This window comes from Pangasianodon hypophthalmus, chromosome 11 (assembly GCF_027358585.1).
Source record: "Pangasianodon hypophthalmus isolate fPanHyp1 chromosome 11, fPanHyp1.pri, whole genome shotgun sequence".
NCBI lineage: Eukaryota > Metazoa > Chordata > Actinopteri > Siluriformes > Pangasiidae > Pangasianodon > Pangasianodon hypophthalmus.
In genome coordinates, this window is record NC_069720.1 from 23,197,213 (window position 1) to 23,323,438 (window position 126,226).

The 126,226-nt window shown below is 39.9% G+C and overlaps 4 protein-coding genes across 6 annotated transcripts; 1 reads left to right on the forward strand and 3 right to left on the reverse strand.

Moving 5' to 3' along the window:
- Positions 1 to 22,389: 22,389 nt before the first annotated feature.
- xxylt1 (xyloside xylosyltransferase 1) lies at positions 22,390 to 76,128 on the reverse strand. 2 transcript variants are annotated; one of them, XM_034308987.2, is made up of 5 exons: positions 75,951 to 76,128; positions 74,512 to 75,004; positions 59,310 to 59,457; positions 46,768 to 46,900; positions 22,390 to 27,907 (listed from the first exon to the last, which is right to left on the reverse strand). In XM_034308987.2, exons 2-5 carry the CDS (start codon positions 74,977 to 74,979, stop codon positions 27,511 to 27,513), a joined length of 1,146 nt encoding a protein of 381 aa, XP_034164878.1. In that variant the 5' UTR covers positions 74,980 to 75,004; positions 75,951 to 76,128; the 3' UTR covers positions 22,390 to 27,510. The 2 variants fall into 2 exon arrangements, with proteins under 2 accessions (XP_034164878.1, XP_026786418.2); XM_026930617.3 differs by having other exon boundaries at positions 75,923 to 76,125.
- A 4,356-nt stretch (positions 76,129 to 80,484) lies between these two features.
- LOC113532382 (afadin- and alpha-actinin-binding protein) lies at positions 80,485 to 105,636 on the reverse strand. Of its 2 annotated transcripts, XM_026923773.3 has the most exons (13): positions 105,297 to 105,636; positions 104,799 to 104,898; positions 87,920 to 88,059; positions 87,667 to 87,813; positions 87,328 to 87,438; positions 86,982 to 87,117; positions 86,251 to 86,326; positions 85,536 to 85,716; positions 85,261 to 85,399; positions 84,091 to 84,227; positions 83,828 to 84,001; positions 81,621 to 81,720; positions 80,485 to 81,521 (listed from the first exon to the last, which is right to left on the reverse strand). In XM_026923773.3, exons 3-13 carry the CDS (start codon positions 88,043 to 88,045, stop codon positions 81,472 to 81,474), a joined length of 1,377 nt encoding a protein of 458 aa, XP_026779574.1. In that variant the 5' UTR covers positions 88,046 to 88,059; positions 104,799 to 104,898; positions 105,297 to 105,636; the 3' UTR covers positions 80,485 to 81,471. The 2 variants fall into 2 exon arrangements, with proteins under 2 accessions (XP_026779574.1, XP_034164436.1); XM_034308545.2 differs by lacking the exon at positions 104,799 to 104,898.
- On the forward strand, positions 89,016 to 91,168 carry LOC128319346 (uncharacterized). The gene is made up of 7 exons (XM_053238331.1): positions 89,016 to 89,566; positions 89,647 to 89,691; positions 89,768 to 89,815; positions 89,908 to 90,207; positions 90,297 to 90,362; positions 90,495 to 90,623; positions 90,708 to 91,168. Exons 1-7 carry the CDS (start codon positions 89,554 to 89,556, stop codon positions 90,890 to 90,892), a joined length of 786 nt encoding a protein of 261 aa, XP_053094306.1. The 5' UTR covers positions 89,016 to 89,553; the 3' UTR covers positions 90,893 to 91,168.
- A 2,710-nt stretch (positions 105,637 to 108,346) lies between the features above and the next one.
- On the reverse strand, positions 108,347 to 121,103 carry LOC113533698 (atrial natriuretic peptide receptor 2). Its single transcript, XM_026925972.3, has 23 exons — positions 121,016 to 121,103; positions 120,352 to 120,448; positions 119,515 to 119,647; positions 118,131 to 118,254; positions 117,540 to 117,638; positions 117,282 to 117,384; positions 117,015 to 117,160; positions 116,704 to 116,776; positions 116,336 to 116,480; positions 116,172 to 116,258; positions 115,751 to 115,894; positions 115,536 to 115,657; positions 115,258 to 115,402; positions 113,622 to 113,670; positions 113,428 to 113,538; positions 113,009 to 113,128; positions 112,752 to 112,845; positions 112,317 to 112,404; positions 112,060 to 112,199; positions 111,783 to 111,935; positions 110,644 to 110,742; positions 110,168 to 110,259; positions 108,347 to 109,224 (listed from the first exon to the last, which is right to left on the reverse strand). Exons 1-23 carry the CDS (start codon positions 121,052 to 121,054, stop codon positions 109,120 to 109,122), a joined length of 2,508 nt encoding a protein of 835 aa, XP_026781773.2. The 5' UTR covers positions 121,055 to 121,103; the 3' UTR covers positions 108,347 to 109,119.
- Between the last annotated feature and the right edge of the window lie 5,123 nt (positions 121,104 to 126,226).

Sequence of the window (126,226 nt, forward strand, 5' to 3'; positions counted from 1 at the left end):
TGTTCAATCATTTTAGAAAAAAAAAACCCAGCATGATATTGGTCGGTAGTTGCTGATGTCTGATCAACAATTAACATTTAACTTTGACTGTCCCAGCCTCTGTACTACACAACAAATTGCTTTGCCCTGTATTCATTATAACCTTGTCATCGGATTGGTCAGTTGTGGGCCTGACACTTTTCTGTGTCTTTGATGGCTAGTGTAGAATTGCAAATAAATTTTATCTTCCTGAAAGTGATGTGTTGTTGATCTTTACCTTTTTACATGGTAATTTTTAAAAGGTCTAGTCCCATTGTGGCACTCTTTACCCTAGAGTAATTTGTGAAGAATGGTAGCAGGCCTCCATTCTCTATACTAATCCTGAAAAAGGCACTCATAAATATTTGAGGAGTACATGCTACTCTGTACCCATGCTGCCCCTAGGGAATCTGAGAACGAACACATGCTCATGCATTAGCACATTTAAACACACACACACACACACACACACACACACACACACACACACACACACACTTGGTTCTTTAGAAGTACACAAGCTAACACAGCAATGGTTATTCTCACAGCCACAGTATCTTTCTGTATTATCTGTAAACTCCTATTTTTGGTCACAGTGCTGGTGAACACAATCAACCTGAAATCAACTGCTTCTAAAACAAGATGTGCACATATAAAGTAGAGAATTAAGAAACCCATGATTGTACCCAACATTGAATTTAATGAGGTTTAATCTAATTTATTGTAATTTCTTCTCAGCATCTGCAGCACCACAACTCTTACAAAAGCAGCAGCATTCCTCAGAAAGATGTGGAGTTTATGAAGTTTAAAGCAATGGGGGAAAGCATGATCTGATCTTGGGATCTGGCACTGGATATCACTGGACTGATATTTAGACCAAATGTCCACTTCAAAGCTTTCTTAAGTTAATCCTAAACTTTATATAGCCTTTTATATAATTTGGCTGTCTGGTCAAACATGTAAAGATTTTCTGCTGCATTCTTCTAAGAATCAGTGTGCAGCTGAAAACCTAATTGGAAAATCTGAGTTAGTATTAACCCTGTAAGAGGCAAGTACTATTGCATTATGAAATTGCAAGATGCAAATACAGGTAATGCAGCACTGTTTTAGTAGGGGAATGGACTGAGACATGACTTGTAGGTCATTTTCAATATGCATATTCACTCAATGCCTTATTTATTTATTTATTTATTTACCATGTTAAAGATTTATGCTGCTGTTTCTTTTCCTTTTGTATAATGTTTTTTTTCCCTTTTGCACTGTTGCCTTTAAAACAAATTTAATGTGATTTTAAAAGAAACTTTCAAAATGTATTGAGGGCAAAACAAATTTAATCCCTAAATTCCTAGGAACTGTAGGCAGTTACATTTCTCCTTCACAACAACAGGTCCCTTCCTTAAGATAAAAATGCACTGAGATATAAAGAGTTCAAAACATGATCTGATCCATATAATTTAAAAACCATGGTGGGTTTTTCCAGATGCTTCACAAAATCTTGTTAGCGAGCTTGTAATAGCATTTTATGGATTATTCTGAAACTGGTTACAGCATAAACCAATTTCCATTTCTCATTATTCAAAGTGTGTTACTGTATTATTGCTATATCTATAGTGTGTCTCCTTTGGTGTTCATCGTGCTCTTCATGGAGCCACAGTAAGCAGTAAATTCTTGCAGGTTCACCGTGAAACAACACCCCACTGCTACCTCCTAGTGGACAAACTACTCATCAGGCCACATGAGAAAGATATCAACATGAAGTAATGTTGCAAAGACACAGCCATTATTTTCCCTTCATCCTCTCAGACCTCAGAATGATAAGATTCTCTATTACTTTTTTTTTTGGGAAAACAATAGTTAATCTTATTTATATATCTTATTAAATATTATTTACATGCTACCAAATATATAATAGTGAAGTGACTTGTGGCCAAGTGTGGTGACCCATACTCGGAATTTGTGCTCTGCATTTAACCCATCCAAGTGCACACACACAGTAGTGAACACACACACTGTGAACACACACACACACCCGGAGCAGTGGGCAGCCTTTTTTGCTGCGGCGCCCGGGGAGCAGTTGGGGGTTCGGTGCCTTGCTCAAGAGTCTCACCTCAGTCGTGGTGTTGAGGGTGGGAGAGAGCGCTGGTCATTCACTCCCCCCACCTACAATCCCTGCCGGACCTGAGACTCGAACCCACAACCTTCAGGTTCACCTTCGGGTTCTCAACATATTGAACTGAAACTGTACATGTACCCATACTGAGAGGAGTGCACTACATGTGCAGTCTGCTGGAGACAAATTAGAAACACTATTAGCATGACTAAGAAGTGACAAAGAAGTTGTGAAGAGAGAACTTTATGTATGTGGTCTGCTGTCTTAGCAGCCAGAACTAGCTGTGACGCAAAAAACACACAGAACAGTTTTGCAAAAAGGTGCAAGCTCTGGCCACATCACGAGTATTTCCCATTTTTCCATTTGGTTGATGCTGACTAAAGTGACCATCATGCCTGTTGGTCAGTTACAGAGTTGGTGCACCCCCACTGTTCTCATCAGATTAGCTAATGTGAATTAAATGACTTACTGTAAGTACTTGAACTGGGGTGGGATAGAGAGGAGGAAGTAAGTAGGACTTACAGGAAGTTTGGGTGTATGTGTGACTATTTGTGGGTATGAGTGTGTGTACTTTATGCTAAAACCCAATGATCAGTGCAACTTGTTGTACCACATACTACCACATACTGTGCATTTTTTTTGTTTTCTTTTGTTTAGCTGATTATTTAGCTGATGGCAGCTCTTCGAAAAAAGAAAGAGTTTTCACAGATTTATCCTATCGTATCTAATTAGTGAAGTGATGACATGGCTTGACTACAACAAAAACAAAAGTTTTAGACAAATGGACAAAGAGGCATGTGTTTACGCAAAGCGATATACACTCACGGACCACTTTGTTAAATATTGAGGCTGTTTTGAGAGCACTGGATGCTCTCAAAAAAGCCTCAATTCTTCGTAGCATGGATTCCACAAGATGTTGGAAATATTCCTTTGAGATTCTGGACCATGTTGACATGATTGCATCATGCAGTTCCTGCAGATTTTACAGGTGCACTTTCATGCTACAAATCTCCTGTTCTACCACGTCCCTGGATTCAGATACGGTGACTGGGAAGGCCACTGAAGAACTTTGAACTCACTGTCATGTTCATGAAACCAGTTTGAGACGACTTTTGCTTTGTGACATGGTGCATTATCATTAATGGGCCCAAAGTGTGCCAAGACATTCCCCACACCGCTACATCACCTCCACCAGCCTGGACTGCTGACACAAGGCAGGTTGGGTCCATGGATTCATGCTGTTGGTCTTCAGCTGTCCAGTTTTGGTGAGCCTGTGCCCACTACAGCCTCAGCTTTCTGTTCTTGGTTGACAGAAGAGAAACCCAATGTGGTCTTCTGCTGTTGTAGCCCATCCACCTCAAGGTTCAACGTGTTGTGCATTCTGAGATTGCATTTTCTGCTCACCACAATTGTACAGAGTGGTTATCTGAGTTACTGTAGCCTTTCTGGCAGCTCGAACCAGTCTGGCCATTCTCCATTGTCCTCTCTCATCAACAAGGCATTTCCATCTGCAGACGTTCCTCTCACTGGATGTTTTTTTCTTCATTGCACCATTCTGAGTAAACTCTAGAGACAGTTGTATGTGAAAATCCCAGGAGATCAGCAGTGAGAGAAATACTTAAACCAGCCCGTCTGGCGCCAACAATCAAGCCACGGTCAAAATCACTGAGATCACATTTTTTTTCCGTATTCTGATGGTTGATGTGAACGTTACCCGAAGCTGCTGGACGTATCTGCATGATTTTATGCATTGCACTGCTGTCACACGATTGGCCAATTAGGTAATTGGTGTACAGGTGTTCCTAAAAAGTGCTCAGTGAGTGCATCTTGTCTGTTCCTGAGTCTGTGGCACTGGCACTATTCAAAAGTGGTAATTTATTTATGGTAGTTTAAGCATTAAAAGGTAACCATTCAGTCTTGTTAGCTGCTTAACTGGACCTTGTAAGCAAGGAATTTTATTCAAGGCAATGTTCACAAATTTTAGTTGAATACCCCTGATCCAGACAGTAATCTCTAGCAAAAAAAAAAAAAGATGTTGAAAATGTAACTCTTTCCATAATGACCACTAGAATTTAAATTTAAAAAAAATATATATAATAATAAATAACTAAAACAATTTCTTTTGGCTTGGCCAGCAGTTCACTCCTGTCAAAAGTTCAAAATGACAAAAGTCATATTTTCCCCCTTTCCTCCCCTAGTTATGTTATTTTTACATTAATGTTGTAATTTATTAGACCATTTTAAATTTTTAAAATAAAACCTGAAACAAACGATACTTTACTACAAAAAAGATTAGATGTCCTAGACCAGTTGAAAGTTGAAAGCTGTCTTACCTTATAACAAACAAGCTACAAGGTAAAAAAGAAAAAGAAAAAAGGTACTGTATAGAAGACTAGCGATACAAGTAATACCACAACACCGCACTGTACTCTAATAAACTCAACAATGCAACACTTGTGACATCCCAATGAACATATGAACCTCTTGAATGAATGATTACAAAAAGCCTCTTAACATAATCTCTGAATGAAAGGCTTTTTCATTACATGGCTGTGCTAACAGCTAACTGCACAGCTATATCCCCAGCAATGAATTAACTCAGTGTTCATTTGTGTCCAGCTGGACATAAATAGTGCAGCTTTTCAGTTCAAACCCCATTAGTTTGCTCTCTGTATGCTGTTCAGAGTTGTAATCCATCTTCAGTTAATCTGCACCTCACTGTGAAAGGATGGCAGTGGAAATCGCACGAGAAAACAACCTGATCCTCTTTGAACTGCACCCATCATGTGACACACAAGCTGATATTAAGATGAATGTCTGGCAGAGGTCATGTACAGTGACTAACTTCAGTCCTATAGAAATATAGGCTAACTGAGACTAGTGGTGCTAGGCAGCTTATCAGACCTGGTCTTCACCTTACACTTTTACACTTCTACCTTTAATTACAGCAGGTTACAAAGCAAGAGTTACAAAGCATCCATTTTAAATGATAGACCAATAATTCAATACAAAATACTGAACTATATTAGCTAGTAAAGAAAAATCAGGTATCTTTTGAAGTCCCTGTTCCATCTTGAGCTTGGGTTACTGTCGGTCTGGGGTTTCTGTGCATATTCTCCTCATGTCTGCTTGGGTTTCGTCTGAGTTCAGTTTCCAGTTTCCTCCCACTGTCCAAAAACACACAGAAAGGCAGACTGGCTATGCTTAATTGCCCCTGGATGATGTCCTGTGATGGACTGGCATTCCTTCCATGGTGAATAATCCTGCCTTTCACCTGGAATTGACTATAGATCCACTACGACCCTGACCAGGATAAAGCTCTTACTGAAGATGAACAAATGAATATGGAGGGACTCTGCACAAAATGGCTGTAACGGCTAAGGCAATATTTTTGTTAAACCCCTTGAATTAAAGCTAACAGTCTACACTACAATAAAATCTTGATTGCTTTATTTCAAATCCATTGTGGTGGTGTACAGAGGCAAAATTACAAAAGCTGTCACTGTTAAATACTTATGGACCTGACTACACACACACACACACACACACACTATATATATATATATATATATATATATATATATATATATATATATATATGTATATATATATGTATACTATATAAATACTATATTTTGCCAATAATTCTGGAGTGCCCCATTTTTCTACTATCTTCTTGGTTTTCCTCAGCTGTGTTAACATCTGATAATGCCTAATCAGTAAATGAATCATTTACCCTCCTTCAGTTTCTGATTCATTGGAGAAAGCAGATGGAAGCTACTAGTTGCCAGATTTTCTGGCTCCACTAACACTGTTGGGTCTGTGACAGATGTCAGAGGCATGGCAGTGATTAAACTTTAATCAGGTTACACAGTCTTTTATATCTGGGTAGCTCTGCGCTGTTACATTGTGTCTTGACACAACAAGTGGCATACATCAGCATTTGAATTCAGTGTCCATAGGTCAGACTTTCAGTGTCGATAGGTCAAAAGAGGTCAAGGCAAATTAAAATGTATTGTCCTGCCACCCACGTACACATGCCCAATGGGACACAATATGGTGTCTCCAGGATCGTGCCTGAGATTCTCAGAATTACATCATTTATTGTGACTTAAATTGTAAGCTAACCCTTTAAAGGCACAGTGGTGCCTGTGAGAAACCACCATTTCTTTTCAGCAGTTTGCAGTGTTGTAGTGTTTAAAGAGGGAACCTCTACATCTTAAAGAATTGTTCAATGTTGTTCAGGGGAGGGTGAAAAAGTAGCACATAGGAGGTGATGTAATAACGGCATCTCTTCTGTAATCCTGGCTCTGAAGTATGTTTGGTGGTGCTGGTGGGGGGGTCAGCCTAGAGAAGGACACTTTACAACAATATTAATAAAACAAAATAAAAGATTCATTTTATAAAGCTAAAATATGGAGCCTTTGCCTAGTAACCACTGTAGATAGATAGATAGATAGATAGATACTTTTATTGATCCTGAGGGCAATTGCAGTGTTACAGTAGTGGTTAAAAAAACCTACAAGTATTTACAGATAACATAAATACAATAAAAAATAAGATGATGTAAAAAAGTACAGTGTGATAAAAACAAAGAGGTGTATATATATATTTTGTAAGAAAATGCGAAGGTGCAAGTTAAAATGTTCCATGAAGTAGTACTAGTAAGTAGTCCTACTACTACTACTACTACTACTACTACTATTATTATTATTATTATTATTATTATTATTATAGTGCAAATACACTCTAGTCTATTTCTCTTGTACAGTGCAGGTGTATCAGTCTGTTACTGAAGGTGCCTTCCTGTTTATCCAGTGTGTGATGTAGGGGATGTGTTGTGTTGTCCATGATGGCTTAGTAGTTTACTGAGTGTCCTTTGGTCACAAACCGTCACCAGTAGACCCAGCTGGACTCCTATATCAGAGCTTCCTAATCTGTTTGTTGAGATTCTTTGCAATTGCCTTTGCATTGGTACCATTTCACCAACACACAACAGCAAAGAAACATGCACTGGCTACAACTGACTGTACATATACAGTCAAGTGCATAAATATTTGTACACTGACAAACTTATTATGTCACCATGTAGTATGTCACCAGAGTAAATACAGAGGGTTTATCACAAGATTGGTAAACCACTGGTAAGCCTCAAAAACAGGAAGACCAGATTAGAGTTTCCCAAAAACAGTATACAGTTCTGGAACAACATCCTATGGACAGATGAGACAAAGATCAACTTACACCAGAATAATGGGAAGAGATGAGTATGGATAAGGGAAGATCCAAAGCATACCACCTCATCTTATGGTGTGGGTGTGTATTGCTGCTAATGGAACAGGTTCACTTGTATTTACTGATGATGTGACTGCTGATAAAAGCAGCAGGACTAATATTCTGCGATTGAAGGCTATCAGTTCAGTTTTCTTGTATATATATGTTATTTTGATCATATATAATTCATCATTTCGTTTCACACAGTTGGTAAGAAAAGACAAAATTACATTCATTATCACATCCACTAAATTAAACATATATATTCATAATTCTCTCTGTTGCTAAACTCAAAGATAATCCTGGCACATAGCGATTGGGATTTTAATGTCCTCACTGGACTCTTTCCAATTTACTCTGCATGCATGTCAGCTGCAGTTATGATGTTCTTTCATTCCCCAATACATGATTTTCTAACAGACAGGAATGAATTTCCACAGCTACTGCTGAATGCATGACATCAGAAATGATGATGACGTCTGCTGACATTTCATCCCTGTTCTGAATGAAATGCCAGTTTGGCACATGTTCAGCTCACATGCGGCATGTACCAAAATAGAGGCATAGACTGAGGACAATGGATCTACAGGCTCTAGTTTTCCACAATCAATTGATTTCTTTTAACAGACTGGTAAAGCAGAAGCCAGTGAAGAGGGAGATTTAGTCAAATTTTCAGAACATTACAGCAGAATGTAACCTTGTAAAGAATATAATAGGTTTTACCTAACTGAATGTAATGTAATAGCATATAACAATCTATAACGTATGTAAAAAAAAAAAGAATTTTTAATTAATAAATGTGCATTTATTAAAAAAAAAATTATTGTCATCAAAAGTATCAAAACATTCATCTGACCAAATCCTGGATGCTGTATTAATGTAACTTGGATTGGTCTTTCCAATGTCTTTATTTTGCCAGTTCAAGGTCGCACTAAAAAACTCATTCTTTTTTCCTTGTCTTCATGTGTTGAAGCAGTTTCACGGCAATAGAAAAGCAACACAACTGCTTAAGGGAGCACGTGCAGCGGGCCACACATTTCCTGATAGATGTCAGGTGGATTCAGGGACACGTGCTGTCTGCAGTTTCTGGAAAAACTATTCCTCATGTCAGAGGTGTGACAACTCAGACCAAGGCTTCCTCTTCTGATAACCAACCGAGACTTTTGGCATTTACTCTGCAAAACAAACACATCGTTCACATGAGTCACCTAGAAAAGGTTCACCCCAAAGTCCTCAATAACTGTTTTGTCTTTATACAAATGGTTACAAAATGCTTATATGGCTTTGTGGATTATTTAATCTATTTTTTCCTTAGTTAAAGCTCAAACTATTATTGTAGCTTGCTTCTTGGGTGAATTGTAATTTATGAAGCATTTTATCTGTGAAAAGAATGACATACTGACATTCCTTACTTGGACAAACTTGGCTATTGTTACAAAAAGGAGAGGAAGCACTCAAAACACATCAAGGCTGCTGCTTCACGCCAGTGTCATCAAAATCTAATTTCAACAGCCATCAAGCTGTGATGATTTATGGAACAGGAAATTGCCATAGCATTGATTCATCCACGTGAAAACGTATGAATAGAGTCATGCCATGGGCCACTCTAGAGCCACTAGAGTGTGTTTCCTTACAATCTTTAATGTTTACTCCATCTGTTAATCCTGACACTCTCCTTACATCGAGCTATAATTATACCTACCATACAGAGATATTTTTACTGTACTACCTTTAACAATATTAACCTTAATTTCCGGGAATTGTGGTTAATTTACTATTTGTTGCTTGCTGACACCAACTCGGTCTAAATCAAAGCTGAGTCTATTTTCTCACTACGGGAAATTACATATAAAACATATTTTTGTAGAGTTGAAGGAAATCAAGTTTGGAAGATAATACTAGGCATTGGTTAGGAAATCCAGTTTTGAGGATCATATTTGGCATTTATTATTTTATAAAGGATATTGCTGTGCTCGTTTTTGTTTTGCACACTGCTGTTTTTCATACATTATGTTGAAACCCCGTCACTGTCAATTTTCCAGGAACACACACAAACACACATACAAAAATTGTTCTTGACGTCAAGCATAAATTCAAGTCGAAAAGCAATAAACTGCCAATGTTGCTACGGTAGCAATTCTAGATTGCCTGACTAATTTAATTGAAAGAGAAATATAGCATGCCAGCTGTGCCTGTAAGTAAGTAATTATCACAGTCATTACCCATGTGTTGCAGCACCTCTCTTACATCTATGCTAGTAAGTAAGATGTTGCTTGACGTTCTGCTCTCTCATCAGTATCTTGAAATAGGGTTTTAAGGAGAGCACATTACAAAGCTCATCCATCCTGTCTCTCAGACCACGACTGACTGATTGTGCCAATTAACATTAATCAAGGGATGATTAGGTGAACTCTATCTTTTATTTCAAACAGTACGTCAAACTTAGAGGAGGCCAGAGTATATTTCAAATGATCAGTTTTGCATGATAAGGCAGCTGATGGCAAATGACGTACTCAATTGGGAAAACTTAAACATGGCTTCACAATGTACATGAGCTACATTATGCCAGAATAAAACCAGATATTTCTACGGCTAGTAACTCCTATAGAAGCAATACTGCGAACAAGATGAAAGGATTTCAATTAATTCAATTCCAAAGTGAGATTTTCCTCTTCCCAGAAATCATTGCTGTATTCATGACAGCTAGAAGTGATACTAGCTGGGCTACATTTCATTGAGACAGCTACTGGTGTGGAGTCAGATCCCTCAGCAGGAAGATGTGTGTGACAGCATGTCTTGGGGAAAAAAAAATGTGATTTTTTTCTGTCACTACTGTCAGGAGATTTTTCTTACTGTAGCTGACACAATCTTTGTTCATTACCATGCTGAGAGGCATTTTGTAGACCAGGGATTCTCAAATTTAGTCCTGAGGATATGGATTGAAGTGTTTTCTACTCTCAACACATCTGATCCAAGGGATCACTAATTAACTCCTTCATGAACTAGGTCAGGTGTTGGGGGAGTAGGAAAAATTCCAAACTGTGCAGAGAAGAGAGTTTTCGAAAAATACATTTGTACCCGAATATATTATTTAATAATTTTAAATCCCAAAGGGATTGTTTCTTGAACTGAGCTGATTTTAATATTGGAGTAGGTTAGGTGATTTGTATGTACTTTGACAGTGGTGTATGCTCTGATCAGGCTAAAATAGGTTAGTAGGAGTGAGAAGAGGCCAGCCTTATGGAAGATTGCCAAACTTGTGACCCAGTTCTACATGCCCACAGCAGAGCAGGAGGCAAGCTCTGATTGATTCAGAAGCCATAGCAACTACAACAGCAGCTAAATATCCATAGCACTTCGCATTAGGCCTTGAGCCACAGAGAACAGCAGAATTACCCAGAATGGATGATGTGAAGAAAAACATCTGTAAAGGGCACAAATATGTAGATTTATAGATTTAGATCTAGATGTGACCATTTCGATTTTATCTATCAGTGTAAAAGGTAAAAGCAAATCTATAGGCCTTCCCCGTCTGCTTATTCACACATAAACAGACAACATTGTGCCTTGTTCTGTGTCTTGCACTCGTTGCTTTAAGATTTAAGCATTAGTAAACTTTAGCAAACACTTTACTAAAGTTTCAGAATTTTTAAAACTTTACACTCTTGGCAACACATCTCTTTACATCAAAATAAGATTCCATGTCTTGTAACCAATGACTGCATGTATGAGTGGACAACATGGTGCCATTTATTTCCATTGTGTAAGTCATTTTTCTTGTCGAAATGGGAATCAAAATTCATCTTGCAAAAATTTGGAGCCAAAGTCTGCACAGGAGAGACCCTGGAGCAAGAGCATGCACTGAAAAAAAATAATTCCACCTCTCGCCCGGCCATGTTGGTTATGGACGCTGGATTTGTTCATGTCGGCAGTGTGCACGCTGTGAGATACCTGAAGTACAACTTAAGATGGTACATCAGCTCGAACTGGCAAGTACAGCTTTATTAATTAACATGTACAATGCTAAATTTTAGTCATATAATTTTCACAAGTATATTGATTTTCCCGTTGTCAGAAAAAGATTTTAGAGCTTTGAGTGAGTGACTGACTGAGCTACTATTTGCTAACTAGCTGACATGATCCATCATTTAAATCAAAGTAATGTAAGTGTAAGTAGCTAATGTTATATACCCACTGAAAGTATACCAGGAAACAGTAGTCAGCATTTACACTCAATACAACCTATTTCTGAGGGGGGAAAAAAAAAATCACTGCTGTCCATAATTTTTATTTAGATATGTCACCTGCTTTATGTCATCGCTTTGTTCTCCTCACTGAGGGTGTTAACAACAGTTTACAGCAGAACAAGACATGGCTTTGCTACAGAACTGGTAAACTTCAGGTGCGTGTCGCAAAGTGTGTGCATGTTCAAAAAGTGTGACTGTCATATCCAATCACCTCATTTAGCATAAGGAAAAAGACTTGGGAAGACATCAAGGTCAAATGACTGTGTAAAAATGACAGAATACTATTCCTGAAAATAATTTGCAGAGATGTAACTTAAAATGTAAGTTTGGTTCCTTTCCCTTTCGCTTAGAGCTTTGCATTTTGGCTTCCCTATTATTATGACGTCCACCCACATATCCAGTCATTGTCAGATAGAACCATTTAAAGATTCTTTAAAAAACTATATATAGGTGCTCTACAGAACATTTATGGTGCCACAGAGATTCATGTTTTCTTAATTTTGCTTGGTTCCAGGGACAGATAAATCCTGGGCAGGAACCTAAGCAGGTTTTCCTGACTGCCCTGCACCACAACCCAAAACATACAAAATAATACGCATCCATTATTACATTACACAATCATTATGAGTATTTGCGTAACCTCAGTGCTATGCAGAAGGCAGTCTTATCTTAGGCTACTGGCTTCATTCTTCCTTTTCACCCTTTCAAACTCATTTGCCAAATCCTCAAAGTCCAGCTCTTTAACAAACTCCAACTCAATAGTCAGCAGGAACAGGATGTTAAGTCTTTTTTGGCCCATTTTATTTCAGATTTTGTTTTTAATCTGACTCATTACGGAAAATAAATGTTCACTGGTTTCACTTTCATTTTTAAGTTTTTTTTTTTGTCTGCACACTTAATGTGGGTTTATGGTTATTATTTTTTTCAGCCACTTATCTAGCTCCAGTCAGGGCCTGACAGCTCATCTTTTGTTTTTTACAAATTCACCATACACCAATACCATTTCCGAATTTATTGCAGATTCTGTGTCTTTGCATTCTTTGGCTTGTGTTCTATGTATCATTTTGTGTTAAGCTTAATAGCCTAATCATTCACTTCAAATCTTGTCTTCTTTGTCCGAATGGATTTTTTGCTATAGAAAATGATATAGTAAACTACCCCGAGAACATTATCCACTACAGACAGCACTACACAATGGCTGCACCCAAATTACTGCACTATGTGGTGGATAGGGAACAAATTCAGACACTGCCTTCACTCCAACTCACACTATGACTAAGGCCTATGTTAGACAGGATGTGTAGAACAGAGTGAGTGACAACCTGCTTCTTGGGAGAACCTAATCTGAATACAGATGGTGGTTTTGGGCCTATTCTGTTTGTTTATTTCCACATGTGCTAAAAATATCAGTTAGTTCTTTCACATGTTCAGAAAATCATGAAAATATCCTATTCCACCATGTCTGTATTGATATGGATTTTCTAAAATTCCATCACTTAGGATGGTCAACATTTCAAAACTTCATTTAGTACCTTGTATATTTTGACAGTGAAAGTTATTGTTAATTTAGCTGTGCACCACAGTATATTGGAGTTGAAGTTAAATGATGAATATGAGCTCAAAGTGCAGGCTTTCAGCTTTAATGTGAGGGTGAGTTCAGGAACACCAAATGGCCCAGAAGACCACAGAAAACAACTGTGGTGGATGGTAGAAGAATTCTTTCCCCTCCTGAAGAAAAAACCGCTTCACAACAGTTGGGCAGATCAAGAACACTCTCCAGGAGGTAGGTGTATCCGTGTCAAAGTCAATAATCAGAAGAAGCCTTCGGTAGAGTAAATACAGAGGGTTTACCACAATATGTAAGCCTCAAAAACAGGAAACCCAGATTAGTTTGCCAAAACCTCAAAAAAAAGCCTGTACAGTTCTGGAACAACATCCTATGGACAGATGTGAAAAAGATCGACTTGATGATGGGAAGAGAGGAGTATGGAGAAGGGAAGGAACTGGTTCCCTTGTATTTATTGATTATGTGACTGCTGATAAAAGCAGCAGGATGAACTCTGAAGTGTACAGGGCTACATTATCTGTTCAGATTCAGCCAAATGCTTCGAAACTCAGTGGATGGTGCTTCACACTGAAGATGGACAATGACCTTAAGCATACTGTGAAAGCAACCCAAGACTTTTTAAGGCGAAGAAGTGGAATGTTCTGCAATGGCCAAGTCAATCACTTGACGTGAATCCAACTGAGCATACGTTTCACTTCCTGAAGGCAAAACTGAAGACACAATGCCCCAAGAGCAAGCAAGAACAGATGACAGATGCAGTAAAGGCCTGGGCAGAGCATTACCAGACAATTATGACAATTAAATAAATGACAAATAAATGACAATTTAACTTTTACAATAATGTTAGATTGTCCAATTACTTTTGGTCACATGTAAGAAGTGCTCTAATTCCTACACCATTCCCCCAATTTGTATGTACATACCCTCAAATTAACGGTGAAAGTCTGCAAACTTTGAGTTTTCATTTTTAATTAATATTTAATTTCTCTGTGGTAGACAGCTAAAATAATAACTTTGTCAAAGTCCAAATGTGTACGGATCTGACTGTACATGTCTATTGAATGGGAAAATGTTGTTTGTGCAGTTGATCTTTGTGTCTGATAATGGGATCAATATCTGTGCTCTGAACATAGAGCCCTCTTTTGCTCATCTACATTTTATCACAGCTAAGTGGGTGAAATCGAATCTTTAGCAAAGCTTGCTTTAATCCAGGGTTCCATGCTTCTGTGTCTTATTTAAACTGGATCTAAACCTTTCTTTCCCTGGACCCGGAGAGTCTTTCTATTTATTTCCAACACCTCTCTTTTCCCTTGAAAATATTTTTTGCAATGAAAGCTTTTGTGGCTTCCTGAGTTAGCATGGGGACAGTAGAGTACCATTAAAAGCAGGTTTACTTGTGTTCAGGGTTGTAACTGAGCTAACCTGATAAAAGGAAGCCTGGTGGATTGCATTTCCCAGGCTTAGAAACCAAGAACTAAATAATTTAGCCATGAAATAGCAGGCAACCACAGCTGCCATATCATCCCATTAAGCTCCATGGTCTTTCACCCTTCAGTGATCAAGGTCATGCTGCTACCGTTACAACTGCACTGAGTCTAAAATTCCACTGCTCTGCTTAAAAAAAAAATAAAATAAAATACACCGTAAGTACAAGTGAACATCGCTGTGCAGATTTATTCCTTTACTTTGTCCGCTAAATTATTTTCATATATCATGTCATGAATTATGAATTCTGCATTGTTGTATTATTAGCATATAATATGTACAATAAAAATGTTTCAAAAGAGATTTTACTCGGTGCTTTTGTACACAAGGTTAAAATGGTCATCTCTTCTCTCCATGGATACAATCGTGATATCTCCTGATGTTTTGTTAAATTATGTGCACCTTGTCATCCTTTAAGCTTTGCCCAATAACCAGACAAATCCAAACAATAACCATCATCAACCTACTGGCACGTGAGACTATTGTTATCTGCAGCAAACCCATGCTTTCCCGAGGATCCAATCACAGAATGACTGAGCAACAAAGAAAGAGCATGAGCAGCAGCCTTAAACTGTCTTTTGTGCAGCACATTCACACAACATAATAAAGCTATAAAGCTAAAGCTATTGTATTCTCAAACATAGGAGCCTGTGACACAACTCGGGAGAGGTGACAGAGAAATGAGTAAGGTTCTAAGCTTTTGCTTTGGTTTTGTGATTTTTCAGTGACTGTTCTGTGTTTTGGTAGTCAGATCTTTATTGTGTATAACTGGTTACTTCACAATATTATGAAACAGATCTGGTCTTGGTGAAAGCAGTGGACATGCACCTCACTGTTGTAAAACATGGTCTGATCTTAGCAGGTAAGAATATTTTATATTGAATATTATATACTTGCAGGGAGAAAGTTGATAATTAAGAAACGTGACACAAATCAGAGCAACCACAAGAATGGCAATTTTCTTTTCTGGTCTTATAACAGACAGAGGGCTTATTGTAAGTGCAAGCAATGCAAATGCACGAGGAAAGGAGTGAGCTATGAAAAGAATAAAGTGAGAATTAACGTAGGTCATCGCTTCCATCACTTCCATAAACAAAACAACGAAAAACAAATCTGGAGGATGACAGTGCAACTTACAGTTAACAAGCAGTGAGGGAGTGAGGGACAGAGAGAACGAAAGATGACCGAGGAGAGGGCAAAAGTTAGGAATTCTTTTACTCTTATTGTAGAATGGCTTTCTGCCATAGATATACAACTGAAGAGGCAGCACTTCCCCACGACCAGTTTTCATCTAGGCATCTGTCCCTATTTACTGAGATTTTAAAGTAAATCACATCCTAAGTGGTCGCTAACAGTTTTGACGAAAAAGCTAATAACATCAGTTTTATTTTATTTATATATACTTTATGATCTGGAAGTGTAATTTATTGTTTTTCCTTTTTATTAGCAGGCAAAGGTTAACTGTAATATTCAAGTGTATGTAGTGCTTTACTGCTACATTAAATAGAATAGTTTTACACAGAATACAACTTACACTAACTATCCAATCAGCCAATCATGTTACAGAAGTGCAATGCATAAAATCATGCAGATACAGGTCAAGATACAGGTCAGTTAATGTTCACATGAAGCATCAGAATGCAAGAAATGTACTCTTAGTGATTTTAACCGTGGCATGGTTCTTGGTGTCAGAAGGGCTGATTAGAGTATTTCAGCTGATGTCCTGGGATTTTCATGCACAGCAGTCTCTAGAGTTTAGACAGAATACTGAGAAAATCAAAAACATCCAGTGAGCAGCAGTCCTGTGGGCAGAAATGCCTTGTTGATGAGAGAGATCAGAGGAGAATGGCCATACTGGTTTGAGCTGACAGGAACTGCGGTGAGCAGGAAAACATCTCAGAAACACAACAAATTACAGTGCACAAGTCGTCTCAAACTAGTTCCATGAACGTGACAGTGAGTTCAGTGTACTTCAGTGGCCTCCCCAGTCGACAGACCTGAACTGAATAGAGCACCTTTGGGATTTCGTAGAACAGGAGATTTGAAGCATGAATGTGCAGCCAGCAAATCTGCAGTATTATGTGATGCAAACATGTCGACATAGAACAAACTCTCAAAGGAATATTTCCAAGAACTTGTTGAATCCAGAAAGAAAACCAGCAGGGAATCTAATATTAGTCATAATGGTGCCCTGCATACCGGTTACTTATTCTGACATGAATATCTTCATTTAAAGAGAATATCTACACTCACCATCCACTTTATAAGGAACACCTGTACAAGTCTACATTCATGCAGTTATCTAATCAGCCAATCATGTAGCAGGAGCACAATGCAAAAAATCATGCAGATACAGGTCAAGGTACAGATCAGTTAATGTTCACATCAAACATCAGAATGAAGGAAAGGTGTGATCTCTGTGACTTTAACAATGGCACGGCACGGCTGTGGGTGCCAGATGGGCTGGTTTGAGTATTTCAGAAATGGCTGATCTCCAGGGGTTTGGATCTGTGAGTGGAGGGTCTGCAGGCTGAAACACCTTGCTGATGAGAGAGATCAGAGGAAAATGACCAGACAGGTCTGAGTTGACAGGAAGTCTATACAGGAAGTCTACTCTTTACAACCATGGTGAGCAGAAAAGCATCTCAGAACACACAACACATCAAACCTTGAGGCGGATGGTATAACAGCAGACGACCACATAAGGTTCCACTCCTGTCAGCCAAGAACAAGAATCTGAGGCTATCATGGGCACAGACTCACCAGACCTGGACAGTTGAAGACTGGATAATGATTAGGTGATTTTTTTCTAACCTTCAACAGGCCAGAAATTCAAGTTAAGCACCCGCATAAGCCAAACCTGAACTTTCCCCATGTACTGTTGAGTCCATAAGTATTCGGACAGTGACACAATTTTTTGCCTCTGTACACCACCAAAATGGACTTGAAATGAAGCAATCAAGATGTGATCGAAGTGTAGACTTTCAGCTTTAATTAAAGGGGTTTAACAAAAATATTGCATTAACCGTTTAGGAATTACAGCCATTTTTTTTTACAGAGTCCCTCCATTTTCACAGACCCAAAAGTAATTGGACAATGGACTGATAAGCAGCTTCATTGCCAGGTGCGGCCTGTTTCCTCATTATTCCATGACAAATTAAGGCGATAAAAGGTCTGGAGTTGATTCCAAGTGTTGAATTTGCATTTGGTAGCTGTTCATGGGAACTCTCAATACGTGGTCAAAAGAGGTGTTGATGCAAGTGAAGGAGGCCATCATTAGGCTGAAAAAACAAAACAGTCCTATCAGAGAGATAGCAGAAACTTTAAGAGTGGCCAAATCAACAATTTAGTACATTCTTAAAAAGAAGGAATGCACTGGCGAGTTCAGCAACATCAAAAGGCATTGAAGACCACGGAAGACAACTAAAGTGGATGATCGCAGAAATTATGAAAATTGTGTCACTGTCTAAATACTTATGGCCCCAAATACTTATACTGCCATAACCTTTAAACCTAAGCTGCTGCCTTAATCTGCTAACACATAATATGGCCCATCAGAAAACCACTGACAAAAATATAAATTGATCCTAGAGCTCTGGAGCTCTAGCTTAAGTGTTAGAGTGCTGTTAGCTGGCTGCATGACTTGGTCACTGAGTCTGAATTCTTGTGTTCATGTGTCAGAAGAGTGCACAAGAGTGCAATATGAGCAATATACAGGTAATTCAGAAAGTATTCACACCTTCACTTGTCCTTATTTTGTTATGTTACATCATGGAATGGATTAAATTTCTTGCTCAACGGTCTGCAAAAAATATTTCCTAATAAAAAGTAAAGAATAAAATATCACTTTTACACAAGTATTTAAACTTTAAACTAAAACCGGAACACTCCAAGTTCAGACACATCCTGTTTTCATTGATTATTCTTCAGCTGTTTCTATACCTATAGTATGGAAAGAAACACATCTGTCTGTATAAAGCCACAGAGCTGGCAGAGCATGTCAGACTAAAAAAAATAATAAAAAATCTAACAGGCTTGAGGTAAAAGGAGGTAAAAGGTCCAACATTCTAGACAGGATTATGTTAAAAGTGTACTTTTAAAAAAATTCTCTGCACCCTTGAACATCCAGAAAAACACATGAAAAAGTTCTGAATCACCAAGACCAAATTCTTAGAACTGACCACCTGCAAAACAAGAGATAAGGGCTTTAATCATGCAGAGGACCATGCACTCGAATGTCACTCTGACAGAACTTCAGATGTCCCGTGTGGAGATGGGAACACATGCCAGAAGGACAACCATCTCTCCACCAGTCAGGCCAGATGGAAGTCATATCTCAGTAAAAGATACATGACAGTTTGCTTGGAATTTGCCAAAAAGGCACTTAAAGCACTGTCAGGCCATGAGAAACAAGATTCCAGTGTATGATAAAACCAAGATTGAACTCTTTAGCCTTAATGCCAAATATTACATCTAGAAGAAACCAGACACTGCTCAACACCTGGCCAAGTTCATCCTACAAGCACAGCACAGTGAAGCACAGCAGTGGCAGCATCATGCTGTGGGGATGATTTTCACAGGAACTGGGAGGCTTGTCAGGATTGAGGAAGAGACGAACAGATCACAAAAGATAGTTGAGGAAAATCTGATCAGGAGTGCTCAGGACCTCATAATTGGTATGAACGTTCACTTTTTAATATAATTTGTAGCAGGCAGCCAGGAAAACACAGCCTGGACTTGAACTTAATTGAACATATCTGAAGACACCTGAAAACAGTGGTACAGTGAAATTCTCCATCTAACCTAACAGAGCTTGAGAGGTATCCAACAATCCTGGTGTACCAAGCTTGTAGCATCATAGCCAAAAGATGTAATCACTGCCAACAAAGTACTGTGTAAAACTGATATTAATATAATGAAATACTTACCTGTTCCACCATGACGATGCCCCTGTGCACAAAGCGAGCTCCATGAAGACATGGTGTGTGAAGGTTGGAGTGGAAGAACTCGAGTGTCCTGCACAGAGCCCTGACCTCAACCCCACTGAACACCTTTGGGATGAACTGGAACACCGACTGAACCCCAGACCTCCTCACCAACATCAGCGTCTGATCTCACTAATGCTCTTGTAGCTGAATGAACACAAATCCCCACAATCACAATCCAAACTCTAGTGGAAAGCCTTCCCAGAATAGTGGAACTTATTATAGCAGCAAAATGGGACTAAATCTGGGATGTTCAAAAAACACATATGTCTGATGGTCAGGTGTCCACTAACTTTGGGCCTTATAGTGTATGTAAATGTGATATTTTAGTTAAAAAAAAGTTTAAAAAAAAACACTGAGAAAAATTTAATTCTTTTTCAATATGTAGCATTTTTAAACTGATGAGAAAAAAAATCAATTTAATCAATTTTAGACTGAGACTGTAATGGGGTCTGAATATTATTATTATGTATGACATCTCAGAGAAAAGAAAATGTTTTTCTTCTATCAGTGCATATGACCTTTTTTAAAGAAAGCCCCAAGGGATATTCCATTTCTTTGGACATCAGTGCTGAACTGCTTGCGATGCCAGGTCATCCTTCACCAGGTGGGAAATAAAATGTTCTTCTCAGTGCATTGATGTTCCTGGTTTTTGCTATAAAGTTATTTTTACATGAAGCTTATATATATATAGATTTCTTACTGATGACTATAATATGACTATAAAAAAATGAACATTTGGAATCTCTATCCTGATTTATTATTTTAAGGGTAATTTTATAGATGTTTTAAATAGGTGTTAGTAGATTTAAAAGTAAGCCTAGCAGTAAAACGCTTGCTAAGGCTGAGAGGTCTTGGTTTATGATCATTTCTGTCCCACTATACATTTACATCAGCCTACATCCCAGTGCTCTGCCCAGAATTCCAGCAGTGAGGCCCAATCAAATCATGATTAGTGCAGGTATATTTACTTTTACATCATGTGTAATATACAGGAATGCATCACGATTGTAACAAAGTAAATTTTGTTTTGTTACAATCAAAAAAAAAAAAATCAGTTGAGCATAAAGTGAGTTAAAGCTGATTTAATCAGCGAAGAATATCATCTCCAACAAAGCAAAAACAACTTTGATCTGAACTTCCCACATGTTTGTTGTGTTGATTTGGTCATCCATTTGCTGAAGTCTCACATCCATCACATTGTTTGCATCACTTGTGTGGCTTTAATAATTTATGGCACATTTTTTTAAAAAAACAACAACTACATAACCATAACCATATTCGTCTTTCTGGCCAATAATGTCGTGCCACTGGGTGAAAGAGCAATAGCAATTCAAAAGGTAACTATAAATGCGTAGCCATTACAACACAGGAACTCTGCTGCAAATCATCCTGTGTAACAAATAATATGTGGGAAAAGTAACTTTTTACTTCAAAGGTTGAAAATGCTTCCACACTGGCAACCACATTTTTATATCCACATGTGACATGTAAGAACTGCTTATCTTATGTTGCTTAAACAGGAGGAATGCAGGGTATGTTACTGAAAGCCTTTGCTTTTTCATCTGAAATGTTATTTTCCAAAAAGATTCCTCTCTAATGGAAAAGTACAATCTCTCCCGGTGACGTAAATAAGCAGTGATCTGGTGATCTCAGTCTGACACAGCTGACCTTTAACAAAAAAAAAAAAAAACTGATACCTGCTGAAATATTCTCCTTTATGGATGAGCATTTATCATTCCTCATAAATGTTAAAATGCTCAGCCACAAGACCTGAGAGCTTAATTCACTTCTAGCTATGGTTGATGACACACACCGACACGACAGCTAGAGGGGAAGATTGGACTTGTCTAGCTTGTAACAAAAAAGTGATGACGTCAAGCTGGTAGATTAATAGGGTTATGTTGAAACCCATGCGTAAAGTTAAAGCGTGCTCATGATGTCTGTTTTCCATATTGGATACTGAGGGGTTTTGCTCTCCTTAGTTCTTTTTACTTCTTACTTTAAACAGTGTTTTAGCTGTGTCCCCATTGCACACCTGCAGCATTACAGTCTCCTTATACCAGGGTTAGGGTCTTTGAAACAGTGCTTCACTTATTTTAACCTGGCTACAATCCAGCAGTGACTCTTATCTGAATTTCACAAGGATGATTAACTTTTCAAAGGTTAGCGTGATATTATGTCTTCTGCCTGGGCTCTCAGGGGGGAAAAAAAACCCACCCTGTCCATCCCATTTATAAATACAGTTTATTACTATTAAATATATATTGTACTATTTTGTGTACGAGGTTTTGGTAAGTTATAGTTGTAAGTTACACACCAGGGTTTAGATCATGGAAAATGCAAAACATACTTTCAACACATCTTTATGGAAGCCCTGAAGGTGTGAATTTTTTTTTCTCCAATTGCTATGTCATTATTTTGATTTACTAATCTGTTATTTTGACTTATTAAGTCAAAGTAAGCATTTTCTAAAGGTGGTTGTAATTTTCACATTAAAAATGATTCTTACTGCCACCTTTAGAAAATGCATACTCTATTTTACCCTTCGTATTTTATTTTAATACACATCCTTATTGGCTGATAATGCATCTTACTAATATATATTCTTTTACAGATTTATAGGCCAAACATCAAAATACTGACAAATCAAGTACTTTAATATAACCTTAGGGTGGAAAAAAATGGGTCAATGATGTAGGTCAGTGTGCCAGAATGAAAAGGTCCTAAAAAGAGGCTTGTGGAGAGAAGAAACCTTTGCAGCATGGTTCCTATGATTCAAGAAGAAGGACGGCAGGGTGGAATATAAGCATGTAATTGTGGAGCACAAGTAAGAGTCTGTATAAAGGAAGACTGTATAAAAGCAGGAGCACTACCACTGCCTTTGACCCACTTTCCATTTCCTTCTCTCTCACAAACACTCGCTTATATATTACTTGCTTGGAAAACTATTGCTTTTGTTTGGATCTTTAAGAAGGCACTCTAGCTTTCATTGTTCTCTGCAACAATGAATCAGTACAGCAAACTGTTTTCTGACACGAGACTTGTTCAGTAGGTAGCACTCTCTCAGGCTACTCAGGCAAGGGATTGATCCCATCACCTACTGGATTTTACCCCATATTTCATCCTACAGAAGCTTTTGTTTTCCGCTGATCTCTTGCTTCTTTGTAAATCAATTTGCAATTTATTTCCATCCACTCCATCTAATAAACATGATATGCGACACTCTACTTTTTTCGTCCCTCTTGTCATAGAGAAATCTATGAAATTAAGGCTATTACCAAGAGCTGGGAATCACATTACACTTCGCTGATCACTGCAGTGATATTACTTAATTAATGTTTTTTCAAACTGAATGTCTAAGTGCTCAAATATAAAAAGAAATTCTCTAAGGAGAAAAGTTGAATAACCCATTTTTTTATTTATTTATTTTTTTGCCAGGAGTAAGGATTTTAAGTTACAATATAATTCAGTGACAGCTTTTCCTTTCCATTGTCTATTAGGAACAATTACTCCATGTTAGTGAAACGTGTCCTTTCTAGGGAAATTACCAAGCAGTCGATTAATAGTGAATATTAAACAACACTTCAATGAATTGTAACATCAAGAACACTTACGTAAATGATAAAAAGTCACCATGCAATTAACCCTCAAGTCATGATCATCTACTTGTGAATTCCAGGAACTTCCAGGGATTTGTAAATTGCTAATACAGAATTTCTAATATAAAACTATATAACATAATGTAGTAAGAGGTACAGTGTTTGTATCATTAATCTGTAGGGATAGACTTTTTTGGTCATCCTTTTACCTTCTTAAATAGTATATCCATATAAAGTTCTATATGTTTGTATGTGAGATCTACCTCAGCATGTCATGCAAGTGCTTGTCACAATGAAACCATAATAAATTGTTTACATCCAGTGTTTAAATGGAACAGTTAATTTCTGTGGCCCGTTGTGAAGTGAGGAGTACATGTCTTTTTCCCTCTGAAGGCTCCAGTCTTCACAGTGAGAACTCTGAATACTTCGCCCTGAGAAGGACATTTTTGAATGATTTTCATCAGTTCATTTTGGTATGAGCCTACAAATGGCTGACGTGTTTTGGTATGAGCCTACAAATAGCTGACGCATGGTCTCTCTTTGAAGACTTCAGAATGGATCGTGATGTATGTGAACATGAAGTCAGTGAAAACAACCAATTGGTGGACCAGTTCCACAATGCTACACAATGTGATGTGATGCCAAGCCCTATATATTTTAAGGTGAATAACATATGGTAATACTCAATGGTAATACTCAATTACATATGGTAATACTCAATCTGCCATTCAAAAGTGATCTTTGTACTTATAAATGCTTTTAGGAAATTAGGTTTCCTTCTTTAAGGCTCTTTGTTGCTCCATTGAAGGTAAAAACTCCCCCACAAAATTAAGTCCACTTGGTGCAAATATCTCACACTTGCAACCACATTTTATCACAGCTTAGGATTTTAATATCCACTTTACAGTAAAAATACAATAAACATACTGTAAACAACAAGAAAAAAACAAGAAATGAAGAAGTGGTCATTATGAACATGATACAGTAAAATGTGTCTCTAGAAAATACTTTTTGGTTACTGGAATGCTGAAAGATAGGAATTTTTTTTTCTTTTTAAATGTGGCCCCCTTTTCCCTTGATCGAGGTTATAAGGTAATGAATAAACTGTTCTGTCAGTGCTATAACAACAGACAGGAATGGATACTTATGACTTTCCTAGATGATGATCAGAGTCATGTATTGTATTGCATTGCATCGTATCGTTTGATATGAGGCTCTCGATTCAATACGTATCTGTGTATTGAAAAATACATTCAAAAAACTATATAATAAACTAGGCATGTCGTCAAATTATAGCCCTAATATTACAAGAGGCGTAATAAACATTTAAACGTAATCAAGTCCACGCTTCCCTGCTTTTTATGAGCTAATACCACCATCCTAGAGTAACAGCACATTAGCTAGCACTAATACCATGGCATCTGTGCTGACATCACACACACACACTCTCTTTCTCTGTCTGTCTGTCTCTCTCTCTCTCTCTCTCTCTCTCTCCCTCCCTGGCAGATTCAATCCGGTTAAAGAAATCGCCGTGGCAAATGGGACGTTCAACTGCAGATGACACTCAATATACAGGAGAATGCATGATGCAAAAAGAAGTCTGAGTTACAGAGACCTGTGTGACTTCAGACATATCCTGTTGAGAGTCACAACAGGGTTGACAGTTTCACTTTTTTTTTTTAAAGCAAACTGGGATAGTTTTGAAACAAGGTGGCAAGTCGAACAATTAAGTAGGTTAAAATGTGTCTCTGTTTTCCAAACTTTTTGGGCTAGTTTCAGGCCTTATCCTGTGGTTTTTGAAATGTATTTGGGATGGACATTTTGCTCACACCTGGCAACCCTTTATTCCACTATATGCGGCTAAGAATCTGAATGATTCACATAAACACTGTGCCATTATTAAGTGTCAATTATTGTACTTTTATAATCCTGAATGTCTGATGAACTTTTAATGAAATTGGAAACCTAAATATTCAGGCAATACCTATTTATGCTGTATAGAAAGTGTACCACAATGAAGACAACACCATATCAGACAGTATCAGATTTGGAATTTGGTCTGTTGTTACACCCCTACAGATTACTTTACTTGAAAGAAAACTCTCAGCAACTCTCTGATATGACACAGTGTAGATTATTACATACCTTTAGACTCTGTGGGAAGTCTGCCAAAACCTTCCTTGCTTAGTAAGCACCAGCCAAGCAAATCTAACACAATGCCTGTTCCTTGTACTGAGTGGAAGTAGATCCTGCTGGAATAACTGGAATCCCAATTCCCACCCATGGGGCATGCTGATGCATCTCACTAAGAAAGGCTTTTTCTGGGAAACTAGCCATATACCAATCTGCCATGTGTTAAAAACATTTTGGCTTGTCTGCTCTGTTTATTTACGGTAATGCAACTAATTAGTGGTGCTTGCGAAGCAAAGAATCACTATTATTATCTTGCATACTTATTATTCTTCTTCTTACACACAAAACTTCTGCGCGAAACTCGTCCCGCACCGTTTGTCACAGACCAACGAAAGAGGTGTCAAATCGTGTGGATTATTGAGGAGAGGCGTGCTATGACTTTTATAAGCGATCGAGCGGACGATGGTTGCACCCATAGATTCCCATAGATTTAACATTGCGGCCAACTTTGACGACTCGTAGCTCAGAGCGAGAATTTCGCAGAAACATGTAAATCACCACATTTGAAGAGGCTGGCAAGCTGTGCGAGATAATACCCCGCAGTGGGGTATAAGTTGTACCCCTAGGGCGCAAGAGCGCCCCAAAGTTTTTCCTACTATGGTAATTTACATAGGAATTTTGCATTGAACATAACGCTGCATCACAATGTCATAGAGACATGGGGGCGGGCTCATTTTACTCAGCCAACCAATCAGACTCTCAGGATCACTGTGAAGCTGTCAAGCCACACCCTAGCAACCATTTAGGACACCCTAGCAACAGATCCCATATACTGCCATTATAAAAACCCAGATGGATATCTTTGGATCACAGTCTCATAGAGACATGGGGGTGGGCTTGTTTGACTCGGGGCAGCAAACAGCCAATCATGAATCACCTTCACCACTTCCTAGCCACGCCCTAGCAACCACTAGCGAGTACCCTAGCAACCACCCTGGACACCTTAGCAGTCGCCCTAGCAACCACCCCAAGTACCCAAGCAACCACATAGCAACACCCTTGCAACCACCCCAAGTATCCTAGCAACCAGATAGCAACACCCTAGCAACCACCCCAAGTACCCTAGCAACCACATAGCAACACCCTTGCAACCACCCCAAGTATCCTAGCAACCGCATAGCAACACCCTAGCAACCGCCCCAGCAACTTCAAGACACATGCTGGATGGCTACAGTGCCGAGTTTTGCCACGGTGAGCACCATTCACATTTTCTTCAGAAAATGTACACATCTAGTTCTTTCTAATTTTCAACAGCAGGCATGAACTTGCACAGCGCATGAGAAAGCCTGGAGCTGACTATCAGGATTTCAAAATGAAAATCATGTCAACATGCTTTACTACTTCACTCATTAATCCCTCCCTGAAATGCTATTGCAATGGTGCGGTTTCTGCTCTGCTCTTTGCTCTAAAGCAACTGCTGGGGTGCTATTATATTACGGTCAGGACTGAAACGCAAAACCTGGTTCTCAGTGCCAGTAACGTGAAGGGATATTGTGAGTGCCAGCACTCTCCACTCTTTCTGGCTGCAGCTGGCTATATGGAGAAGTTGGCATGCTTTTCCACTGCTCAGACCTCCACCTGCATCATGGGGCAGCACACAAAGAGAAATGATTGATCCTTACCCCAGCATTGGAAAACAACTAAAGCTTGAAAACGTGCAGCCAGATCAGACACCGCAGCATAGTTCAGATAAAAAGCAACGTTACATTATTTATGCTGAAATGCAGGGGACACAGCTGGAATTCATTCCAAAGTTGAATGCCATATGAACAAAAAGCAAAGCACGTAAAGGGGTACTGGTTGCATATGGCAAATTGTGTGATAACACAAGCTAAAGAATCAAAGCATAAGCTAGTCTCTTTCTCCGAGTCATTTTTTCCATTTATCTCAGTGTTTTTCAACATTATTTATCCAATTTAAAGCTTGAGCATGTATACTCAACTAATTGGTCAAGCCCCACAGAACCTTGCTCGCAATGGAGCAGACTTCTTTCAGATGGTTCAAACTGTGTAAATACTTCTTGTAGCTCTCAGTCATCGGGTATAGGAGTGTTGCAGTTTCCATGGTAAATGTACACGGGTCCATCGCAGCGAAAGTACATCTGAAAAACATCGCCATAGCCATGGTCCCTCCACCAGGTGCACAGCTGTCGGTTCCAGCCACAGTCAAGATGGTGGAAGAGCTCTGGGTGCTCCATGCCTATCATGGTGAAGAAGTCCTGATCGCCCAGGTGGCCCCGGAAGTGATATTTCTCAGTGAGATGGGCGACACGTTCAGGCTCAAGGAGGCGATTGTAGAGCGCAGAGCGGCGCATGGTCTCCAGATTCAGCAGCATCACACCGCTGTTGAAGCCGGGGAGGCCATCGGGAGGGGGATCACCCACATGGGACTTGGGGTTTTCCTTGCGATACTGCCAGAAGGTGTGTCTGAGGTGGGAAAAAAAAAAAAGACACAAAATTAAAAATCTCAGGTGATAATAGAGCAGTAAGGCTCTAATCATTATCAGGGACACTATCCACACCATCATAGTCCTTTCTCACTCCTTCCACCTGGCAAACGGTCAGAGAAAAGGTGGATAATGGATTTGACCTACTTCTACTGAAGTGGGTTGATATTTAGTGAACATTCACAAAATTGGGTTGTAAGAAATGGGACAAGACATACAGTGAGGGGAAATAAGTATTCGGACACGACTGTTTTTGTTATTTAATACACACACTTCCAATGCATTCCAGTGCATCCACTTCACACATTCAAATCCACACACATATTGCGTTTTGACTTTGTACTTATAAATATGAGCAGAAAAGTATGACTTCATAAACATAAAAAAGATGTTTAAAAAAAGTCAAACTTGATGCCTCCATCACCAACAAGTCTAGTTCTTCTTGTAACTAGTTTGTATACCAGAACTATGGTGGAGGCAAAAAAAAAAAAAAAAATGGAGTTGATAGGGAAAAAAAGTATTCATGCACTACAAATTACCAATATTAGTATTTTGTTGCTAAAGTTGTTGCTGGCAGTTACAGCTTTGAGATGTCTACGGTGAGAAGTAGTTTGCTTGTGGTTTGCATTGTGGTTCAAATTGGGCCAGTTCCTCTTGGCAAATCGTTTTTCAATTCCACAGGGTCAATCTGTTTCCTTCGATGATGTACCGCAATTTGCAGAGAAACAGTTCCATATCATGAAGCTCTCACCTCCGTACTTCACTGTGTGTATCATGTTCATGCGATGAGCTGAACTATGGCCAAAGAGTTCCAGTTTTGTTTCATCTGATCAGAGTATATTATTCCAAAAGATTTGTCTAACTGCTTTTAGAGGTGCAGCTCTGTGCTTCTTTTTTAGCAGAGGAGTTTTGCATTAGGTGTAGGAACAGAGATGACTGCAGTGCAGCTCATTGCTTATTGCTGTTCCTGCTGCTTTCAGGTCGTCCTGCAATTCTTTTCGAGTGACGGCTGACTTCTCTCTTACCTTCCTTTTATCATTAGTCTGGGGACGATTAGTTGTGATTGTGTTGTTTAATAACGTTGTCCCTTTAGGATTTTAAGATGCTCCTTCACCTTTATCACAATTGCTACTTGTTCCCATCCAATGGCTACATCTTTGATGACACAAGATGCAATTTGCAATAATATTTTTGCAGTGTTTATATTTAGAATTTGATTTATTTTTTATGAAACTTTTACCTTTACTTCCCCACATCAATTTAATTTTTTTTAAACATGTTTGTTTATTCTTATGAATACATACTTTTTTTGTTCATATTTATAAATACGGAGTAAAAGAAAAACACATTACTGTATGCGTGTATATTTGAAGTAGATATATGCATGGGAAGTATATTAAATAAATAAATAAATAACAAAAACAAAGGTGTCTGAACACTAATTTACCCTCACTGCATAATGCTGCAATGAAGTCAGTGTTATTTCATGTTCTCACTTTGTTTCAGGAGACAGACACTCCTGCACATTTTTGGAGCAAAATAAGTTTGAAAATCCCACTACATCAGCAGATTTTAAATGTCACACCCCTTTTGTACCTCTCCACCTACATCAGTGCAGCACATTCATTTATCACCATGAAACTAGAAACGGAGCACAAAAAAATTGTCTTGTGCCCAACCAAAACAGCAACAGGCCAGAATTAACCAGCAAATTACACTTGTGTCAGCATGAAAAGAGGGCCTCTGGTCCCACCTACAAGTTTGCAGACCTCTGGGTAACACAGACATTCAAATTTAAATAAGCCATTGTAGTCATATCTTAACAGGTTCTCAATACCAACACACTGCCAGAGCTTTTTTGTCTAACACTGTGCACAATATTTCAATATTTTCTGCACAAGGTTGTGTATTTCTAATTCTTTGTAATAAATTAACCGAGACCTGACGCAATAATGATGTACAGCACTTACTGTTAAACTGAAGTATTCCCTCTAACACCACGTCTCAATGCACTGAATTAGCCCTAAACCATGATCTAAATGAACTGGTTCTCTTCGGCCTCATACTGTAAATGATAGAATTCATGGATTTTTTTGCATAACCTTAAATGAATAGCAGTAAACTACGACCAGCAATATATTTTCATATTTCCTCAAATACACACAGCACAAAACTGTAAACTCCTATTACAGCAACACCAGTATTGTTTCATGAGACTTTGCAGGTTGGTTGCAACCTCAGGAAATACCTTAATAAACACTGAGAACGGATTTAAGGGAAGCCCATGAGGTCAGGCACCTAGGACAAGTAAACAGGAAGAGGCATTCTGCCACAGAAAAGGAGTCCACTAGCACTCAGAAAAGCTTTAAAATTTTAGTTGCTTCTTTGTAGGTTCCTCTGTTCCCAACAGTAGCATGACATCCACTGCCACCAAAACTTTATACCACTTATAATGAGGAATGCTCATAATGAGGCAAAATCTTTCTGATGTTGAGAGCAGTCTCCACAGGAAACTTCAGAGGGAGTTCAGAGCTGCTCTCTGAACTCTCTCTTTATCTATCTCTCAAAAGAATGAGTGTGTCTGAGCTGAGGAAACAACAAAGCAATTGCTCAGGCTGTTTCTAGGGCTAGATTCAACTGCAGAAGAAGAGCACTAAGACAAAAGTGCAGGTTTCATCTTTCTATCTCTGATTCCAATTTAGCAGGAACTTTTAGCAATTTTAGCACCTTCTAAAGGTGGCCGAGCAAAATGACTAATGAAAACGCTTGTTGACAAATGTGGGTCATGAAATCATGTGCTGGCACATGTCCACTTTTCGAACAATCTGCCACTCAAAAGTGTTCTTCATTTTGACCCCCCAGGGTTCTACACGTATCTCTACACCAAAGGGTTTCTCTTTCAATAACAGATTCAGAAAATAACCATTAATGTTTCAAAGAATCGTTGAGGAACCAATTTTTAGGGGGTGGGGTGAGACACTTTCTCAAGGCACTGTATATTAAGGAAATGCGACAGTTGAGTTAATCTAGTCTACCTTACATCTTCATTTAACAGGTGATGGCTTATTGTTCAAGTTTTAGATTAAGCCCATTTTACACCAGACACAAAAACTTTGGTCCAGCGTGCAGTACATTCGTGCTTAGCAGTGTGGCTTTTTATATGAGCTACTGTGGTCACACACCGGGGCTTATTTTTTGTCGCTGGCTGCACACGCCTTGTTAGTGGTTTCTGGTCACAAATATTCCAACATATGCAATATTAAGACAAGTTTATACTAAGGCAACATTCATCACAAACATTTACACGATATACTTACACATGGCGAGAAAGCACAGAAATAAATGAATGCTCAACCCTAACAGGACAAAGTTGCACCCAACATGACTGCAGAATACAGAAAGACGATATGGCTCCATTTCTGAAACTTTCGTGGTTTGGTATTTGTCTGTACTCTATGTAATAGTTATTTTACAAAACTGAACATTTTTAAGACAGTGGACCACATTTATCAAGCTGGATATCAACAGATTTATTCGTAAATAAACAAACTGCTATTCATAAATAAAATTCATACAAGCATTTATACAAGAAAATTGGCATTTACGAAAATCCTGTAAATTCAGGAATACACTCGTATCCTACTTGTATACTTCTTGCAAGTGGCACATTTCAAACAGAGATACTCTATAAGTGAGGAATCTTGGTTTCTCTCCATATTTTGGCCTTTTCAGATGCCGAGACTGCACTGGTTATGCTGCTACATAATATTTTTTTTCTCGTAGATGTAAGTCTAAAATACTGCCTCTGAGAAATTCTTCATTTTCTTTTGCTTACCTCTTTGTGAGCTTTGCCTTTCATGGAGTTTTGTGGGTGTCACTAAATGCAAATCAGCTGTGCCATGCACACCCCTAGTAATTTATGGGTGATTACCATTTATTAACATCCTAAATTATTGTAAATTTGGTGGAAATTTTAGTTTGGTTTCGCTTATGCAAACATTTACACACACCTTTACTAAAAGATATTAGTAAATACAATAAAAAAAGCATCTGATATGTTGTGATGATAAATAAAAGCTCGCAACACTCCCCATCACAGAGGATCTTCACACTGAGAGCAAACGCTGGAGTACATGCACCGTGTGTATATCACAGAAATGTTCCTGACAACTTTAATAATAAATCCATCAATTTCTAGTCTCAAACATTATTTACTGGAAAAGTCTTTTTTTTAACAGATAGCAAATGCATTATTTGTGGGATAATGAGTAATTGGATAACCGCTATCATAATAAACAACGAAGAAATAAAATATAATTACATCTGGGAAATTTAAGTTGTGCAACAATCAATATACAACATCCAATAAACATATAATATCAAAACTACTCATTTTGGATCATTCAAATCAAGATGATTACAGAAAGTAATATTAAAAATGTGCAGCAATACCCAAGTTTGTTCCTTGACAATAATTACAATAAAACATTAAAACATTACTAAGTATAGAGATTTTGTGTTTGGCTAGGAAAAAAAAAAAAAACGCCATAAAAGAAATGTTATTTTCTTATCTTTTCTTATAATCTTACATAACCACTAGGTAAGTGATATGATGAACAGAGTCTGAAGAAGCAGGGTACTCAGAGCACGCCTACAGTGTACGCTACGCTGTACAGCTGGACAGGCATCAACACATTCAGTTCATGTCTGTGATTCTGCAATTCTACCATTCAGAATCTCTTCTCCAGAAAAAAAATGTCAGTTATTCAACCAAGAGATCTGGTGCTGAGCTGCTAGGTCATCTGCTTTTACCCAGTGTTCAGCCAAGGCCACAAGAGCGGAACAAGAGTGTACCACACCTAAGCCAAGGCATCTGATTCTCACCACACTATTCTCTGCAGAAACAGCATGTCTGCCCCTCTGTGTACTTACTGAAGTTATCTTCAGAGGAAGACCTGGCACACCAAGAGAAAGCAATGTGACCTGAACTGGAGCTTTTAACCAAGCCTTGAACTGGCACCTTTAACGTGGGAGCAAAATATACGGTACAACTAGTGTGTGTGTGTGTGTGTGTGGGTGTGTGTGAACTAATATTAGAAATGATTTACGTCAGTCATGTCATACACCTAACTTGTCAATGATGTTCCTGTGAACAGCAATTTAAACGCATAACTACATTAACACATAAAATACAAATAAATACATTTACAGCAATACACTTCTCACCAGATTGTGAATTCAGATGTAATAATCTCCAATAATTTCCCAACAATTCTAATGCCGTACAGAATAATTTGGATCAGTATTTTTTTTTTTTCCTTTTGAGAGTGCTCAATCACAGTGTCATCAATTACAGTAACAATTCACAAAAGTGTACCTAATTATCTTCTTAATTATGACTAATATGCTACTATGAATATTTATAGGAGGGATTTAAAGTCACTTCCTCCTGACTGTTAACTCCTAACTGGACTATTGTTAGTTAAATGGATGTTGTGATGTCTGATGGGAGAACATAGGGGAAAAAAAGGTCATTAAAATGATATGCTATTATTTGCTAATTACTAGGAGTGTAAAGATATGGTGTATCATACCATTTAATACAAGGCTCTCGATTCAATATGTCTGTATACCAAACAATACTGTACATTCACCAGGCTGCATAATAAAGTTGGCTATTTTTCATTAAATAATGTTTACTATGTAAGGAGAAATAACTCTCACCTCTGAAAATGTGACTTCCTGTACAAACCAATACACCAGAAGATTAGCATACTAACATACTAGTGTACGTAAGCAAGCAGGAAGATTCCTTAAGACTTTAAGGTACGGTGTATGGGAATAATTCGGATTCCATATAAGCTACGATGCTAACATTAACAGCAGAATAAGAAAAGCATTATATGCTTTAAGTGTCTGAATGGGTTACACAAACAGTGTCATAAAATTTCAGTTACTGTAATTTAATAACGTTGAATGTTTTAATAGATTAAAAACACAAACCCAAGGCACGTATCCAGGCAATGCTGATTTTTGCTATAGCAAAAAATGTATCCTATTGAGACACCAGCATATTTTGTGTATCGTTACACACCTACTAATTACTCATTCATTTGCCGTTGAACTCTTGCAATTACTGCTGATCAAGTCAGTAGTTTTAACCTCACATTTGTTAAAATTCAGAGCAAGCATTGGAGTGAATCTCTCACTGGATTAATAACCTTTTTTTTCCTAATGTAACACGTGGCTGTCATTATCATAATGATCACATTATGTTCATTAGTTCATTACGTTACTGTAGCACATGTTCATATGGCATTACTTTATTATGAACATGCTATGTACAATAATCTGATCAGTGTATGGTATATTTTCTAAGCAAATTCAAGAAATTATTGTGCCACACTCTGCCTACAAGACATTTGTTCACACATTATGTTCACACGTCATTATGTTATTGTACCGCGTGCTCGTCATGTTCACACGTCATTACTTTACTGTAGCACACGTTCGTAATAATCTGATGGTCAGTATGGCCAACTGCTCCATATTCTACTTACATGACATGTGTCACTCGTGAGTAGTCACAGCGTGTCACGCATTCCTGTTTGCTTCTGGTGGAATAAGGTCTTTACAGACCACACTGATTAACATGGTAGCATGTGGCTTTGGTGCTACCATGTTGTGAATGCATATGTATTCACCCCCATTCGTGTGAAACCTCTAAATTAGTTCTGGTGCAACCAGCTGCCATCAAAAGTTAGAATTAAACAAAATTAGTCAACCTGAGTGCAATTAAAGTGTGACATGTTCTTATAGAATATACATAAACAAACAGCATAAAGATGATCAATGAGCCATCAAAACAAGTCCAGGACAAAAGACTATGGAACAACAGCAGCTGCTCTTAGAGGAAGCTATCCACCAAAGGTCAGTGGTAAGGGTAAAGAAAGCATTCATCAGAGAAGCAAACAAAAGGCCAAGGGTATCTCTGAAGATGCTGAAAAGATTCACAGCTCAGATGGGGAAGCTGTTCAACAGGACAACCACAGCCCAGACACTTGCTTCTACAAAGCAAGATGAAAGCCATTACTCAAGAAAACACACACACACACACACACACACACACACGAAATCTCATCTGGAGTTTGCCAAAAGGCATGTTGGAGGTTTCAGCAAAGATGTGGAAAAAGGTTCTCTGGTTGAATGACATCAATATTGAACTTCCTGACCCTGGCACAAAGTGCTACATTTGCGGAAACCGAACGCTGCGCATCACCCTGAGAACACAAACCACACAGCGAAGCATGGTGGTGTTGACATCACTTGGGCATGCTTATCAACAGCGACTAGAAGACTGGGTCAGGGTTGAAAACTCGTTTCATTTTGCAAGAAACTTAAGAGGTTCACCTTCCAACAGAACAATAACCCTAAGCATACTGCCAAAGCTATACTGAAGTGTTTCAAAAAAAAGAACAAAAATAATTTTACACTTTAACTATGTAACTGAAACCTATCTGCCTTGCTAATGGAAGCAGAAAAAATATGAAATATGATCAACAGGAATTTACATCATCAAAACCCTTTCTATCACCATGTTCAAGAAACAAGTAATTCCGCTCTTCTATTTGCCATATTTAGTTTTTTCTTCAGCATTGCTTGACTTTGTCCAGCATAACAACTTTGAATATAATAATAATAATAATATATTATTAATAACATAATATAACATAATATAATAATAACATAATGTTGCTGTTCCTCTTTCGGCTGCTCCCATTAGGGGTTGCTACGGCGGATCGTTGGTCCGCGTATTTGAATTGGCACAGTTATTTTCACCGGATGCCCTTGCTGATGCAACCTTCCCCATTTTTATCTGGGCTTGGGACCAGCACTGAGAGCGCACTGTTGCATGGGGTCGGTTCTCTGGACAGGAACTGAACTGGCCGCAGCAGTGAGAGCACTGTGGCCTAACCACTAGTCCTCCAGGGACCTCAATAATATAAATATAATATGTAATATAAACATAACAATATAAATAATATTTTTGATTTTCTTCATTTAGTGTAAAAATGGACATGATTTAACATGACCTTGATAGTAACAAGCATCCTTCACTGAAAATGGCTTACTTTAGTCAGGATGCTCAACCCTGTTACTACTCAGGGAGTAACAAGTTTGCACAATACTAACAGAGTTGAGCATTGCCCAATTTTCCTTAGCATATATGATCAATATAAATCCATGGGTTTACATTGAAAATTAGCAAGAATGAAACAAATGCAGTCCTGAGAGCTCCTGTGCCTCCATTTGCTCGTTTCCTTTTGCTGCACTGAACTGTTTGTTTTGGGAAAAGCTAGAAACAGTGAAATTCACTTATATAGTCTTCTTGTACACAAAGGTAAAAGCATGATAATGATTAAAATGTTTGATGTAAAATTCAAACTAACATATGTCTGGGTGTGCAAAATTTTACAAAAATATCTTCTGGGGTGTTTTTTCTTTCTTAAAAGGTTAGTCATTATTTGGTCATCTGCCACACCTGATGCAGCCCATTAATGGCCACAAGTCTTTAACATCTAAAGAAATCAAAGGGAAAAGCTTCCCATACTAAGCCTCTTTATCTATTTGTTTAATTCTTGCTAATTTCCTGACCAATGATTTGTTGTTAAGACATTAAAAGCTTAATATTTTGCCATTTTGGGCTTGGCCCATTTGTTTTGCCCAGGAGTGTACATATATAGTATAGTATAAAAAATACAGAGAGGCATTTTTTAGGTATTTGAAGATAATTCCTGATCTCATTATTACAGATGTGTTGCTCAACAAATATTAAAGATACACAATGAACGTCTCCATCTTGGTTACTGATTTGTTACATTTATAGTGGTTAAAGCGGGTGTGCAAAACTGCAGACATCAATAATCTCAATTTTTTTTTGACTTGTCTATTTTGAATATGTCAGCTTAATTATTTGAATGTATATACAAAAAGAAAAGTATTTAATATTGAAATTGGAAAAAATTGTCTCATGAGACAAACAAGTCGTTATAACAATTAAAATCTAGGTAAATGGGTTTTTTACTTGCTAAATGATAGTGAGTTTCTGTAAAACAGGGTTTTATGTAATACTCATTGGGTTTTCATGTTAATGGCTATAATAATAATGATAATAATAATAATAGCTGCAAGCAGCATTTTCAGGGGTGGAATTCTCTGACTGTAGGAGGAAAGGTCTAGATAAACAAATGGGCAGCAGGGTGGCATTTGATTCCTTTTGTTCAGACAGGTCTCAAAATGATGTGAGCCAAAATTGATGAAGATTGGACAAAATTTGGAGGAGGAGCAAAAAATGGCAGTTAGATGTGAGCATTTTTAGCATGTTATTGAAACTTTTAACAGCAGATGGTGCAGTCACGAGATTCGCTGCACAGCCTCACGTCATGGTCCTGACGATACCTACCAAGATTTGTGTCGGTGCTCAAAGTCTTTGCTGAGATACAGCCTCACTTCCTGTCTGGTGGCGTCGCCATCAGATTCGTTGGCCCATTAGGGGCAAGCCGTTTTGAAGTAATTAAAACTCTTTTGATAACTTTCGTGGCTTACTCTGAAGATGAGGTGTGCCAAATTTTGTGATGTGTGAACAAAATTTGTAGAAGGAGTAGCGAGAAAACTGTTTTGGACACACGGTTTAAAAGTTATGACCATAAACAGACTTCCAAATTAGGCCCAAATTTGACCCGATAATGGCACTAGAGCATTGGCAGCACTTTTGGTCAGAATGATCCTCAGACCCTCCCCAATCAGTGTGCAACTTTTTACCAGACAGTTCTATGGGCTGCCATAGACACCCTAGCCAGAAGAAGAAGAAGAAGAAGAAGAATGATAAGAAAAGGTAGAATGACAATAGGGTGACTACGCATCTTCTGTGCTTGGCCCCCTAATAATAAAAAGTGTTGCGCCAAGCAGAGCACACAGCAGTGATTCCTAAATGGTGCTTCAAAAATGAAATGGTCCATATCCGTTTACGACTTCACATTTCCTGATATGAAATGAAAGTATTAAATAGTTTTGTCCAATATTTTAAAAAAGTGTAGGGTAGGAGTAAAGCCAGGGAGAGGGTAGGAGTAAAGCCAGGGAGAGGGACAAAAAGACTGGTAGAAAGTAGTAACAAATAAAGAAAAGTGGTAGTAAAATGAAACAGAAAAATCATAGACTGTCCCATTTAAAAAAAACACAGACATAACATTTTCATGACTAACTTATAACGTGATCAGATTTAGATCCAAAAACAAGTGCCAGTGTGTGATCTTAGACAATGCTGCATGGTTCTGCAATACCCATAAACCTAGAAATCTTTTGTTATACAGTGGAGGCTGACAAATTCTGGACAAAATTATCAACCAACGCCTACAGATCAAATTTTTAATCCTTGTTACGCTTTGGGAGTACTGGAGTAATATGTAGGTTCTAACGATTTTTATCAGATTTGTTACGAAATACGGCATTAGCAATATTTCTAAAAAAGGCAAACAAGGTCAAATTACTCTCACTGCTGCCAGATGTTTCTAAAAAACACTTTGTTTCATGTTCTGGCATGAGCTACAACACTAAAACACAGGGATTAAGAAAAGAATCTTGAACATTTTTAAATATTGGACGAAAACCTTCTAAACGTCACAGACGGAAGATATTCTTATGATAATTTCATCAGGGGTTTATTACGTGGAGAAAATGAAAAATACAATGTAATGTACTTTAGCAAGCTGGACTATGAGTGTGAAATTAAAGCAGATCAGACTAAACAAGACTAAAAAGAATCCAAGAATGAGATAAGATGCATGAGAGTAATGCATAAGATAATGTTTTCTGATAGGGCAGGAAAGATAGATAAATATGGCCGTAAATGTGCAATATAGCTAGAAAACCAGTTAAGGTAACTCAAAGAACACATGACGGTAAACAAGGTCCACAACATACAATGTGCTTCCAATGTTTCTCACATTCCCACAATTGAATGAGTACAAATCAAACTATTACTCACATGAAAACACAAGTTATGACATGAGGAAAACAGCATCATGTAACATAAAGCGTTTCCATACTTTAAAGGACTTTGACTGTATGTTTTCTCTGTTGTAAAGTGCTCCGCCATTTAAATCAAATGCGTCTAGGTAAAGTGATGTACCGCACCACAGCATGCTTCATAACACAGTCCTACTAATCAGTAATGCAATTAGTTTCCAACACTTTTTATCATCAAATTGTAGCCCTAATCATTAGCAATAAAAAGATCAGTGTAGAACATCTTTTCCCCTGTACTATAGCAGCTCTGAACTTTTCCCCTGTACTATAGCAGCTCTACTATAGCACTGAAGCCGCACCATTTATTCGAAAATTATGCAGTGAATTTCAGAACAATGGTCTTGAAGGAGTACAGTGGCAGAGGGGGTGTCGTCCAGTGTCGCTGTAGACGGAGAGAAGGCGGGTCATACCGGCAGGTAAAGTGTGCTCATTCTCACCTGTGTCTTAGACTGGCGGTAATACTTCTTTGTGTCTCTTTGTTCTTTCAGTGACTCCCGTAACCAGAGAAAGAGAGCGTGATATAGCTGGCAGAGCTTGAGAGACATACATGCAAGCATGCACACGCACACACACCCATATATCCATACACATGCCACAGAGCGTGAACTTGAACCTGATGGAGTAAAAGCTTTGACTCCGGGACAGACCCATTTCCTATTGTGTTGTTTTGTTTTCGAAAAGCATGGACTGAATAAACACAAGCCCAGAAGCTCGGCTAACATTCCGCCTGCCTCCTGAGTCTTCCTCCACACACACGCCAGGGTTTTACAGTGGTGCCGAAACCCAGGATTGGGGAAAACTCGGACACCGCCATGGAAGCCTCACTACTCTGCAAATCGCCAAGTCCCTTGTCATCCTCCACCAAACCCAACTCCAAGCGCTCCTCGCCCTACGCAACGAGCACCAGCTGCGCTTTGAAGCCCTCACGCAGGAGCAGGCAGAGTGCTGGCGGGCACCCCAGAAACTGCTGCAGCCCACCACATCTCCAGCTGTGTCCCCTGGCACTGTGCCGCACGTGATGCTCACCAAGATGGCCTCCACGAATAATCAGGAGGCCTTCCTGGAGCTCTTTGAGTTTGCGTCAGCTGCGTGGGAACGGTCGGAGAGCTTGGGCTCTGCGACTACTCCTCTTGCTATTGGGGGAAGCCCAGCTTGCCACCCAGCAGCTGCCGCCACTGACACAGCAGGAGTATCCCATCGTCAAGAGGGTGGTCCAGCAGCATGTCAGCCAGACAACTGAGGAGCACTGCCGACGCTTCCGGTCGTTCCAGTTCCCCAAGATCTGGCAGTTCCCCAAGGTCGGCCATCCCTTGACTTGTGCACAGCAGCTGAAGGACTCTTGTCGCCAGTGGTTGACAGATCATTGATCTGGTGGTACTGGAGCAATTCGTTACTCAATACCAGCCCAAACAGCGGAATGGGTCCAGTGCCACCAGCGTCCCTGGACAAAGCCATACTGAACCCAGTTTCCTCGTCGTTTTTCCTCCCCCTTCACCTCTGATGTCTCCCCAACGCCCTCTCTCTAGACAAGTGGAACCTTCCGTGCCTACTAGGATCGTGGCAAAGCCCGAGCAGGTTCACAGGCACGGACGGAAAGCAGGTTACGGGAGTCACTGAAAGCACAAAGAGACACGAATAAGTAGACTGGCGGTAATAAGACACAGGTGAGAATCAGCACGCCAGTATGACCCGCACTCCGTCTACAGCTGACACTCGACCACACCCCCGCTGCCACAAGTACATTATAGCAACACAAGCGCTCCTGTTGCACATGCAGTCAGTGATCATATTCAAGCCCAGCTAAACTGATTTTTACTTTCCTCATCAAGTGCACAATGATATATTTATTCCCTTTTATCCTATGTTGGGAGGATTTTTTCCCCCATCAATGTCAAATGGTGATAACAGTTTTGCCTATTAAAATTCATCCGTCAAGCTGTGGCCTTTCCTTCAACCACGGAAAAATGATGTCTGTATTCAAACAGTATTCAAACTGTATTCAAACTTCAAATGTCAGCGAAGATGTTCCAGTGGTCTACAGATAAACAGAATGAGAGTCATATTGTTTTGTTGATTTTTTTCTTCCTGTCTCAGTGAGAAAAAGAGTTTGCTTCTTCTCCCAAGTACAGCCTAAGCTGGGCCATACCATGTTCTTTATTTACTTATGTGGTACATGGAAACCTTTCCACACACTTTCAATTTTTCCTCTTCACACAACACACTGCTATGTGACAATAAACTGAAACATAAAACATAGTCTGTGAGATGAATTTGCAATGACACGCACTCAACAATATTAACTCACGTGATAAGGGTTTACGAGTGCAGCACAGTCAAAAGCACCCCATGAAGCTCGCCATGCTCTCACGCGTGTTTCATCAGTGGCATGCCATTTATCCCACAATGGGCCCATGTTCAAAACAGCCCACTGGTCTAATCTCCCCTGCTTTGCTCAGATGTAGAATTAGTATGCATACACACAAAACAGTAGAAAAAAAGAACAAAATTCTGTCAGTCCTTTCCACAGACATGAGTAAACAACAATCTCGAACCTGTAATACCTCAGCGACATCTACATTTGGACATTATCAAAATAACTCAGGGATTTGCAGCAGCAGATTATGAAATGTTTTGTAGCCCTTGGCAACACGGTTTCAAATGTTCAAAATACCTTTGTTCTACTAAAGATCGACCATTAAATAAGCATTTTCCAATAGTAGATTTCTTTTCCAAGAAATGCAGTATATGGCCAAAAGTATGTGGACACCTGACCATCACACCTACATGTGGTTCTTCTCCAAACTGTTGCCACAAAGTTGGATTACAAGAAACATTACAATTTCCATTCATTGGAACTAAGAGGCTGAAACCTGTTCCAGCATGACGATGCCCCTGTGCACAAAGCGAGCTCCATGAAGACATGGTGTGTGAAGGCTGGAGTGGAAGAACATGAGTGTCCTGCACAGAGCCCTGACCTCAACCCCACTGAACACCTTTGGGACGAACTGGAACACCGACTGAACCCCAGACCTCCTCACCAACATCAGCGCCTGATCTCACTAATGCTCTTGTAGCTGAATGAACACAAATCCCCACAGCCACGCTCCAAACTCTAGTGGAAATCCTTCCCAGAAGAATGGAGTTTATTCTAAAAAAAAGGGGGTAATAAATCTGTTCAAAAAGCACATTTGAGTGTGGTCATGTGTCCACAAACTTTTGGCAAACTTTTAACTATAAAAAAAACTAGCCTGATCAGAACAGTGTGGCTGCATCAGATCACATACTGATCGACAGAAAGAATCTCCCTGGCAACATAAACAACTTGCAAAGTTCTATTAAAAGCATGGATGAATGACAGAGTGGAGCTTCCACAGCGCTTTTGTTTTATAGTCATTAACATTGCATGGAGTCCTGGTATACTTTTCACCTAGCTATTTATAGCACCACATATTTCTTCTTTAACTAGATCCAGTTTCATTCACACTCAGGCACAAAGAGGCAAAGTGAACAGGTAGAAATCAGCCCAGAGTTTGTGGTTGGAACAAAGCTGACAGATAGCAAACAGATATATAATTCTTACTGGTACTTTGGTAGACCTGACATCGCCTCTCCGATATAGTCCCGCCCAACTCCTGCAAGTCAGGAGAAATTCAGAAATCTCTTAACTATTTATTTCAAGCCTTAAAACCAACAAAGACCAAGACCCCTGAGTGAGACATGTCACTCTGACATGAGCCACGCCTCCTGGCTGCAAATACTTAGCGGGAGTCTACAGTGATTTTTAATAGCAAGTCAGAATTTGTTTTCTGAAATGTCGTCTTGCGCTGTTGGGAAGTGTTCATCAACACATTCGTTTTTACCACATACTATCAAATCAGACACCTTTTCAAGACAACAGAATACAGTTGTGATTACAGGCAGTTAGGAGGAATAATTGATCTGAGAAGCGCCATCTTTGCAGTCATCTCAGGTAAATAACTAATTATCATATCCATACAGTTGGCTTACTAAATAAGAATTTAACAGGCTTATCTTGCTTGTTAGTTACCATGTCTGATTTATATTGCCTTAACAAATCTACATAGCTCTCCCAAAATCTACATCAAGAATGCTAGACAGCTAGCACATACTCTTACTGAGTAGTTGCCTATAATGGACACGTTCAGCTAGTTAAACTTTCTTCATCTTACAGAGGAGTCTGTGAGTTTCCATGAGATATGTATATATGGATATGTACCGGCCAGTGCAGGTTAGGTCACTGCTTAGGATCATTTATCCACGCCAAAACATAAGGATCTTCTAGAGTTACAACATTTTAGTTAAAAGTGCTAATGTTAATCTGATTCCTTAAAAAATTCCTGACAAATTCATTTGTTAGATAATAACTATGTTCAGATGTTCAGGCTCATCAGATCTAGAAGCCTTACTACATGTCAAAAGTAACCTGCTCAAGACAAGTCAAAGTTCCAACAAGCTCCATCAAATAGCTGTAATCTCTCAGTACATCAGAGTAGATTTACCTCATCATGTCAGTACTTTGGCACACTGCCCTACTCCATATGGTGCCCTGAAGACAGCAAGGCCTTTAGTCCAGGCACTAAAACACGAGACTAGTGACACCAAGTGAGACGCAGGAAGTGAGGAAGGAGTTCAGAGAAGACAAATCTGAACAATAATTCTGATGCCTCCCATCAGCTTGCTTTCCTGTTCTCCTGTTTGCTTTGTCAGAAAACAGGGAGGTTGGTGTCAGATCACCTATAGGTCATGGAAAACCATGCCCTGCTCTGGAAAGAATCTCTGACATAAGGAGCTAAACCAGATTTTTTTTTATAAACAGAAAATATGCAAGTACATACTTAGTTTATGAACATTAAATAGTTACAGAGGTGTTATGACAGCACACCAATACCCCAGACACTGATGTGATATTTTATGGTCCTTTTAACTGGATAGCTGATTACCATTTCCTTTTGAGATAAGAACATACAACTTTTGTGTTTGTACTGTAACTATAACTTAATATTATAAAACCTAATATTAAATCAACCGTGCTAAAAAAAAAAAGATCAGTGTTTACAGTTTGTGTTTATGTAACTGCTCAGCTGGTTTCTAAAAAAAAGTTACCTGAAGACCAGTTCGAGCTCGTTTTTTTTGGGAGTGAGAAAGGGTTAGCAGTCTCCTGAGAGCACATGCTAAGAGCAGATCATGTATGAGGAGATAAATCTGCAGTGTATTTTTGTAAGCAAAACATGCGGTTGCGCATTAGACAGAAGAGCTCTATGACTTGTTAACCAACTGGCAAAATGGAGAGAGGTGTAATGACCAATAGCCTTTCTGTGTATACAAAGTGAAGCAAATACGGTCGGCCTTACACACCCGTATGATCCAACCTGGACAGGCATGAACATGCCACACCAATGGAAAGACAAGAGGAAAGCTCTTTACGTCCAAGCACTAATTGTGGTCGCCCAGTGGGGCCATCTTGTTGGTGCAGGTGGCAGATCTTATCGCCTCAGTCGTACTTGGCTCTCACTGACGCACTGCTAACATTTCAGTGGTTAATTATGGACTCTTTGTTGTGGAGGAATAGCTCACTTGGGAATGATTCTTTCCACAGAAAGAACTTGCTCCGTTCATGCATGCATGCATACACACATCACACTGTCGCCAAATAAGACTTTGGCTGCCATCTCGATATATTTTGTGCTCAGAGATAGAAAAGGACAATTGTTCTGTCCAATAAAAATCTATAATTTGACTGAAAGGTGTAACTTACACTAGGGACACTGGGTCCCAGACTTTTTTGATATGCACAGGTTTGTCCTCACCACTTTTTAAAAGGGAAACTGATCCGAATGCTTCCTAAAAATAGCATTTTAGAGCTACAGCTGTATACACAGTGAGCGAGGCGTCTCTAATAAAATATCTCCTCTATGGTAAAGCATGCATACCTGGACGAGTGTTAATTAGCACAGCATGAGCAAGTTCTTTTCCTGCTGTTCATGTTCGCGACACACAGAGCAATATGATCACAGTATTGTGTCATGAATTTCACATTAAACTATGCATATGTGAGTGAATATACAAAGTGTGAGATGTTAGACCATCTGTAGCAGCCATTCAGATACCAAATTAATCAGCCTGCCGCCACGCCCTTTGGTTTTCCTTTCTTAACAACCTCCTAGTGCAACACGGTGTAGGTGATGTAAACCATAACAACTAAAGTCTAGAAAGACTTCCAAAACATCTATCATCCTGTTTAGAAAGCTGCTGGTTAAAATGGAAAATGGAGAGCATTTTCCATGAGATGCTCTTGATACAGATGAATATGAACATTTTTAGTGAATATATTAAGCAATGGTTTATTTGTAGACATCGTTTCCTAAAATACAGATCAGTTTCTAAATTTATACATCACAAACTCTTTGCAGATTTATAAAACAGATTTATTTCTAAAGATAGTTTATGGGAAAATAGAGAGTTCCAACAAATCAGCCAAAACACTCAGACTCGCAATACGCCTAATTGATAATAACATATGATCTGATGATACAGACACACATCACATGGTACAAATATCCTGCTTGAGGGGTGTGTCTGTCTACAATGTGACAAACAAACCCTTCCAATCACGCAACTGTGGATTTCAAATAAATTCCCTTTTTCCGAACTGAATTTTAAGCTTAATGATTTTCGTATTAAATATGTAATTAAATAGTTCACTTTAATGTTTCTGTTATTAATGTCAGTATTATTTGTAATAAAATTTGTTATGGTTTTTGTACAAATTACATATCCAAGGAAGAAAATAGTTGCAACAACTGTAACTCAGTTTTTTGTTGTTGTTGTTGTTGTTATTGGTTTACCCCAACCTCTCTGCTATCTTGAATTAAACAACAGTCTGTCACCTCTGCATCCGTCTGAGTCAGGAAAAACCCTGACAAACGTATTGAACTTGAAACACTGAACTCTTATTCAACTCAGTTCAAAACCATTCTGAGGCGCGCATGCTGTCACACAGCCCGGCTCACGGTATCGACAAGACATGACACATCCTGATATGAAAAGACTGCACAACTTTTCCTGCTAATGTGTTGGGGCAGCAGTACTGAGGAAATAAATCTGAAGAAACAAGGGAAGTGGGGGATGGGATAGGAAGACAGGAGACGAACATGTAAATACAGCTTGATGACTCTAGTGCCATCTAGTGCAGGGTCTGGATCTGCACATACTGTATACAGCTGAGATTTATTAAATGACTGATCAAAGGTTTCCTAAATTAATTACATCTGTTAAAAGCTACGCTTTTTGTGTTCTATGAAGCTCATACCAAGGCTCCCACACACATCTACACACAAACATACCAGACGAACTTCCTTTGTTAAGCCCCGGTCACGGTTGCTGTTGCTTGTGTTACAGCAGCTCAAGGGAAAAAGACACTAAAAGCTAAAAGCTCTCTTCACTGACATTCGATGAGCAATGTTCGTGGAGGGGGAAAGTCCATTTTGAAAGGGTGGCACATTCATTTTGGCTTTTAACCTGCCCCAGTTTCAGGGGTGTGACAATCACTAGTGAGAAGTCTGCACTTCAGCTATTCTTTTTGCTATGCAGACAGAAAGAGGTCAAGGCAACTCAAGTTTTGTATTTTCCAGAATAAGGACAAGAGAGTGGTACGCATGTATGTGTATGCATGTAAATATGTATGTATGTATGTACGTATGTGTGTGTGTGTGTGTGTGTGTGTGTGTAAAATACCTGTACACTGGCTGCATCTCTCGGACGATTCCTATCACTGCTTCCGGATGGAAGTGCTTGAACTGTTGGAACAGGTCTCGAATGTTAGTCCTGTACTTGAGATCCAGGTCCAACTGCACGATACGCTTCATCTCTGGGGGAAAAGTAAAACAGGCAATAATGAACAGCATAAACAAAGAGCATTTAAAGAAAAGCTTAAAAGTCCCAACCCTTAAATCCTACTGTTAATTGTATTCAGTAAATTGATAACAATGGCACGTAATTACGTTATTGATTAGGTCTCTCTCTCTCTCTCTCTCTCTCTCTCTCTAATCTGGCCCACAGGCTTGTTTCATTTGGCCCGTGTGAACATGGACAAAATAATAGTGAAACGGTCCATGGTGGACCTACACTACTGTTCAACATTTTCCAGACTTCAAAGCAGATCCATTGCATAGCGACCGCCACTGTACAGCGCGTGAACACATCCCACGCTGCTTAACTAAAACTGACGAGAGGTAGCCTTTTTTCCCCGCTTTTTAAAATATCTGAAGGATAGTTACTGTAAATGGTTTGACTTGCCTGAATGTGGGTTATTTGCTAAGCTTTACATGAGTTACACTTTCATGTGAGTTACACTCGCAAAGGATTCAGAAGCACGCTATGTGCTGTGCTGGCAGTGGCGTAACCAGAAATAATTTTGGTGGGATAGGAGATCTAGAAAATAAAATTATAACTGTTTTCCTGATCTCTACAGTTAAATTGGTAAGTGTGACACGGTCATGCATTTCAGCTGGATGTCAGACAGCAGTGTGAGCAGTGATGACATGAAATTTGTTATTCAGTCACGTTGCCATAAAATACCTTTATGACAGTTCCACTGAAAAAGATTAAAATAACACGTTAATACTAAAATTAACATCTAAGCCTTACACAATTATAAGCCTTAAAAAAATTACACTGAATCTTTTTTTAAGGCCAGCTTTGTGACTTTCCACAAACCGAACAATGCGTCTCTGATATGCCATGAATTGTTCATTACGGCATAGCACGTGTTGCTGTTACTGTGTGTCAGAACACCAATTGCTAGCATCAGTTCATCCACTGCGCTGGACTTTAAAATCAGCCAATGTGCTGGTGCTAGATAATGGTGCGTACAGAGAAAACGCAAACATCATGTCTAAACTAAGCTCACAGAAAGCAACCTGAACAATGAGAGAGAAGCAGCGGTCAGAACCAGCCACTCGGGACCTCAGCCTCAAGTCTATCCAAACAAGAGACGGAAATGGACTGATGCAAAAACACGTCAACCGCGCTCAGTCTCCACACAATAACTCCATGTATTATGCTATCAAGCTCAAAAGGAGAGACTGGCTCATCCGAGATCTTGGCACACATTAGCTGTGCACAATAGGTGTGATGGACAGTAAGGGAATTGTTATGACATTACACATACTAATGGCATTAAAAAAAAGAACATAAATGCAAAAAAAAAAAAAAAAGTAAATCATTCATACATGCTGAAAAATAAACCACTTTTTTAAAGGCTAATCGGTTATTTCTTGAGGATATAATAAGCAAACAGCCATTTAAACTATTTACTGCTTTAAAAATATCAAGTCTGACGTTTCCCCTCTGTGGTACTGCTATAGCTTATGGTAAAGCTGAGCCATCATGACATGGTGCAGCTACTGAGGCGGGCAGTGAAGAGCTTTAATGGTGTGTTTACGATCTGCAAAACAGAACTAATTTATCTCTCTTGGCCTCTTCAGCTAGCGGCAAAGCAGGGCTCCCAGAAATGAGGAATAAGATGCCCACACTCTGCTGACGCAAAAACAACCATGACATAGAAACACTCCATGTGGTATCATAACATGTTTACTTACTTCACCGAGTTTCATGTATATTTTGTTTGATACGTTGAAAGTTTTTTTGTTTGTTTTTTACATCAATTTGTATCTAGATTTTGAAGAGTACTGAATTATTCTTAAGGTACACAATCACAATATTGCATCACAATGCTCCATACTGAATGTTCCATCTAATTCGATTCATGTCTTATTTTTTTTTACTTAAAAAGACAAACAGACGTATTTTGTGTTAAATAACAATAATATCAGGACCAGGTCACAACATCAACAGGCCAAAGACTCTCCACACAGGTGGCTGACTGAATGAAAAAGACAACCTTGGCTATGATAATAAATACAGCATGTGGCAGGTGGGAGTCCAGATGGATTTAGTGGATTATGATTATACTCCAGCCACCACCTCATTTTCCCAACAGAAAAAACAGCAAACACTGATTCAGAGCGTTACAAAATGGGACAAATGTCGGTCAACCTAATTATGTGCTTAACCCCTTAATCTCTCAGGTTCTGTCAGCAGCTCTCGACCTACTTTCCTCACTCTATATCTACTACTTTCTTATTAGTTTCACTGTAGTTATTTAATAATTCATAGAAGTTACAGAATAAAAGGCTTTGAGATGAATAAGCGAGATTATAAGCAGTTACTTGCTGGCTACATTTACTGCATCCTTACACTGTCACAATAAAAAGTACAAGATCCGCACTGATCCAATTAAGACACCATACGCACAACAGCCTAGCATGACATCCAAACAATATCCATGTATACACATAAGCTGGGTCTTCTGTACGATCTGTCTACATTTATTAGAATGGATTTATGACTCTACATGGCCAAAAGTTTGTGGCCACCTGACCATCACACCCATATATTCTTGTTGAACATCCCATTCCAGATTTAGTCTCCTTGTGCTGCTATAATAAGCTCCACTCTTCTGGGAAGGCTTTCCACTAGAGTTTGGAGCGAGGCTGTGGGGATTTGTGATCATTCAGCTACAAGAGCATTAGTGAGGTCAGGCACTGATGTTGGTGAGGAGGTCTGGGGTTCAGTCGGTGTTCCAGGTCATCCCAAAGGTGTTCAGTGGGGTTGAGGTCAGGGCTCTGTGCAGGACACTTGAGTTCTTCCACTCCAACCTTCACACACCATGTCTTCATGGAGCTCGCTTTGTGCACAGGGGCATCGTCATGCTGGAACAGGTTTCAGCCTCTTAGTTCCAGTGAAGGGAAATTGTAATGCTACAGTATACAAAGACATTATATACAAGTGTATGCTTCCAACTTTGTGCAAGGCCCACATATAAGTGTGATGGCCAGGTGTCCACATACATACAGTTTATGTTCAAAAGAATGATAACGTGTAGCCATATCAGAAACACTTGACACCACAGACATAAGAAGCGGAAACGCTTCTGATCTAAAATAAATAAGTCAATCACGAGGACTCACCCTATTTCTGGAAGCCACTTTCTAGATTGACTCCAATGAGAAGATTTTAAATCACTTTTCCATCTGTACGACTGTTTACTCTTTATTAATGTTGCTTTAGATCATAAGATTAGTTTTTGTGATTTGATTTGGTGTTGGATTTGCAACTGTGTCCCTCTGATATGGTTTGTCTACAAGACATGTTTATGATAATGTAGCTTACAACAGCTAAGGTTAGCTTGAAGCTATGGCTGTCACATTAGCTTTAGCTGACATTACGTTACTTGATCAATTTATAATTATATTCTTGTAAAAGAAAAAAATGTGCCGGAATTTCTGTTTACCATGTAATATGGCAATATGGCCATTCCTGGCCCATTCCTTTAAAAAGTTCTTAAGGAAAACGATATCTTTGTTTTGGAAATGCTTTTTTGGTTAAAGTGATATTATGTCCATGCTCTATGTGATTCTTGAGAATATTTATTACTGCACTTTATTACTACATATTTATTACTACACACAGAAAAGGATTTATATCAAGCATGGTTATTATATATCACATGGCTCCAAAACCCTTCACATGCTATAATATCAAAGACGTAGTGAAACAAACCCACTGGCATAAACTAAAAACCCAGAAGACCCAACTTGGTGAACTTCAGCCTTCAGTAAGATTTCTTATATGAAATCTGGGAGCACAAACTTTGTAGGTCACAAATACAAACACACACCCACGCACACACACGCACATACAGACACACAAAGCACCAAAGCATGAGTACAATAGTCTGTCACTGGCACATGTTCATTGTAATGTTCCTTCTGTTGCAGTCTTTGCATTAGCCTTCTTGAAAAGTTGAAAACTAGAGCAAGGCATTATCCCCTTACATTACCACAGTATTTTCTTTTTACCCTTAAGATCCCTTCTCATGTGACCTGTCAGGCACGTGGAAGTCTGCTGACAACATTCATGGAGAGTTATGGACAAAGCCTCTCAAACTTGCAGTGGACAAGCAAACAAATGTTAAAATGGCATAAATTTGAACTTCACACTAACCAGTATGTGTCTTCTTGTGTTTTTTTGCTTAAAATTTAAATTGACAAATAGGTTTGTGTGACCTCTCTTGTCTAGCATATGTATGGATTTGTATATAGGACACTACCAGAAAGCTCAGGAAAATGTCAGACAATTAGACATACAGTGTCACGCTCCCCTACAGCCCAAACACTGAGCTTCATTATTAGCCATTATTGACTAGTCATTCAGAGAGGGTTCGATAGCAGTAACAACCCTGGAAGTACAGACAGGAAGGATAATGAGAACAGACAGACTCCCCTCTAGACATATATGAAAACAGGGAGGAAAATGGGTTCATTCATGAGCAAATTTTAGACCTTTATCATGAAAAGTCAACTACAGTTTAGAGAGTAACAAAATAAATTGCACAGATTCTTAACGTTGTGGCTCAGCATGCCAGCACATTACATTTAAAATACATCAAATGCTGAGATTTGAGTGTACCTGCATCCTGGGCGAACCATAAAAGGAAGGACAGCAATTTTTGGTCAGCCATGTTGTTGTTACTGAAAGATGTAATGTTGACTCAAGATGTGGCTATCAACAGACATTAATCAGAGACACTGCCAACATGTTAGGTGTGTCAGATTCAACATTCTGATACACTGCGAAGGTGAACCTGAAATCAAAGTAGTTTCAGAGCTTTTAGTGTCTGCCCTGCAGTGTTTTGGACACCAATATGACAGTGTATATGGGGGGAAAAAAAAAGTTTTGGAGATATTCTCATTTAAATTTTATTTAAAAAGATGATTCGTAACTACTCAGAAATTTGTGATCGTCCAATTAAATGCTCTTTAGAACCATATACGCTATGGCCAAAAGTACGTACTATTCACTTTTCTACCCATCGTTTGGTTGAGGGGGAAAATGGTTGGGGTTTATTCATTGAAGAGGGTTGAATTTGTTATTGGTTACATATTGGTTATGTGACAGGCATTTTCAGAGGTTTTACACATTTACACTGTTGGAGCTTCACCATCAGAATAATAAAGTAAAAGGCTCTCAGTAATTTCTTCAATGTTCTCTCTATTTAGCAAGCTTGCTAAGCTACGGTCAGGTTTGTTTAGGTTCGGCAATGTGGCGTATCTTGAATGCTATTGGCTGGTGTCTAAGTCAGTCAAGCAGTTAAACATGACGTCACTGATTTCCTGTTTTGAGAAGGAAGTACGTCAACATGTGGAATTAAATCACAGTTAAGAAGCTATTTCATGGATTCACACACACAAACACACACACAATACATGATGGTGAGCGTAACAAAGGACAGATGAACAGATGAAATGAGGGAACACTATCTACTATAAATAACATGAGACAAGTTTGGGATTTGCAAATGCTGTAAAGTCTTATGTAATACAGACAACCACACTAGGAAAAAAGGGATGCAAATTTATTACACATATGTAGACATTAATTTTATACACATATATACATTCACACACACACACACAGTCACAGACAGTCCCACACAGTCCCACACAGTCCCACACAGTCCCACACACAGTCCCCTCCGAAAGTATTGTAACAGCAAGGCCATTTATTTTTGCTATACACTGAAGACATTTGTGTTTGAGATCAGAAGATGAATAGGAGATGATAGTGAGAATTTCAGCTTTCATTTCCTGATATTTATATCTAACGTGTGTTGAGCAACTTAAAACATGGCACCTTCGGTGGCAGACCAGCCAATTTTTAGATGAGCAAAAGTATTGGAACAGATAGTCTTACAGTAAATAACACTTAATATTTGGTTGCATATCCCTTGCTTGCAATAACTACATCAAGTCGGTGACCAGCTGACATCACCAAACTCTTGCATTCTTCTTTTGCGATGCTTTTCCAGGCTTGTAGCACAGCTTGGTTCAGTTGTTGTTTGTTTTGGGGGGTTCATCCCTTTAGTTTCCTCTTCAGGAGGTGAAATGCTGCTCAATTGAGTTAAGGTCTGTTGATTGACTTGCCCAGTCCTAAACCTTCCACTTTTCCTGTGATGACGTCCTTATTTGTGTTGGCAGTGTGTTTTGGGCCATTGTCTTGCTGCATGATAAAGTTCCTCCAAATTAGATCGGATGCATTTCTCTGTATATTGACAGAATGTTTCTGAAGACTTTTGAATTCATTCTGCTGCTACCATCATGAGTTACACCATCAATAAAGATTAATGAGCCCGTTACAGAAGAAGCCTCGCCTTGTTGGTGATGCCACTGACTGTTGTTTTTGGGTTTTCCCTTACAGCTTTCACAATGTTTCTGTCATCAGCTGCTGTTGTTTTCCTTGGCTAACCTGCGGTTTCTTTCTTTTTCAGGACATTCCAGATTCCATGCTTGTGCAATGGCTCCGATAGATGTGTTTTTCTCTCATAGACAGCTCTCTGGTCTTCATGTTTATCCTTTTTAACAACAAATGTAGTCTTTGCAGGTGAAACCCAGGGCTCAAACCAAGAATAGACATTCAGAGCTATTAATTGTTTAAACAATCAAACAGGACACACCTGGCCAACAAGAAACACCTGTCAGTCACATGTTCCAATCATTTTGATCACTTGAACAAATGGGTGAGTTCAAACAAAAGGTGCCATGCGCTTGCCGTTCCAATACTTTGGGAGGGGACTTTACCGATCAGCCATAACATTAAAACCACCTAATACTGTGTAGGTCCCCCTTGTGCCACCAAAACAGCTCTGACCTATCGAGGCATGGACTCCACAAGACCTCTGGAGGTGTGCTGTGGTATCTGGCACCAAGATGGTTGCAGTAGGTCTTTTAAGTCCTTTAAGAACGAGGTGGGGCCTCCATGGATTGGACTTGTTTGTCCAGCACATTGCACAGATACTCAATTGGATTGAGATCTGGAGAATTTGGAGGCAAAGTCAACACCTTGAATTCTTTGTCATGTTCCTCAAACCATTCCTGAACAATTTTTGCAGTGTGACAGGGTGCATTATCCTGCTGAAATAGGTCACTGCCATTAGGGAATACTGTGGCCATGAAGGGGTGTACTTGGTCTGCAACAATGTTTATGTAGGTGGTACGTGTCAAAATAACATCCTCATGAATGCCAGGACCAAAGGTTTCCCAGCAGAACATTGCCCAGAGCATCACACTGCCTCCGCTGGCTTGCCTTCTTCCCACAGTGCATCCTGGTGCCATCTCTTCCCCAGGTAAGCGACGCACACGCACCGGGCCGTCCACATGATGTAAAAGAAAATGTGATTCATCAGACCAGGCCTCCTTCTTCCATTGTAGGTGCTTTTGGTGGTGGACGGGGGTCAGCATGGGCACTCTGACCAGTCTGTGGCTACGCAGCCCCATACACAGCAAGCTGCGATGCACTGTGTGTTTTGACACCTTTCTATCACAGCCAGCTTTAACTTTTTCAGCAGTTTGTGCTACAGTAGCTTTTCTGTGGGATTGGATCAGACAGACCAGCCTTCGCTCCCCACAGTCATCAGTGAGCCTTGGGCACCCAAGACCCTGTCGCCGGTTCACCAGATGTCCTTCCTTGGACCACTTTTGGTAGGTACAAACCACTGCATACTCAGTGGTTTGTACCCAGTCATCTAGCCATCATAATCTGCCTCTTGTCAAAGTCACTAAGATCCTTGCACTTGTCCATTGTACCTGCTTCCAACAAATCAGCTTCGAGAACTGACTGTTCACTTGCTGCCTAATATATCTCAGCCATTGACAGCTGCCATTGTAATGAGATAATCAATGTTATTTGCCTGTCAATGGTTTTAATATTATGGCTGATAGGTGCACAAGTGCCCACACACACACTTACTATTTTGCATGTATGCATGTTAGTCCAAAAACTAATTTTAGCTGCAGTCACAATACCAAAATTTTTGATTCAGTACCAACATCAAGTGTAGTATTGCGATTCTGGATGACATGCGAAAAAAACGCACAAACAGTGTCATTAAAAAAATTTAAAATTCTGATTGTTAGCATTAATTTTTGCACCACCTCTTTATCCGTGTTCCTGCCACCTGAGTCACGGTGTGTGTCTCATCTATCCAAGGGCAAATTACCACATGCAATTTGATTGGCCAGAGTAAAAAGTACAGTGAAAGTACAGAATGATTTAGATTCAAATTGTATACAACAGTATAATATAATATTCACATCAAATCAAACTTTTGATTCCTATTGCAACTCTAATGCCTAATGAAAAAGTCTGGTAAAGTGTGCACTAAATTAGTTGGAATAGCAATGCTAATAAATAAAATGAATAAATGGAATAAACTGTAATATTTTTAGGCTGATTTTTTAATACCCATGGATTGTCCAGTCATGTTCAGCTTCTAGACTGACGTCTTTGTTCTTTCACTTTGTTCTGGCTTGGAATGGGCCTCGACACCTGAGCTCAGGTGTGAAGAGATGAGTAGCTGACACCTCATAAATATTTGGTGAGGCCTTCTGTATGTGGAACAGGAGTTCTGACTAGTGTTATTTAAATCATTTTAATATACAATATATAGCCAAAAGTATGTGGACACCTGACCATGACACCCATAGGTGGTTCTTCTCCAAACTGTCACAAAGTTGGAAACACACAATTGTATAGGATGTCTTTGTATGCTGTAGTATTACAATTTCCCTTCACTGGAACTAAGAGGCCCAAACCTGTTCCAGCATGACAATGCTCCTGTGCACAAATCGAGCTCTACAAAGACGTGGTTTTCCAAGGTTGGAGCCTCGAGTGTCCTGCACAGAGCCCTGACCTCAACACCTTTGGGATGAACTGGAATGCTGACTGCAGCCCAGACCTTCTCATTTGACATCAGTGACCAACCTCACTAATGCTCCTGTGGATGAATGGCCATAAATCCAGGAAGCCACACTCCAAAATAGTCAAAAACCTTCCCAGAAGAGTGGAGGTTATTATAACAGCAAAGGAGGATCAACTCCACGTTAATGCACTTGGTATTGGAATGGGCACATATGGGTGATATGGTCAGGTGTCCACATATTTTTGCCATATAGTGTATTCACATAGCCAAGAAATATTTAGGAAGTACAAAACAATGTGTTATCACAATATTTGTTCACATTTAGAACAAATTAACCTACTTCCTGTTTTGTTGGGTTGGCAAAACACAGGGAAACTATGGAACATTCCAGCATCACTAGATTCAATGAAATGTTCCCAAAACAAACTGGACTGAAAAATATTGCATTACATGTCTGCCACAGCATACCAAGGAAGACACAATATCCGGTGCTGTTTACTGGCTTCAGAATTCAGGTAGTCTTTAACTACAAATGATTTGCAACCAAGTGGAAAATATAACAACTTTCTTTAAAAGTAAATTGTCCAATTGCTTCAAAAGTGTCTGTTATTCTGATAATGGTCTACCCAATATGGATGTAAATACTCAAGCTGATATTAAAAACTTTCTGCAATCTGGGAACAAGGACACACAGTGATTGAAGTACTATTCCTACAGAGCATCCTTGTGTTTTCATTGCCACAATCTGGCTAAAGGATTTAGGTGTGGGGATATTGGAGTGGCTGACCTGAATATTTCTACATGGGATAACTGAAGCTTATCCTTTTCAAATATGGGAGTTGCTCTGATTTTAATTGCAATGTTGTAATGAACAAGAAACAAAAGAATGAAAGCTAAACAGATCTTGACAGATCTGTATCAGTGATCTGACTGACAGACCTGTAACCATCCAGACTGCAGATCACTTGGTTAATAAGTGCAGTAAATAATTGATTAAATTACTTCTGAATGCATGTTACATTCAAAACTAATTTAAGCAGTAATTTTAATTAATAATTATTATTTTTTAAATTTTATATTGGTACCCCCATCACTCCATAAGTGACAAAGCAGCTAAAAAAAATTGCATGGCAGTATTCTTGTCTGATTTACCAGTATTTTTAACCAAGTTCTAGCTTTTCCAATGGTCTCATAAACTTTCTGAATATTTTAGAGCATTGGGTGGTTATGGCTTTGCCGAAATTTAAACAATTCAATAGAAATTCAAATACATTCATTAAAAGATATGGGAAAGATCCATGAAAATAAACAAGAGGAAAAGAAAGATGTGTACTGACCTATTTCTTGAACATGTAAAGCTAAAACTCAGTGTTTGTGTGCTCTAAAAAGCACATGTCCAGATGCAACCTCACAGCGTGAGGTGAATATTGAGCTTTTTCTGTGCTTGCACACACATACACTCCTCACCAGCTGTGACCTCGGAAGTTATGAACAGTCTCTTCGCTAAATATATAAATGCTCCTACAACAAGTAAGAACAGCTAAAAATGGGTCAAGGAAAACTTCAACTCTACGCAACTACAAACAAACTAGGTTTGGCACAGACTGGTCAAGTAGGTGACCAATATAACAAACTAGTCCCTGCTATCAACTCATCAGGAGTAGTGGCAAATTCCGACACAATGAAATATGTATTATGGTGACAAAAGGCAAGAAACAAAACATTGCAGTGTTTAAACATGTCGCAGACAAGCCTGTCTGGCTGTACTTTATAAAAGTACATTAGAACAATTCCCAATGAAATAGATGCCTGAGCTCAGGAACAACAAATGGCCCAGAAGTCCATGGAAAACAACTGTGGTGGATGATAGAAGAATTCTTTCCCTGGTGAAGAAAAACCCCTTCACAACAGTTGGCCAGATCAAGAACACCTACAAGGAGGTTGGCGTATCTGCCTCAAAGTCAATAATTAAAAGAAGCCTTCGGCAGAGTGAATACAGAGGGTTTAAGACAAGATGTAAACCATTGGTAAGCCTCAAACACAGAAAGACCAGATTTGAGTTTGCCAAAAACATCCAAAAACACCTGTACAGTTCTGGAATAACAGCCTATGGACAGATGAGACAAAGATCAACTTGTACCAGAATGAGATGAGAAGAGTATGGAGAAGTGAATCTTATGGCATGGGTATGTATGGCTGCCAATGGAACTGGTTCCCTTGTATTTATTGACTATGTGACTGCTGATAAAAGCAGCAGGATGAACTCTGAAGTGTACAGGGCTATTTTATCTGTTCAGATTCAGCCAAATGCTTCAAAACTCAATGGATGGTGCTTCACACTGCAGATGGACAATGACCTGAAACATACTCGAAAGCAACCCAAGACTTTTTAAGGCGAAGAAGTGGAATGTTTTGCAATGGCCAAGTCAATCACCTGATGTGAATCCAACTGAGCATACGTTTCACTTGCTGAAGGCAAAACTGAAGACACAATGCCCCAAGAGCAAGTAAGAACAGAAGACAGATGCAGTAAAGGCCTGGGCAGAGCATTACCAGGGAAGAATTCCAGCATCTGTTGATGCCTGTGGGTTCCAGACTTAAGGCAGTCACTGACTGCAAATGATTTGCAAATGAGGGGCAGTGGTGGCTGGACAGTTAAGGCTCTGGGTTATTGATCGGAAGGTCGGGGGTTCAAGCCCCAGCACTATCAAGCTGCTGCTGTTGGGCACGTGAGCAAGGGCCTTAACCACCTCTGCTCCAGGGGTGCCGTATCATGGCTGACCCTGTGCTCTGACCCCAGCTTCCTAGTAAGCTGGGATATGCAAAAAACTACATTTCACTGGCTCTGTATTCATACTCTGCACACTGACAATAAAGTTCAATCTTAATCTTGTTTGCAAACAAGGATTAAAAAAAACAACAACTTAATTTATGATAATATTAGTTTGTTCAATTACTTTTGGTCCCTTAAAAAGGGGGGATGACCACATAAAAAGTGCTGAATTTCCTACAGTGTTCCTACCTCATTCAGGTGTAAATACCCTCACATTAAAGCTGACAGTCTGCACTTCAAGGTCATATTCATTATTTAATTTCAACTACAATATCCCATAGATGGCCAAAATAAGAATTACTTCAATGTCTAAATGGATTAGATATATACACAATGGGTTCGCAAAGTATTTAGATCCTTTCATTTTTTGTACATTTTATTGTTACAAATTTAATTTAAAATAAACAAAATTGACTTTTTTGCCATTAATCTACACACAAGAAACCATAACTACAATGCAAATTTCAAAAAATTTCTAATGTCCTACAATGTTTTTAAAATCTCAGTCAGGTTATTTTATTCATGCCAGTCATCATAATACCACTTTATTTTCTTACAATACTGCTCCTATTCGGATCTTGGTGTTCATGTAATATGACCTTTCAGCAAAGCAGCCTAGCTCACCTGTAGGCATAATGTGATGCATAGCCACAGAAAGAAAGAAGATGGCATCACTGTAATAGGCTCCAGAGCCTGCACTGAAATGCTTCTGCATGGCCTCGACAATAGGGAAGAGCTTCTCCGTCAGACTATTAACATCATGAAACACCACCTGAAACACAAAATAAAAATCTTATCAACATGGAATTTATATGTATATGGAAGGAAAGCAATGTATTATGGATCCTTTCAAATTATATTCCTCCACTATAACTAGATATACACAAAATTCTTTCAACAGTAAGGTCTCTTAATAGTCTTGTAATTTAATCAGTTTATGGGTAGCAGACATTTAACACACAGTTAGAGGATGTTTAATAGTGTTTTGTTCTCCTGTTTACCACTTCAGGCTGTGTTACCATAATAAAGGCAGACAGGTTATAGCCAGCTCAGGTTCTCACAAAATAGCTATTTTTCTCAACATTGTTGTTCAACGTTTTCATAAAGAACGAATAACATTCTAAAGTTTTCACTGTAAATTTCAGCAACACTTTCAGCTTAAATGATATTCATTTTTATGAATGCTTAGATTTGTAAGTATAATTCTATTTATGCATATACACTCTATGGCCAAAAGTATGTGGATCCCTGGCCATCACACCCATATGTGGTTCTTCCCCAAACTGTTGCCAAAAAGTTGGAAGCACAAAATTTTATAGAACATCTCTGTACGCTGTAGCATTACAATTTCCCTTCACTGGAACTAAGAGGCTGAAACCTGTTCCAGCATGACAATGCCCCTGTGCACAAAGCGAGCTCCATGAAGACATGGTGTGTGAAGGTTGGAGTGGAAGAACTCGAGTGTCCTGCACAGAGCCCTGACCTCAACCCCACTGATCACCTTTGGGATGAACTGGAACACCGACTGAACCCCAGACCTCCTCACCAACATCAGTGCCTGATCTCACTAATGCTCTTGTAGCTGAATGAACACAAATCCCCACAGCCACGCTCCAAAATCTAGTGGAAAGCCTTCCCAGAAGAGTGGAAGTTATTATAACAGCAAAGGGGGACTAAATATGGAATGGGATGTTCAATAAGCACATATGGGTGTGATGGTCAATCGTCCACAAACCCTTGGCCATATAGTGTAACTGTGGTTCTAGGAACCATGGACGAATCACCAGGGGGCAGACAATCACCTGAATACATTCTGGCTCATGGCACTTCAAGGTCAGTCAACTGATAAACAAAATTGGGTAATATGATGTTGGGCAGAAAGCCTAGATTCTATCACAAGATTATTCCAGACTCATCTGGCCACCAATGCATGCAAGGCAATCTTTTTGCCATAGTAGGCAGTTCTCCAACTCTTTTTGTCAAAGTGAGATCCATTATAGTTCAATATTCTGCTAGTAAGGAGGTACCTTAAGTGATTCCAACACAAGGAGGAGGCCCTAATCTAGACTATTAAGCAATCATGGTGGAGAGGTGGCCTATACCTAAGGGCATGGAAGACCCATGTACTAGGAGCTCTTGCGTTTAGAAGTATTGCTAGTATGGCTGAGGGTGCCATAGCTCTTTATCCATTTGGGACAGCAGATCTGCTTGGGAATGATACCATCAGGGTTCTGACCACCAAAAACAGTGGAAGCAATAGCAGAGGTCAAGGTCTTCCCAAGCAAACAAGCAGTACCCTGTGGCATAGCTGCCGAATCTGGCAGTATCAGTGGTAGAGGAGTAACAGCATGAATTAGATGGTGAGGCTAGTCATGGGCCAGTGCATCCTATCTCCGCAGGCTGTTGGATTCTGGTAACCTGTACCATCTGTACCTTGCCAAACCTTTCCAAAATCTGTGTTATAACTTCTGGGTGCAAACACCACTCCCCTGGGCGTATGTGCAAAATGTCACTCAGTGTGCTTTATATTGCCTAGCACACTGCACATCCACACATACTGCAGTGGATAAAGTTCTAATGTTTCATGGCATTCATATCATTTTGTGTGAATGAGTGGGTGGCAGTTGTAATATTTGCTCCTCAAATAATGCTTTAAAAAAAACTGAATGGCAAATTTGCTTAAAATGTTGATCCATGGTTCTATTAGGCTTTACAACCACAACTAATAAACTAGAAATGCTTGGAGCAAGTGGGAAGTGGGGTTATTCACTGAATTACCACACATGCTCCAGAATGAGTCAAACATTAAAACAGCATGCTCGATTGTAAAACCATAATGGCAAAAAACATGCCTGGACTGAGTGATGTTAAAGAGCTAGAAAATTTCAGTGACCATCACATGCTTATGAACAGACAACAGTGCTCTGAAACTGATTTTTGCACATCTTTTCCAGCATCAAAACAAAACATGACTCATTAAGAAGGAATTTAATTCCCATTGTGAATGACTTTACTACCTAAACAAAAACCAAAAGTGCCTCCGAATGTAAAGGCTGATTTTTAAATGATCTCCACAAAATACTCAAAATACCTCTTTGCACCTTCGTTCTAATTTTTCAACATTATCCTCTCTCTATAACCGCTAGCACAGTTGTGTTTGAGCCTCCAGGCTGACGCCTACACAAGGGAAGTCTGTGTTATTCCTGACTTCCTTCAGCGCTCTTCCTGGAAACACAGCCCATCTGCTGGGGGAATGTTTTTGACTTCAGTTTCTTATAGTGTTGATGAAAGATGAGGTTGCAAAGGCTGATCCTGAGTCAGCTGAGTGAATGGTATAACTGCAGCTTCCTGAACAGCTGGTCTGGGCTACTGTTACTTCCTTTAAAAATCACAACAATAGATGTTATAATACTGTAGCTGTAGCAGCCTAGATGCTGTTAGACTACATGGGTATTAATCTACCACCACTTTCTTAAATACTTATAAAACTTGTAATATATATTATGTTACATTTAAACTACTGTAAAAATGTTTACTTTTGCAGGAAAACTAGTCTATGCACAACGAATGTATTTACTGCTCAACTGTTACTTCTGTATTGTCTATAGATTATATACCTGTCACTTCTTTGTAGTAAAGTTATAGCACTTACAATTTTAATATTTATATTATATTTTATTTATTATATTTTATTATATTATATTATATTAAAAAACAGATTTACCGTTTTTGGAATTTTTACAGTCAGCTCCAAAACTGGCACATTTCATAAACTAATAATTATGTTGGTAACTGGTTAAAATATTGATTATAATATTGATTTTTAGATTAATCAATTAGTTGGATTATTTTTTTAAAATATAATAAATACAAAAAAATCTATTTAAAAATATTTCTTTCCAGAATTTAAATCAACTAATACTACTACAGAACTCTTAATTAGACTTAATTAAATAACAGGTCACTAACTGGAATATAATATAACTGATAAATCTGTCACAGGATGAGAATATTATCAACTGTTTATATCAACCAAATGAGACACCCAAACTAATGGAAGGTCACTGTATTCTGTAAATTTTTACTGGTTTTTACAACTCTTACCGGCATTTCAAAACCTGATTAGTTTGATTTCCCAAAATCAAAATAATGACAAAAATATTCAGTGGCTGTCTCGCTAACTGAACCACTCTGAATTTTGCTTTTTTTGTGTGTGCACTTGTGGTGAACAAATTGACACCAGTGTTTTGGGGTCTCTTAATTATTCACTGATTCCAGGCATTGAAAGTGTCTTTTTGGGATCAACTTCAATGTGAATCAAAAGCAGAATGTAGATTTGATGACTTGACTCACAAGCTGCACTATATGGTCAAAAGTCTGTGGACACCTGATCATCACACCCATATGTGGCTCCTTCCCAAACTGTTGCCACAAAGTTGGAAGCACACACAAAAAGAAAAATTAGGATAAGGATGTCTCTGTACACTGTAGCATTACCATTTCCCTTCACTGGAACTAAGAAGCCTAATCATGCTCCAACATGACAATGCTCCTGTGAAAAATGAGGTCAATGAAGACATGGTTTGCCAAAAGGTTGGAGCGGAACAACTGAAGTGTCCTGCACACAGCACAAGCACACAGACCTGCTCTTGTGTCTGAATCAGCACAAATCACCACAGCAACATTCCAAAAATTCTGGAAAGCCTTCCCAGAAGAGTGGAGGCTGTTATAGCAGGAAAGTGGGAACAATATCATATCAATGCCATACCTCTGAAATAGGATGTTCAACAAGCACATATGGACATTTTGTATTGCATTTTGTATTGTCAGTGTCATGTACACACGTTTTTGGCCATATAATGTAGTTAGGGAGGCAAAAAAATCTCCAAGGATAATAGAAGGAAAAATTGGTTTGCCAGAAAAAACAAACAAAAAAACTCCTCTTTCATCTAACCCCAACCTTAAGTGCCTGGGGTTCTCTAGACACAACAGGAACTTTGACTGGTTCTATGGTCAGATGAGACCATAGAGACCACAACTACAAGTTACAACTGGGTCGTGGCTTTTGACACGGCCAGCCCAGTCCCTAGGTCTGTAACGTGAGCTAAAGAGAGAACCTAGTGCTGTGGAGGATCTGGAGAGATTCTGTATTAAGGAATTCCTTGTTCTGTATTCTTACCAAGCATTATAGGAAAATACTCAGTACTCTTATGATGACAAAGACTGGTTGCACATGAAATGCAGGGAAGCCAATAACCTTGTTTTAAATTGTTTTTTAAATATTTATTTCATATTTTTAATAAAATTTTTGAAAAATTTTACCCGTTTACTACAGTTGCCAATAACACTAAGCTGACTATATATAGAAAACTATCAAATCTATGTCCATAATCCTTATAGACATGGAACAGTTGCATGTTGTGTCAATAATCTAGTCATAATTTCAAATTTTTAGCTCGTTTTAATCGTGCTGTTAACATAAAACAAACATAAAGAAAGCTACACTTTCCATAGTCATCATTTTTTTTTGACAGTCACAAAACTGACATGTTTGGACAGTCTAAAAATGGAACTACTGAAAACTGTAAAACATGCAAGCTAAATAAGTAAATATAATGAAAAAAAAAAGAAAGAATGGAGAACGAAAAATAAAGAGAAAGGATGGAAGGAAGGAAGGAAGGATGATCCAAAATAACAGGTGTCTAAGTACATTACATTTAAATGTCTTATTTTTAATTCACCTGCTCTAGTGAGTCTAAAGCAACTCCACATTTCAGGATCTACCTACTTCTACACCTCAATTATTATAAATAAATCTGTAATCAAAGAATCTCTGTAGCACAAGCCAAACACTCAGAGTGGATTATTATGAGATTCTCCACAGTGCTTGTTACTTTGAGGTGTGTCTATGAGGATGTGGAGTTGAGAAGAACCGGATTAAGGGTAGGGTAATCTGGACTCGGGGCTAAACGCCAACTAAATACCCCATGAGCCAAGTTAGAGGATCAGTTCCTAGCATGGATGTTGCTGGGCAAGAGCAGCTGTGCTGGAAGCAGTATGACTTTTACTGAGAAAGATCTAGTGTGTTTACAGAAAACCTAGCAACATGTTCAGCTCTTCTTCTGGAAACAACCCTTAGCACTAAAAAAAGAATAATTAGATCACAAAATGCAACCAAAAATAAGTGACTGAGAGAAGTGCGTGTAGCTGAAGCCAAATAAGGGATAAGTCTTTCAAGCCTGTTACTGAGACACAAAACACACACACACTTCAAAACATAGAGCCTAATTGTGTATTGTAGGGACACACTGTATAAGGATTCAGGCATTGAAAGAGGAACTTCTAGTGGTTCAAACAGAGCAATGATGCCCCCATGTGCCCATTGGTAAGTAAATACATAAGTAAGCAAATTTTATTTATAAAACGCATTTAAAACTGTGTTATATTGCCAAAATTATCTGGATACCTAACCATGAAACCCATATGTGCTTGTCAAACATATTATTCCAAAGGCATGGCATTAATATAGAGTTGCTTCCCCTTTTGCTGCCATAACAGCCTCTTCTGGGAAGGCTTTCCACTAGATTTTGGAGCATGGCTGTGGGGATTTGTGTTCATCCAGCCACAAGAACATTATTAAGGTCAGGCACTGATGTCAGAGCCCTGACCTTAACCCCACTGAACACTCTCCAAAATCTAGTCTTCCCAGAAGAGTGGAGGCTGTTATAGCAGCAAAAGTGAGGACCAACTGCATATTAATGCCATGCCTTTGGAATGGGATTTTCATGGTCAATTGTCCACATACTTTTGGCCATATAGTGCATCATATGTAAAACGCAACATGTAAAATGAAGCAAGAACTCATAACGTTTGTGTAAACTGAAAAATGTTCATATTTCCTGAACATTCCCCAACACTGTATAGTTTTGAGCGTAATCTACACTGCTCAAAAAAAATAAGGGAACACTTAATCATTATAGTATAACACCAAGTCAGTTAAACTTCAGGGATATCGATCTGTCCAGTTCAGAAGCATAATTGATTGTCAATCAGCTTCACCTGCTTTGGTGCAAATGAAAGTGACAACAGGTGAACTGGAGAGGCAACAGCAAGACAAGTCCCAAAAAGGGAATGGTTTTGCAGGTGGTCTCTGCTTATCCTTCCTGACTGATTTGTCTCTAGTTTTGTTTTTTGTCATTGCTTGTAGCATGAGGCAGTACCTGCAACCCAATCAGGTTGCACATGTAGTCCAGCTCCTCCAGGATGGCACATCCATACGTGCAATCGCAAGGAGGTTTGGTGTGTCATGGACCATGGAGGAGATACCGGGAGACAGGCCATTACATGGGGAGAGCTGGACAGGGCCATAGAAGGGCAACAACCCAGCAGCAGGACCGGTATCTGCTCCTTTGTGTGAGGAGGAACAGAAGGAGCACTGCGAGAGCCCTACAAAATGACCTCCAGCAGGCCACTGGTGTGAATGCCTCTGACCAAACAATCAGAAACAGACTTCATGAGGGTGGCCTGAGGGCCCGATGTCCTCTAGTGGGCCCTGTGCTCACAGCCCAGCACCGTGCAGCTCGATTGGCATTTGTCAGAGAACACCAGAATTGGCAGGTCCGCCATTGGCGCCGTGTTCTCTTCATGGATAACAGCAGGTTCACACTGATCATATGTGACAGACGTGAAGGAGTATGGAGATGCCGTGGGGAACGTTATGCTGCCTGCAACATCATCCAGCATGACCGGTCTGGCGGTGGGTCAGTGCTGGTCTGGGGAGGAATCTCCTTTGAGGGTCGCACAGACCTCCATGTGCAAGCCAACGGTACCCTTACTGCTGTTAGGTACCAGGCTGAATTCCTCAGAGCCATTGTCAGACCTTATGCTGGTGCAGTGGGCCCTGGGTTCCTCCTGGTCCATGACAATGCCCGGCCTCATGTGGCCAGAGTGTGTAGGCAGTTTCTGGATGACGAAGGCATTGATGCCACTGACTGGCCCTCATGTTCCCCAGACCTGAATCCAATTGAAAACCTCTGGGACTTATGTATTGGAGCCTCCGAAGCTGCCAAGTAGCAGCACAGACTGTCCAGGAGCTCACTGATGCCCTGATCCAGGACACCATCTGCCATCTCATCAGGAGCATGCAGACGTTGTCAGGAGTGCATACAGGCACGTGGGGGCCATACACACTACTGCCTTACATTATGAGTTGCCATGATGAAATTCATGCCAGTTGGACTAGTCTGTAATTTCAATTTTTTACTTTCATTTTCAGTGTGATTTTGAATCCAGCCCTCAATGTGCTGACGACTTTGGCGTCCACTGACCATTGTGACATCATTTTGTTCTCAACAAATTACATAATGAATATAAATAAAGATTTTTATGGATTGAGCTTGAATATATCACTTGAATATTTCGTTCATCGAGATCCAATGTGTGATTTAAGCGTTAATGGTGATCATTTCCAATCTGTTAATAGTTATTAAAAATTTTACTACAGTGATTAAGAATTACTACTTAATCACACCTGTTGATTAAGCTGTTTTTTTTTTGTTTTTTTTTTAAATTGCCTTCTAGGCCTTCTCAGAGTGAAATCATGTGACAATATAAAAATTAAACACAATGTTTTTTTGTTTTTTTTTGTTTTGTTTTTTTCAGGTTATTGGTAACTATTTGACAGACCATGTGACTCCTCATGTGCACAGCCAGTCTCTTTAAAAAGAGCCAAAGTCTCCCCATAACATGTCTATAATGGGAGAGGTATTGCTCCTCTGTGTCCATTCATCCTCTTCAATTTAATGCATAATTCTCTAAGCTCCAATAAAAGATGCATAGTTTCAGCCTTTACCAAAATTATCCCTTTACATAATACCCTTGTTGCCCAGTTAAGATGTTTCTAATAAACAAGTGAAGAGCATGATGTAGTATCTTGAGTTTTGGACATCAGTAAATCTGTGTTCTCGTAGGGGAGCTTTGGGTGATGAGAGATATACAGTGTTTGTTCGTGCAGCAATGCGGAGGAAATGTCTGTTGTGTGACCTTTTTTGTCCTGGCACAGGGCAATGAAGATCACATGGACTTGCCATGTGTGTCCTCAATACAATGGTGCCACTGCCACCTGGTGAACCAGAAGTGAAAACCTTCATTATCATTAGGCACAAGAAATGTGGTCTAATCTATTTTAACCCTCAGTATAGTGCAGTATATATATTCTACGTTGAGCTGGAACACAAAATCTCTCTGAGATCGTCCTGGTGCAAGTGTATATAAGAGATGAAGGTAATATGACATTATAATATTAAATTTTCATTTCACACTGCTATTCACATGTTTCCCTAAACATAATCTCCAAGACACACAAAGCACCCTAGCTCCCTTTCTAAGTGTTGCTAGTGGTTAGACAGTACTCTGTTGCATGTGCCCTTTGACTTGCATTTTTTATGGGTTACCCATGCTTAGGCCATCTAGTGTTTCATTTTTTTTTTTTGAAGCATTCATAAATACTAGCAGTTTCTATAACAGCCTTGCATTAGACTCTCTCAGATTGTTTATATTCAGTTTTTACTACTCCCTACAACTATTCTACACTTATTTGTGGTGATTTGCTGGAACCAGCTCCTTTAACTGCTGCTAGGACTGGATTGTGCAAAAGGTTACTTTGGATGTTTGACAAATTAATAAATAATACTTTTTTTCTTCTTCGTTTTCAAATGTGCTTTTCACTTATAAAAAAGATGAAATTTATGAAGAGTGTCGGTCTTCCAGGGCATTCTGATGCACTCCACATCATTCCCTTCTTTTAAATACCTTAGAAATTGGGATGTAAGGATTCACTCCGGTCACAATTCGATTCTCAATTTGAATATTTTGAACAAAATTTAAATGGGAAAAAAAAAAATGACTGAAAAAAATCTTTCATTTCTGAATCAATGCAAAACAATGCAAAACAATGCATCTTATTGTCTGTATAAAATAAATAAATCAAAAATTGCTACGAACAGAGGTTTAACATTATAAACAAAATGTACTACAGGTTCACCATATCTTAAAAATAAATAAATAAATAAATGTAAAACTTCTCCCAAAAAATTGACTGAATAAACAAAGTCACTAACCCAGGGAAAATGATCGATTTAAACATAATTAGCTCTGTAGCAACGTCTGAGGAGTCACTTATTAGCCAATAGAGCTCCAAAGTTGGCTAAATTGAGCTTCAAAGTCGGACAAAATGCCTGGATTTCATGACCTCTTTCACAGGCACTGTAGATCACAGCGGTGCAGGGCTGGTCTCATCTGAAAGCTACTGAAGAGCCTTCTTTGATGGTTATGACGTATCTGCGTAGTCATATAATCTATAATGAGTGTCAGTTGTTATGATCCAGAGCTATCGGTCATGTCACAAGTGCCAATGATTAATGAAACAGGCTCTCCATGAAAGACTGTGATCATGTGACCAGTGAGCTCTCTGTAAATTTTAACTCTAAGGTTGCGCAGATTGGGACCTCTGGTGTTCAAACAGTGCAACTGCATTAGATACATGATTAATAAAATGCTGATTTCCACAGGGTGAATCACACATTTCCACACTGCACATTGTCACATTTTAGCATCGTGATGCATCATGTCATGATGCATCTTTACACTGCTACTTGGGAATGACATTTACCTTTCCTTACATGATACCATCAAGAAAAAAAAGTTCAATAATATTCTTTCTAAAATTAGCTTAGATGTCACAGACTGGTCACACTCTCCTAGGTCCAATAGCTGTAGTGAAAACGAACATCCTCCCTTTAAACCATCCTCCAGTTAATTTCTATAATCCCTCTACCTCTTCCAGCTGGATACCAGGGCAAACTACTACAACTACTACAAACTACTACTACTAGGTATTTTCATGTCATATTTGGAATGGAAAACACCTACGTATAAAGCTATGAACCACACAGCGCACAAACTCAAAATGATACTTTACAGCCATTGTATGGTTTAAACACCTGGGTTACAGTTTACAGACAATGCAAACTATGTTTCTGGCCCCATAATATCACATCTGATTCTCACTTAAAGGGCACTAGAAAGACAAACAGGGTCTGCTATCAATAAAATGGCACCATCACTCTCCTCTCTTTTATAATCAGAATTTTACATCTGGTAATGTGTCTTTTAATTGCTCACACTGAGCCAAAAACATATCAAGATACTTAGAGCTATCTATGATGCCAATAGCTTAGAATCCTTTCAGAATATTAACTCTCAATATAATCTACCTGGTGGTACTTTTTTTATGAAGCTAAACATCCTCTCTCTGTGCTTATAAAGTCCAATGGGATGCAAAACCATCAATCCACCCACTACATAAATTAATATTGTTTTCACACTTGTGCTTATTCCTGGACTCTAGGATGTTTGCACTGAGAATTCGGTACATTTTGTAAAGTGTGAAGGCTGTTTTCGGTCTTGTGAGAGAACTGATTCCTGGCCCTTTTCAAAATGGTGGTCTGGAGCTCACTTCCACTGAACCATGGTGCAGTTTGTATCAGATACACATCAAGTGAGGAACACTGTTACATCTAACATCCAAAAAGTGCTGTTCTTTGCCATCTGAGTGCAGGCACCAAAGATATAAAAAAAAAATTAATAAAGAAACAAGAAAAGGATGAATCCAGTGAATCATTCCATTTTCCAAACCATTGCAATTCAGTCCACAATTCAGAAGAAATTCCTGTATGAGAATGCAAACCTGGAATTATGAGCCCCTTCCCTTAAAATGAGCCCAAAAGTCCTGGATGTAGCCTTTTTTTTTTCTTCTTTTTTTTTTTTTCTTTTTGGGAACGCCCAGTGATCACAGCTTACTACTGATGTTTCATCCAGGACAGATTACAACAGCACTTTAATGAAATGTTTTTTTTCCTAACCAACATTACAAAATTTTTCACATTTCAACACAACAATAATGATTCTGCCATTTGCTCACATGGCTACATGGAACTAGTGCTGAGACACTGCAAGAGTGGAGTAAATGTATTTATCTGAAATGGTCCCACATCCTATTTTCTCCCCTACTAGGCTATTATTATTATTATTAATAATAATCATTGTTTTGTCATTGCTTCTTTTTCTTCTTCTTTGTCTTATTATTGTAATTATTAAAAAAACGGTATTATTATAATTCTTTCGGAGTGTGATTTGACAATTTAATTTGTAATTCTTATCTGTGTTAAACAAGTAGAACCCTATGCCAATGGTGTCGAAGGCCATTCAGGACACCTCTGCCAAAGGTCTTGTCCTTCTTGTTACTAGTTTGTGTGGCAGAACTACCCTTAAAATGTAATTCAAACAGGAAGGAAGCTATTAAAGAAAAACTATTTCAGATATTTGACCTTGCTGTGACCTTGAACCTGTTTGGATCAATTCCAAAATGAAATCAGTTCATTTGCTGGTTACATTCATAATTCCATATAAATCCTACAAATGTTCAGCCAATCGTTCTTGAGATATCGCGCTAACGAGAATCTCAGACAGACACACGGACAACCCGAAAACATAACGCCTCCACCACCGAGTGACAGAAACATAAAAATATCACAGTACATGATTGGAGACATCTTGCTACCAAATTCCCAACAAAACTCTGAAGCCATATAATGAACACCTCACCATTTATTTATTCAACACTTCAAAATATTCAGAAAGAGAAAGTTCCTGAGATACAGTGGATATAAGAAATCTACACATCTTTATTAAAATGACAGGTTTTTGTGATGTAAAAGATTGAAACTAAGATAAATTTCAGAACTCTTCCCACCCTCAATGTAAAATTACAACATATAAAAATTAAGTGAAAAACAATCAAAAATTATTTAAGGGAAAAATAGGAAAAATAAAAAGTTACAATAACCTGGTTGAATAAATGTGCACACCCTTTTAAAATTGGGGATATGGCTGTGTTCAGAATGAAAAAATCACATTCAATCTCATGTTCAAAAGTAATTACCATACAGCTGGCATCAATGAGATTATTCTGATTAACCCCAAATAAAGACCAGCTGTTTCTGCAGGATTTTCTTCACATCTTCTTGGTTTCATCTGACTTCTGAAGCCATGGTCTACAAAGAGCTGACAATGCCTCTACAGGGTCTCACTGTTGAAAGGTATCGATCAGGAGAGAGGTACAAAAGAATTTCCAAAACATTAGATGTACCATGGAACACCGTGAAGGCCTTCATCAACAAGTGGAGAAAATGGAGCACCACAGTGACATCACCAAGAACAGGACGTCCCTCTAAAATTTATAAAGGGATGAGACAAAATCTTACCAGGGAGGCTGCCAAGAGACCTATGGGCAACATTAAAGGCGCTGCAGGAATATATGACAAGTGCTGATTACTCTCTGCATGTGACAACAATCTCTCATATTATTCACATGTCTGGGCTGTGGGGTAGGCGGCTATAAAGAAACTCTTTCTCACAAAAAAACATACAAGCTCAAATAAATCACCCCAAACCATGTGGCAAAATGTGTTGCAAAAAGGTCTGATGAGACCAATTCCAACAGGTATAATAATTTCATAATTCCAAAACATATATGTTTGGCACACAAAAAAAATGACATCACCAAAAGAACACCATACCCACGGTGAAGCACGGTGGTGGCAATTTGACGGATCTAGAATGTGATTGCAAGAAAATATTGTCAAGTCAATACGTGGCATGCAGATGGAATCTTACTCAAAAAGACAGAGTGGCGTAATACAATCAAAAGGCACCTCAACAGTGAATCAGTTTAGGGGTGTGCACACTTCTGCAACTAGGCCATTGTAAGTTTTTTATTTTTATTTTTCCCCTAAAAGAATTTCTCATTGTTTTTCACTTTATTTGTATACTTTGCAATTGTACATTAAAAGTGAGAAAGAAATCAGGCATTTCATATCTTTTTGCCATTCTTTTACATCACAAAAAACTGCCATTTTAGTAGATCTTTTATATCCATTGAATAAATTTGTTTAAACGAGCAATGAAGACACCTGTGGTACAAAGAAAAGAATTTAAAAAAAAAAAAAAAGAGACACAGTTGAAGATTAGGAAAAAAAAAAATCTTTTTCCAGTCTTCAACTGTCCAGTTTTGATGAGTCTGTGCCCATGACCGCCTCAGATTCCTGTTCTCGGCTGGCAGGAGTGGAACCCGATGTGATTGCCAAGGTTTGATGTGTTGTGTGTTCCGAGATGCTTTTCTGCTCACCACGGTTGTAAAGAGTGCTTACTTGAGTTAATATAGACTTCCTGTCAGCTCAGACCTGTGTGGTCATTCTCCTCTGATCTCTCTCAACAACAAGGTGTTTCAGCCTGCAGACCCTCCACTCACAGGATGTTTTTTGTTTTTTGCACCATTCTGTGTAAACTCTAGAGACTGATGTGTGCGAAATTCCCAGGGGATCGTCAGTCTCCGAAATTCTCAAACCATTCCTTCTGGCACCAACAATGATGCCACGATCAAAGTCACAGAGATCCCACTTTTTCTTCATTCTGTTTGACGTGAACATTAACTGAAGCTCTTAACCTGCATCTGCACGATTTTATGCATTGTGCTGCTGCCACTTGATTGTCTGATTGGATAACTATGAATGTGCAGGTGTACAGGTGTTTCTAATAAAGTGACCAGTGACTCTGTGATAATATTTGTACAAGTAAAGAATAAAGAATAAAACAAACACAAAACAAAAACCGGCTACTGCACCTTTAACTGTCCATATATTTTTGGGCCGCTGCATGTTATTACATGTACTCTTTTCTGACTGTCATGGTTATCGTCATTGCTCTTACAAAGATGTTTATAAATCAGCAACTAGCTGTACTTTTTTTTTTTTTAATTATTATACTGTGATAACGTTTTCAGATCATTAGATCACTCAGCCCTATTTCGTCAGTGAGTGTTATGCCAAGAAGATTAACTGTACCTAACACACTCAGTTGTTTGACTAAACAAGCCAGTCCTACATTTAACAGCATTTATTATAGTTTCTAATTTTTGGTTCAGAACAGCAGAGGACATCACTTCTAGTACTGCAGGGCCAGAGTGCACGACGTTTGACAATTTCACTGCTCCAGAACATCTACAGTAATTAACCAGGTAGCTGCTTCTGAGCAGGGACATCACTCGTGTTGGGTTCAAGACCACTTCAGTCGAGACCGAGGCAAGACCAAGACCACAGGCGATGGAGTCCGAGTCGAGGCTGAGTACGACAGCCGGGCAAGACCAAGATGGACACGCATAACCGAGTCCATATGCTCAGCTGTGTTAATCTGATGGTTGTAGTATCTTTCATTAAACCAAACATTAAATGAACTAAAGTCTCCTTTGGTACTAGCATTTTGTACAAATAAGTACACAGGACATACATGGGACGCAAGCTCATACAACTTTCTGTGATAATTACACGTACTTGTGCTGTATCATTTCGAACAAGAGAAGATGAAGTATTCTGATACGTAGTCAGTTGAAATTTATAGGCGCTCTATTAACTCCACATTTTGTACTGCAACGGGAACATCACAATGCAAACTAATACTTGTTCATGGAAATGATGTTATGGTGTTATGTTAGATGGTGTTAATAAAATATTTTGTGTCTTCGTAGGACGAGACCGAGACAAGAACGATTAAAAGTTCACCTGAATTTATGACAAGACCGAGACCATTGATGTGTGGTCTCAAGATCAAGACCCGTCTCGAGTACCTCAACACCAATAATCACCAAACTGATCTGACACTCCAGAACTGGACATCCTTGAGATCCTGTGAGTTACAGCGTGCAGGTTCTTACCTCATACTGAAAGGTCGCATCACGCAGCAGCTCAGGAAGCATCCTCACGGCCAGCTCCTTACTGCCTCCATCAGAAACATAATGAAGAACCAGAATTTCATCCTCCTGGAAACGGCCATATTTTGCCATGGAGCGCAAGGCCACCTTAAACTTGCTCTGCATCGTTCGGCTCGAGTTAATCTTCGTGAACATCATGAGAGCATGGTAGGTCTGTCGTTTTCCTGCTCGGCTCTCCTCGTGATGTGCAGATCTGGTGTCCGCTGAGAAGTCAGCGTCGTTGCGATTGGAGTTGTGACTCGTCTGCGTCTCCTTGATTCGCTTGGTGGTGCTGGAGAAGTTCTGCTTTTCTGCACCTAAATAGTAGAAAGCGATCACAGCCAGGGCTGCAGCAAGGAGCAGAGCAAGCTGATGAAGTCTGAAGGTGGCGATTCTCGCCAAGGTGAGTGAAAACACACGCAAAATGCCCATGGCTCCTAAATATACAGGGTGGAATCTGAATAAGGAGGAACAGAGAGATGATAAAAATCATAAAGATCATAAAGCACCATGCATAAGCATCACCATAAAGATCATAAAGCACCATGCATAAGCATCACCATAAAGATCATAAAGCATCATAAAGCAGCATAAAGGTCATAAAGCATCATGCATAAGCATCATGCATAAGCATCATCATAAAGCTCATAAAGCATCATAAAGGTCATAAAGCATCATAAAGCATCATGCATAAGCATCACCATAAAGCTCATAAAGCATCATAATGCTCATAAAGCATCATAAAGATCATAAAGATCATAAAGCATCATGCATAAGCATCACCATACAGATCATAAAGCATCATAAAGCAGCATAAAGGTCACAAAGCATCATGCATAACCATCATGCATAAGCATCACCATAAAGCTCATAAAGCATCATAAAGGTCATAAAGATCTTAAAGCATCATGCATAAGCATCATCATAAAGCTCATAAAGCATCATAAAGGTCATAAAGATCATAAAGATCATAAAGCATCATGCATAAGCATCACCATAAAGCTCATAAAGCATCATAAAGGTCATAAAGATCATAAAGATCATAAAGCACCATGCATAAGCATCATCACAAAGATCATAAAGCATCATAAAGATCATAAGGCACCATGAACCTGCACTACTTTGGTTTCTGATTCACAGGTGCACAGGTGCACCAGCTCACTGTTCTGAGGACCACCTGAAGGCTTCTCTACACCTGAATGCAGTGTGAGCTCATGGCCAAGTAAAAGCTAAAGGTGCAGCACATGTCACCTGTTTAACACCACAGTTTCAACAGCAGCTCTCATTAAACATAAGGCTCATTAGGAAAGCCTGAATAGCACACATCTTTCACACACTGTGCTACAGTCAGCTAACAAAGCTCTGGTTCACTCACCGTGGTGTAAACTCTCTCAGAAACACACCTTAAACACAAACAGTTTAACAGCGTCACGTTAAGTGTTCAGTCAAACTCGGGGGAAACGGGCAGGAGTCAATAAACGTTATCTGGAGTCACCGCCAGTCTCACTTCATGGCTGAACCCAAATGGCAGCCTACTCACTTCAGACGCGCCCTACATAGTGCACAGGATAACGGTTTCTAGCCTTCTGCACGCGGCACTACACACAGTGCACTTATTCAGCTCCGTTTGGGACGCGGCCCAAATCTTCGCCGTGTGAAGCCGGAGATCTACACAATAAAAGTCATCCAGATTCCGTTTTCTCTTCATATCTTTAATATCAAATAAGAAAAAAAATATACATTCGTTCATGGATTAATTTTTAAATTTATATATACTTTTTTTCTATATTGTCAAGTAAATACCATAATGCTAGATTGCTTACATTTTAAAGATGCAGGGTTAGCGTTAACTATTTATATAGAGATCTACATTCCCGATTAATCCACCACTAAAAACAAAAATGAGAATAGTTTTGTGAGTGGAATTTATTACATTAAGAAAGGAGGCAAATATAAAATCAAGAAACATTTTTAAAAATCTTTTTCGAATCGAGGCATTTATTTTGACAAGAACCTTTTGATGCTAAGCTAGCTAAACACGTCAACGGCGGCGCCATCTTCAATAGGGCAATTGTCCAAAGAACCCATTAACAGTGTTGGATTCATGACCAAGTGAGAACTGGTTCTTTCCCCCGGGGGAGTTTCTCAGAAGAAACAACTAAAACAACTAAAACTTAAACAGCTCTGCAATCGTAATTCCTACTGCGGAAAGTCGGGTTTTTCCGGGTTTACCGAGTTGCGGTTCCGTGACGTCACTTCAACATGGCGGCGCTCATGAGAGTGAAGAGTAATAATAATGAGAAGCAGAAGCAGAGATAATAATAGAGTGATTTAAGGTTATTAAGCAGTCTTTTGTGTTTCTGTTCAGATTTTGAAATCGCTAAATACCGGGTGATGTTTTGATAAATGAAATGTTAATTCACCTTCTGCGAATAAACAATCAAACTGCTCTTTCATGTAAACTATTAACAGTGAATGATTACGTTTAATAAAATGAAGCACTAAACAAACAATGCTGCCTTCAAGTGCTACCGGAATTACCGTAAATACAGGTTTCCCACTAGGAAGTTGCACAGGAATAACCCCATAAGTCGTAATTACTAATAACTGGGAAACTCGGAGTCCTAACCCTTCAACAGTTTCACTGTACTGAGTGACAGGTTTTGTTTATTTTTCTAAATGAAGCTTATTGATAGCGCTTCATGTTTTGGTCATATTCATGTAAGTATTATATCAGCAACCAGTCTTATGCATGTTGTACATGTTTACACCCTGAAAATAACTTGTACTTGACCAAAATTTAATTATCATTAGCAAGTTGGCTGAGTAATATGCGTTATGGTGTCAAAATAAAATAAAGAAAAAATAGATATGTATGAATGAACCTGGCGTCGTCCATGGTTCATGTTCATTGCGACACCAGAGCATGTGAACGCGCCTCGCTCCTAATTACTGCTTCAACACAACCATAAACTCAACCCCAGAGGTATTCAAACTTTTCCCTCATGAGCCACACTTCCCAGTTCTTTGAGATCTCGCACCCCTCCTCAACTTATATAATTACTTATATCATTTATATTAATAGCCTGTGATCAGTTAACGACCGACGCCTGGTAGTGCCCATACTCAGCGAGGCATGAGGTCCCTTTCCAGATCCTTCAGACTGACTGTCCCTCAGTGGTGGAATGAACCTCCAGCCTCAATCCGGACAGAAGAATCTGTCACTATCTTCAGAAAAGGCTAAAGATCCACCTCTTCTGTGAACACTTAACTTTTCGAGTGTGTCGTCACTGCGGCCTGTAGTGCGGTGACATATTGGATTAGATCCACTACGTACTGGATGTTTTAACCCTAACGCTAACTCTAACCATTAGATGAATTACTTACTAACATACTGTGCATGCGTGTTACTACATCCAGAACATAGTGGATCTAATCCAATACGTCATCGTGCTACAGGCCACAGTGAGGACCTCTTGTACTTCTCCCCGCTCAAAAAAAAAAAAAAACTGCACTTACACTATCTCTTACACCTCTACTCTGTGCACTTTGCTCCTCTGGCACTCAATTAAAAATCTTGAATGGTGACACTACTTGTATTGTTCTCTGCAAAGACCATATTAAGTAAATAAGGAGCCAATTTAACAAAAAGAAAAGGTCAGCCTGTCTAAAGGACCGTGATTTAAGTATAAGTATATTCAAGTTAAGTATATTTAAAGTCAGTTCAATCCATATATGAATAAGTACGGTTGACTGAAAATGTTCCACTTATAAGTATGTCAGTTCTTTCAACTGCTCCCTTTAGGGGTTGCCACAGCAGGTCATTGGTCCACATGTTTGATTTGGCACAGGTTTTACACCAGATGCCCTTCCTGACACAACCCTCTCATTTTATCCGGGCTTGGGACCAGCACTGAGAGTGCACTCCCAGTGGCTGGGTTGGTTCCCTGCCCAGGAATGAAACCCAGGCCGTGGCAGTGACAGCGCGGGATCCTTAGCCGCTAGACCACACTGGGGGTCTCCATCAATAGCCAAATTTTGGTGTTTGGGTGTTCAATAATATTTTGAATATAGTGAATTTTTTTTTTCCATTGTCAGACCGTATACGGTGTTGGTATAGTGTTTTTAACAATGGACATTTTCATAAGGCAGCTTTACAGAAATATATTAATCCAGGATATAAATATTAAATATATGAATTTATCCTTAATGAGCAAGCCAGAGGTGGTAGTGGCAAGGAAAAATTCCCTGAGACGATATGAGGAAGAAACCTTGAGAGGAACCAGACTCTAAAGGGAACTTATCCTCATCTGTGTGACACCAAATAGTGCAATTATAAATAATTCCCCTCTATAACTGTGTACTACATTGTCAAAAAGTGCCAACAGGAAAATTCATTATAGTTTTCACTATAATAAGTCTATTTTGTTGAACTTATCCACTGTTCACTGATGGAGACTTGAGTGCAAAACAGTTTGTGGGAATTGCAGTCCAAATCCATCATCGTGGTTTCTAAGTGGTACCAAATTGTGTCTGTATCCAATGAGATTGTAGTTCTGATTGCTCTGGTGGTAAACCATGTGAAGATAATGCCAGATCATTGCCTTCATCTTTTGTTGGTTTACATTTTTATATTATGATTTTATTTCTTGAAAGTATTTCTTGAAAGTATATCCATAAGGACATTTTTGAATGTTTGTTTTGAGGGTGCAACTCTGGATTTTTTTCATGATGGATGAACAATGAACCTGATTTCTGAAATGGATTAGCCTCAGTAACATTACTGAGCCAAATCCACTTTCATAAGCATCACGTAAGTGATGCAGCTGTCAAACCCAATGCGATCCAGTTCTTGCAGAATCAGTTTGAAACTGAGAACAAAATGGATTCCAGATTTAGTCCCCTTTTGCTGTTATAATAAGCTCCACTCTTCTGGGAAGGGTTTCCACTAGATGTTGGAGCGTGGCTGTGGGGATTTGTGTTCATTCAGCTACAAGAGCATTAGTGAGATCAGGCACTGATGTTGGTGAGGAGGTCTGGGGTTCAGTCGGTGTTCCAGTTCATCCCAAAGGTGTTCAGTGGGGTTGAGGTCAGGGCTCTGTGCAGGACACTCGAGTTCTTCCACTCCAACCTTCACACACCATGTCTTCATGGAGCTCGCTTTGTGCACAGGGGCATCGTCATGCTGGAACAGGTTTGGGCCTCTTAGCTCCAGTGAAGGGAAATCGTAATATTACAGCATATAAAGACATTCTATACAATTGTGTGCTTCCAAATTTGTGGTAACAGTTTGGGGAAGAACCACATATTGGCGTGATGGTCAGCTGTCCACAAACTTTTGGCCATCCAGTGTATTTCTAGTGTTTGTGAAAAAGTTGACAGAGGGATTAAACAGGGGTTCTGTGCATCCAGTGAATATTTAAACAATGGTTTAGTTAGATTTGCCTACTTCTGGGTCTTGTGTGCTAAAAGTTACCATAATGCTACTGTACCAAACACTGGTCTACCTGCCAGTCAGGACCACTTCATGATACTTATAGATACTGCTGCATTCGCAATGGGTGTGAGATTTTTCTTTCTAATTCATTGTGCACAGGTCTTAAAGGCAAAATCACACGGTTGGCATATAGGCAAAATATCATTAATTCTTAAATACAACAACTTTTATATACAGCTACTGATTAGTGAGAATTCCAGTGTAAAGAAAAACCTTTAAAATATATTCATTGTATCATTGCTGGTACATGTAGTGATCTGTCAAGGAATTTAATTTGAGAGGTATGCTGAAATTCTTTTAAAGCTTCATGATATGTCCTTTAATTTGCTTAATTTGCTTCATAGGCGCACAATTTATTTACTCTCTATCTGAATAAGGTTTACAACTACAGTGCTACCTTGCTGATTAGCTGATTACTCTTTGTGAGATGTGGAATTCAAAACATTATAAATGAATGCACACGTTGAAAATATAAAACCAAATTTATTTTTCAGTATATCCACATGATTATTTATTAAACTTTCATCACAGCAACTGGGCTATAGACATTTCAAGGAACTTAATGTCAGTGAAATTACAACTAATAAAGGCGAAAACTACAGAAACACTAATATACATGTTAAAACACTAAACATAATTAATTAGTTTAAATCTTAAATAAACAAATGAATTCTATGAATTCTGAAACTTATATCACAAGTAATACCTATGCTAACCATACAACAGGAAGATGAGTGACATTAAGTGATATATGGTTAGAGAGGTGTGTCTATGTCACTGTTTCTTACGGCAGGTCCTTGCCATTAAAGAGATTTTAAACTTGTTAATAACATGTAAACATTATGCACTGAATAAGATATCAAAGATACGCAACTGCTTGGTACTTAAGCATTAAATGCATATGTTGTACAACGTAACCACAGCACTTAAATGGTAACAGTATTTCTTCTATCATATAGAACAGGGGTGTCCAAAGCAGAAGCATAAACCACACCTGAGGCTACTGAAACCCAGGATCAACTGATTAAACAGGTGGAATCTGGTATGGCTCCTGCTTGACTGGAATGAAACCCTGCACCTACACCCACCCTTTGTGGATAAGATTGGACACCCCTGGTGAAGAACAATGGTGCATTTTAAACAATAAGTAAACAAGGTGTTTCTTTATGCAGCTTAAGACTTCTTCTATGATTCTGCATCAAAAACCATACCATACCAAAACCATAGCAAAGCATAACACTGTATACCAGTTGTAAGCCACCTTTGCCAATGGCACATGAATCTGTGAGATACCACATCATAAAGACATTTGTACTTTAAAAAAAAACTCCTAGCTTTGTTCTGATGTTCTCGCTTATTCAGTCAAGGTACTTCTCTGCAGTCGGTGCATCCCACTGAATGCTTTCACTAGCTTTTTACTCACAGTGCTAGAGTGGTGTTTTGGGAGCTGATATGTGTTTCTGTTCTTGACCAGTATCTATAAAACAATTTAAAACAATAATCCCTACATTTGAGACAATTTAAAAATGTTGAAAAGCATATTATTGTTATTGTACTAAAGCAGGCAGTGACTTACATTCTGATATGACATTATGTGTCCTCATCTGCTCTGTGAACGTCATGTTCAAAAATTGATGTTTTAGCCAGGTTGCACGATCTTGCTCAAACATTTTCCTCTGCAAAAGAAAAAGTCCAAGCTTACATTTTAGCACTTTACATTGTACATAGAAAGTTCCTGTTGTGTAATCAATTGAATCCCAATGAGTCTAAAGAATTCTTGAAGAGTTAGTTAACCTTGTCCAACAAAAATGCATAGAAAAACATCCACACACAGTTCCCTCCAAAAGTATTGGAACGGCAAGGCCAAATTTTTTGTTTTCGTTATACACTACAGACATTTGCATTTGAGATCAAAAGATGAATATGAGATGATATATCAGTAATTCCACCTTCATTTTCTGATATTTACATCTAGATGTTTTAAGCAACTTAGAACAAGGCACCTGTTGTTTGAACCCCTTTATTTTCCATGTGATCATAAATATTGGAACGTGCGACTGACAGGTGTTTCTTTTTGCCAAGTGTGCCCTGTTAGATTGATTGTTTAAGCAATTAATAGCTCTGAATGTCTATTCTTAGTTTGAGCCCTGGCTCTCACCTGTGGCAACTGAATTTGTTTTTAAAAAGGATAAAGCAACATGAAGAACAGAGAGCTGTCTATGGGAGAAAAGCCAGCCATTTTAAAGCTGAGGAAAGAGAGAATATTGATCAGAGCCAGTGCATAAGCATTGGGTATAGCCAATACAACAATCTGGAATGTCCTGAAAAAGAAAGAAACCACTGGTGTACTAACATCGAGATGTTGAACAGGTCGACCAAGGAATACAACAGCAGTTGATGACAGAAACATTGTGAGAGCTATGAAGAAAAACCCCAAAACAACAGTCAGTGACAACCAATATCCTCCACAGGGCAGGGTTGAAGGTATCACAATCCACTGTTCGACAAAGACTTCGAGAGCAGAAATATAGAGGCCATACCCCAAGATGCAAACGGCTCATTACCAGTAAGAATCAGAAGACCAGATTGGAATTCACAAAGAAATACAGAAATGAGCCACAAAAGTTCTGGAACCAACATTAACCTCTACCAAAATGATGGAAAGGCCAAAGTATGGAGAAAGAAAGGATCCAAAACATACAAGCTCATCAGTCAAGCATGGCTTGGGCTTGCATGGCTGCTTAAGGAACGGGCTCACTAGTCTTTATTGATGATGGAACTCATGATGGTAGCAGAAGAATGAATTCAGAAGTCTCCAGAAACATTCCATCTGCCAATTTACAGAGAAATGCATCCAATCTAATTGGGAGGAACTTAATCATGTAGCAAGACAATGACCCAAAACACCCTGCCAACACAATAAAAGAGTTCATCAGGCGAAAAAGTGGAAGGTTTTAGACTGGCCAAGTCAATCACCAGACCTTAACCCACCACTGGGACACTCAATTACATTTAGAGACTTGTCTCAAAGCCACTCCATTGTTGACTTGGCTGTATGCTTTGGGTTGCTGTTGTGCTGAAAGGTGAACCTTCGACACAGTCTGAGATTGTGTGCACACTGGAGCAGGTTTTGATCAAGGACCTTTCTGTATTTGGCTACATTCATCAATCTCTCAATTCTGACCAGTCTCCCCATCCCTGACACTGAGAAGCACCTCTACAGCATGATGCTGCCACCACCATGCTTCACTGTAGGGATAGTATTAGGCAGCTGGTGAGCAGTACCTGTAGCTCATGAAGCCCACTGTGCTCCTGTGAATATTCAAAGCTTTAGAAATAGCTTTATACCCTTGTCCAGATCTATGTTTTGAGACAATTTGATCGCAGAGGTCTATGAGGAGTTCCTTGGACTTTATGGCTTGGTTTTTGGTCTGACATTCACTATGAATTATGGGACCTTATATACACAGGTGTGTGCCTTTCTAAATCATGGCCAATCAGTTGAATTTGCTACAAGTGGACCTCAGTCAAGTTTTAGAGAAATGTCAACCTGAGTTCAATTTAAAGTGCTCTAGCAAAGGGTCTGAATAGATAGCTAAATGAGATATTTTCAGATTTAGATTTTTTTTTTCCCCCATAACTATGCATCTCACGTGCAGTTGTCTGTGTAGTCTGTAAGTATTATATAGTATATAGTCACGTCTGAGGTCTGGATACTGATGTGCGCAATTTCTGTGCTACATCTGCTTAACTCAACTCTGAATACTCCCCAAGGTGACTAACCTCATGCCCCAATCTAATGGCTGCCTCTGTGAAACTCCTCCTCTCCATTTCAAAGTTCTTCCTCTGCTCCTCAAAAGTTCTCCATTCCTCTTTCAAGCGTTCCTTCTCTTCTAACATGTAGCAGTCATTCAGGACAGCTGCAGTCTCCTCATCACATGGAGTATTTAGCTGTTGCTATTGATTACATAAGCACACAGAAGTTGAAGTTGAATTTAATTTTCCTAACCATCAAATGATAGTCATATGATTGTGTAGCTGTTCACCTGCAAGAGCTGCTGCTGAGTCTGAATAAAGTCCATGCATTGCTGGATCTCCATTTTGAGTCTCTCTGTTTCTTCCTGATGGACCTGCTTAGAAATCATCTCCTCACTGACCCCCTTTCCCAACTGCAAAACAAATGCTGCAATACAAACAGTTCAGAAATCAAAATGTGATTTAAATTGCATAACATGTTGAAAAGGTTCATATAAGGAAGTTAATGGTACTAATAAATTACACATTCAATTTTTATATTACTCTCAGGTGTTGGGTGGCCATGAGCTTCAGTGCACCTTGCCATAGATTCTACAAATCAGTGGAACTGTATTGGAGGTATGAACACCATTCATCCAAAAGATACTCCCTTATTTGATGTTGTGATAGTCGTGGTAGTGAATGCTATCTAAAACATCAGTCCAAAATCTCCCATAGGTGTTTGATTGGGTTGGGATCTGGCAACTGTGAAGACCATAGCATATGATTTATCATTTTCATACTCATTAGACTAACCAGTGAGATCTTGTGGAGATCTTGGGTGCATTGTCATCTAATCCAGTTCTGAATTTACCTGAACCACTTTTGTCTTTTTACTTTACCAACCAATGATTCAGTGAAGCACATAATAATCAGGTGTTGACTTGAAACAGGTGCATTTAAACATTTACATTTTTAAAATGCAGAATGCAGGAGGCTCATCAGTGGAGAAATACACTATATGGCCAAAGGTTTAGGGACATCTAACCATCACACCCATATGTGCTTGTTGAACATCCCATTCCAGATTTATTCCCCCTTTGCTGTTATAATAAGCTCCACTCTTCTGCGAAGGCTTTCCACTAGATGTTGGAGCGTGGCTGTGGGGATTTGTGTTCATTCAGCTACAAGAGCATTAGTGAGATCAGGCATTGATGTTGGTGAGGAGGTCTGGGGTTCAGTCAGTGTTCCAGTTCATCCCAAAGGTGTTCAGTGGGGTTGAGGTCAGGGCTCTGTGCAGGACACTCCAGTTCTTCCACTCCAACCTTCACACACCATGTCTTCATGGAGCTCGCTTTGTGCACAGGGGCATTGTCATGCTGGAACAGGTAATAACCCACCTATAGGTGTGATGGTCAGGTGTCCACAAACCTTTGGCCATATAGTGTATCTTTTAGGGGTCTTTTGTTCCTCAAGTATACCTTTGTTGTCAAGGCTTTCCATATGCTGCTTCAGTTTTCTCCACTGCTGCCGAATGCTGTTGGTAAGCTTCTCTCGAGCATGCTCACATGACATCTCTAAAGTCCCCTTAAAAGAAGTCTCCTCTTCTTCAGCTATTTGCTAGGTATCCAGAGTTATGAAGGACAACATGCAAAGAACAACAAATAAAAAATATTAAACTAACATTGGATTTGACAATGGACTAAATTTAATTGATTATGTGTCTTCGTCATGAAGAAAGCTCTAATCAACTGACCTGATCTATGAATTCAGTGTATTTCTCCTGTCTTTGGATGTGGGTCTTTGGACTTAATATGACCACCATTTCCTGTTTCATTTGCTGCAGCACTTTTTTCAACTCAAAATTTTCCAGCATGAGCTCCCTCTGGCGTTTATCAAACTCATTCAGAAGAGTCCTGCACACTTCAGTTTCATGTCTGATCAAGAAAATGAATGAAATTACTTCTGTCACATAAATGCCTGGTCAGGGTCATAGTGAATTAAATTAGGCCACTAGATTATGTTTATGTTTATATACTTGTATTTTGGGAACCAACTAAATTTCTTAGAAAATATCGCTAGCAAGTACAAAATAACCTCACATGCGCACATGTCTATTTGAGACCAATTTATGAACTGATGTAGAAATGTCAGAGGCAGAAGTGACACACTATGCTGACAGTACTGCCATTTCTACCTCTTAGGGATGTGACCAAATACAAAATACATTCGAATAGAACAGATAAATTATTTTAAACTGATATAAATCAGCCTACTGATTTTTTTTTTTTTAGTAAGCTTGTCCAAGCGCTTTGCATTGTGCTTAAGAACACCCTTACCCTGATAAAATTACTGTAACACAGCCCTCTGATGGTTTAATATCCAGGCCACAGAGCCATTCTTGCTGAAAAGTAACACACTCAAATAAAATGCAAGTGAATACGGCAGACAACACCACAAGATGAAGTTACCTTGAATCTGTCCTTCCAGTTTTCCACTGACCTCCCCTACCATCAGACCTCTCAACATAATTCAACACCTCCATCCCTGATAGAGAGCATACACACACATGCATTAAAGTTTGTTCTTCTAATGTTAAATATAATGCAGTCTATTATGATAAAAAGTGTGTCCTCTGTAATAATAAGGAAACCAAACAATATTTATAAACCTTTGACTTGGTGGTGTGTTGCAGGGTCTCTCTCTCTCTCTCTCTCTCTCTCTCTCTCTCACACACACACACACACACACACTTGAAGAATATATACGTGTGCCAACTGGGAACTGTACATCGACTGTTGTGTTGAATTTCTACAGCAATATCTTTTTTTAAAATCCATTAAATAAATACTATGCACACTGGTGTGCACACTGCTCTCGAAACTCACTTTGTTTTATACAAAGTGGTTCACCCTTTGAGTAGGCCATGCAACAGCACCACACACATTTTGTACAACTCATGTCTAATATTAGTCACTGCCTGATAACCTCCTACTTTTAAAGTTACGTGATGGGAAAATTACACACACAAGCTGTGCCATGCTGTTCAGTGGAAATGTGCTACTAAAGACACCCACACACATACACACAGTTTCAGTAAAATATTTAGTACTAATACTTCTATACTAATGCAAAAAATTTTATTTTTCTTTTTAAAGTAAAAAAGCACAGAATGCAGAGTGACAATATAGCATTTCCATACTCTGTTTCATGTCCTTCTTGTCAGTAAGTAACTGACTGAGGTGCTCTTTAAGCCTGCTGAACTCTCTCTCTTTCCTCTTCATACAGTGATTGTACTGTGTGGCACGGCTTGCAATGATTTTCTGAAGCTTTTGAACCTGTTGAGCATTTATAACAGTGTTACAGTTGTTGAGCATACATCCAAAAGTACTGTGAATAATTTAATATAAGAACATGGCTTACTGGAACTACATAGAAATACATATTGCGATACAAATGTATTGTATGTAGGTGCTATTATACACTGTGAACCTATAAGCACTATGTAATGTAAAGTGGCCTTCCAAGTTCATAGTTAACTTCCTCACCTCTTCTTTTTCATTTTTCAAACATCTTTGTAAAGCCTTTATATTAGTTTCTAATTGCTGTTCTCGTTTACATAATTTGCCATTTTCCTTCTTGGAAAGTTCAAGCTGGTCCTAGAAAAGGGGATCAAGACAGACAAGACTTAAAGTTATTCACACAACTCATGACTGGTCACGTTAAACCCAAACTTTGCAGTACTTGAAGCCAAAAGCATTATTTCTTTGACAGTAAGATGTTGTGGTTTTACGTAACCTTGAAAAAAATACAAGCCTGACTTCCCATGGATAAAAAAAAAGCTTTGAGTTTGGAGCTGTAGAGATGCTAGCATTGGCACTGCTGACCTTAAGCTGTGCCACTTCATGTTCATCCACAGCAACGTGATGGAACTGCAGCAGATCATACATGTTATTTAGGGTCGAAATAATATCAAGTTCTTGATTTCTATTTGAATCATAAAAAATCGATGGCAAACCCAGAGACGACAGCTCCTGTGAATGTAAGACAGAGAATAGTAGGGTAAAACATGAGTCTACATTGCCAGGCTTGATTTTATATATTTTTTAATGAATTAAATGAATTTACCACAGTACTTACTTTACTGATGTATTGCATGCACTCTGTGACATTTTCCCCTGTACAGAAGACACTGGAACCACTGTAAGCTCCAAAAGGCAGAGGAGGCCTTATGGATTGGCTGTATGGCCTTGAGGGAGGCATCATGAGATTTATGTCTTCTGTAAAGTAAGAATAAAAAGACAAATTTGAATTTTTTGCTCTCAGTATTTTGCAAACAACAATGTGCAACTGTGTCACACAGAAAATGGCAATTAATAAAAATTTGAGACTGTGTTTAGTATTAGATGAGTCACAGTTAAGTGTACCTGTATGCTAAATCGTGTATCCTTAATTCTAATCATGAAAAAAAATAATGTGGGTGAACGCAATACACGTGACACGTTTTATTGAGGTTAGGTGATATACCCATCTTTAAAATAGCACTTCAACATTATTTTTAGTCTTTTCATCTTTTTTTCTTTCCACATGAGACTGATTGACTATGCATAGCAAAAACACTGATGTTCTTATTGCAACTGTAAAAAAAAAAAAAAAATACATGCTGAAATAGCAATCCATAACAGTCATTATGGTATAATGTATTTGGCATTTGTACTGTATATATGAGAGATAATACGAACCCCCTTTCATCAAACTGCATTTTGACAGTTTTTCGTCCAATCAGAGTGTGCCACGTCACGAGGTCCCTCCCCTTTTTATCCAATCAGAGCGCACCGTGGTGGGTAGTCCCGCCCCCCTTTCAACCAATGAGATTCTTCTTTTTTTGCAGATGTCCCGCCCCGATCCCCCTCCCTAATTTTTGTGGGTCCGTTCACGCGCATCTGAGTTCCGAGCGGGGGTCCGTTCACGCGCTTCAACCCCCTTTCTCTCTCTCACCCCCTCACCCCCTGGTCAGGGGCCCCGTGCAAATTATCCGGCCTGCGCACGAGGTCGGATTTCAGGCGGCTAGTGTCATGCCGTTCCGGTCTTAAACTTTAGCTAATATTTAATACATCTTAGATAAATTTGGATTAAAGCTAGCTAGCAAAAATTCCCCAATTGGAAGAGTTTAGCAAAAAAAAAAAAAAAACCCAGTGCTTAGCATCGGTTAGGTTAGTCTCGCTATTTATATTTAGCCAAGTTTTACCAACAAGCATACATTTAATGCACAATGTACAAATTATTTATGTGTTACTGCTGTGTATAAGCGATTTATTTGAAGCTAGTCAGAGTTGATGGTCGTAGCGATGAACTTTTTTTCCCCTTTCTCCCTGTATCGTGCGATTTCGGATCTTTTATTAATACTTTATTTATTTATTTTTGCAACATAAACGGAATCTCTGTTATATGCAAAAAAAAATAGATTTTAATTCGAGCATCACATTTTATTCTGTTTCCCAGCGCGATCCTCATATTCTGAAAATATATTTTAAAATTATATTTTAATTCATGTACCAGGATTCATTCATTCTGATTCTCTGCGGCCGCAGAGCACGTGTTGACTGAGCAGTCGTGACAGTCTACCCCTCCACCCTCTAAAGAGATGATATGATGCGCCAGGTGTATATGGTTGCTCGAGAACTTGTGACAGGTGTATCGGTGGGAAAAGAACTTTAGGGTATATAAGAAACGAGACGGACTAACATTTTCCATGAAGAAATTCGGGGATCGACATGATGGCTCATGGTAAGAAAACTTGTTGAAATTATAAGGTATTTCTTTTCTCTTAAAAACATTGTTTAAATAATCACTTTATGTATTCTCAGCTTTAAAAGTTCAAGCTGAAATTCACCAGGTGCCTGAGTATCATGGTAAGCTTTTCTATTAATTTCTCTTTTATTTTAACTCTTCTGTACTTTTTTAAATATGTTTTTCTCTTTAATAAAGTTACAGCGGAAGAACTAGAGGGTATTAGCCTCACTCAGACAGACCCAGGTACCGTATCTCTCTCTGTGTTTTTTTTTGTTTTTGACCTCTGTTATTTAGTTCTGGTGAAAAAACTTTTTTTTTTTTACTACGCGTGACAGATTTTACACGGGGAATTAATCCTGATGAGTTTGCGAGAGGATCGGGAAGCGACAGTCTCGCGGACGATTTGGATTTGATTCTAACAGGGGCCTCGCCAGCGATCTCGCGAGATCGTCGCGTTCCCTCCTCTCCTCCGAGAAGCGGAAATGGCGTAATAGAAATATCAACAACTCCGAGACCGGCGAGGCCGCAATTCGCGAGCGTGACACCAGTTTTAAAAGTCTGTGATGCGCCTCGGCGAGCGAAGAGACGGAGATTAGTCAGTAAGACAGCGTCTCTAGTGAAGCGATTATTTACAGGTTTGTATTATTTCAAATTTTATTATTCAAATATATATATATAAATATAAAGGATCATTAGACAATCTTCTTCTTCTAATCCTCTACAGATTCAGTCGAATCACCCGCGTGTTCAACCAGGGAAGGGGGTTGTGGATCTCAAAGCGTGATTAACGGTGTGTTTTATAAATGTGTGTGTGTGTGTGTGTGTGCGCGTGCGCGCGAGTGTGTGTGTGTGTGTGTGTGTGTGTGTGTGTGTGTGTGATGATACGTTTTTTTTTGACACGCGCCTTCTTTTTTTAAAACAGAGACCGAAGCGGAGACCGAATCGGATAACGGCCCAGAACCGAATCAGGAAGCAGAGCGAAGTCGGAGAGAGCGCCAGAGTCCCACTAGACCCCTGTTTAAGCGCAGGTTTCCTCAGGCTGACCCCGCCGGTATGTATACGTTGTATATTTTTGTATTTCTTCTTTATATACCTATACGTATAAGATTTTGATAGGGGTTTTTATTTTTTTCAGCCAGCGTCTCTAACCAGGAAGCGAGACCTGAACGGGCCCGTCGGTTGAGAATAGCGCCACCTCTCCGCCAGCGCCGTGACAGCGGAATCTTGCGACTCGCTGAAATAACTAGCGATTTGATTCGCGACCTGATTCGTGACTACAGCGCCACGTTTTCTAACGCGTGTGAAAAAGGTTTTGTGTGAAAGGTTTGAATGCATGTCCGTGTCGAGCTATATTTTGATGTTGTGAATTCATGTTTTCGAATGTATGTTAGCATCAGGGAAATATTTCTGACATTGTGAATGCTGGGTTATAGATAGGGGAAAATTATATAATAAAAGTGTGCAAGAAAAATAAAAAAAAATCATTTAACCCTGAGGTGTGACGTTTTATTTAGACCCCTCGTTAAAAGTAAAACCATACGAGATAAACCAAAAAACATAACACTATAAAACACTATAAATATAAACACTATAAATATATAAACACTATAAACATTATAAATCATATAAACACTATAAAACATATAAAATAAATACATATATATTAAATATATATATAAAATACATTTCATTAAAAAAAAAATAAAAAAATACATATATAATTTAAAAAAAATGGATGAGACTTTAGAACGGGTCCTTGCCGAATTAAGGCTGAGCGTAGAAGGGCTACGGCTTATCCGCCCCTCCTTTCACATAGACATGCAGCAGGACATATACAATAATGCCTCGATGATCCAGCAAGATCCTCTACAGGCAATAGAAAATGCAATCCTCGGTCTAAATAGGCACGATGATCCATTTCTGGAAATCGAGGCCGCTATTCGTTCTATAAGCACAGAAGAAGAAGAGGGGGAAAGAAGGCCGCACAGTGAGGGGGTAGAAGGAGGTGTGGAGGGTGAGGGGGAGGGGATAGAGGAAGAAGTACCAGAAGGAGGGGTCGCGGGTGAAGCGGTAGAATTGGGAGAAGGAGGGGGTGGAGGGGATGGGAGCGGTGCTGATAGTGAAGAGACACAGGTAGGAGGAGGAGGAGGTGAAAGAGAAATCGAAGTCACGACGCACGAGAATTTTAATACTGTAAAAATGAGACGCGTGTTAACAATCCCTCCACCAGGGGATGAGCCTGATATCGCTACGTTTTATCAAAACGTGATCGGTCTCATTCGGGAATTGGTCGATGATGCGAGAGCCGTAGCTGGGAGGGGGGACTTGGTACAGTTAAGTGTAGAGGGTGAAAATGTAAGAGTTCACGCGTCGGTAGTCGCCGACGGCACGGGTGAAAATATTCTACCCGTTTTTGAAGATATGCTCGATCGGTTAGTACAGTCGAATACCGGGGTTGTGGCGAATGAAAGAGTGGATCTGATTGTTCAGGTGGTGCAGAACCCTAGAGGCGGGGGAAAACGTAAGTTGGAGAAAACTTTAGACTGCGAAATCATATGTAAAAAAAGACGTCACCTGTACGTTACAGAGGACCGCAGAGATCAGCTCTGCTTCGCCATCAGTCTAGCTCACGTGTGTAACGGCAGTTTCACAGATGGGCAGTGCGAGAGACAAGCTAGAGAGTGGCAGCGAGCCGTCGGTCTGGACGAGCAGACACCCGTCGGCTTTAGCGACGTGCGAAAATTCGAAGACATTTTAGAACGTAAAATCGTAGTGTTTTACAGAACGTCTAACACCCTCTCGCATTTTGAAACAGATTTCCCCGACCGTTCCCAAACTTTGTTTTTGTTTTTACTGGATAACCATTATTACGGGATAAAAAACCTCAAGGGTTTTATAGGCACGCGATTCGTCTGTAATTATTGCTACAAGGGTTTTAATTGCTCCTATGTGCATTCCTGCAGGGGCTATTGTCATATTTGTAACAATGGGGAGTGTCCCATGCAAGAGTACAATCCTGTAGAATGCTCGGACTGCCTCAGAAAGTGTCGTTCCCCGGCGTGTTTCGCCCGTCACAAAGAAGGTAAGAGGAACTTTGTAACGGGTAGGTCGGTCAGTCTCTGCGAGCTCGTTAAAAAATGTGCTAGATGCGGCCTGTGTTACAACACAGGACCGAGCACCCGTGTAGGAAATGGTCATCGTTGCGCTAAGCCGAAATGTAGAATCTGTGGGGAGACGTTAACGAGGGAGCTGGAAGCCGACCACAGGTGTTACATTCGCCCTCTCCCCGTGAGAGCCGACCATCCTGATTTGATTTTTTATGACTTTGAAACGTTCGCCACAGAGAACGGCGTGCACGTACCTTTTCTGGTGTATGCGAAAACATTGAAAGGCGAAGAGAAGTGGTTTTACGGTCATGGATGCGTTAAACATTTTCTTATGTATTTCAGAAATGAGCGCTACAGACGTAACGTTTTTATCGCTCACAACGCCAAAGGGTTCGACAGCTATCTGGTTTTGAAAGGTATGCTGAAAGAGGGGTTATCGCCTCGACATATTCTCATGACGGGGAGTAAAATCCTCAGTTTTGAAGATCCTCATTATGAACTAAAATTCATAGACTCTCTGTCTTTCCTACCCATGCGTCTTAGCGATTTCCCAAAAGCCTTAGGTTTCACCGATCAGACCAAGGGGTATTTTCCTCATAAATTCAGCTCGGCCGAACATCTCGAGTACGTAGGACCCTACCCACCCGCCTCCGATTATGGGGTAGAACGCATGTCGGAGCGGGAACGTCAAGATTTTCACGAATGGTACGACGTGGCAGCGCGGGGCGTTTTTAACTTTAGGAAGGAAGCTCTGCATTATTGTAAAAACGACGTGGTTATACTTTCCCAGGGTTGCATGAAATTCAGAGATCAGTTTCTCGGAGAGACGGGGGTGGACCCGTTCGATTCGATCACCATAGCGTCAGCCTGCATGAAAGTGTTTATCACAAATTATATGACTCCTAAGACGCTGGCCATACCATGCCCCTACGGTTACACCCGGGGGTGTAAAAGATTCTCGCACGCGTCCATCCAATGGCTAGAATGGATCATGGCGAAAGAAAAAATCTTTATTCAGCACGCTCTAAATAGGGGGGAAAAGCAGATCGGTCCTTTTTTTGTAGACGGTTACGCCGAGATTGACGGAGAAAAGTACGCGTGGGAATATCACGGGTGCTTTTACCACGGGTGTCCGACGTGTTTCGACCCTGCAGAGACGTGCCCGTTGAGAGACGTCAGATTCGGCGAATTATGGTTGAACAGCGAGGAGAGAGTGAGGACGTTAGAGTCCGAACATGGCGTCCGCGTGACGGTGGTGAGAGAACACGAGTGGCACGAGATGAAAAAATCTTGTGAACGTGTCAAAGAGTTTCTCCGTACGTTTAATCCTCCGGAGCCTCTGATCCCTCGCGCTGCTCTTTACGGAGGTCGAACGAGCGCTCTTAAGCTGAGACACACAGCGGGGCCCGGGGAAAAGGTGCTCTACGTCGACGTCACCTCTCTATATCCATACGTTAACAGTGCATGCTCTTATCCCTTAGATCACCCTACTATCATATACAAAGATTTCGGCGACCCTAGAAATTACTTTGGTCTCATCAGAGCCACAGTCTACCCGCCTCGTGGGCTCTTTTTCCCTGTTTTACCGTACAAAAGCAAGAGCGGTAAATTGCTCTTTCCTCTGTGTCGCGCATGTGCAGAATCATGCTTGCAGAGAGACCCGTGCTCGCATGACGATGACGCCCGAGCATTGACGGGTGTGTGGGTCACTGTAGAATTTAACAAAGCCTTGGAGATGGGCTACAGAGTGGCTAAAATCACGGAGGTATGGCACTTCGATAAAAGCAGCGACTCTGTGTTCACAGGGTACGTACACTCGTTTTTAAAAGGAAAGCAGGAAGCGTCCGGTTACCCGCCCGAAGCTAAGGATCCGGTCAGCAGGGAGATGTACGTCAGTGAGTATCTGGAACGTCAGGGGGTCCGATTAGACCCTGAAAAGATAGAGGCGAATCCGGCCAAGAGACAGGTAGCTAAACTCTGTCTCAATAGTCTTTGGGGGAAGTTTGCTCAGAGAGACGATCTGCTCCGCACCGAGATAGTATCGGATCCTGAAAAGTTTTTCAGCTATCTGTTTTCCGGTAAATACGTGATCGATTACTTTGATGTTCTGGACGACCAGAGAGCGTTGATCAGGTGGAGATTCAGCGACCGTTGCATTCAACCCCCAGGCAGAAGGAGTAATGTGTTCATAGCCGCATTCACCACAGCCCATGCGCGTCTCAAACTGTACAGCTACCTGGAAAGGTTGAGGGACAGAGTTCTTTACACAGACACGGATAGTTTAATTTATGTGGTGAAGGAGGGGGAGACTCCTTTAGAATTGGGTAATTACCTAGGTGACCTGACCGACGAATTGGGCGGGGATAGCATACAGGAGTTTGCGGCAGCGGGGCCCAAGAGTTACGCCTATCAGACAAAGAATAAAAAAAAAGTGGTGATGCGCGTCAAAGGGATCACACAGACCGTAGAATGTAGTGAGAGAGTCAACTTTGACAGCGTCAGAGATCTGGTGGAGGATTACCTAAAGATCTCTGGGGAGGGAGGGGTGCCGGGCTCTATCGAGATCCCACAGCATGGAATAACACGTGATAAAAAGGGTTTCTCATTAAAAAACTCGACATTTCAGAAAAAGTTTCGGGTTGTATACGACAAAAGACAACTCTTTCCGGACGGTACTACTCTGCCGTTCGGATATTAATCTATATTTTTTTTTTTGGAGGGGCAAATAAATAAATAAAATGTCACATCTCGAGGTTATAGAAGAAACAGATTTCGAACACAGGTTCGTCTGTCCTTTCTCTTGTATAATAGCGGGCCCTAGTGGCTGTGGGAAAACCTGTTTTGTAAAGAGTGTACTGGAATGTTCTGAAAGGGTCATGAATGTCGTACCCGAAAACATTGTATGGGTCTACACTTCTTACCAGCCTATGTATGATGAATTGCAGAAAATGAATAAAAAGATAAAATTTGTCAAAGGGCTTCCTGATTCTTTCGAAGATGAAAACCTGTTTCCTCAGGACTTAAACCATTTGATCATTCTGGACGATGTTATCTTTCAAGCATCCGAACATCCTGAAGTGGTTAAAATTTTCACTCAGTACAGACACCACAGAAACATGAGCGTCATGATGCTGACTCAAAACGTGTTTCAGCGAGGTAAACACAACCGTACCATCAGCCTGAACAGTAATTATCTGGTATTGTTTAAAAACCCTCGGGATAAACTACAGGTGAGCGTATTAGCCCATCAGATCTTTCCTTCACAAAAGGGTTATTTCTTGGAATGTTTCGAAGATGCCACCAGAGATCCTCACGGTTATTTAATCATCGACCTCACCCCGGGGTGCCCAGACAGATACAGGTTGAGGAGCGGACTGCTCCCTCACCAGAGCTCGACCGTGTACGTCCCAAAAACGTCATGACGACTCGTATAAAAAGGAACGCTCCCTTGCTGGCGGCTCTGTACTACGCCGCTCCCCGGAAACGTAAAGAGATTCTCGAATACTGCTCTCCCGACTTTGTCAGAACCTTGTGTGAGATCTCTTTAAACCTTCTCAAGGGTAACATCCCCTTAACACCTTCGCAATACAAAAAACTCAAAAAGTGGAGAAAAATTATCAGGCTGTTGGCTGATGAAAAAACCTGTTTAAAGAGCAAACATAGGGTTCTGAAGAAACAGACTGGAGGGTTTCTTTTACCTTTGCTCTCGACCGTCATACCTCTGATAGGGAATCTTATCGGAGGGCTCTCTAGTAGACAATAAAAAATAAAATGACTTTGAAGAAAGCTCGGAAAATGTTTCTCGTCTCACCCCGTCGGTTAAGCGGTCTGACCCGGTCTACGGTCAGAGAAACCGCCGAAGACAATTTGAACGATAAAATGAGGGAGGTGTTAAACGAGCCGGGGCTGAGTTCTTATGAAAAAATTAAAAAATACGACGCTTTGTTGCAGAGATATTTGACATTGCTGAAGCAGGATCGGCGCGACGAGCGTAGAGTCACTCTGACATTACGGGAGCGACCCGAGGATGGAGAGGGTGGGGAGGTTGACGAGGAGGAGAGGGCTCGGATCCCCGCCCGTGTGGGAGATCCGCACCCCTCCTCTTCTCCCTCTCGAACCGCACGTGCGTCAGACGGGGGCGATTTCGACCGTACGGGCGATGAAGTTTTGAAAAGCCTACCCCCTCGGGGTCGCAAGAACGCAGCGTACATCGTCGAGAAATTAAAGGAGAGCGGCGGGGGATGGAATTCGAAGGGGGAATTTGTTTATAAGGGTGAGACGGCGAAAGGGTCTCATATGATCGATTTATTCAAACATCTTTCTCTCTCCTATAAGAAAAAAACACTCCCTCCCGCCGGTTGGATGCAATTTCTGAATACTTTATCGGAACTGAACGTCCCATTATCTTCGGTAAATAACCCGCACGCTCGAGAACAATACCGTTCCCTGAAGGAGGGTAGCGTTACCGGTTTAAAATCACATCCTAAAAGCACCTCGGCTTCGTTATCCCCGCGATGGATCACACCCCCTGCACCTCTCACCTCTAAGAAGTTCAGGAGCAATAAACGAATCGTTCTATCCCCTCGATGGATCGAGTATTCGCGATAATAATAATAAATGTCTGAGACAAATATTTTGTCAATAAAGAGTTTAATTAATCGAATCGTTATGCGTACAGTCTTTCATTTTTCACAACTTGTATTCACATGCAGATAAAGAACAGCAACCCTGCCCCACCGCAGTAATCGCTTTTATTTTTAACCCACATTTTTTCACAAAGTCATACACCATAAGATCGTTTTTTATCAAGTCCTCCTCGTTGTACAAAGACAAAACTTGGTCAAAAGATAAGCCTCTGGCTCGGTGGTAAAGATAATAGACGCAGTGATGACCGCATACGGTAGACATAGACTGTTGTAGCTGAGTGCTGTGGTACTTGATGTTTTCGGAGCGTTTTTCCAAAAACTGCAGGATGGTCGAAGGGTAATGCGCAAAGTCCGGGGGAAATCCGTAAGAGTCAAAAAATGTGGCTTCACCCTCCTTTTCCAGGGTTAATGCTAACCAATGCTCGCCGGGCATGTGAGCAGGGTGCGTGTTGACCACGAAGTAGGCGGGAGGTCTAAAGGAAGGATTCAGAGAGGGTAGGTGGTCGGAAGCCCACACGCCACGAAATACGTTCCTCGGAAGATGCCGCAAAAGACTCTCTAGCTGAAGATTATCCATGTTTAGTAATAATCCACCAGCACCTGTCTTTTAGAGTCAATCTCTAGAATAGAATCGTAACAAGCATAGACGATAAGAGTAGTGGTATTCGCTAAAGGCGCTCTGAATCTCATCTCCAGTCTCAAATTTCCGCTCGATACGACCGACAACGCATCGTTGTCATCGGCTGGGTTGAGATTAAAAGCGAACAGGGCGTATCCTTCGTTAAATTCGCTACGGTTAATACTCAGAGGTAAATCTTTCAGATGTCTCCCCGTAGCCATGAACATGTTGTAAAACTCCCTGACGGATTGTCTGTTGTTGAATTGGGGCTGGAAAGCCTTGGCGGGGATCTGTCTACCGTCCTGACAGAGAGCCAGATATTCTACGTCGTTATGTACAAAGTTAAACGGGGATAGGTCTCTTCTCCCCGTGAACGCTTCGTGGTGCACCATACCTAAAACCACGTATTTAGGAGTGGTTCCGAGAAATAGATTCTCCTGGTTACATATCCTAGAGTTTGCTGGGATGGAATAGGTTTTCACGATGACGCGTGAGAGAGGGTAGAGAGCGTTGGCTTTCATCAGGGCCGCCGCGTGCCCTAACCGCACAGCAGGGGCTACGGTCACTTTTTTCACGAAGAGAGACGCTCCCAGCACGTTCAGTCGGAATCCCGAGTCGCGCGCCCCCATAAGACAGAAAGCATCTCCGGCGCGTGTCAGTTTGACCCTCAGGTCGACCGAGTTCAGCAAAAGTCTCTCGCAGAAAAATATGTCCCCGTGGAGTGGGCCGAGCAGGTGCACTTCTCTAGAATTAGCGCTGAATTCGGCTCTCTTGTTTAATCCTCTGTTAGGACCGTTGGCGATCGCTACAGAATCCATCGCTCCCGCGGTGTCTTTGTAAAAAAGACCGGCTGTGAATTGACTCCCGAGGGTATCCGGTGAAAAGTTGAGCAGAGTCTCGATCATGGCACGGTAGGGATGTGTGGCGCTCGATTGTGAGATTAGACGGTCCCCCAGAATGACGTCGCATTGACTGAATATCGTATTCAGAGGGTAATTGATGAGCCCTACCGCGGCCGCGTCGGCCAGGTCCGTGCCATCGGCGTTGGTGATTTTTACGCGGAGATGCAGCATGGTGTCATTCAGATCGAGATACTTTTCCCCATCTCCGGGGATGAAAAACTCGATGGGTCCCGTGTCCGTGATGGCAGACACGGGAGAGATTTCGGTGTATATTTTATCTTCGATCGAAAGCTGTGTCATTGGTGCTGAAAATAGATCCAGCTCGCGCAGCGTGCACTCGTGGGATTTCTGATGCAAGAGAGCCATGTTTTTTTTTTGTTTGAATTTCCCCTACGTCGGTTAAAATATATCGGAGCTCCGGGAGGGTTTCCTCTTCGAACGACCGCTTCTGCCAACTGTTTTCTTCTTCTTACCCGTCGAACGTTTATTAGAACTCGACGAGAGGCGCTCCCCCGGAGGTCGTCTCCTCACCCTTCGCGACAAAACCACGATGCCCCCTGACCCCTCTTGTTTTTTCCGATCGTCGAAGTTCGACATTTTCCCCACAACTCTACCGACCGCATCCGTAGCGATACGGGTGGCGGCCGTTTTAAGATGGGGTTTGGCAATGTCGAACCCTTTTTTCAGCAGAGGGGATACAAAACGAAACAGTTTTGAGAATATAGAGCCGATACCACGACCGTACATTACAGGGGCTCCGTAAAATCCTCCTAAATCGCCTCCGGCCTGATTTTCGTAGTATCGGACAAATCTGTGAGGGTCTTCCATCGCTAGTACCCGAGCCATTTTATTTTTTAATTAGTTCTCCGACACCCTCAAACGTAGCTTCGTCCTCTCAGGCCTATACGCGAATGACGGTCGCGTTAAAGGATGGATTTTATATAGATTCATACACCATATGTTTTCGGTCTAAAGTGAAGCGTCACGATGACCTTCCCGTAAGTGAATTCAACCTCTTGGTTCTGATCCGTTTTTATCTCGACCTTTATGTTCTCGATGTGGCGCTTGCTCGCGGGTAAATAATACGGCAGATCGAATCGTAAGGTTACCACATCCCCATACGCTCCGCGCACGTCGACCACCCTCATCAGCGGAGCATAAGCGTCGCCTATCAGCTGAGGGCGAACCGCGTCGCAGTAACAGAACATGTGATAAAATCCAGCTCGTAGATCAGCTGGGTAATCGGCCAGCTTCCTGTCGAATTCTATCCATTCTCCCGGTCTCACACCCATAATGTAAGCGAGCGGTGGGTAAAACCGCACATGAGTCTGCCCACCCGCTTGGAAATCGAATTTCCTCAGATAATTGTTGTAGGACAGGTAAATATCGGAGTTGATTTTTCTAAACGAGGCCTCCATCTCCGTTTTGAACTGTCCCAAGTTAGCAAAAAAACCCGTTGGGAATTTGTGACGACGCACCTTGCTCTTCGTCTCCGGGGTTTCTGGTTTAAACTTATATTCATAGTATGCTCGTTCTTCGGGTACGGTATACCACGTGTGAGGATAGGAAATCTCCGTCAAGGCGACCTCCCATTCCCCTTCCAGATCGATATGCTGAGCCAGATCCACGCGGTAACTGGAGATTTTGTTATCTTTAAAAACATCGAGACTGGCGTTGGACGGTAGGGTGATGTAAAAACCCGCGTGTTTCTGACCGTACATGACTGAGAAATGATGAACCCTCACGGACGTCGTCCGTTTTTTATATATTTTTTAAATCGCTCTCTCTGATCCAGCTGTTGAATTTCTCGGGCCAGTTTTTCCACCGTACAAAGACCTGATTTTCGCCCCTGACCGTACGCCTCTTCAGAATCTCCTCCACGTGGTAGACTTTGCCCCCGTCCGTTTTTACTTTTTGCAACTCGGCCTCGTAGAAGGTGCCTTGGACCGGATCTCCGTCATAATCTTTCAGTCTGTACACCGGAGGGTCGCGAGGGAGGCGTTCGCCCACCGAAAAAAGCTCGTCTGTAAAACTCTGTTCGTATTTTTTATCAAACACCCCTCTTAATTTCGATATCCTGACAAGATCCCCCGTCTCAAAACCCATCTTCAAACCAGCCTTCCGGAGTGGCGGCTTACCGTACAGGTTCTGAAACACTCGATCAACGTTCTCCAAGGTCACCTGAGCCGGCGCCATTTTAATGCTGCTGTGAAAACTGTTATTGTAGCTTTTCACCAAGTCCTGCAGCACGTCGAGGTATCGCAAGGTGTTGTTAGCCGTGAAATATCTCCACATTCGACCTTTTAAAGTACGATTAAATCTTTCGACCACCGAAGCTTTGAGTTCGCTGTATGTGGAAAAATGCACGATGCCATGTTTTTTCATCAAACCTTCAAAAGCTTTGTTAAAAAATTCTTTTCCGGCGTCTGTCTGTAACTTTACAGGCGTCTGGCTTTCAGAGAAAATGGATTCTAGAGCCTTTACCACCTCCGCGGATGTTTTTCTTTTGAGAGTTCTAACGTAAGCTTTCTTGGAAAATACGTCTATGACCGTTAATAAATAATTGTACCCATCGTTATAATCCGATAAAGCCTGCATATCGCACAGGTCGGCTTGAAATTGGCTCAAGGGACGCGGGGCAAAAACTCTATTTCTAGTAAAATGTATTCTGGCCGGTTTGTGTAGAGTATAAGCATCCTGCTCCGATAAAAAATCTTTTACCCTTTCCACAGACGGTGGCTTCCCCTTTTCATCCCGCACGGTCCTTCGCAGTCTTTCTACCCCTCCGAAGCTACCGGGGTCGGCCGGATCGTAATACGCTTTTTTCATCGCACGCTTCTCAGACATGGCTGAACCGAAATGAGAGAAAAAGGCGTGGATTGAGATTCAAATTCTTTTTTATACACAGAGAGAGGCGAGATTCTTTATTCAGACTCTTGTAGTAAAGGGGGTTTATGGTTCAGCTACCCTCTAGATGGCAGTAGTAGCTAGTTGTAAGGGGATTTTCATGTTTGCAGGGAGTGAGGAGCGACTGGGTGTATGCATCAGAAAAAGCAATAATGTTGTTAGCTTGGGCTACTTATTTTCATGTCTTCAGGTATTGTTAATAAAGACATAAGATACAGAAGTGGTGGCCCCGCGTTACTACAACTTTTTTTATTCAACTTTTTTTTTATACACGCAGAGAAAGTCATGATTTTTATTCAGACTTTTTATTCAACTTTTTTTTGTACACACAGAGAAAGGCATGATTCTTTATTCAGACTTTTTATTCAACTTTTTTTTTTTATACACACAAACGTTATTAATGTCTTATCATAAACAAAGTTTGAACCATGATGACCGTGAGTACCGCATAGTAGCTGCAAAAACACACTGAATAATTGAATATAATAGTATAGAATAAAATATAAGAGGTAGCTGCGAAAACACTGAATAATTGAATATAATAGTATAGAATAAAATATAAGAGGTAGCAGCGAAAAAAAACACACTGAATAATTGAATATATAATAGTATAGAATAAAATCAAACACATGCGTGAAAAAACTATATACATATAGGCGTCAGCAAAAAATCAAACTACAAGCGTATATAATAGCTACCAGCACAGCAAAAAAAACACACACTGAATAATCAAATATATAATAGTATAGAATAAAATATAAGAGGTAGCTGCAGAAACACACTGAATAAATGCATATATGACGGTATGGAATAAAATCAAGTTAACAGGTATAGCAGCAGTCCATGACCAGCTTTATGAAACGCTCTATTCTCTCCTCGTCAGGTTTGATTTCATCGTACATTCGGTAGATGCGGTCGTAGATCGGTCCTCCTGATCTATACCCCAGCAAAAGAATCTCTGCTGCAGGCCCGATTATGTCGCCCTCGCATGTCTCGTAAAACCCGTAGCTCTCCATATATTTCTCAAGGGCTTGGACGAACTGTGAGTCCCACAGCATCCGCATCACACCGTGAAAGGAGGTCTGATATATGTCGTCGGGTGGGTCGAGCAAGCACGTGTGTTGTCTCTGGCTAGGATGGCTGATCTGACAACCGTTGCATTTGGCTTCGGCGTACATTCTCAGAACCTTGTTGAGGCAATGAAGCACCGCTGATTCCAGACATTTGAAAAACTCGACCCTCTCCAGCCAGCATGTGAGCGGTGCGTCGGGGTCGTCGATGGTCGTTGGCAATGGGTCATCCGACCCGCAGAGCGAGTTCTCATTCGAAGGAGTGTCCTGAACCTCCATCCCCGCGGGATCCTCGTTAGCGTGCTCCGTAACGACAGTCTCCTCGTGCCCCGAGACGACAGGTTCCTCAGAGCGAGTGGGTGAAAGCTGTCGCGAGAGCTCGGGGCTCGGGGGAGGTGTCGGCGGCAAAGGAACGGCGTAACTCTCCTCCGGAGATGAAGGATGGTCGGACATTCCGTCTTCTTCTTCTATAGCCCTCAGCACGATCGGGGTAGGCCTTATTCTCTTGAGCCTGCGTTCACAGCGGACTTCCATATTTCTCTCTCTCTCTCTCTCTCTCTCTCTCTTTTGCTCTTCTCCTCTCTCGGACGAGTCTGCTTTTATACCATAAAACGAAGTAGAGCACGACTCCCCCATCCCCCCCCCCCCCCCCCCCCCCCCCCCCCCCCCCCCCCCATCTGCAATACGATCCGTGTTGAGGGTAAGTGTGCACATGTGTTCAACAATGGCTCATTTTTTCATCGCTCAGGGCATCGTTCCACTCACGACAGCTGCGAAAGAGCGAAGTAATTTTATAGTCAATCTCCCCCATCTTTTCCCTCCACGTTGCAAACGGTATGTCCAACACGGTATGAAAAACACCACAGTCCGAGCTGAAAAGATCCAGGACAAAGTACTCTCTGGGTTTCTTACATACCCCTTCTCTCTCCATGTTCTCCACACAGCGACTGGCCCTGTAGAACCAGCGAGCTGTACCTGAGGCTCTAGTCATCCAAACAGCCATAAACTTGACTTTTCGCTCTGAAACCTCCGCTGTGCTGGGAAAAGTCTCCGGGAGTGAGGCCCTCCCGTTCCCTCTCCATTTTCCTTCATCCTTGTCAAAATTCTCAAGGACAACCTTCTTTAACACACCCCAGTCGTTAGAGGATAACGAGGCTAGACACGTCGAGACCCCCGGTCTCTCTCCACACTTCGCCTGATAAAGCTGCAATTCCCCGGTTTCGTATCTAAACACATAGCCCCATCGTCCACCCTGTCCGCAGAAATCCAGAGGCCATTCCTCGCACAACGGACCCACTGGTGGTGCTTGAGTGCGGCGAAGATACGCGCTGGTTTTCCACGGGCCGTCTTTGTCAGAATCTTGAAAAATTGAAATAATAGTCTCGCTGATAATAGAACACCCGTGATGAGCCATTAATCCTCTTTTTGCATATAACAGAGATAGCGTTTATGTTGCAAAAATAAATAAATAAAGTATTAATAAAAGATCCGAAATCGCACGATACAGGGGAAAAGGGGAAAAAGTTTAAGACCGGAACGGCATGACACTAGCCGCCTGAAATCCGACCTCGTGCGCAGGCCGGATAATTTGCACGGGGCCCCTGACCAGGGGGTGAGGGGGTGAGAGAGAGAAAGGGGGTTGAAGCGCGTGAACGGACCCCCGCTCGGAACTCAGATGCGCGTGAACGGACCCACAAAAATTAGGGAGGGGGATCGGGGCGGGACATCTGCAAAAAAAGAAGAATCTCATTGGTTGAAAGGGGGGCGGGACTACCCACCACGGTGCGCTCTGATTGGATAAAAAGGGGAGGGACCTCGTGACGTGGCACACTCTGATTGGACGAAAAACTGTCAAAATGCAGTTTGATGAAAGGGGGTTCGTATTATCTCTTATATGCCATAGTCAAATAGCATAATAACTTAACATAACATAACATAACACAATATGTAAAAGAATATTCTAGCATTATATTACCAAATAATGAATCTGTTATTCTGTCAGTCTTCAGTATATTAAAGCTGGAAATCCAGGTTTATCCAGGACACAATAATTAAGTGGTTGTGGTGTCACTGCTCTGTCAAGCACAAAAAAAGAAAGCTAGTTTAAAAAAAAAAAAGAAAAAGAAAGAAAAAAGTCAGGATAAATACCAACCTTTTCCCCAAAAATCTCGTCATAGTACTTAAAGTATCAGTTATAAGAAAGCATGTGTAGCAGAACCTGATCTGCAAACAGGCAGCATTATGTACATAAAGACAGAATCAGATTACCAGATGAAAACAAGTGGCATGTCAATGCAAAGAAACCTAACGTTAATGCTTTGATGAACATATGAGATGTGTGTGTGCCTCGCTAAAAATCAGGTCAAGGAGAATATGGAAACGACCAGTTTCTGCGACACAGCCTACTACAGTCGAGTGTGTTGATGCGCAATTTGCCCAAAGAGTCAGTCGTCATTATGATGAATTCACTTACTTCTTGTTGTTTTTTTCAGCACTGGAGAACAACACCATGATCCTTCAGTCTGGAGCAGACGACATCGACAGAGATTTCACATGCAAGTCTGCAGAAAACGCAGAAAGCTTAAAACCGGTGCATCAAATGCTGCACGCGAGTGTGAGCGCGCACATACAGCTGAACAGCTGCCTACTTAGTTTTGGAAACATCTGTCTGTGAAAGACGGAGGATGAACTGAGCTGAGGATGAACTGAGCTGAGGATAAACGCATCTGCGTTGTCTGGTCACGAATAGCAGGGTTGCCATTGGTCGTCTCTCTCTTCCACCAATGACTCTGAGTGTAGAGAATGCAGAGTACAACACCACTTGTACACTTAAAAAGAAAGAAAGAAAGAAAGAAAGAAAAGAGAAAAATACAAGCATAAAAAGTGCACGTTGTCATCATCATCATCATCATCATCATTATTATTATTATTAGTAGTAGTAGTAGTAGTAATATTAGTGTTATGCTTTTTTTCTTGCTCTTCTTCTTCTTATTATTTTATAATATTACATTATCCATCCATCCATCCATCCATCTATTCTCTGTACCGCTGATCCTACATAGGGTCGCGGGGAGCCTGGAGCCTATCCCAGGGGACTCGGGGCACAAAGCGAAGGACACCCTGGACGGGGTGCCAACCCATCGCAGAGCACAAGCACACACACTCTCTCACACTACAGACAATTTAGAAATGCCAATCAGCCTACAAAGCAGGTCTTTTGGACTGCGGGAGGAAACCGGAGTACCCGGAGGAAACCCCCGAACCCCCGAGGCACAGGGAGAGCATGCAAATGCTGCACACCCAGGACGGAGGTGGGATTCAAGCCCCCAGCCCAGGAGGTGCGAGGCAACAGTGCTAACCACTAAGCCACCATGTCACCCCCCACCCCCACCCCCTACATTATTTATAATAATACTATTATTTATTATAGTAATATTACATATTATTTATAATATTACACATTAGTTAATACACTAAAAACCTACAGTGGAAATGACTAAATGAAATGCTGACCATCACACCCATATGGGCTTGTTAAACATCCCATTCCATTAATATGGAATCAGTTTCCCCTCTGAGAAGGCTTTCCACTAGATTTTGGAGCGTGGCTGTGGGGATTTGTGTTCATTCAGCTACAAGAGCATTAGTGATGTCAAGTTAGGAGGTCTGGGGTTCAGTCATTGTCTCAGTTCATCCCAAAGGTGTTCAGTGGGGTTGAGGTCAGGGCTCTGTGCAGGACACTCCAGTTCTTCCACTCCAACCTTAACACACCATGTCTTCATGGAGCTCGCTTCATGGAGCAAACACATACTATATGATTGTGTGCTTCTAACTTTGTGGCAACAGTTTGGGGAAGAACCACATATGAGTGTGATGGTCAGGTGTCCGTATACTTTTGGCCATATAGTGTACTTTGCGACCAATTCTGCTGAACCCAAAAACACAATGCAAAATGTGAGAAATAAGGTGAAGTGGATACTTGCAGAGAGATCTTGGTCCACTCCTCTATGCAGAACACTTTAGGATCCTTTATGGTCTTTGGTTTCTGCATGTGGACTTCGAACTCTACAATTCAGACCATTGGTTTTCAGTTGGCTCCAAATCTGAGCTGATCCAAGACTTAGTCATTGCAAAACACTGGTTTCAACATTATATTTAACAGATGTTTTGGCTCTAATTGTGCATTACGCAAGTTATTCGAATACATGTAATGTCAAATTTTTAAGCACTTTGGAATTGTGAGTCAAATGTGTTCTCAACAAAATTAACATGATGTCTGTTTATGAAATAATGCTAGGGTGCAGAATATTGCACCTTGTTATTATTAGGGGGCCAAGCACCAAAGGTGTGTATTGTTATTCTATGTTTTCTTCTTCTTCTTCTTCTTCTGGCTAGGTTGTCTAAGGGAGCCCATAGAACCATCTGGTAAAAAGTTGTGAAATTTGGCACACTGATTGGGGAGGATCTAAGGAACATTCTGATCAAATTTGGGCCAAGTGTTGCCAATGCTGTAGTGCCACCATCAGGTCAAATTTAGGCCTAATTTGGAAGTACATCTATGGTCATAACTTTTGAACCGTGTGTGCAAAAAACAAGGGAATCCAGGCATCCCTGGATTCCCTGGGTCGAGACGGGTTCAATGCAATAGATTGTGTATAATTAGATTTTCCACCATCTTGGATTTTGTCAAATACAGTTTTTTCAATACTCCTCCTAAAAATTTTGTCCAATCATCACCAAATTTGGCACACATCATCTTCAGAGTAAGCCTCACAAAAATTCTCAAAAGAATTTTGAATAGTCCAAAGGGTTTGCCCATAATGGGCCAACGAATCTGATGGCAAAGCCGCCAAACAGGAAGTGAGGCTGTATCTCAGCAACAACTTTGTGCACTGACACAAATCTTGGTAGGCAGCCTCAGGACCACGACCTGAGGCTATGCAACAAATTTCGTGATAGCGCCACCTACTGGTCAAAAGTTACAATAACAGCCATTTTTACTGATCCTCCTCCAAATGTTGTCCAATCTTCACCACATTAGGCTCACATCATCTTGACACCTGTCTAAACAATGCTGCAGCAATGCCACCCTGCTGTCCAATCTAGACCTTTCCTCCTACAATCAGAGAATTCCACCACTGTCCGTGGTCACGACGTACACATCATGAGTGAAACTACAAATCACTCTTGAATCCCTTTGCCTAAAGTTATGGCTCTGCTTTCCTTTGATTGCTTAGGCAACAATTGTAGCGTGTCAGTGAATGTGTGGCTCATCGAGTCTGGGTGCTTGGCCCCCGAAAATGCTGCTTGCAGCTTTTATTATTATTATTATTATTATTATTAATACATCTATTTTTAATAATACATATATTTATCTTTTATTATTAATAAAACATCTATGAAATATTGTTGCATAGTCTATAGAATAGATCAGAAATTTTTATTAATGTAAATACAACAGCATGCAATAATAATAATTATTCATTTCAATTTTAAACTTTTTATCAATAAGCTGTATGTGAATAGTACAATACTTAACATTACAGTTAACCAACAGGCAAATTGTAAACAATCACAGATATTTACAAAATAATGTAACCCAACCATTGAAAGCTGGAAAATTGTTTCTAAATGCACAATGACACTAAGAAATGTGTCTCATTTTAGAAGACCAAAAGCTGGAATAGGTGCCTTTTGAAAAATAAATAATTAATATTTTTAATAATATTGAATATCATTATAACAAGACAACAACTACAAAACATGGTGTTTACGCTGCTGAAAGACACCCTGGAAAGCATTAAAGTGTTATTGAAAGTTGGAGCTTTCAGATTTATCAGCAGGTACCACATATCAATCATTATACCACAACCAAGAAGGTTAGGCTCCTACAGTATGATGACAATGTAATAAATGCCAACCACCATTATATCCTGTGGTGTAAATCATGTTCAAGCTAAAAAAAAAAATAGTAGGGATAGGAAATGGACATTGATGGAGATAAGATAAGATAAGATAAGATAAGATAAGATTCCCTTGTTCTAGTCCCACTCTGTTTGCACATGGCCACCCTGACTTTATAAAACGTCATTCTTCAAGCAATATTTCTACCAGAGAGGTTGCCAAATCCAAGAATGTTGCAATTACTTTGTTACTTCCAATACACTAACATCACCTCACAGTTTGTAACAGGAAATCACATGCATACAGATCAGAATATGTATCTACAATACCTTACATAATCCTCATACTAATACAGAACATGGCAATGAACATAACTTGTATGGAGTTTGTGCTTAGTTGCTAACTGGGACAGGCCCTTTCTGTGGCTCTTCATCATGAAGTAGATCTGTGGGGCCCCTTTTTGTTTCCAGCCACCACGTTGTCATGTCTCCTTTGCCCTGTAAAACAAAGAAGAGCAGGCAAACAGTAAACCTCAGCTGATACTGCAGTGTATAGAAGAATGATGGTGGGAAGGGAGGCAGGTGTACTGGTTAGTGAATAATAAAAGTGGTTGTAGAAGCCAGCTGAAGTCAGGATCTAATTGCTTAGCTAGGGCTAGGGCCTTCAGATCTTTTGCTGCATTTGACTTACCTCAGAAGTGGGAATTCAGAGCTTGAAGTTATGTTATTTTCAACCTTGGTGCATTCAAGCTACAAAGTGGGGGAAAAACATGGATGCCTCCATGTTTGTCTTTTGATAGAAACAAGCAAGCCTGCTAGCTGTGATGAATGATGTATAATTTCTTCCTCAAAACAGTGATCTGTATAGTCAGTGCTATAGATTTAACAAGCGAATATGTCTGTATGTTGATTGATCTAAAGTAAATACTTGTATACATAGCATAACTCGTTTAAAGGTAAGAAGTGCCACATTGTTTACTGCTGATGCTGTGAGCAGCCATGTTGATTTGACTTCACTTGCTGAACTCAGACTTGAGGAGACCATCCTGTGTACCTGAGTAGGAATTTCAAGTTGAGGGGGCATTTTCTTTGTTTTTTTTCCTAGTCAGAAGTTGGAAATTACAGTTATGACCTAGTCGAATACAGTACTACTTTTAGGGCAGATTTTATTTTTTTAAATGAATTCTCAATCCATGCAAATCAGTTACAACTATCTATGTAGTTTCTAACATTTTTATTTGGACCTCAGTGATTTTTTGTATTTGTAGTTTTGCTGACAAAGAACAAACAAGAGCTAAACAAGTGCATCATTTTTATGCTAATTTAATTTTTTTTCTACCAAAAGAATACTAAATCAAACACTAAATACTACAGAAATTGTTTTCAAATATCCCTCCTATCAAACCCATAAAACGAGTGAAAGCTGTTACTTTTACATTACCTTCACATTCAGAGTGCCACGGCAGACCAGCACATATCCTCCTATAGTGTGCAGCAGATCAGCTGTAGATTCACTACACTGAATCTTTAAAGCTGCAAGATGTAAAAAGATGAAAAAAGAAATGAAAATTACATGTAACTGTGCACCTGTACATTTTTATTCAACTGTAAGTAACATGCATGACAACCTGTTAGAAATGTCCTTTTTTCTTTCTTAAATTACAATTACTATTACAACATTTGTATCATATGGATCACTGCTGAGTGCTAGCAGTTCTTCCTACAACTGTTTTGCACATCTTTCTGGTCCATAGATGGAAACTTATTTGTGCAACACTTTGTCTGTTCCTATATCTGCTGAATGTAAAAGTAAATTTATGTTGTCCCCATTAAGAGTGCATAATAGTCATTAAAACACACATTAAATAGAATCAGTGGTTGTCATGTATTTTGAACATTAACCCTTGTTTCAGTTACCTTCACTGGTGGACTCCATGCGGGATGCTGTGTTCACAGTGTCTCCAAATAAACAGTAGCGTGGCATTTTGGTACCAACCACTCCAGCCACTACAGGCCCTGTAAAAGCCAGATCAAACCATGCAGTACACACACTCACCAGCCACTTTAATAGGAACAGCTGTGCACCTGTCTTTCATGCAATTATCCAATCACCTAATCATTTGTTAGCAGCGCAATGCATAAAGTCATGCAGGTCAAGAGCTTCAGCTAATGTTCACAACAAACATCAGAATGGGGGAAAAAAGGGATCTCAGTGACTTGGCAGACCAGATGGGCTGGTTTGAAGGAAGGCTACTGTAACTCAAATAACCACTCTTTACAACCGTGGTGAGCAGAAAAGTATCTCAGAACAGATAACACATCAAAGCTTCAGGTTGATAGGCCACAACAGCAGAAGACACCATCAGGTTCCACTCCTATCAGGATAAGACCAGGAATCTGAGGGCACAGTGGACACAGGCTCATCTAAACTGGACAGATGAACGTTGGAAAAACATCATCTGGTCTGTGTAAACTCTAGACACCTTGCTTTGCATCAAAGTCCCAGGAGATTAGCACTTTCTGATGTCAATATTAACTGAAGTTGTTGACCTCTGTCTGCATGATTTTCTGCATTGTCCTATTGATACATGGTTGGCTGACTGCACAGTGGCATCAAGGCAAATATTTTCTCTGAATTGCAAATGAGAAGTAATTTTCCAAGACCAGTTTGACTTCTTTGAAAGGAACAGTATAGGAACAGACTGCAAAACAGAAACCATTTTAATAGCACAAGAAGAATTGATGATAGCCCTCCCAAAGCCAAGTCAACTTGGTCAGGTAAAGAAAATAAAGCATGTGAATGCTAATTTACTGTTCTAAAGGAAACCGGACCTAGCTCAGTCAAGTGACAATAAGGATGTGGCACACAGTATAATCATGCCTGTAGCTGTTTATCAGGATATGTTACAAGTACTGTTTGCATGTTGTTATATAGTCATAAACCTGTGAGTCACTGTAGTTTCAGCGAATGATTCTACAAGCCACTATGATGTTTGTATACTAGTCTTTCTTACAGGGAATTCAAGGAGTTATTATTACTGTAAAAACATGCTGACCTGAGTGTATGCCAGCTCGTATCTTCAGCTGGGTAGTAGGCTTGTGTGGGATTTTAAACGCATTGCAAACGCTGATCAAATCCAGGGCCATGCTGGCAATTTCACCTGCATGATTGATGCCATTCTCATTTGGTACACCAGATACTACCATATCTAAAAGGTTAAAAAAAAACTGTGTTAGTTAGGAATGGTACCTGAATATAATCTACCTACGATAATATGAAATCTCATATGGGTAGAGATGAAAACAGCAAAAAATTCTTGTCGCCAGACTCACAAGCATCTCCAATAGTTTCCACTTTGTACACGTCATAGTTGTCAATGATGTCGTCAAAAGTGGTGTAAAGTTTATTGAGGAAATCTACTACCTGGTGGGGGGTGCTGGAGCCAGAGAGCTGAGTAAAACCCACTATGTCACTGCCCAAAAGAAGAAAGAAACTCATAGATAAGTAATTGTGTGTAAACTTAGCTATCACTTGTGAATGGACCTTCATTTAACAGTACAAACTGATCGCTCATTATTATGACACTTGCCTGAAATATACAGTAGCACTAGCGTAGCTTTGTGCCTCCGCTGTGCGTCCTTGTCTAAGATCATCAGCCACTGGTTTAGGTAGCATACCTATCACATAATGAAACCACACAGAGGTCACAACTCAAAATTACAATTAAATCTTCTTCCGCAGAAGATCTTGTTGTATGTAACCTAAAGAATATATATATTTTTATTTATTTAACTGTGCTGCTGCCTGAGCTTTACTAAGCAATTTCCTACAATGGTTCTCCTGACTAACAATATTACACTCCCAATGTTTAACTTGCAGTAACAATAGAAGCCTTTATCTTTCCACTAGATGGCAGCTGTAGAACAAACTTTTGTTAGACATATGAACAGTCAATTTAGGAGCTTCATGCCAGTTTTAATTTGATATGTGAAGGAAGACTAATGAGAAAGCACTCTGGATGTACTATAAAGCAGCCGGTCTGTCTTCTGTTTCTCCTGGAGAAGATCTTGGGTTCTCTCAGCAACTATAGCCTCCAAATGCTTACTGTATTTTTCCATCTAGAAGCACAATAAAAACATTGATCTAACTTATTTACATTGTCATAGATGAACACAAATGAAATGTTTATCTGATAGGTTGTGTAAGGGTTGATTCATTCTTTGCAATATTGGACAATATTAAATAAGATGTTGCTAATTGTGTTAGATTACAGACTCTTACCAGGTTCATCATCATATCAACAGGACTGACTTTGTGTGGGTTCATTTTATCCAGCATCTTTTTCACCTGCTCAAATGTTGGCCTGGTGGTGACACTGTGGGACCAGCACTTCTTAATCAACTATAATTATGATAATGCACAGGCATTAAGTGAGATTTTCTCCACCACTATCTTTTAACAATATCAAAGAAAGCATAGAGCAAATTCTTTACATGTGCCAAAGCAAATGTGTTCACACTTATATAATAGATGGGAGTTTGAATTCTGGAAAATGCAACACTCATGCTGGTTGTTGGTTATTTTTTTATGCCTCAAATGTAAATGTATGCATAAACACCTGATGATAGGATCAACATTTTCTTCATGTCATCAACCACAGATTGTTTTATCTTGCAGTAACTGAATAATCAGGAACAAACCTCACAGTACTCCACTTGATTAGGGCAGTCGCTGTCTGATTTCCCAGCTTTCAGTTCAGGAAGAGGTGGACGCCACATAATATCAAGCTTCACAGGTTCAGTTTGTGCCTGCTGCAATTTCAGGGGAAAAACACAATTACCATCCATAGCCTAATACCTGTCTAATATTGATTCCTCCACTCCTCAATACTTACTGAGATAAGGTCACTGCGTGTGGCTATCTCCACCAAGATAATGGAATAGCTAGAGGTATAAGAAAAGAAAATATTGATTTCACACCATTAACAGCATTTTACCCTTTATCTTAGGAGACTCCAGGATGTATATACAGGATGCTGTGCGTCTTTAGATGTGTGTTTTAGTGATAACAGTGTTTATTGTACTGTAAAACCCAAGACTGAGTCTCCTGGACTGAGTTATGGTTTGGTAATTTACCTGTTAAAGTAAATTTGCAACAAAAATGAGCCAGAAGTGCAACCATGGCACCTTCTTCTTCTTCTTCTTTTTTTTTAATCTATTCTTTTCCATAAGTTCATCTATTAAATACACTAGATGTAAAATCTGGTAAGTATTTTTAAAAAAGTTCAAAAAGTGATTGGTTGACTAATATTGACTGAAGTCTTTAAAGTGTTTACAATGCAATATATAATAGTTTGGATTTAGATAGTGACACAATATTTGTTATTTTACATATTATATGTAGAGACATATTAGCAGAGGTTTACTACATATGGCTGTAAGTTGACTTGACTGCTTTTGGTAGTATAGATGGTGTGACTGCTAAGAGCAGAAATGAAATGTATTTAGAAGTGAACAGAAGCATCTGATATGGTTTAATTAAAGGACTGTGAATATAGAATACTAGCCAAAATTGTGTTTTTCAAGCCTAATGGCTAGAGAGTCGGACTTGCAACCCGAAGGTTGTGGGTTCGAGTCTCAGGTCCAGCAGGGATTGTAGGTGGGGGGAGTGAATGACCAGCGCTCTCCCCACCCTCAGTACCACGACTGAGGTGAGACCCTTGAGCAAGGCACCGAACCCCCAACTGCCCCCCGGGCGCCGCAGCAAAAAAGGCTGCCCACTGCTCCGGGTGTGTGTGTTCACAGTGTGTGTGTGCACTTGGATGGGTTAAATGCAGAGCACAAATTCTGAGTATGGGTCACCATACTTGGCCACACATCACTTCACTTCACTTAATGACCAGAATCCCCTGGTTATTTAGGGAAACACTACTTTCATCCAAGTACAAAGCATGATGATATTTGGTTCATTTAATTTTGAGTAACTGCTTTATCCTGGTCAGGGTCAAGGTGAATTCGGAACATGAGGCAGAATACACCCTGGATACAACACACACACACACAGGGGCAATTTAGAGCTGCCAGAATACTTTTTGGGAAGTTGGAAGAAACTGGATAACCTGAAGAAAAACCAACGCAGACATTAGGAAAACATGAGAAACACCACAAAGACAGTAATCCAAGCTCAAGCTACAACAACGCCTAGCCTGCCACAGTGCTCCCTGTTTAATTTCAGATCATGTATCATCAATTTGGCCATGACCCACGTTTTCATAAATACCTGTCTATAATCCCTTTGGCTAACCTAATATGGATGCAAATCCATAATACATTCGGGCGGTCTGTCCTTACCCCTGTATTGAACAAACTGCTCGGTTACTTACAGGCTCTAGTGTATATAGCATTAATACATATAACCTGTATTGATTGATATAGTGAAAACTGATCAATCTTTTTATGCCAAATGTAATCAGTAAAGGGATGTTGTCACATTTCTGAGTCCGCATGCAGTTTTCACAATATAATTCTCACCTGTACACATCAGCTGCAGCAGTGTTGGTGTTAGTGTTACCCAACAAAACCTCAGGCGGAGAGTAAATGCGGCAGAGGTCTCCACAGTGGAAGGTGCTGCTTAGTACTTCTGAGTCCTCTTTTCTATAGGCCATCAAACCATAGTCTGTGTAGACATGGAGGAATTTGGTATTTATCAGGATTTGTAAGACATATTTCTTACAGAACATAAAAACCATTGAGTGAAAACACTACAGAAAAGGAAAGTGTTTTTTACAGGTGGCTTTTTTTTTTTTAACCTGATATTTTGCAGACCCAGCGATCGTCAACAACACAGTTGCGAGAATGAAGTCGTCCATGGAACATTTTGTGTTGGTGGAGATACGCCATCCCACGGGCGATATCAGTGGCAAATGATAAGCTGAGGAAAAACAGAGGCCAAGAAACAGATGAAAAGCACATTCTGCTTCTATTAGTAGCTCATTTGAGGGAAAAAAAACAATGAAAGATTTACCGAAAGCCCCAGTTGATAGGAATATCTTCATTCAAAAGAACATCAGCCAGGCTTCCTTTAGGACAATATTCTGTAATGATGCAAATGTATGGGACTTCGATGGAGCCTCCAATAAACTTAGCCAGATTTGGATGATCTAGTTCCCTAATTGAGAACAACCATTTTGTGAAAATAGACTTGTAGGAATCAAATGGAGCCATGAATGCAATGTGATATGAAAGAAATATTTCATTTCTAAATCACAAACGTACATATCCCACATATTTTGTTACATATGTATACTGAGTTATAATAGGGATTTGGAAATCCCATGTCTTGCAATGCTTCTTATACTTCCTGACGTATTCACTGCCACACAAGCCTACTTGGAAAATCATAAAGTAGGAATAGTAAGGATTATTAAGCACTAAGGACTACTGACCTTACTTCTTTCACTTCTTTCCGGATTGTTTTGGAGAGCGTGAAGTGCTTCTTCTGGATGTGTTTCACAGCCACAGTCCTTCCATCACTAACAAGAACGACACGTAGATTAGATTCCACCTTGTGTGAGACCACATTAAAATACAGTAACTTGCTACTACTCACTAGATGCCTGGCTGAATGAAGCCTGGCTTGAAGCTGGTGTTCACCACTGTGCACACTGTGACATCTGTGGCCCGGCTGATGCTGGAGTTGCTCTTCACTGGCTGTAGACTTGTTGTGCTACAGAAGCCCATGTAGCATGCTTTGCCTGTGAGCACCACAAAGCTGTCACCACCTTGAGAAACCTTTATTGCACAGCCAAAACAGTCTGATAAACACACACTCCCTACCAAACCTTTTCAATTATACTGTGCATCCATCCACTAATTAAAAGACAGACCATAAAATCTCTGTTCATCAGACTGATTCGACTGCACAATAAAAGTACCTGGTGAAGTTTACTTATTTATGATGGTCCTGGAAGATCTTACCAAACATTATATTATTGTAATTGATTATCCAACTCTCATCCCAAAACATCTTCTGCTTCTGATATTGCAGCCACTATGGAGAGGTTATAGTGTAATGATTAAAACACAGAATTTCTTTAGAAAGAAGTACGATTTTTAATATATAGCATTTTACTGCTAATAATATTCTAATGCTCATTTACTGGCTATTCCATAAGATGCTTTTTTCAAATAATAAATCTCTTTAATGAGGAAAGCTAACTTGCTTTTGTAATTTATTTAGTGATTGTAATAGCAGTATGTTGACAGTAGCATAATATGAGGTTCCTCACCACTACAGTTAAGATGAAGCCAGTACAGATCAGGGCAACTGGCAGTCCAATGGCAACCTTGATGGACGTGGCCATAGGACAGACACCACAGTCTGCAGGACAGTTGAGACAGCTCTCGTCTAACTCACAGATGTCATCTCCACAGACTGACCCACAGAGATAGACAAAGAGAGCAACAGAGATTCACAATATTACAATTACTGAGATGCAATTTTATTTTTATTGTAAATAGAACACTGTAAAGGACCTAATGTAAAGACTACCAACCTTGGGCACTAACGACAAGGACCTTGGCCTCCAGTGCAGCATGCATCTGTCCTACCTTGATATGGGCAATGACTGATGTGACTCCCAAGTGCACAAGCACCACCTGTGCAATGAGAATCACAACTGATGCACTATCATGCAGGCTTGGTTATTATCAAAATGGAATGATGTTATCACATGTGGACAAAGAGTAACATGAATGATCACAAACATGAAGAGTAACATGAATGAGCACAAACATAGAGGTTTTTGGGTCACCTTTGAGGTCCAGAGAAGCTGAGTCATCTTGCCTGCTTTAGAAACAGTATGAGTGACAATCTCGCCATCATCTGGGATCCAAGGACCACAAATGCCTCTCTGTGATAATATACAGCAATTTATGTTGTCTTTAATATTAGGGTAATTGAGTGATTAAAGTTAATCCAGTCCCTCTACAATCTTGGTGCAATCTTGGTGTTTTGGGGTTAGTCATATCATACAGTGTTCTACCAGTGTCTGATCTTGTGCATAGTGCTGAGCAAACAAACTATGCAAACTATTTTACCATAGTCAATGTATAACTACAAGCTTAAGGTGTTTTCAACTGGCTATCAAGTTAAAGAATTCAAGAAAAAAAGAGAAGGGCAGAAAGAGTAGGTCGTTCTCTAATAATACTCGTATTATACAAAATTAGTTGCATCTTTTGGTCAAAAGTAACTTCTTAAATAATTAGACTTGCTTTAGATTGATTATAGCAACCTAGTACATATATTTTAAGCAGCACATTGCTTATTGCTTTCTCAGCAGATGAACTGTTTATATTTTACAGTGGGTGCAGTGCTTAAGAGTAGCACATAATGATTGACTGACCATAAGAGCAAGGGGACAAGAGTGGATGTTGGCATGATACACGCAGCAGTTTTGCTCATTGGCGTTGTTCCAGTTAGAGGGACATTCATGTTCGTAGCAAAATCTTTTAGCCTCTGAAGCATTACTGTAAGAGAAATGCAAGAAATATCTGGCATTAGGCTGGGACCCGTGGTTAGACGTTAGTTATTAAAATGCTCTTGAGGACTTTTTGAATTGTGTTTCCTTGATTCAAGTGTCCAATCAAAACTGTCAAGAGGGGAGCAGCGCTCAAAAGGGCATGATTTGAAGTTATTCTGAAGACCTTGTATTTTATATACAGTATCTGACTAGAGGTGCAGGGAATAGGAAATTGGAGTGGGAGTTGCCATATTTTTCATTTTTTAAAAAAGTTTTAAAACAAAGACATTACTGCAAAAAAGGGTAAGCCTTTTTATTAATGTTTCCTTAACTGACATTATATAATGCATTAGTTAATATGAACAAACTATTAACTTCAGCACTAATACACAAAAAGTAACATTACCAAAGTAACGAACACAATGATACTTGGATAGTATCATGTGGAAACATGTGGAAAAGGGTTTTCTGGTCTGTTCAGACCAAAATTTAACTTTTTGATCTTGCCACTAAGGCAAAAACCCAACCCTGCTTATCTGACCAGAACACCATCCCGACAATGAAGCATGGTGGTGGCAGCATAAGTTTTCATCACCAGGGATTGGAAACTGAGTTGAGGATAGGATGGATGGAGCCAAATACAAAGCAATATGACACATGGTGAATAGATGTCCTTAAACATTTTAAAATAAAACTGTTTCAAATTCAGAAACTCTGGATGTGATCCTAAAAAATATCACTAGTGGACACCGTGACCCTCAAATTACAAAATGCAGTGCTCAATTTCAAAATCTTAGTTTCAATCCAATTATTATTGTTATTAAAAGTGTGTTTTGCTAGCCACAAATGTCTGTCATTAGGTTATTGCATTCTGTGATTTGAGAGATAGATGCTCTCTATTGAGGGCTGATTTATCATGGCCCCAGCTGAAACAGACTTGCAGCGCCTCTGTTTCTAAAGGTAAGTATGTCAGTGTGTTATTGGTTAATTATTGACTTAGAAAACTGAGCAGTGGTTGCATAGGAGTGCACTGGCACACATAGTCTGTTAGTCATGCATTATGAGAATAGCTAATAGCTAATCAGTTGTAAGTTGTTAAGAGCTTACAGTAAAGATATAATTGTGCACCATTTGTAGGGTATACTGTGTATGTTTTCATGAACTGAAATGCATACTGCATAAATGAGCAGGTGTACAGGTGTTCCTATTAAAGTGAATGGTGAGTGTGTATTAATATGGGACGGATAGATGGATGAAGATTACTCACCTAAAGTGTAGGATCCGGTTTTTGACAGCATATTCATAAAAGGAATCTGAGGCTGTGACAGAATAGGTGACATTAAACTCTTCCCCGTCGGTGACTTTCTCTGGAGGACGCTGCACCCAGGCCATCTCTAACCCTGTGAAAGGAGTTAATGACATTTTCTGTCTTTTCCTCTTAATGTTCATGTTATATTTTCACCTTCATGACACTTCTAAGATATAAAATCCTCTCAAAGTAAACATAAGGGCACAATTTTGTGCAATATTAACTCCTGAAAAATGTCTGCTGGCTTTTGACTGTTATATTTATTGTGAAAACTATTTGTGATCTATTTGGTTAAGGAACATGTGGCAGGAATTTTCTTTGATAATGGAAATTCAGAAACAAAATTCTTGCTGTATCTGTAAAGGAGATACAAAAACCTCAAGCAGATGAACTGAGATAAGGAAGTTTGATGTTGGGTACTCCCGATAAAAGACAAAACATCAAATTTTTTAACATCAAATTTCTGTCTGGCAGTCAAATTTTAATTACCTTGCATTTTGATCAGCAGTTTTTACTTTGCCAAATACAATATTATCAATTAATTTGTGTTACTTTACTCCTCCTCTGATACCTGATAATGTTCTCTACACTAAAATAGGTTAGCCATTTTCCTGCAGTTACAGTCAGCTTTCTCTGCATGGATGAAGTGCATATGCATTCACTCAGGCATTTCTATCTGGCATAGTTATAGCATAATCCAGAGAAACAAACGATAATAGTTTCCACATAGTTCAGAGTAGTACTGAGTTAATACAAAATTAATATAGTGAATTTATCTGAAAAGATTATACTTACCACCACAGCTGATCATGTTGTAATCATTTGGATCGGCTATTGGCCAGCAGTCATATTCAGTATTATCCAAGTCATGCCAACATTCAACTACCATAACCTGGAGAGAAACCTAATGAAATCATAACTCTTGTTATGCAAACAAGCAACTTTTTTTTCAGAGAGTGAAAGAGAGCATGGGCTCGCGCTTAGCCACTTCCTGCAGGCCAGTTAACTGTTGTTGTTTTTTTTTAATCTGCAATACCACATAAAGTATATATTTACATTTTCACAACATTAAACTTACAAACAGTATCACGACTACGAAAGAAAAGAAAATATGCATCAAACGTCCTTCGTACTGACTCTTTGCATGCAAAACCTTATGGCTCTGTCACTGGCAGCATACTGGACACAAAGACGCATTCACTAAGGTACCCTTCATGCTCACCACAAGTGTTCCTGACACAGGAACAAAAGCAAAAGTAAAGGCAATTTAATCAAATATGCCGTACTGTACTTTGCTCAGTAACTCAGAAAATCAACCAGCGTTTATAGGTAAGATGATATCTTAAAAATACATCCTCTGATATTATCTAAAATAGATTGTGTCTAAAATAACTCCTATTCAGATATTTTAACCCGACTTAACCACTCAAAACCAGAAAGGTTCCGAGACAACGCTTACCAGGAGGAAAAAGAAAGCCAGGATGTAGTACAGAGCCATGGGAAACTGTTCATCCCTGTGGGGTCTTGGTGAAGACTGACTTGGTAAACAGCTGCTGACTGCTCTCCACTTTTTTTGTTCCTTGATAGCCCTCTAATTATTCAATCAGGCAAAGAGCCCACACTAATCCACAGTCACCTCCACTCTCCCAAGGAGAGGCAACTGACCTTCAGCCTGCTCTAGCACTAACATTCAACTAATACAAGGCCATATATTTAAAGAAATATTTTAATATAATATTTTAATTATATTTAAAATTAGGGTAGCAAGTGTGCAAGTATGGTCCCAAAAATTCCAATTTCAGAAACTGAATAGCAAAACATTTACCCCAATTTCCCAACATTAACTACCTGTAAAATCTTCGGACTGTGCTCAGATCTTTGCTGGTTTTGAGCGACACTGTGCCGGCACATCTGGTAGCATCTCAGAGCTCCATGGCCCCCGAGTCGATCCAGTGCTTGGGTCAGTGTGAGGAGTTCTGCATGTTCTCCCTGTGGGTTTCCTCCGGGTTTCCTGCCACCCCCTAAAACATGCCAGTAGGTGGACTGACTACTCTAAATGGCCCATAGGAGTGACATATGAGCATGTGTCTCTAGCAGTACGTTTTCTGAGAAGCTATAGTTTTGGAACTAGTTGTTCATAGTACTGCAACAACAGAAATCTTTTCACTTAAGTTCATGGGTATTTTATCAGCCATTTGCAATGATAGTTGTTGACCAACAATTATATTACATTATTGTAAGCCAAAAAAGTATTCAAAATGTAACCAGGGTTTTGGTAATGTGTTTCAAACACCCTTAAGTATGTAATTAGCAGTCATTCCAAGTAGACTACACACACCAGTGATGTGAGTACATGAATTTTACTCCTTGGAGAGCTCCTTGACACAAGCCATATGGCTTTTTTGTTAAAAAATAAATAAATAAATAAAAATTTGTAAAAGTTAGTGAGAATTAAGTTATATTCATGGTCACAATTGTGACTGGTCGGAAACTCCGAGTCAAAAATTGCATCAGTTGATGACCAAACTGTAACTTACATTTCCAACAAAGAATAATGAAGCAAAGATAATAAAAACACAGAATTTATTTGCACCTTGTTAAACTTTTGTTACATCATTTAGTGTAATAATGTATTAAAATGTAGTGCAATATGAACCTTGAGGTAGGGAAATAACTCAAGATAACTTGGAGAGACTCTTTGCCACATGCCAGAAGACAGTGGTTCAATGTCACAACCAATGACAACCCTGTGGATCATCCAAGAGAGAGCAGAAGAAAATGGGCCACCGCCACTTCTTTGACTATAATATGTCTTTGTACACTATATTGACAAAAGTATGTGGACACCTGACCATCACACCAATATATGATGGTTGAACATCCCATTCCAGTAGTTGCTGCCTACTTTGCTGTTATAATAAGCTCCACTCTTCTGCGAAGGCTTTCCACTAGAATTTGGAGCGTGGCTGTGGGATTTGTGTTCATTCAGCTACAAGAGCATTAAGTGAAGTCAGATACTGATATCAGGCAAAAATGTCTGGCATGCAGTTGCGTTCCAGTTCATCCCAAAGGTGATCAGTGGGGTTGAGGTCAGGGCTCTTTGCAGGCCGCTCGAGTTCTTCTACTCCAACCTTCACACACCATGTCTTCATGGAGCTCTCTTTGTGCACAGGGGCATCGTCTGCACATGCATTGACTCCTCTATTAGACGAGTGGCCAGATCCACCCTCATATTCTATGTCTGAAGCATCAGTCTCTCTCAGTCACTATCATTTGCATCCTTTTTAGGCTTAGGAATGATTGCAGTGGTGCATATGTACTCTATTTGGTCATCTTGGTTCAAAGTCGAACTATGTGAGAGAAAACAAATATTAGAAGAAAGTTTATCAACAGCCGATTATGTATTAATAGTCATGTTTTTACAGTGAGTCATGGTTCTATCGCAACATTCACATCTCCTGTTAGTTTGATATACAGTGGAATTAATGTGGAATTAAAATCTTATCAAACTATCAATAATATACCCTTAAAGATTATTTGTTTTAAATTTGGTATGTGTATTATAACACATTTACTTCCTTTTATAGAGCTCAGATGCAGACATGTTTTTGTATTAAATTCAGTACGTGTATGTGTATTATAACACACTTACTTCCTTTTATAGAGCTCAGATGCAGACATGTTTTTGTATTAAATTCAGTACGTGTATGTGTATTATAACACACTTACTTCCTTTTATAGAGCTCAGATGCAGACATGTTTTTGTATTAAATTCAATACGTGTATGTGTATTATAACACATTTACTTCCTTTAATAGAGCTCAGATGCAGACATGTTTTTGTATTAAATTCAGTACGTGTATGTGTATTATAACACACTTACTTCCTTTTATAGAGCTCAGATGCAGACATGTTTTTCAGGTGCATGCTTGAAGTAAATGGCCCTGTTCATGTGATCAATTACATCACTCACTTATATTGTTCATAGGAAATCAAACCTAATTTAAAGTTTACCTTTCAATAAAAAATGCATCAACAATTGTTTTAGTCATAGTTGTGACCGGTGGGAATAAATGGGTTAACTGGTTAAACATCTTAACCACAGAAAAGGAGCAATCTCTAAAGTGTTACATAGAGGGTAAACATTGTTTACCTCAATAAGTCTTAATACAAAAACTAGGATGCTACACTTAACTTCCAAACAATGTTACATTTAGCCTCTACCTCCTACTGACCAAAGTTTATGACCAAAGAGTTTTAAGAAGTCTTAAAATGGGACATGAACCAAAAATAAATGTCAGAGTCAGGTTAAAGGTGTGGATCCATGTGCTGTAGTTTATTTACAGTGTCCAGGTAAGAGTCCAACAGTGGGACAGTTGTGTGAACCTTTGGGAATTGAAGATGATTAAAAAAAAAAAATTCTTCCCATGGATGTCTTAAGGGTATAATTGGCAACAACAGCTTTGCAACAAACTGCAAATATTGTTAATTTGTAATGTCTGAGTACTTTCCCCCCTATTAATTTCATTTTTTTAAACATACTATATATTTGTTTATGTTTATGAATACATACCTTTTTTGTTCATATTCATAAATTTATACATTTGAAGTGAATACATGCACTGCAAGTATTTTAAATACATTAAGTACATTCTGATAAACAACAGAAAAGAGTAAATAGTTGTGCAAACCCTGGATGAGGTATGCTGGCCTGCCCTTGATCTCCAGGGGAGGCTGTGGTTCAGTTCCAAGTGTCAGTTCCAGCAGTTAATATGAACTTGGCAAGAGAAACATCAAAGTTCTTTATATGATGCTGGTGGTGCTATCTGATGCAGAGGTTTTCGGTTTCGAAATCTTCAAGTGGCCAACAAATCTGGGATGTAGCTTTTTTGCTGGGAGCTGTGGTCAGATGTCTTAAGTGGACAGCCAGGCCTACTGGCCAATAGATCGCACATTGCAGGCGAACATGGGCTGCTTCACAGGTGAGTATGCTTTTCAACATTCAAGGGGTGGCTGGAGTCCATGAGGAAGCTATGCACATGCAGTACCTGAAATTACTCCACTGTCTCTGATTTGTGCTGCCATAGGCTCTAAGAAACCTGACAATCTCTCGGTTGAAGCACTGGCCTGGGGGTGGTACTCTGACAAAAGACTAACATTGATTGTAAGCAACCTTAAAAAGAACTTCTGCTATTTTCTTTGCAGCGAGGAGTTTAACTATTGGGACTAGCTGGGAGGTTTTGAGGATCAGCCATTTCTGACTTGTTTTGGGATTGTGGTAAACCTTTTGGATTAGGCCAAATCAGTGATAAAATCAACTATGAGACCAGGAAGAGCAAGGAATGGGCATCGACTTGAACAGGCCAGTGGGAAGGTGTCTATTGGTATGGGACTGGGCACATTATGTATAAATTTGTGTAGCCCCCTGTAGTTCTGTGTTTGTCTTATGTAGCACCTTGGTCCTGGAGAAACGTTGTTTCATTTCACTATGTATGTGGCTGTATATGGTTGAAATGACAATAAGCTCCACTTGACTTGACATTAGTGACAGGCCCTAAATTTGTTTAGTGAGGGCCACTGAAGATTGGTATCAGTGTTGTTGTTTTTTTTGTTTTCGTCCATGGTCAACAGTCCATAAGTCTGATAATATGGCATGGATGGGATGTGGTGCTTGAGGGCCAAGTTCTCTAATGCATCAAACTCTACTACAAATGGGTGAGCCTGGGTGTTGCTGGAGGGTGAAATGCTTCTTAAGTCTTGAAGGCATGGTCTTTCCATCTCTATGTCTTCACTTTCCTTTTAGTAGGGAGGTGAGTGGGATTGCCCTTGAGTTAAAACCTTAGATATATCTTCTGCAAAAATGTGCAATTCCAAGAAATATTTGAAGCTCCTTCATGGAATGGGGCTGTGACCACTGGTGTCTTGAGTCTTTGTGTCATGAATCTTGAGACTAGCTGGAGCATGAGCCAGGTGAGGCCTAACACAATGGAAGGAGCTAGCAATGATGAAGGGGGTAGATTCACTGTGCATGTTGAGTGAAATAGCGATCTCTTGCACCAGTGTCCAGGGGGCTGCCATCTACTGCCTGGATGCTTAGTGCGGTTGCACAGGGAACACAGGGGACGTTCGGTGATTGGGACACTTCCTCATCCAAGCAAAAGATCAGTCAGCGCTGGAAAACACCTTTCCTCTGAGCAACATTTTAGACAAGCTAGAACTGCATACTTTGTTTTCTCAAAACAGGTTCTTATCTGTAGTCTCATCTGTGAGGAAGATCAAGTGTAAGAGGCATTCAGCTCTGCTCTTTGGTTTGTGGAAAGTAAGGGCATGTTCAGCCGTGACAACAGCTGCTCCACTGCTGCATTTCCCAAAGTGGAATGGTACAAAAAAAATCATGAAACATCAGCTTAAATTGTTGGTAAGGGTCCACAAGGCAAGTTTCACTCTGAAAAACAGCAATCGCCTTCTGGTTCAGTGTCCCAGGTGTACAAAGAGGGTGAACCAGTGAATAATATAGCTCACTATTTTAATCATCTCTTACTTTTACAGGACATCTGTTGTGTCGGAGTTGTAGTTTCTGTTGTTATCAGGAAGTAGTGGTGGCCTGTGACCTTAGCAAAATTGGATCAACCTCTCCATTGCTGAGTAGACTTGTTGATGTTGTGTGTGA

Excerpts from the sequence above, each read along its gene's own strand:
- xxylt1 (XM_034308987.2), bottom strand. The coding sequence starts at position 74,979 with ATGGGCATTTTGCGTGTGTTTTCACTCACCTTGGCGAGAATCGCCACC. Across the intron at positions 59,458-74,511 it reads ATGCGACCTTTCAGTATGAG|GTGGTGTTTCATGATGTTAA; the intron begins GTAAGAACCTGC and ends TTTGTGTTTCAG. Across the intron at positions 27,908-46,767 it reads GAGATGCAGCCAGTGTACAG|ACACACCTTCTGGCAGTATC; the intron begins GTATTTTACACA and ends TTCCCACCTCAG.
- LOC113532382 (XM_034308545.2), bottom strand. The coding sequence starts at position 88,045 with ATGATGCCTCCCTCAAGGCCATACAGCCAATCCATAAGGCCTCCTCTG. Across the intron at positions 87,439-87,666 it reads ATGAAGTGGCACAGCTTAAG|GACCAGCTTGAACTTTCCAA; the intron begins GTCAGCAGTGCC and ends CCCCTTTTCTAG. Across the intron at positions 87,118-87,327 it reads TGAAAAATGAAAAAGAAGAG|GTTCAAAAGCTTCAGAAAAT; the intron begins GTGAGGAAGTTA and ends AATGCTCAACAG.
- LOC128319346 (XM_053238331.1), top strand. Across the intron at positions 89,692-89,767 it reads CCAGGTGCCTGAGTATCATG|TTACAGCGGAAGAACTAGAG; the intron begins GTAAGCTTTTCT and ends TCTTTAATAAAG. Across the intron at positions 89,816-89,907 it reads CCTCACTCAGACAGACCCAG|ATTTTACACGGGGAATTAAT; the intron begins GTACCGTATCTC and ends TACGCGTGACAG.
- LOC113533698 (XM_026925972.3), bottom strand. The coding sequence starts at position 121,054 with ATGGCTCTGTACTACATCCTGGCTTTCTTTTTCCTCCTG. Across the intron at positions 110,743-111,782 it reads ACGAGCTGGCATACACTCAG|GGCCTGTAGTGGCTGGAGTG; the intron begins GTCAGCATGTTT and ends TGGCTTTTACAG. Across the intron at positions 110,260-110,643 it reads CATGGAGTCCACCAGTGAAG|CTTTAAAGATTCAGTGTAGT; the intron begins GTAACTGAAACA and ends TACATCTTGCAG.